The sequence below is a fragment of the Staurois parvus genome, unplaced genomic scaffold, assembly GCF_062004578.1.
Source record: "Staurois parvus isolate SC_StPar_1 unplaced genomic scaffold, SC_StPar_1.0 ptg002801l, whole genome shotgun sequence".
Taxonomy (NCBI): domain Eukaryota; kingdom Metazoa; phylum Chordata; class Amphibia; order Anura; family Ranidae; genus Staurois; species Staurois parvus.
Window position 1 is genome coordinate 25129 of NW_028320597.1, and position 144179 is coordinate 169307.

Below are 144179 nucleotides of genomic sequence, written 5' to 3' on the forward strand. Positions count from 1 at the left end.
CCTGCTGGAAGGAGCCATCAGAAGATGGGGACACTGGAGTCATAAAGGGATGGACATGGTCAGCAACAATACTCAGGTAGGCCGTGGGGTTTAAATGATGCTCAACTAGTACTAAGGGCCCAAAGTGTGCCAAGGAAATCTCCCCCACACCATGACACCACCAGCCTGAACCATTGATACAAGGCAGGATGGATCCACCACACCATGACACCACCACCAACCTGAACCATTGATACAAGACAGGATAGATCCACCACACCATGACACCACCACCACCAGCCTGAACCATTGATACAAGACAGGATAGATCCACCACACCATGACACCACCACCACCAGCCTGAACCATTGATACAAGACAGGATGGATCCACCACACCATGACACCACCACCACCAGCCTGAACCATTGATACAAGGCAGGATGGATCCACCACACCATGACACCACCACCACCAGCCTGAACCGTTGATACAAGGCAGGATGGATCCACCACACCATGACACCACCACCACCAGCCTGAACCATTGTTACAAGGCAGGATGGATCCACCACACCATGACACCACCACCACCAGCCTGAACCATTGATACAAGGCAGGATGGATCCACCACACCATGACACCACCTCCATTAGCCTGAACCACTGATACAAGGCAGGATGGATCCACCACACCATGACACCACCACCACCAGCCTGAACCGTTGATACAAGACAGGATGGATCCACCACACCATGACACCACCTCCATTAGCCTGAACCACTGATACAAGGCAGGAGGGATCCAGCACACCATGACACCACCTCCACCAGCCTGAACCACTGATACAAGGCAGGATGGATCCACCACACCATGACACCACCAGCCTGAACCATTGATACAAGGCAGGATGGATCCACCACACCATGACACCACCACCACCAGCCTGAACCGTTGATACAAGGCAGGATGGATCCACCACACCATGACACCACCACCACCAGCCTGAACCGTTGATACAAGGCAGGAGGGATCCACCACACCATGAAACCACCACCACCAGCCTGAACCATTGATACAAGGCAGGATGGATCTACCACCCCATGACACCACCACCAGCCTGAACCATTGATACAAGGCAGGATGGATCAATGCTTTCATGTTGTTTTTGACAAATTCTGACCCTACCATCTGACTGTCCCAGCTGAAATCCAGACTCATCAGACCAGGCAATGTTTTTCCAATCTTCTGTTGTCCAATTTTGGTGATTCTGTGCGTATTGTAGCCTCTGTTTCCTGTTCTTAGCTGACAGGAGTGGTGCCCGGTGTGGTCTTCTGCTGCTGTAGCCCATCTGCTTCAAGGTTGGACGTGTTGTGCGTTCAGAGATGGTATTCTGCATACCTTGGTTGTAACAAGTGGTTATTGTTTTTATAATATTCAGTACATTTGTCCTCTTCTCTATCCACCCGTTACCTTTGTGTTCCAAAATTCTAATTTAAAAAAAAGAATAAAACAGAATAGAAAATAAAAGAATAGCATAAAATAGAAAGAATACAGCCCTCTTCTGAAATTTGGATTTTGACAGGAATAGAATAAAACAGAATAGAAAAGCATAGAGAAAAACAGAATAGAATAGAAAAGAATAAAATAGAACAGATAATAAAGGAATACAATAGAAACTAATAGAACAAAACAAGAATAGAAAATAATAAAACAGAAAAGAATAGAAAAGAATGGTGTAAAACATAATAGAATAGAAATAAAAGAATAAAATAGAATAGAAAAGAATGAAGTAAAACAGACTAGAACAGAAAATAAAATAATAAAATATAATAGAAAATAAAGGAATAGAATAGAAAAGAATAGAACAAAAAAAATAGAATATAGAATAAAAGGATAGAATATAAGAGAATGGAGTAAAACAGAATAGAATAGAAAATAAAAGAATAAAATAGAATAGAGAAATGTTAGAATATAGCTATGTTCCAAACTTCTAATTAACCACTTACCACTTACCCTTCTTATAGAATAGAAAAGAATAGAACAAAAAAAGAAAAGCAAAGAATAGAATAGAAAATAAAGGGATTGAATATAAAATAATGGAGTAAAGCAGAATAGAATAGAACATAAAAGACTACAATAGAATAGAAAATAATAGAACACAAAAAGAATAGAAAAAATAGAATATAAAATAAAAGGATAGTCTAGAAAAGAACTGAGTAAAACAGAATAGAATAGAATATAAAAGAATAAAATAGAATAGAGAAATGCTAGAATATAGCTGTGTTCCAAAATTCAAATTAACCACCTACCCTCACCACTTACCCTTATTATAGAATAGAAAAGAATAGAATAAAAAAAAAGAAAAGAAAAGCATAGAATAGAATAGAAAATAAAGGGATTGAATATAAAAGAATGGAGAAAAACAGAATAGAATAGAAAATAAAAGAATAAAACAGAATAGAAAATAATAGAACAAAAAATTTAAAAAATAGAAAAGAATGGAGTAAAACAGAATAGAATAAAAAATATAAGATAAAAATATAATAGAAAATAATAGAACAAAAAAATAGGAAAAATAGAAGAGAAAAAGAAAGGGATAGAATAGAAAAGAATGGAGTAAACAGAATAGAATAGAAAATAAAAGAATAAAATAGAATAGAGAAATGCTAGAATATAGCTGTGTTCCAAAATTCAAATTACCCACCTACCCTCACCACTTACCACGTACCCTTATTATAGAATAGAAAAGAATAGAACAAAAAAAGAATAGAAAAAAAATAGAATAGAAAAAAAATAGAATAGAAAAAAAATAGAATAGAAAATGCATTGATAGAATATAAAAGAATGGAGTAAAACAGAATAGAATAGAAAATAAAAGAATAAAATAGAATAGAAAATAATAGAAAAAAAATAGAAAGAATAGAAAATAAAAAGATAGAAAAGAACGGAGTAAAACAGAATAGAATAGAAAATAAAGGAACAGAATAGAAAATAGAATAGAATAGAAAAGAATAAAAAAAAAAAATAGAAAATAAAAGGATAGAACAGAAAAGAATAGAGTAAAACAATAAAGTAGAAAATAGAATAGAAAATAATAGAACAGAAAAAATAGAATAGAAAATAAAAAGATAGAAAAGAATGGAGTAAAACAGAATAGAACAGAAAATAAAGGAATAGAATAGAAAAGAATAAAACAAAAAAAAACTGTAAAAATAGAATAGAAAATAAAAGGATAGAATAGAAAAGAATGGAGTAAAACAGAATAGAATAGAAAATAAAAGAATAAAATAGAATAGAAAATAATAGAACAAAAAAAAATACAGAAAAAATAGAATAGAAAATAAAAGATTGTAAGCTCCCAGGATCAGGGCCCTCCTATCCCTCTTGTATTGAACTGTATTGTTGCTGTATTGTCTCCCGTTATATTGTAAAGTGCTGAGCAAACTGTTGGCGCCATAAATCCTGTATAATAATAATATATAAATCCTGTATAATAATAATAATATAAATCCTGTATAATAATAATAATATAAATCCTGTATAATAATAATAATATAAATCCTGTATAATAATAATAATATAAATCCTGTATAATAATAATAATATAAATCCTGTATAATAATAATAATATAAATCCTGTATAATAATAATAATATAAATCCTGTATAATAATAATAATATAAATCCTGTATAATAATAATAATATATAAATCCTGTATAATAATAATAATATATAAATCCTGTATAATAATAATAATAAAAGGATAGAACAGAAAAGAATGGAGTAAAACAACATAGAACAGAATTCAGGACTTCAGAAAATTTGAATGTGAATAAACAAAACAAATTCAGAAAACAAATTAAACAAATGTATTTAAAATTTATTGAAACACATTGTTTCGTTCTGCGTGTCTCATGTGCAGCGTGTAAATCAGTGAGTAATATGTCGGCATTACATAGATTCCTGTCATACATAACATACATCAATACATACAACACGAGTCTCATCATTCATCACTTACTCATTAGATACATTGTATTGGTTTTTACAATATTCAGTCCCTTTGTGCTCTTCTCTGTCCACCCGACACCTTTGTGTTCTGGGTGCTCTGTTCTAGCTGCTGCGTTCTAGGTGCTGTGTTCGAGATGCTCTGTTCGAGGTGCTGTGTTCTAGGTGTGGTGTTCTAGGTGCTGCCCTGTTCTAGGTGCTGCGTTCTAGGTGCTGCGTGCTAGGTGCTGCGTGCTAGGTGCTGTGTTCTACGTGTGGTGTTCTAGGTGCTGCCGTTCTAGCTGCTGCGTTCTAGGTGCTGTGTTCGAGATGCTCTGTTCGAGGTGCTGTGTTCTAGGTGTGGTGTTCTAGGTGCTGCCCTGTTCTAGGTGCTGCGTTCTAGGTGCTGCGTGCTAGGTGCTGCGTGCTAGGTGCTGTGTTCTACGTGTGGTGTTCTAGGTGCTGCCGTTCTAGCTGCTGCGTTCTAGGTGCTGTGTTCGAGGTGCTCTGTTCTAGGTGCTGTGTTCGAGGTGCTCTGTTCTAGGTGTGGTGTTCTAGGTGCTGTGTGCTAGGTGCTCTGTTCTAGGTGCTGCGTTCTACGTGTGGTGTTCTAGGTGCTGCTGTTCTAGGTGCTGCCGTTTTAGCTGCTGTGTTCTAGGTGCTGTGTTCGAGATGCTCTGTTCAAGGTGCATGTTCTAGGTGCTGCGTTCTTTGTGCTCTGTTCTAGGTGTGGTGTTCTAGGTGCTGCAGGCTAGGTGCTGTGTTCGAGGTGCTGCGTTCTAGGTGCTGCCGTTCTAGGTGCTCTGTTTTAGGTGTTGTGTTCTAGGTGCTCTGATTGAGGTGCTGTGTTCTAGGTGTGGTGTTCTAGGTGCTGCATTCTAGGTGCTGTGTTCTAGGTGCTGCGTCCTAGGTGTGGTGTTCTAGGCGCTGCCGTTCTAGGTGCTGCCGTTCTAGGTGCTCTGTTCGAGGTGCTGTGTTCTAGGTAATGCGTTCTAGGTGCTGTGTTTGTGGTGCAGTGTTCTAGGTGCTGATATCAGATATCTAACATCGGTGTCGCTGCCATCTCTTCATCGTGTTTGTTTGGGATTATGGCCTATTTTTATTTTAAGAAATCCCATCATTAAAAGCCGGCGTTTTGGGGGCTGACACATATTTGTAGCCATTTTTAGACATGTGCGGAACAAAAAACATTTGTTTCGGATCGACTTGTTAAGTTGCTCGTTTAGTTTAGTTGCGTTTGTAAACTAAATTTGTTGCGTTTGGTTTCATTTTGTTTATTCATTTTCGACCGGATTCAAATTTTTGCAATGGATTCGAAGTATTCAATCCGAGTTCACTGTGAAGAATAGCTGGTTCTTTTCTGTATGAAATTTGAATTTTGGAAGATGGCTATCTTCTATCCATTCTATTTTATTTTATTCTATTCTATTCTTTTCTGTTATATTCTTTTGTTTTTTTTCTTCTAGTCTGTTTTATTCTATTATTTTTGAAGATGCTATATTCATTCTATTTTATTCTAATTTAGTCTATTTTTTCTATTCTATTCCTTTATTTTCTATTCTTTTATTTTCTTTACTATTATATTATTTTCAAAATTCAAAAGAAGGCTATATCCTTTATGTTTTATTCTATTATATTCCTTTATTTTCTATTCAATTCTTTTATTTCCTATTCTATTTTATCCCTTCTATATATCCTATAGGCATTCTATTTCGTTCTATTATTTTCTATTCTATTATTTTCTATTCCTTTATTTTTTATTCAATTCTTTTATTTCTTATTCTATTCAGTTCTATCCTATTCTTTTATATTCTATTTTATTCTATTCTCTTCTTTTAAAAATTAAAATTTCAGAAGACAGCTATATTATTTCATTTTTATTCTTTTCTATTCTATTCTATCCTATTCTTTTCTATTTTTAGAAGAGGCTATCTTCATTCTACTTTATTCTATTCTAATTTGTTCTATTCTATTCTTTTCTGTTCCTTTATTTTCTACTCTTTTCTATTCTTTTATTTTCTATATTGCTATATCCTTTCTGTTTTATTCTATTATATTCCTTTATTTTCTATTCAATTCTTTTATTTCCTATTCTATTCTGTGTTATCCTTTCTATATATCCTATATACTTTCTATTTTATTCTATTATTTTCTATTCTATTCTATTCCTTTCTTTTCTATTCAATTCTTTTATTTCCTATTCTATTGTTTTATTTTTTTCTATATATCCTATATTATTTCTATTTTATTCTATTATTTTCTATTCTATTCTATTCATTTATTTTTTATTCAATTCTTTTATTTCCTATTCTATTCTGTTTTATCCTTTCTATATATCCTATATTCTTTCTATTTTTTTCTATTTCTTTCTATTCTATTCCTTTATTTTTTATTCAATTCTTTTATTTCCTATTCTATTCTGTTTTATCCTTTCTATATATCCTATATTCTTTCTATTTTATATTCTATTATATTCCTTTATTTTTTATTCAGTTCTTTTATTTCCTATTCTATTCTGTTTTATCTTTTCTATATATCCTATATTCTTTCTATTTTATTCTATTATTTTCTATTCTATTCTATTTATTTATTTTTTTATTCAATTCTTTTATTTCCAATTCTATTCTGTTTTATCCTTTCTATATATCCTATATTCTTTCTATTTTATTGTATATCTTTCTATTCTATTCAATTATTTTTTATTCAATTCTTTTATTTCCTATTCTATTCTGTTTTCTCCTTTCTATATATCCTATATTCTTTCTATTTTGTTCTATTATTTTCTATTCTATTATTTTCTATCCCTTTATTTTGTATTCAATTCTTTTATGTCCTATTCTATTCTGTTTTTATCCTATTCTTTTATATTTTATTCTATTCTATTCTTATCGAAATTCAAATTTTGGAAGACGGCTATATTCTATCCTTTTTATTCACTTCTATTTTATTCTATTATTTTCTATTTTATTCTATTCTTTTCAAAATTCTAATTTCGGAAGACGGCTATATTCTTTCCTTTTTATTCTCTTTTATACTGAAAGAGAAAAAGATCCGCTCCAGGTGAGTGCCGAATCTGCATAACCCCTCCACAGACACGCAGGTGCTGGCCCGATCCGTGATCACAGAGGCAATGGAAAAACAGAATGGTTGGCTGCACAACCAGCGATGTGGTGGATGAAATCCTTTTATTGGAATCCTTTACATGCAATATGATGAGAACATGAGAGCTCCAAGACAGGATAGAGGAGCAGTAGACGTTTTTCACGCAAAAACGTGCTTAGTATATTTTCTATTCTATTTTGTTCTATTCTGTTTTATTCTTTTCTGTTCTATTCTATATAATAACATTGATACGCACAGGGGTTTATTTACTAAAGCTGGTTCACGCCGAATGTTGTGCACTACAATCAGCTTCTCCAGGTTTTATTGCTAAAGCTTCATTGAACAACCTGAGGTTAGAAGCTGATTGGCTGCCATGCAGAGCTGCATGAGGTTTTGCGTGAACCAGCTTTAGTAAATCCCCTTCAGTCTTCGACGGAAATCAGCAACAGTCATTCTAACATTTATTTGTTTTTTTTTTTCAAATTTGATTTTGTTTTCAAATTCATTTCGAATTCATTTGAATTCAGATCATTCGTCATTTCGGAAGAAATTTCGTTTCCTTGTTTCAAATTTGTTTAAATTCTTTACTAATCTTTTCTTTCTTTGTAATTCAGAGATTCTGATACATTAGATTCTCCAAATAATGAAAATTTTGTCCGAATTTCAATTCGGAACGAAATGAACCGCACGTGTCTAGTCATTTTCTATGTATGTCGCTCTCTAATCCCGGTGAATCCTATCTGTAGCCCAGAACGTGACCCCTGATGTTCTGCTTTTAATGCTCAAAGGCAAAATATCTTCCAATACGCGTTCTTAAATTTCCTCCTTTTAACTGACAGGTGTTCAGAGGTCTGCTGTCGAAGGATTGTTTCATATTGCTCATGTATCGTGGGCCACAGGGACATAGTATCACATAGCCCAACCCTGTTTTCCGTTTCACAGTCTTCATGGTATTCGATGTATATTGTTACCCGGCACTGATGATAACTCTTTTATATTCTCATAATACTCACATTGGCCATAATTCTTTCTTACCGTGAGAAGATCCCTTTACCTGCCGGGTTAAAATGGGAACAGAATCATGAATTGTTCTACCTCTTCATAGGGTAATTAGTCGATAAAGAAAATAAGAGCATAAAACTGTTCCCCCTTACATCAGTATCATTCACTATATCCACTCTCCCCGGACCCCGCATTCACTATATCCGCTCTCCCCAAACCCCGCATTCACTATATCCGCTCTCCCCGGACCCCGCATTCACTATATCCGCTCTCCCCGGACCCCGCATTCACTATATCCGCTCTCCCCGGACCCCGCATTCACTATATCCGCTCTCCCCGGACCCCGCATTCACTATATCCGCTCTCCCCAGACCCCGCATTCACTATATCCGCTCTCCCCGGACTCCGCATTCACTATATCCGCTCTCCTCCCCGGACTCCGCATTTACTATATCCGCTCTCCCCGGACCCCCTGAGCTGTGAATCTCTGCAGCTCCTCCAGAGTTCCCATGGGCCTCTTGGCTGCTTCTCTGATGAATGCTCTCCTTGCCCGGCCTGTCAGTTTAGGTGGACGGCCATATCTTGGTAGTTTTCCAGTTGTATTGTACTCTTTCCATTTCTGGATGATGGATTGAACAGTGCTCCGTGAGATGGTCAAAGCTTGGGAGATTTTTGTATAACCTAACCCTGCTTTAAACTTCTCCACAGCTTTATCCCTGACCTGTCTGGTGTGTTCCTTGGCCTTCATGATGCTGTTTGTTCACTAATGTCCTCTAACAAACCTCTGAGGGCTTCACGGAACATCTGTATATATACTGAGATCACATGACACACAGGGGGACTCTATTTACTAATTAGGTGACTTTTGAAGGCAATTGGTTGCACTAGATTTTAGTTAGTGGTATCAGAGTAAAGGGGGTTGAGTACAAATGCACACCACATTTTTCAGATATTTATTTGTAAAAAATGTTGGAAACCATTTCTCATTTTCCTTCCACTTCACAATTATGTGCCGCTTTGTGTCGGTCCATCACATCCAATCGCAATAAAATACATTGTAACATGACAACATGGGGGGGATACATTGTAACATGACAACATGGGGGGGAGGATACATTGTAACATGACAACATGGGGGACATTTCAAGGAGGAGGAAGACTTTTTCAAGGCACTGTACATCAGGTGTCCCCACCAGTGCACCCCCTTTGTACAAGGCAGAGGCCTGAAGGCTGCAGGGCAGGATGTAGGAAGTTCCACCCATATCCGGTGATGCTGGGGGCAGCGGTGTATTTAGGTTTCATGCTGCCCTAGGCAACACAAAATTCAGCCCCCCCCCACCACGGAGAGACACTGACAAACACCCCCCTCCACGATAAGAGCCTGACATTGACCAACAACACCCCACCGGAGAGACCCTTCCACTACTACTGCCCCCCCATGCACTGGTAACCCCCCCCCGGTGAGAAAGAAGACACTCGCCTTCACAGCTCCGGATATCCCCGGGAAGGAGAGTCGGGCTCTGCCTACACCATCGAGCAGCCCTCAGCCTCTCTCAGACCCCACCTGTTGCTCATGCTGTATGTGTCCTTTCTTCCATCCCTTCTTTCGGGGGGCTGAAAAATGCCGCTGCCCCCCTGAAAAAATGCCGCCATAGGCAAATGCCTTGTGGTAAATCTGCCCCTGGCTGTGGGGTGGAACTTCCTATGCGATTGGCTGACAGGATGCTGACAGCCCTAACAACCAATAACGGCAGAGGAGGAGGACCAGCTGGCTAGTTGGCGGTCCAGATACAGACCGCGGTCTGCCATTTAGCAATGTCTGGTAATAGTAGGGTCCACCTCACCAGTGGCATCCCTAGGCAGGTGGGGGGGGGGGGTGCAGGCCACAGCAGTTGACACCGGACCCGCTCCATGAAAAGGTAAGTTGTAAAGCAAGCCGACGATCCCCGCAGGATGGATTGGATCTGCGGAATGAGCATAATGGATCGGACTCTGATCCATTATGCTCCCCAATCTGCAGATCCCATCCATCCTGCGGGGATCGTCGGCTTGCTTTACAACTTACCTTTTCATGGAGCGGGTCCGGTGTCACCCCGTATAGGTTGCATGCCAACAATCCCCTCAGGATGGATCGGATCTGCGGATTGGGGAGGACAATGGATCGGACTCTGATCCATTATGCTCAATCCGCAGATCTGATTCATCCTGCGAGGATCGCAGGGGCGGACTGACAACTCATGGGACCCCCGGGCAATAGGGGATCATGGGGCCCCTGTGTCCTTGCCCACACTCAAAAAAGCCTATAAAAAGGTAACAGTGGCATTTCATGGGGCCCCCTACTGACCCCGGGCCCTGCTCGAATGGTCAGTCCACCCCTGGGGGATCATCGACTTTCTTTACAACTTACCTTTTGGTGGAGCGGGTCCTTTGTCACCCCGTATAGGTTTCATGCCGACGATCCCCGCAGGATGGATCAGATCGGTGGATTGGGGAGCATAATGGATCGGAGTCTGATCCATTATGCTTAATCTGCAGATCCGATCCATCTTGCGGGGAACGTCGGAGGGGGTGTCACCAAGTGTTATCGCACCGGGTGACACCAACCCTAGGGACGCCTCTGCACCTCACTGAGCTGGTCACATTGGAGTCTCTGTGAAGACAAGGTGAATAATGAGGCAGGTCTGAACATACAACACACAGACATTGACCAAGGATTTCTTTTTTGCTGAGTTCATTGCGGGGAAATAGATAAAAGGCGGCTGCGCTCCATTGTTGAAGGGGTGGAGGAGCGCGGGTGAACAGGAGCGGTAAGGTAACAAAAACACAAAGAAATGGAACCTTCCGAAACCACCACAACTATACCATGGAATGAACGGAATGTCTTCCATTGTCATGCTAATGAGCGCGAAGTCACGCGAAGAGAAAAGTTCTATTTGCTCTGTTCGGGGTGACCCATGTTGCTGCTTGAGAAAAGCTAAATGTGTGATAAAAACCTGGGAACTCACCACGCCAGCCAATCGTTTCCTTTTGTAGTATGTACTGGAATGTTTTTGCTTTTTTCATTTTTCTGCCCATTGTGTGGTTTTTTATTTTTTTATTTCCCAAGCAACTTATATATTATACAATTTTCTTTCCTTCCATCGCAGGTGGAGAGAAAGAAAATTGCTTGACTTCCCCATCAACACAGTCAGTCTCTCCCGCGGCGCTATTAGGCCTCCCCTGCCGGCAGAACACAACGATTGCTGCAGGAGTCTTTAGCCACCGGCAATGATCACATGAAAAAAAAAAAAATCGATCGATGAATCAACTTCAGTACGACTGGCCTGCCCATAGGTGGATCAAATCCCGGGCCGGTTCAGCAAAGTTTCGATCCATCTATTTATTTATTTATTTCAGGTACTTATATCGCGCCATCAATTTACGCCGCACTTTACATATATATTGTACATTCACATCATTATTAATATACAGGATTTATATAGCACCAATAGCAGGGGCGGACTGACCATTTGGAAACTCGGGCACTGGCCGAGGGCCCGGGGTCAGTAGGGGGCCCCATGAGATGCCCCTGGTACCTTTTTCATAGGCTTTTTTGAGTTTGGGCAAAGGACACAGGGGCCCCATGATCCCCTATTGCCCGGGGGCCACATGAGTTGTCAGTCCGCCATTAGCTAATAGTTTGCTCAGCGCTTTACAATATAAAGGGAGACAATACAGCAACAATACAAGAGGGATAGGAGGGCCTGATCCTGGGAGCTTACAGTCTAAGAGGGAGGGGCTGGTGGTACAAAAGGTAAAAGCTGTGGGGGATGGACTAGTAGGAACAGTAGAAGATTCCAGTATTAGCTGAGGGCAGTATAGGCTTCCCTGAAGAGATTGGTTTTCAGAGATCGCCTAAAAGTGAGCAGAGTAGGCGATAGTCTGATAAATTGGGGTAGAGAGTTCCAGAGGATGGGGGGAGGCTCTGGAGAAGTCCTGGAAACGAGCATGGGAGGAGGAGACAAGGGAGCTAGAGAGCAGGAGGTCGTGGGAGGAGCGGAGAGTACGGTTTGGGTGATGTTTGGAGACAAGATCGGTGATGTAATTTGGGGCGGAGTTATAAATGGCTTTATATGTCAGTCCCTAATGCTCAAGGGGCGTACAATCTAAGGTCCCTAACTTACATACACATACTAGGGACAATTTAGACAGGAGACAATTCACCTACCAGCATGTCTTTGGAGTGTGGGAGGAAACCAGAATATCCGGAGGAAACCCACACAGGCACAGGAAGAACATGCAAACTCCAAGCAAGTAGTGCCGTGGATGGGATTCAAACCAATGACCCGAGCACTGCCAGGCGGAAGTGCTAACCATTTAGCCACTGTGCTGGCTTTTTCTTTACTTAACCCCTTACCCTCCTGAGGATCCCCCCCCCTTCCTGACCAGACCATTTTTTGCATTACGGCACTGCGTTACTTTAACGGACAATTGCACAGTCATGCAACCCTGCACCCAAATGAAATTTACGGCCTTTTTACCCACAAATTGAGCTTTCTTTCGGTGGTATTTGATCACCTGTGCGGTTTTATTGTTTGTGCTATAAGCAAATAAAGACCGACAATTTTGAGGAAAAAAAAAAACAATATTTTGAACTTTTTGCTATTAAACATGTCCAGTAAAAAAAAAAAAAATGTAAAAATCAAATTTTGTCATAAATTTTGGCCAAAATGTATTCAGCTCCGTGTCTTTGCTAAAAAAAAAAATCCCAATACGTGTAAATTAATTGGTTTATGCGTTGTAAGCGTTTATAAATGGCGGTATAGATACTGGAATTTTTTTTTTCCTACTAGTAATGGCAGCGATCAGTGACTTTTAGGGGGACTGCGGTGGACATTCTGACACTGGGGGGGGGGGAACTGACTTGGTGTCACTGACACCCCAGTGACAATACAGTGATCAGTGTTAAAAAAAAAAAAAAAAAGCACTGACACTGTACTAAGGACACTGGGCAGGAAGGGCAATCAAAGGGTTAACTATGTGCTGGGAGTGTGCTTCACTGTAAGCACACTGATCTGTATGGCTGTACTGTGCAGTATGCTCGAGCTGACAGGGAAGAAGATTGTAAACAAAACAATCTTCCTGTCTATCGGAGATGCTCAGTAATCACTGAGCTGGTGGGTAATTACTGGCTGGGACCCGGTGATTGACATCCGCAGCCGTGAATGGCTCACGCGCGCCCCCTAGCTGGAAGTGTAGAGTCCCGTATATTTACGTGATCCTGTGCACAGGGGTATATCTGCTATAGGGCGGTCCTTAAGCGGTTAAAGCAGAATTTCACTTTGGGCCTCGTACACACAGGGCATTTGAATTTCTCATCTGAACGCATTTTACTCCTGGCAGGCAAAAATTTAAAAATGCGCTTAAAGCCACGTATTACACATGCATTTAGGCGCATCAAGCGTTTATGGATTCCATTGGCCAGAATAAACCACTTGAAGACCGCAATACGTATATATATGTTGCGATTTTCAAGCGGTTTACCACTTGTATATCAGCCAGTATCCTTTTTTTTTTTTTTCAGACAGCGGCTGGTTTTCCAGAGAAAGCAGTCTGAGAGGCCAATCAGCCACTGGAACGCTTTCAGTAGTGGTGGGAGGGGATGTCCCCACCACCCCCCGCCACTCACCAGTGTTTCTCGGGCTTACTGTTAAAACCGGCACACCTAAGAAACGATCGGATGGAGCAGCTGGTTGCTTCTAGAGACCATGAGAGACGGTCTCTGATCGCTTCTTTGGTGTTGGGAGGACCAAAGCAACGTCATGACGTCACATTCAGTCCAGGACGGATGTAAACAATTTATTTTTGATCTTTTGCTTTTAAAGGTAAAGGAGAGATTTGGGGTCTGTTTGACCCCAGATCACTCTTGAAAGAGGACCTGTGATGCTTATTTCTATTACAAGGGATGTTTACAAAAAAGAAAAAAAGGGACAGTGTAAAAAAAAAAAAAAAAATTAAACAAGAATTTTTTTTTTAAAACGCCTCCATCTTTCACGCTCGCGTGTGGAATTGAACGCATACGCAAGTCGCGCGTGCATATGTAAACGGTGTTCACAGCACACGTGTGAGGTATCGCCGCAAATGTTACAGCGAGAGCAATCATTCTAATGCTAGAACTCCTCTGTAGCTCTCAAGTGGTAACCTCTAAAAACTTTTAAAGCGTCGCCTATAGAGATTTCTAAGTACCGTAGTTTGTCACCATTCCAAAGCGTGGCATGTTAGGTATCTTTTCACTTGCTGTAACATCCTTCTTCAAATTTTACAAAAAAATTGGGATAGATATAACATTTTAAAAAAATGTATTAAAGTGTATTTTTTTTTTTTTTTAATTGCGCTTGAAAAACAACAGCACAAATACTACGCGACATAAAAAAATTGCAATAGATGCTATTTAATTCTCTAGGATTTTTTGAAAAATATAAAATAAAAAAATTAGAGAGATAGATTATATATATATATATATATATATATATATATAATATCTCTCTTTCTCTATATCTATATATCTCTCTCTCTATCAGTATTCCAACAGAACGACCCCAAACACACCTCCAAGACCACCACTGCCTTGCTAAAGAAGCTGAGGGTAAAGGTGGTGGACTAGCCAAGTATGTCTCCAGACCTGAACCCTATTGAGCATCTGTGGGGAAAATCCTCAGGAATAATGGAATAGGACAGTGGTGGCGAACCCGTGGCACGCGTGCCACAGCCGGCACGCCGAGCCTTATCTGTGGGCACGCCAGGAGAATCCAGCGGCGCGCTGTCTTCCCGGCTGTAGTGTGCGTGACAGCCGGGTCCCAAGTGCGCATGCACAAGAAGCAGTGCTCCTTGTGAATGGTAAGGCGGTACCTGGGACACATGACAGATCCCAGAAGCCGCCGGACCAATCACAAAGCGCAGCGCTTCTCGCGCATGCGCACTGGGCATCCGGCTGTCCGACGAGCGCCCACACTACAGAAGCCGGGAAGACAGCGCGCGGCTGGATCGAGGAACAGGTAAGATAAAAAAAAAAAACTCTGCGGAAGTAAGAGCGGGTACCTGTCAAATTCACCAAAGGTCAGCAGTCATCCCTGTGCTGTGTCCCCAGTCTCTGGTCATCCCTGTGCTGTGTCCCCAGTCTCTGGTCATCCCTGTGCTGTGTCCGCAGTCTCTGGTCATCCCTGTACTGTGTCCGCAGTCTCTGGTCATCCCTGTACTGTCCGCAGTTCTGGTCATCCCTGTACTGTGTCCGCAGTCTCTGGTCATCCCTGTACTGTGTCCGCAGTCTCTGGTCATCCCTGTACTGTGTCCGCAGTCTCTGGTCATCCCTGTACTGTGTCCGCAGTCTCTGGTCATCCCTGTACTGTGTCCGCAGTCTCTGGTCATCCCTGTACTGTGTCCGCAGTCTCTGGTCATCCCTGTACTGTGTCCGCAGTCTCTGGTCATCCCTGTGCTGTGTCCCCAGTCTCTGGTCATCCCTGTACTGTGTCCGCAGTCTCTGGTCATCCCTGTACTGTGTCCGCAGTCTCTGGTCATCCCTGTACTGTGTCCGCAGTCTCTGGTCATCCCTGTACTGTGTCCGCAGTCTCTGGTCATCCTTGTGCTGTGTCCGCAGTCTCTGGTCATCCCTGTGCTGTGTCCGCAGTCTCTGGTCATCCCTGTACTGTGTCCGCAGTCTCTGGTCATCCCTGTGCTGTGTCCCCAGTCTCTGGTCATCCCTGTGCTGTGTCCCCAGTCTCTGGTCATCCCTGTGCTGTGTCCCCAGTCTCTGGTCATCCCTGTGCTGTGTCCCCAGTCTCTGGTCATCCCTGTGCTGTGTCCCCAGTCTCTGGTCATCCCTGTGCTGTGTCCCCAGTCTCTGGTCATCCCTGTACTGTGTCCGCAGTCTCTGGTCATCCCTGTACTGTCCGCAGTTCTGGTCATCCCTGTACTGTGTCCGCAGTCTCTGGTCATCCCTGTACTGTGTCTGCAGTCTCTGGTCATCCCTGTACTGTGTCCGCAGTCTCTGGTCATCCCTGTACTGTGTCCGCAGTCTCTGGTCATCTCCTGTACTGTGTCCGCAGTCTCTGGTCATCTCCTGTACTGTGTCCGCAGTCTCTGGTCATCTCCTGTACTATGTCCGCAGTCTCTGGTCATCCCTGTACTGTGTCCGCAGTCTCTGGTCATCCCTGTACTGTGTCCGCAGTCTCTGGTCATCCCTGTACTGTGTCCGCAGTCTCTGGTCATCCCTGTACTGTGTCCGCAGTCTCTGGTCATCCCTGTACTGTTAATTAGTTTGCACTTCTGTACGAGTTGTTTTTTCTAAACCAAAAGATCGATATTCAGGTTTCATTGCAGTGTTGGCACTTTGAAAGAAATAAGTTGGTTTTGGGTTGCAGTTTGGGCACTCGGGCTCAAAAAGGTTCGCCATCACTGGAATAGGATTAGTAAGCGAGGAATAAAATAGGTATATGAAGGCAAAGATTTAAAGTTATACTAAAGGAAGTGTTAAAAACAAACAAACATGGTATACTTACCCGCTCTGTGTAATGGTTTTGCACAGAGAGGCCATGATCCTCCTCTTCTTGGGTCCCCCGTTGGCACTCCTGGCTCATGCCCCATAGCAAGCCCCTTGCATGGCTTCCTTCCCTCTGTAGAGGACATCAACATTATAGATAGGCATTTCTCTTGCTCACTGTAAAATCCCTTTCAGGGATTTACATGAAAATGCTGAGAGAGGACTGGATGGTCTGGCAGAAGCAAGAAAGCATTTGCCACCAGAAATACAAGAACCAGGATATTCCTGACCAGTCTACGGTTACTCCTAAAACAGGGCACAGGGCAACTAGTGCACTAACCATATCCATGAGGGTCTCAGGACCAGGCTGGGAACCTTGGAACTCTGTGGCATGGTACCATTAGATCATTTTCTGGGGAGCACTGGATACAGGTCTAACAAAACATGTCTTGGTGCAAAGATCATGCTCCAAGCTTTAGCTGTTGACTTCTTAAGAAGTTCACCATTAAACTGGCCACCCTTGGGATTGTGGAATCCCAACAGCATTTGACATGATGGTCACCCAGTGCAAGGTGAGAGTCATCTCTTCTCTGCTGCTTTACTGCTGGTAACCTCTGGTAATTTATGTAGGCCACTAAAGTGCCATTTGCAGACTCGACTCCACTCAGACGGCCTTGAAAATGGGCTGCCCAGTGTAGGACGATAGTCAAAGGACAGACTGAACATCTCCTGTGTCCACCAACCCTGAACCAGTAGGATGCGGAGGACTCCTCCCTAGTTGAAGAGGCTTCGGTATAAAGTGTAGATCTTCCAAAGCAAAAGGGAGAAGTGACCCCAAGAACCATGAGTATTAACATGTTCTGCTTAGTCTGAGGAGACAGTAGAATCCTCCTTTCCAGGGATAGAGGGAACCGGTTTGTGTCAGCCATAGTGTTTGGCTGGAGATCTCTATGGAGGAGGAACTGAGCAAAGGGTATCACATTAAAAGGTGGCTGCCAAAAGCCTCAGTACCTGCAAACAGAGGGAAGCACAACACTGAATTCAGATGGAGTATATTTTTTTTTTTTTTGCCCCAAAACCCATCTGTGAGCAACTTACTTTCCAGTATTCCAAGCATTGCAATGGAGTCTGCATCCAAAACTCCAAAGAACCTTCAGGGTCGCTTGTTTGCTGGACTCTCCAGGACAGGACCTGATGAGGAGGTTGTGAAAACGAAGACACAGCCAACATAGGCCTAGCTCTGAGTAGAGCCAGTATAAGGACCAGGCTCCTGGCAACAATTTTCACAGATGTAACTAAGCTGAATGGGAAGTCCACAAAATGGAAAATAGGATTTTTGAATTCAACGTAAAATTCTTTTTTTGGGGGTCTGTTGAGGGACACAAAGTCTTTTGGGTTATATCACACTCTACAGAATTGGACACTGGCAAAAAAAAAAAAAAAAAAAAACACTGTAGGCCAGCTTAAGATATCCCCTCCTACTACCAGCATGCCTCATGTGATGGAGGTGTAGGTGGGACAGAACACACACAGAGAGCAGTGGTGCACACAAGGCATTTATTGCGTGATTTGGAGGGCACACGATAGGTATAGCAAGGGTTAGGGCCAGGGTCACACAGCAGAAGGGCAGACTCTGGCCGGCAAGGGTTAGGGCCAGGGTCACACAGCAGAAGGGCAGACTCTGGCCAGCAATGGTTAAGTCCAGGGGCACAGAGCAGAAGGGCAGATTCTGTCCAGCAAGGGTCAAGTCCAGGGACAAGGGGGAGGGTCAAACTGGGATGCTGTGCAGGCAGCTGACATCCTCATCAACTGATGTCATTGGTTGTCAGGACACCGGTGGCTTGACGGTCGTAATGGTGCACAATGAAAACCTGTGGCTTTGTGCAACTAAAAGGCCGGCTTGTTCCACCCGCTGGCTTGTATAAAAGTTTTGGGCAATCTTTAGACATTTTGCCAAGGCACCCTTGAAGAATCCTCAAGGCACCCTGGTTGAGAAAGGCTGACCTAGACCAACCCTTGCTAGAAATGACTATATCTACAACTCATGATACATTGGTGTGATGGTCAGCAGGAAGAACGCTCCTCACACTTGAGGTCATTGTGAAGAACTACCCGCTTACAGATAGCTATAAAGATCGATGGTGTCACTGGGAAATTAACCGAGGTGCAGAAATTTCTCATTGCTCAAAGAAGCCTGGCTGAGGAACCCTGACTGAGCAGAACTTCGAAAACATGAACAATGGGCCATGTGACGGCCTGCAAACACCTTTGCTTGATGCTGAAAAGCCAAAGAAGCTCTCAGAGATCTCGTAAGAGCGCACCTAGAAAAGGGAAGTGTGCAACCCGATCCTGGAGGCCACAAGCTTTCACAAGGGTCTGTCTGATCCATCTAGAGATGGTGGAATGAGGAACTGGTCTAAAAACCAGTATCGTTTCCTTGCAGGATAATACCACAGGTTCAGACACTTACCTCACAGAGGTGATGGTTACAAGGGTACCTTATACGAGAAAAGCACAGATTCAGATCCCACAGGGGAACCCCTCCCCCCCGCCGCCATCTCGCCTCCCTAAATTGACAGCGCCTGCCAATAGGATCCCAGCCCCAAAGATGGTGACCCCTCGCCTTACCCCTTCAGTCTCCGCCCGTATCACCTGCCTACTGAACGACATATCAGATTGGATGTCGCTCCACTTCCTTAAACTGAACCTCTCCAAAACCGAGCTCCTAGTCTTCCCCCCCAGCCCGGACACCACCCCCCACTGACTTCTCCATCACGTCCAACCATGCCACTATCAGTCCCACCCCAAAAGCCAGAGTACTTGGTGTCATACTAGACTCCAATCTGTCCTTCCAGCCCGAAGTCCAATCGCTAACAAACTCATGTAGACTCCACCTCCGCAACATCGCCAAAATCCGCCCATTCCTAACCCCGGAAACCACTAAACAGCTCATCCACTCCCTCATCATATCACAACTGGACTACTGCAACTCCCTCCTCACTGGCCTGCCTCGCCACAGGCTATCCCCGCTTCAGTCCATCCTGAATACGGAGGCCAGACTCATCCACCTTACCAACCGCTCCGTATCCACCACCCCCCTCTGCCAATCCCTCCACTGGCTCCCGATTGCCCAACGGATCAAATTCAAACTGCTAACATTGAAAGCTGTCCACCATACTGCCCCAAATTACATCACCGACCTGATATCCAAGTACCACCCAACACGTACTCTCCGCTCCTCACAAGACCTCCTTCTCTCTAGTTCCCTGGTCTCCTCCTCCCATGCCCGCCGCCAGGATATCACCCATCCTCTGGAACTCCCTACCCCAATCCATCAGACTATCACCTACTCTCCTCTCCTTTAGGCGCACCCTGAAAACCCACCTCTTCAGGGAAGCCTACCCCACCCCCTGCTAACTTGCCGACCTCGTCCACTCTTCCTACCACCCCATCCCCCACAGCTATCTCCTCCTGTACCACTATCCCCTCCCTCCTAGATTGTAAGCTCCAAGGAGCAGGGCCCTCGAACCCCTCGTGTATTGTCTCATGTTCTTTCCCCCACTATAATGTACAGCGCTGAGCGAATTGTTGGCACTATATAAATACTGTATAATAATCATGGTGCTTGCCTGGCGTCCTGGATCCAAAACAGTGGCAGGATCCTCACGTGCAGTAATCCCTCAAAATGCGGCGGGTGCAAGCGTCACACCAGGCACCCTCCAGCAGGAAACATCAACTTACACCAAACTGAATTAACCCCGGCCATCCTGGAGCAAAAAAAACCCCAAACACACACGCGTCAAATTTGTAATGCACACCATGGCATTAACAGCACCTTTATTTTATAGAACATCTTTTGTACATTTAAAGCAAAACATAAAACAAGTTCATGCATTAAAAGACATTTCTGAACATCAAGGACCATGCTCAGCATAGTGCTGCTCGAATTTCTAACGGCAGAGAGAACGTCCAGCCCTGTGGAATGGCCAACGTAGCATCACTGCAGCCTGACAACCCAGGAGCAGCTGCCTGTCAATCAGGGACCCGTTGTCCCCGTCGCATCAAACACATTTCAGTATTGAACGCATTAAGTCGCAGGAACGCTCAGAACGGAGCGCTTTGTGCTCATCCGCTGCTTTTTAATCCAAAAACTTGGGTGGGTGTGGCTGTGAACACCCCTCCACCTTCATGCCCAACAAAAATCAGTACAGATATGCAGAACGAACATTTTAGGTCTCTTAAAACAGCTACACGACAAATTTAGTTTTTTTTTTTAAATGGTCACCAAATTCCGAGGTTTTGACACCCAAATGCAGAAATGCTACCGGACAAGCAGTTACTGTTATCAAACAAGAAAATAACAGGTAATGAGTCGAAAAGCACTTCTAGAAGGTGGGTGCATAACACTGCCGGCCACCCCCATCTGCCAGCATTTTCCCTCTCTATGCCCCCCACAGCCCTTCAGATCAGAACAGGGGAGTAAAAAAAAAAAAAAAAAAAGAAAAAAAAATATATATAGAATTGTTATGTCCTCCTGGCCGGGTTGGTGAATCAGTCTCTAGGTAGATGGATAAAACAAAAAAAAACCCCAAAAAAAAATTAAATATGTAGAATTGCTATTTCCTCCTGGCCAGTTTGGTGAATCGGTCTCTAGGTAGATGGATAAAAAAATAAAAATATGTATAGAATTGTTATGTCCTCCTGGCCGGGTTGGTGAATCAGTCTCTAAGTAGATTGATAAAAACAAAAAAAACACAAACAAAAAAAAAAAAATTAAATATGTAGAATTGTTATTTCCTCCTGGCTGGGTTGGTGAATTAGTCTCTAGGTAGAGTGATATATAAAAAAAAAAAAAAAAATGAAATTATGTATAGAATTGCCATTTCCTCCTGGCCAGTTTGGTGAATTGGTCTCTAGGTAGATGGATAAAAAAATAAAAATATGTATAGAATTGTTATGTCCTCCTGGCCGGGTTGGTGAATCAGTCTCTAAGTAAATGGATAAAAAAAAAAAAAAACACAGAAAGAAAAAAAAAAAAAAAAATTAAATTATGTAAAGAATTGTTATGTCCTCCTGGCCGGGTTGGTGAATCAGTCTCTAGGTAGACTGATAAAAAAAAAAACAAAAAAACCAAAAACACAGAAAGAAAAAAAAAAAAAAGATTAAATTATGTATAGAATTGTTATGTCCTCCTGGCTGGGTTGGTGAATCAGTCTCTAGGTAGATTGATATAAAAAAAACAAAAAACAAAAAAAAAAACAAAAAAAAACAAAAAACCCCAACATTACAAACCTACAGAGAACGATCTTTTAAAATAAAGTTGCACTGAAGATAAAAATGAAGACGACATGAGGGGCGTGACGGGCTTCAAGTGAGGTTAGGGTGTCGTTTTGGTCCCGGGGGCCCATACAAAATCCCACTAAATAGTGAACGAACATGAAGTTAGGAATACGTTAACAAAAATACAAGGCATCCGATAGGCAAATTTGTTTTTTTTTTTCTTTTTTGTTTTTTTTTTTAAAAGAAGTCCACGATGTTACCAGCAGCCTTGTTGTCCCAGAACACCTTAAGAACCGTTTTTTTCAGCGCCAAGATCTTCCAGATGGGAGTGGCCCAATGCCAGGGCATGAGAGTACATATCACGTGAACAATATACCGAGGCTGCAAACCACACAATCACCAGGAAAGCGGTACTAGAAAGCTGGGGAGACGCTCTGATTTCAGTTCAGAAATAGTCCTCAGCCACGCACCCAATGTGTCTAGAAGTCACCATAATACTGGACAAAGTTCAGATGTCTCCGGTCACCAATAAAACATGGCTACCTCGGGTCTGAAGGCGAAGCCGATGGTCTTGAGCCTCCCCCTCCCCCCACCTTAACAATCCACGAGATCATTCACAATGAAGAAACACGCATTCTTCTCATCCGCCAGTCACTTGTAAGGTCACGCTAGAATGATGGCGAGCAAGCCTTGGGACGCTCGCTGCTACACCTTCAGCAGAAACGATCGATGAGGAGACTATACGGCCTTCCTGTGGTATTCGGGGGGTGCAACCTCATAGTCGCTGGCACTGAACAACGTGGAGGAATTTTTGGCCAAATACCTGGAAAGTAGGAGCAAGAAATAAAACAAAATTAACAAATAAAAAAGTTAACAGTTTAACCACTTAAAGTGTTACTAAACCCCGGGACCCGGCACTCACTGTATCCGCTCTCCCTCCGGGACCCGGCACTCACTGTATCCGCTCTCCCTCCGGGACCCGGCGCTCACTGTATCTGCTCTCCCTCCGGGACCCGGCGCTCACTGTATCTGCTCTCCCTCCGGGACCCGGCGCTCACTATATCCGCTCTCCCTCCGAGACCCGGCGCTCACTATATCCGCTCTCCCTCCGGGACCCGGCGCTCACTATATCCGCTCTCCCTCCGGGACCCGGCGCTCACTATATCCGCTCTCCCTCCGGGACCCAGCGCTCACTATATCCGCTCTCCCTCCGGGACCCGGCGCTCACTATATCCGCTCTCCCCGGACCCCGCATTCACTATATCCGCTCTCCCCGGACCCCGCATTCACTATATCCGCTCTCCCCGGACCCCGCATTCACTATATCCGCTCTCCCCGGACCCCGCATTCACTATATCCGCTCTCCCCGGACCCCGCATTCACTATATCCGCTCTCCCCGGACCCCGCATTCACTATATCCGCTCTCCCCGGACCCCGCATTCACTATATCCGCTCTCCCCGGACCCCGCATTCACTATATCCGCTCTCCCCGGACCCCGCATTCACTATATCCGCTCTCCCCGGACCCCGCATTCACTATATCCGCTCTCCCCGGACCCCGCATTCACTATATCCGCTCTCCCCGGACCCCGCATTCACTATATCCGCTCTCCCCGGACCCCGCATTCACTATATCCGCTCTCCCCGGACCCCGCATTCACTATATCCGCTCTCCCCGGACCCCGCATTCACTATATCCGCTCTCCCCGGACCCCGCATTCACTATATCTGGTCTCCCCGGACCCCGCATTCACTATATCCGTTCTCCCTGGACCCCGCATTCACTATATCCGTTCTCCCCGGACCCTGCATTCACTATATCCCCTCTCCCCGGACCCCACATTCACTATAAGTGTTTTTCTTATAAAATTTTGCAAATAAATCTTTCTTCAGAAATCTTGGTCAAAATTTATTCAGTTATTTTATAAAAAAAAAACATTTTCTAAATTTTTTTACATTTTTATTTTTTTTTATATTGTTTTTTTTGTACATACTGACACCCTAGCAGTACAGTACTACTTGTGGGGGGGTGAAGATTTTTTTTTTTCTTGCACGGATTCTCCTTCTCTCTGGCTGCATTCTTGCAGCCATTGAGAAATACTGTGTGAGCTGTGATTGGTCAGAGCTTGTCACATGGTACAAGGCTGTTGTGAATAGCCCTGTACCATGTGATCTGTGATCATTCACAGATTTCACACGTAGTAAGCAATGATGTCAGAAGTGACATCTTGCTTACTACTCTTCATGTGATCACTGATTGGCCAATCAGTGATCACATGATCAGGAGCTCACACAGAGGTCCCGTACAGCGATTGGTGTTCCGCTGTGTCCAGGGGACACAGCGGGCACCGGATCGCGGTGCTGCGCGCTCCCACGGAGCGCACACAATCCAAAATGGCGGCCGCCATTTATAAACAGCAACCCGCCACTGCACTGCTTCCGTCCGTTTATATACATGGGCCGGACGGGAAGTGGTTAAAATCCAAATAAAAGTAGTTTTACTTATGTTCGCTCTGCAGACCCAACACAATACAGTCCGTCAGCTCATTGCGTGCCACAGACAGCAGACCTCAGGTGTATGGACTGTCAGGAGAACAGAATTATCTACAAAGCTACAAATCACAAGAAATCACTCACTTCAGGAAGTCATGCAGGTAGTTCAGCAGAAGGGCCAGACTCTTCTCATCCAATGGAGTGTATGATAACATTGCCCCAATACGAACTATATGGACCAGAGCAAAAAAAGGTGAATGTAGGACGAGTAGAACAATACTAAAGAGTAATACAGAATACCAGAATAGGCATTGCTTACCAAAAAGGCGTAGCAGGTGGGGAGCACCATAGACTTGGGACATGGGGGCATCGGGGTGATCCGCCAAGATATCCGCATACTGAGGGCGCTCAAACTTGTACAGCAGCTGCGTGCCCAGCATGACATTAAAATATTCCTTAATACCCGCTACAACTTCATTCACTGCATACTCCCTGCAAGAAGGAGGAGGCAAGTCAATATATAAACAGGTATGCAATGATTATGCGCAATAGAGACATGGAAGCTGTACACGACAGCCATCTTGTTTTTCATGAACAATAATCTTTCTCCCCTCCTGAAACTGGAATGTGTAGCTGTAACGGACTTCAATAGAGCCTCTTATGTTAATTAAAACACAAATAGATGCCAGCGTACAGGGCAGTAAACGGCTAGTCTTGGCAGGCAGTTTGTTTCCACGAACCATGGAAAACACTTTCCTTTGCCCTATCGTAAAACAATAACTCAGTCAAGCCGTCACACATAACCTGTAAGGCCAGTTAGGCTCTAGGAATGCAGAGTGTGCCATAAAACGTCCACATACAATTCATAGAATTCAACAGGAACAGGACACATTAATATTATGGGCAGCACAGTGGCTAAATGGTTAGCATTTCCGCCTGACAGTACTAGGGTCATTGGTTCGAATCCCAGCCACGGCACCACCTGCCTGGAGTTTGCATGTTCTCCCTGTGCCTGCGTGGGTTTCCTCCAGGCACTCCAGTTTCCTCCCAAACTCCAAAGACATGCTGGGAGGTTAATTGGATCCTGTCTAAATTGTCCCTAGTATGGGTATGTATGAATGTGAGTTAGGGACCTTAGATTGTACACCTCTTGAGGGTTAGGGACTGATGTGAATGTACAATATATAGGTGTTAAGCGCGGCATAAACTGATGGCGCTATATAAGTACCTGAAATAAATAAATACATATTAGGTATATATTTGAATAGGGAATATCATACCGAACACATCAAGGTCATACATGACTGTTCGCACATAGAAAAGGGGAGAAAGAAGTCTCCTCCTTCCTGGGTGATAAAGGTACTCTGTGTTTGGTATACCTGGGTACAAAATATAATTCTGAATAATATTCTACCAGTCGCTAGAATACCACCTGCACATACTGAAGTTATTAGTATGAAACTGTAGTTGGGACTTGGTCATAAACTTGGTGACGTAGCACCCATCCCCAAAACCAGGTGAGTGGTCAGTTGTTCTCAGGCGACAGCCCTTTGATATCATAGAAAAGGACTGACCGAATCTAGTAAGAGCTCTCGTTTAACATCAATCAGGAAACATCTAACGGACTTGAGAGCCAAGGCAACATTTTTATTCGGACAATTGGACTCGACTAAAACCGGGACTTTGCCAGTATTCTGCCTTCTTAACTCCTTTTTATTTCTCGGTTGCTTGATTGTTCTGTCTTTGTAACATCTTTTTCGGTAAATATTTTAATTGCACCATTTTGACCTTTTTATATAGGGATGCACCTAAATTTCAGTGGCCGAAATGTAAAAAAAAAAAAAAAAAAAAAAAAAGCACCAATACAGGTGCCAAAAGAAGCCTGCCGCCCTTTGCACCACCGCTCTGTAGTTCTCAGCCTTACCTGTGAAACTATCAAACAATTCCTGGCACTGGGCATAGAGATGAGTGAAAGACAGATGGCCTCCACTCATCTCTATGCCACTCTCTCTGACTGGAGCGATATCACTTCTGGTTCCGTCCTTTTTTTTTTTTTATAAAAGTACTAGATCAATGTTTTTTGATCCAATGCTTCACATTGCAGAGGAGAGATGAGGGGTCTTATTGACCTCATATCTCTCCATAAAGAGGACCTGTCACTAATTTCTAGCACAAGGGATGCATGCATTTCTTGTGACAATAAAAGTGATGATTTTTTATTTTTTTTTTTTTAAAAGGGACAGTGCAAAAAAAAAAAAATTTAAAGTGCCGCTGTTCTCGCGTGTAGTGGTGAACGCATACGTAGGCCACGCCCACACATGTAAGCGGTGTTCAGACCACACACGTGAGGTATCGCCACAAACATCAGAGCGAGAGCAATAATTCTCGCACTAGACCTCTAACTTTACACTGCTAACCTGTAAAAATGTTTAACCCCTTCACGCCGGTGCCTCCCGGCCCTTTAAGAGTTTCAGAAGCCGGGACGGGCGAGGTTTAGGGGTCATGTGACCGCCATGATGCGTCGTCATGGCGGTCACATAATTGGGAAAGGTCCCGATTGAAAGAGGAGACCGGGACCTTTCCAAGAGTACCGGACATGTGTGCTGGGAGCCCGGAGGGCGCGCACTCTCGGCACATGTCCTTTTTCAATAGAACGCAAATGTATGGCAGCTCGGCCTCTAGGCCCAGACGCGAGGAGGCCGCACATTTGCGTTCGGCCGGCTTGAAGTTAAAGCATCACCCATGGAAATTTTTAAGTACCGCAGTTTCACGCCATTCCACGAGCGTGCGTAATTTTAAAGCGTGACATGTTGGGCATCTATTTACTCAACGTAACATCCTCTATCATATTTTACTAAAAAATTGGGGTATATACGGTTTTATTTTGTTTTTTTAATCAAAGTGTATTTTTTTCCCAAAATACATATATTCATTTTTAAAAACTGCGCATGTCGGTGTTCGGCCAAGTGCATTTTGAATTTTCGGTTTCAGCACCAGAATTTTCATTTCGGTGCACCACTAGTAATAAACCATATTTTGAAAAGTGTTGAACGGTCTTCTAAAGCTTTTAATGCACACTTGAAGAGACAGGGATTCTTTAGAGTGCTACTGTATGTAACAATCCTCTGAATATCCCGGTCTGTGGTGACAGCCTATGACAGCCTGGGTTCACACAGGAGCAGTGGGGAAACTGCTTGAGATTTGGATGGAAATCGCATTCCTGTTCAAATCACATGCTATTCTTTGCAGTGCCATCTGCATCCATACATTTAGTATTGCTGCAAATCACCACAAAGTATTGGCACTCGTACCCGACGATCAACAAAGGGTATCTCTGCATCCCTATTCGCCATTTAACTGTAATAAAGGTTATATGTACATTTCTTTAAATCGTTTTATAAAAGAAAAAAAAAAACAAAAACACACACAATCTATTTTTATTCAGCGACGGTACGTACTTGTTGTCTGTGTTCCCCCTGGATTTCTTGTAAGTAGCATATTCTTCAAGAATAGTTTCCACATTCTTCTTGGCAGGCAGATTAAACAACTACAAAAGAATGAGAAAAAACTGTATAACGTATAAAACCGATACAATTGGGGCCATTTTAGGGATGTCATGAACTTACATTTTAACCATCTCCCGGTTCTCCAGTTCTGGGAGGATGTCACATGACGTCCTCCCACTCTAACCGCACAGCGATCGGTGGTACTCTGTCTCTCTCAGACACAGCGGATCACCGATCAAAAAACGGAAAGAGCCGAAGAGATCGGCTCAGTCATGTGATCAGCTGTGTCCAATCACAGCTGATCGCATGTATATAGGGTAATACCGGTTATCTCTCCTCACGAGCTGTCACGCTGGGAGAGGAGAGGAGAGCCGGTAATCGGCATTCCGGAGGGGACATCTACACTGATCATCAGGGCACTGATGATCAGTGTAGCCCCAGCAGCGCCACCTGTCAGTGTCCATCAATGCCACCTGCCAGTGCTCATCAGTGCCACCTGCCAGTGCCCATCAGTGTCACATCAATGCCACATATCAGTGCCGCCTATCAGTGCCTTTCAGTGCTGCCTATCAGTGCCACCTAACAGTGCCATATATGAGTGCTGCCTTTCAGTGCCCATCAGTGATGCCTGTCAATGCCTATCAGTGCCAACTACCAGTGCCTCCTCATCAGTGCCACCTATTAGTGCCCATTACTGAAGCCTTATTAACACACATCAGTGAAGGAGAAAAATCACTTATTTACAAAATTTTAAAACAAAAACTAAGAAAGTTTTTTTCTTCCAAAATTTTCAGTTTTTGGCTTGTTTAGCAAAAAATAAAAAACCCCGAGGGGATTAAATGCCACCAAAAGAAAGCTCTGTCTCAAAAAAAATGATACAAATTTCATATGGGTACATTGTTGCATGACCGCGCAATTGTCATTCAAAGTGTGACAGCGCTGAAAGCTGAAAATTGGCCTGGACTGGATGCGGGTAGAAGTGCCCTGTAGGCGAGGGGTTAAAACCCCCCCTGCTGTCAGGTCCGTACGGCCTACAGACCTGGCAGTGAAAAGGTTAATGCAGTCTCACTCCAGTACCTGTTTCTGACGTGTGATGAGATCCCAGTCATCCACAAGCCAGGGTTTCAGTTCCTCAGGTATCTTCACTTTAACTTCAACTCTATTCATAAAAGTCTCCTCCTACCAACAAAAACACAAAACTTCAGGTAAATACAGAAAATAACATTTTGTAAGAAGTTTGATAGCTGGAAATGCCAAACATGTCCTAAAGGGGACCTGTCAGGTCTGTTTTTCAATTTCAAGTGCTTGTATGACAACGCCTTCATCTGCTTTTCTCTATAGGAATGACATTTTTGTTTCGCTATCATCCAGGGTCAGTACCCAGTTTCCCCAAAAACAAGACCTAGTTGTGATCAGGGCTTTTTTTCAGCTGGAACATTGCGGAACGCCATTCCGCCACTGACCCTGCGCACACCCATATCTACTGTCTCTTATAAACACAGAAGCGAGACTGAAGTGACAGCACCATCCGCTCCCTCAGAACCCCCCCACCTCCGTACTCGCCATCCGCTCCCACAGAACCCCCCCACCTCCGTACTCACCATCCGCTCCCACAGAACCCCCCCACCTCCGTACTCACCATCCGCTCCCACAGAACCCCCCTACCTCCGTACTCACCATCCGCTCCCACAGAACCCCCCTACCTCCGTACTCACCATCCGCTCCCACAGAACCCCCCTACCTCCGTACTCACCATCCGCTCCCACAGAACCCCCCTACCTCCGTACTCACCGTCCGCTCCCACAGAACCCCCCCACCTCCGTACTCACCATCCGCTCCCACAGAACCCCCCTACCTCCGTACTCACCATCCGCTCCCACAGAACCCCCCCTACCTCTGTACTCACCGTCCGCTCCCACAGAACCCCCTACCTCTGTACTCACCGTCCGCTCCCACAAAACCCCCCTACCTCCGTACTCACCGTCCGCTCCCACAGAACCACTCCCACCTCCGTACTCACCGTCCGCTCCCACAGAACCCCCCCACCTCCGTACTCACCGTCCGCTCCCACAGAACCCCCCCACCTCCGTACTCACCGTCCGCTCCCACAGAACCCCCCCACCTCCGTACTCACCGTCCGCTCCCACAGAACCCCCCCACCTCCGTACTCACCGTCCGCTCCCACAGAACCCCCCCACCTCCGTACTCACCGTCCGCTCCCACAGAACCACTCCCACCTCCGTACTCACTGTGGGACAGGGAAGGAACAGATATCTGCGGGGTGCAGTGTGCAGTGTGTTTAGGGGCGGGGCATCTTCTCCAGCAGCCTAATGCATGGAAGCCGATGCCCCAGGGGTGATCACCGGCCAGTGGGGAAGAGGTGGAGCGGTAAATGCGCTTGGTGCACTGTGTGGGAAGATAGGACCCGAAACGGGAGTTACTATAGAGAGGGGCCGGCTGCTGACTGCTGTGCTTTGCAAAGTTAGCTAACCATATGAGGGCAGTGGAGGGGGGATGGGCAAAGGTGAGCTGCAGTGAGGTGTTGCAGAGGTAAATTGAGTCAGGTGAGTTGCAGACAGGGTGCATAGGTCAGCTGCGGCTGGGGGGTGCAGAGGTGAGCTGAGTTGCAACCCACCTTTGCCCCCCGCAGCCACACCTCTGCACCCCCGTCTGCGGCTCACCTCTGCACCCCCGTCTGCGGCTCACCTCTGCACCCCCGTCTGCGGCTCACCTGTCAAGTCACCCCTGCAACACCTGACTGCAGCTCACAACTGTCATCAGCCGGCCCTCTCTATAGTAACCCTCATCCACAACTGCCTGCAGCTCACCTCTGCACCCCCTGTCCACACATTTAAAAAATAAGACCTACCCCGAAAATAAGACCAAGTGTGTTTTTTTAAGCCAAAAAAAAAAAAATATATATAAGACAGTGTCTTATTTTCGGGAACACACGGTAACTACTTTCTGGATTTCAAAGCTGGCTCAGAGAAGATACAATCCCTTCAATCCTGGTGCCAATTTTCCTTCTGCCAGTAGCAGATTAATGACACCTCAGCCTAAGCAAAGTCACTGGACTGACGCTCAAAGATGGATTTTTAATAAAAAGGTGATGTTTTCTGGAAAAAAGATGCTGCTTTTGTTTGACACTTCAGGAAGAGATTCACAGAACCTGCAAAAACACAGTGCCTCTTGGAGTCGGGTTAGTGTGAACCGAGCCTACTACTGTCACTGGGTGCCTCCCTGGCACTGCGGGAGGGAAAACACTGGCTTGCTTCATGGAAATATACCGCAGGAGTTCCCTGTATGATAGGGATTTGTCTCCTTTCCCTCCTCCATCCTGAACATGGACCTAGAAATTCTCAGGACAAAACCACGGTTTACAGATAAAGAGGATTTGTGAACATTAAACCTCCATTCACTGATCTCTCTGCTTGACATGCTGACAACAAGCAAATCTTGAAGCAGTCAGACCAGTAATTTGGGTGCGATATTCAAAGCAGAATCTCATTACCATTTTAACCACTTCCAGTCCGGACACTTTCACCCCCTCCCTGCCCCCAGGCCAAATTTTCACCTTTCAGCGCTATCACACTTTGAATGACAATTGCGCGGTCATGCAACATTTGTACCCATATGCATTTTTTAGCTTTTTTTTTTTTTTTTTGAGACAGATACAACTTTATTTTGGTGGTAATTATTCACCGCTGGGATTTTTATTTTTTGCTATATAAATGAAAAAGTCCAAACATTTTGAAAAAAACGTGTTTTTCTTATATGTTTCAAATAAAGATTTCTTCATAAATCTTGGCCAAAAATGTATTCCTCTATCTTTTTAGTTAAAAAAAAAAAAAAAAAAAACCCGAATTGGTTTATAACCAAAAACCTTTTTTTACATTTTTATTCTTTTTTTATTTTATGGGTTTTTTTAACACATTCTGTCACCCTAGCAGTACAGTGTTTTTTTTTTGGTTTTTTTTTTTTACACTGGTTGCTTTTACACCCATAAAGGCTGTAAAAGCAATCATTTCTCCTTCTTGAGAAATACTGTGTGAGCTGTGATTGGTCAGAGCTTGTCACATGGTACAAGGCTGTTGTGAATAGCACTGTACTATGTGACCTCGGTGATCATTCACAGATTTCACACGTAGTAAGCAATGATGTCAGAAGTGACATTTTGCTTACTACTATTCATGTGATCATTGATTGGCCAATCAGTAATCACATGATGGGGACCTCACACAGAGGTCCCATGCACCGGATCGCGGTGCCGTGCGCTGGACTGCGGTGCCGTGCGCTCCCAGGAAGCATGCACAGGCAGGGAAGTGGGAGGACGTTTATAATTGGCCACCCGCTCCTCCACTGGTCCCTTCCAGACGTTTATGTACATGGGCCGGATGGGAAGTGGCTAAATAGCAACTGAGGTATTCTATAAGTCATTGTCATGGCGGTCTTAGCTAGCCACAGTACAGGGATATTGAATTAAAATTCAAGGAGTTCCAGTCATTAACATTTTCATCCAACAGGGGTCCAAATCAAAGGTTTGTGCTATGACTCGGTTTCTTCATATCACAGACCCTCCCCCCCCCCCCACATTACAGTTTCCCCTTTACATCACAGACCCCCGTTTACACTACAGTGGCTCCTTTTAAATCACAGCAAGCCCATTCACATTACAGTGCCTGCTTTAAATCACAGCCCCCCTTTGCATCCAAATCCCCTCCATTTTACATCATAGCACCTCCTTTACCTAGATGTGTGTGCCCCCTTCACATCATAGCCCCCACCTTTTTCATCACCGTCGTGAGCCCCACCTCACATCAATGTCCTCCTCCCCTTCACATCACAGCCCCCTTCCGTACATCCTAGTCCTTCACAGCCCCCCCTTAACTGGATCGCAGCTCCCATCACAGCACCCCCCCTTAACTGAATCCCAGCTCCCGTCACAGCCCCCCTTTAACTGAATCCCAGCTCCCGTCACAGCCCTCCTTCCTCGAATCCCAGCTCCCGTCACAGCCCTCCTTCCTCGAATCCCAGCTCCCGTCACAGCCCTCCTTCCTCGAATCCCAGCTCCCGTCACAGCCCTCCTTCCTCGAATCCCAGCTCCCGTCACAGCACTCCTTCCTCGAATCCCAGCTCCCGTCACAGCACTCCTTCCTCGAATCCCAGCTCCCGTCACAGCCCTCCTTCCTCGAATCCCAGCTCCCGTCACAGCCCTCCTTCCTCGAATCCCAGCTCCCGTCACAGCCCTCCTTCCTCGAATCCCAGCTCCCGTCACAGCCCTCCTTCCTCGAATCCCAGCTCCCGTCACAGCCCTCCTTCCTCGAATCCCAGCTCCCGTCACAGCCCTCCTTCCTCGAATCCCAGCTCCCGTCACAGCCCTCCTTCCTCGAATCCCAGCTCCGGTCACAGCCCTCCTTCCTCGAATCCCAGCTCCCGTCACAGCCCTCCTTCCTCGAATCCCAGCTCCCGTCACAGCCCTCCTTCCTCGAATCCAGTCACAGCCCTCCTTCCTCGAATCCCAGCTCCACTCACAGCACTCCTTCCTTGAATCCCAGCTCCAGTCACAGCACTCCCTCCTTGCACCCCCAGTTCCCCCCCTTACTTGCATCCCAGTACCCTTCTCATCCCTCCTTTTTGTGCACCCCAGTTCCCTTTACAGCTTCCCTTTACTTGCATCCCAGTCCTCTTCTCAACCCCCCCTTCCTTGCACCCCAGTCCACTTCATGCCCCCCATACTGCTTAACCCCATTCCTTGTGCCCCCCCCCCCCCCCCAGACCACTTCACAGCTGCCCTTCCTTGCACTCCAGTACTCTTTACAACTCCTTTTTTGTATACTGGTCCCCTTCATAGCCCCCATGTCCTCCCTTCCGTGCAGCCCAGTCCCCTTTATATGAATCCCCCCTCCCTTACACTACCCCATGCCGATCACACCCCTCCTATAACCTTTTCAATGCTGCCTTACACAGCAGGTAGAAGGCAAGGCATGTCTGGACAGAGGGCGGGACATGCTTTTCATGTTAACAGGCAAGTGATTGGTTGCTGGCAACCAATCAACAGCTTGTTAATGTGAAAAGCTGGGTAGCTCCTGCCCACTGGCTGGACATGATGTGCCTTCTGCCTGGGGGAGGGGGGATTTGGGAAAGGAGTGGCGGAGCCGCGGTCAGACTGTCATACGGTCAGTTTGTGGAACGCAGTCCGCCATTTAGTTGTGCCTGACCTAGTATACATCCTTCACAGTCAGGGTACAAGGACACGTGGCACCCACCACCCTACGCCTTGTGTCTTCACTACATTTGTTAGGTTATATACCTCATCTTTATCATGTGGATGTGGTTGGGTATACATTACACCAGCTCTATCATACGGCGTGATGCTGCTGACGTGGGTCGAGAGTAAGGTGAAGCAATGGACATAAGATACCTACACTCTCAACAGTGGGATCCACTCGGGCCCGCTTCTTCCGTGGTGGCTGAGGAGCATCGCTGGTACTGGTGCCCTCTCCACTCCCAGGGGCTAATTAGCAAAAAAAAAAAAAAATGCTGTAATGGGGGAAAGAGGAAGAAAGAAGGATAGGTGACCATTTAAAAAGGTCGGAAACCTACCTTTTTGCTTGTTTTTCTTGGTTTTCCTGAAGAAAAGAAAAAAATAAAATAAATAAAATTAACAAATCTTCTGTCAAGATACTGTAGCTAGTCATTCCAAAAGTCATTTTCCCAATCAGAAGTTATGTAACTGTTCACTAAGAGCTTCCTGCTCAGCCACCTGCAATAGATTATAGTTGGGGGGGGGAAGCTTATGTATCCTTCAGTAATTTTTTTTGTTTTATCCTGTTTTTGGCAATGTGGAAATTTTCTCTCTTAAAAAACTACTTGTCCAAGGGACTAAATTGGAGTCTTAAAGTGTTACTAGGCCCCAGACCCTGCCTACATCCCGGTCTCCCCGGACCCTGCCATTCAATATACCCCGCTCTCCCCGGACCCCGCATTCACTAGATCCGCTCTCCCCGGACCCCGCATTCACTAGATCCGCTCTCCCCGGACCCCGCATTCACTATATCCCCTCTCCCCGGACCCCGCATTCACTATATCCCCTCTCCCCGGACCCCGCATTCACTATATCCCCTCTCCCCGGACCCCGCATTCACTATATCCCCTCTCCCCGGACCCCGCAATTCACTATATCCGCTCTCCCCGGACCCCGCAATTCACTATATCCGCTCTCCCCGGACCCCACCATTCACTATATCCGCTCTCCCCGGACCCCGCATTCACTATATCCGCTCTCCCCGAGTCCTGCCATTCACTATATCCGCTCTCCCCGAGTCCTGCCATTCACTATATCCGCTCTCCCCGGACCCCGCCATTCACTACATCCGCTCTCCCCGGACCCCGCATTCACTAGATCCGCTCTCCCCGGACCCCGCATTCACTGTATCCGCTCTCCCCGGACCCCGCATTCACTGTATCCGCTCTCCCCGGACCCCGCATTCACTGTATCCGCTCTCCCCGGACCCCGCATTCACTAGATCCGCTCTCCCCGGACCCCGCATTCACTAGATCCCCTCTCCCCGGACCCCGCATTCACTATATCTGCTCTCCCCGGACCCCGCATTCACTATATCCGCTCTCCCCGAGTCCTGCCATTCACTATATCCGCTCTCCCCGAGTCCTGCCATTCACTATATCCGCTCTCCCCGAGTCCTGCCATTCACTATATCCGCTCTCCCCGGACCCCGCCATTCACTACATCCGCTCTCCCCGGACCCCGCATTCACTAGATCCGCTCTCCCCGGACCCCGCATTCACTGTATCCGCTCTCCCCGGACCCCGCATTCACTGTATCCGCTCTCCCCGGACCCCGCATTCACTGTATCCGCTCTCCCCGGACCCCGCATTCACTAGATCCGCTCTCCCCGGACCCCGCATTCACTATATCCCCTCTCCCCGGACCCCACCATTCACTATATCTGCTCTCCCCGGACCCCGCATTCACTATATCCGCTCTCCCCGAGTCCTGCCATTCACTATATCCGCTCTCCCCGAGTCCTGCCATTCACTATATCCGCTCTCCCCGAGTCCTGCCATTCACTATATCCGCTCTCCCCGGACCCCGCCATTCACTACATCCGTTCTCCCCGGACCCCGCATTCACTATATCCGCTCTCCAAGGACCCCGCATTCACTGTATCCGCTCTCCCCGGACCCCGCATTCACTGTATCCGCTCTCCCCGGACCCCGCATTCACTGTATCCGCTCTCCCCGGACCCCGCATTCACTGTATCCGCTCTCCCCGGACCCCGCATTCACTATATCCGCTCTCCCCGGACCCCGCATTCACTATATCCGCTCTCCCCGGACCCCGCATTCACTAAATCCGCTCTCCCCGGACCCTGCAGTCACTAAATCCGCTCTCCCCGGACAGGATCAAACTTGGAGTATAACAAGCATGCTTTCCTGCATCTACAGACTGATTGTACTGTTGTGGGTTCAGTAACACTTTAATCTAATTGTCCCTCATGACAATCTACTGCACCCCAGGGACTAGCACGGAGGGAAAAAGCCTTGCAGTGTCCTCAAGATCAGGGCTCTAAATGCTCAGCAGAAGCGCATCTGCTGAGCAAGTAAGAATCAAACCCCCCCCCCCCCCCGAAAGCCCCCACTACATTCCTTCAGGTTACCCTCGTACACAGAAGCATTTGGGTGCTCAGTACAAGCGCATGTTAAGCAGCCAAACCACACTCTGGTGTTACCTCCGTTAACCACTTTTTTACCCCCTTCATGACGAGGTTATGTTTTACAGCATGGCGCTACTTTAACTGGTAATTGTGCGGTCATGCAGCGCAGTACCCAAATAAAATTTATATAATTTTATCCAAAGAGCTTTCTTTTGGTGGTATTTTATAATCACTGTTTTTTATATTTTTTGTGATCTAAAATAAAAACCCAAAATTTTGAAAACAAAAAAAAAACAAAAAAAAAACACAACTACACGACAGCACGTTGCTGCTGTCTGAAGAGAGCTCTGTGTTTACCAACACAGAGACCTCTCCTGTCATTCCCTGATCTGAGCAGAAGAATCCAGCCATAAATCATTGGCCAGGCCCCGCAGCAAATGATAGCACAGTCTTCCGCATTTGCGAGAGGACCAGGCAGAAAGCCGTTGTGACGTACACGCATGTTAAAGTACCTGTAAGAACCAACCTGCCGCAGTAAATGTGCTGTGGTGGGTTAAAGCAGAACTCTACCCAATAGCAGAACTCTACCCAATAGCAGAACTCTACCCAATAGCAGAACTCTACCCAAAAGCAGAACTCTACCCAAAAGCAGAACTCTACCCAAAAGCAGAACTCTACCCAAAAGCAGAACTCTACCCAAAAGCAGAACTCTACCCAAAAGCAGAACTCTACCCAAAAGCAGAACTCTACCCAAAAGCAGAACTCTACCCAAAAGCAGAACTCTACCCAAAAGCAGAACTCTACCCAAAAGCAGAACTCTACCCAAAAGCAGAACTCTACCCAAAAGCAGAACTCTACCCAAAAGCAGAACTCTACCCAAAAGCAGAACTCTACCCAAAAGCAGAACTTCCGCTTTAAGCCCTTGTCCCCCTTTCCCCATTAAGGATTGGCACCTTTGGGCAGCGGGGGTGGGAGGGAGCGGGTACCTGACATTTGACAGGTACCTGCTCACACCTCTGCTGCGATAGCCTAGGTCAGCATTAGGCAATCTGCGGCTGTCTAGCTGTTGTTGAACTACATTTCCCATGAGGCATTGCAAAGATTACAAAAAACACAGTTACAGCTATGACTTGCAGAGGCATGATGGAACTTGTAGCCCTGCGGCTCTCAGGTTGCCTACCCCTGGCCTAGGTGATCGAAAGCGGAAGTTCCCCCCCCCTTCCCTTCCTCCCTGTAGTCTTCTGGGACACGTGACAAGTCCCAGAAGACTACGGGCCCTTCACAAAGCGCAGCGCTTCTTGCGCGTGCTCAGTGGGCACCCGGCTGTGAAGCCGCAAGCAGTCACAGCCGGGTGCCCACACTGAAGATGCCGGCGCCAGGGAGAGAAGACGGCCGGTGAAACCAGACGCGGTGAGGACACCGCTGGACCGAGGGACAGGTAAGTGGCTGTATTTTAAAAGGCAGCAGCTATAGTTTTTGCAGATGCTGACATTTATTTATTTATTTATTTTTTAGGTGGAACTTTAAAAAAGGGGCAAAAAAAAGAAAAAGGAAAACAAAGTTGACCCCGCTGCTTGCCCTGGCATCAGGCGATCGAATTTGCACATCCCTGAATGATGCATAGCACATAGAAGAAACAAAGCGCAATAATGTTCATTTTATCACACGGATTCACTTACACTTCCACATTCTTCTGCTGAAGTGCAGCTGACTTCTTTCCTGGAGCGGCTGCTCTCATCTTCCCCTCTGCATACTGATCCCTAAAAACAAAACTAAACATTAGAACATTCAACCTGGCCACCAACGGCCTGCACATAAAATTCGAGCTCACAGGTACAAGACGAATATCTTCCAACATATTTCTGGCCAATGAAGTAACCTTTCCATCATATATATGAGATTGCAGAGAAAGCCCAGGCTGTCCATTCTGTGGGTGGAGAAGCCTCCACATTGTGCAGCTGATACGGTCTACCCGCCTCATTCCCGGAGAAGAACTAAACTGTCTGCCAGCATGTTCCACCAGACCTCTGTATGCTCGGTTCAGCTCAAGGCGGCCACAGGTCGAATTCCGAAATAAATTGTTCTTTCCAAAATCTTTTCTAAGAATTTTCGTTCGAATTTCGCACCATTAGTGGGTCATAGAAATGGCCAATTTTTGTGTGAGGATCGAATTTGTTTTTCCTAAAATTTCCAACATGCCCAATCACTCAAATTCGATGGTCACACAAAAATTAGTGGGTCATAGAAATGGTCAATTTTTGTGTGGCCATCGAATTTGAGTGATTGGGCATGTTGGAAATTTTAGGAAAAACAAATTCGATCGTCACAAAAAATTGGCCATTTCTATGACCCACTAATGGTGCGAAATTCGAACGAAAATTCTTAGAAAAGATTTTCGAAAGAAAATTCTTTCAGAATTCGACCCGTGTATAGCCTGCATTAGATTTTCAATATTAAAGCCAGCCATACACAGGTCAAATTCAGCCCAAATTTTCTTTAGAAAATCGGAAATTTTGTGCGTTTTGTAATCTGATGGCGCCACCATTGATTTTGAAATTTGGCCAGCCAAGCCTTTAATTTCTCGTGTTGCTACAGAAGAGAATTTTCGAGGCCAAGAATTTTCTTTTCCTTCCAGGTCACAGCTTTATATTTCTCGCACGATTCTCCCATCGTCGATTCGAAATTCGTTTGTTTTTCCAAAAATTTCCAACATGCCCAAACACTCAAACGAATTTCGAATCGACGATGGGAGAATCGTGCGAGAAATATAAAGCTGTGACCTGGAAAGAAAAGAAAATTCTTGGCCTCGAAAATTCTTTTCTGTAGCAACATGGAGGAGGAATTAAAGGATTGGTTGGTTGAATTTCAAAATCAATGGTGGCGCCATCGCATTACAAAACGCATGAAATTTCCAATTTTCTAAAGAAAATTTGTTCTGAATTCGACCCGTGTATGGCCGGCTTTAATATTGAGAATCTAATGCAGGCCATACACGGGTCGAACTCCGAAATAATTTTCTTTAGAAAAATCAGAAAATTTTGTGCGTTTTTTTAATCCAATGGCGCCACCATTGATTTCGAAATTTGACCAACCAAGCCCTTAATTTAATCTGTTCTGTACAGAGATGGTATACACAGCACCCCCCAGAAATGTCATTGTGTGATTGACTCACTGATTTTCCCAGAAGTCTGCACTGTCAGATTTTGGGCATCCCCTGCAACAAAATGTCATTTTTAGTGAGATACTTCCAAAGGAAAATCATGTCTACAAAAAGGGAGGCAGACCCTGCCACTTTCCTCATTGGAACCCCACAGGTGCAGCAGCTGATTGACAATTATAAACTCGCCCTCATTCACATTCATTTTACACATGGAGACAAAAAACTATTTCTTCAGAACAACAAAAAGGTAGGAATCTGCTACTAAGTTCCTTAAAATCCCTGCAATAGACATCGATCACTCAGATGGGAATTTTTTTTTTCTTCAACAAAATGGAGTCACTCTAATTATGGAGAGTGTAACTAGAGGAGTGAGAATGTTAGATTATATGGTGAGCAGAGCCAGGAGCCATGGTGAGGAAATCTTGCAGCTGCAGTCCCGAAGACCCAAATCGAGCAAGAGTCACACCCAACAGCTTCCACCAAAGGCATCAAGGGCATGAAATAAGTTGAAATGAGAGATACTACAAAAGGAAATGCATGACTAAAGGGATGCAGACCCTGTCACTTTCCTCACTGGAGCCCTGCAGGTGCAGCAGCTGATAAAATCACTCCTATACAGATTCACTCTGCACATGGACACAAGAGAAACCAAGAGCTATTTCTTCACAAAAAAGTCGGAATCTGCAACAAAGTTTTTAAAAATATTTTTTTCAACAAAAGTACTTTAACCCCTTTGCGCCGGCCGCACGCAGATGTGCGGCCTCCCGGCGTCTGGGCCTAGACGTCGAGCGGCCGCACATTTGCGTCCATGGAACTAAATACATATGTGCTGAGAGCGCGCGCCCTGCGCGCTCCCCGCACACATGTGTAGTACTCACGGAAAGGTCCCGCTCCGCTCTTTCGAACGGGACCTTTCCCGATCATGTGACCGCCGTGACGCGTCATCACGGCGGTCACATGATTCCTAAACCACGCCCCAGCGCCCCACCTCCCGACGTCAGAATCTCTTAAAGGGCTGGGAGGCGTCGGCGGGAAGGGGTTAAAGAGTTAAGATGGTATCTGCCTATGTCTCCTCCGTACCCATAGATGCAAGTATATACACTATATTATCAAAAGTATTGGCCCCGCCCTCCCAATCATGTGATTCAGGTGTTCCAATCCCCTCCCAATCATGTGATTCAGGTGCTCCAATCCCCTCCATGGACACAGGTGTATACAATCCATCCCCTAGGCATGCAGACGGCTTCTACAAACATTGGTGAAAGAATGGGTCGCTCTCAGGAGCTCAGTGACTCCAAGCGTGGTCCCGTGATAGGTGGTCACCTGGGCAATAAGTCCATCCGTGACATTTCCTGGCTACTAAATATTCCACGCTCAACTGTTAGTGGGATTATAACAAAGTAGAAGCAACTGGGAACAACAGCCACTCAGCCACCAAGTGGTAGGCCACGTCACATGACAGGGCGGGGTCAGCGCATGCTGAAGTGCACAGAAGTCGCCAACTGTCTGCAGAGTCAATAGCTAAAGACCTCCAAACTTGGTGTGGCCTTCAGATGAGCCCAACAACAGTGCATAGAGAGCTTCATGGAATGGGTTTCCATGGCCGAGAATCTGCATCCAAGCCTTCCATCACCAAGTGCAATGCAAAGAGTCAGATGCCGTGGTGTAAAGCACACCGCCACTGGACTCTAGAGCAGTGTTCTCTGGAGGGACCAATCACGCTTCTCTGTCTGGCAATCCGATGGACAGGTCTGGGTTTGGTGGTTGCCGGGAGAACGGTACTTGCCTGACTGCATTGTGCCAAGTGTAAAGTTTGGTGGAGGGGGGATTATGGTGTGGGATTGTTTTTCTGGTGTTGGGCTTGGCCCCCTAGTTCCAGCGAAGGGAACTCTTAAGGCGACATTTTGGACAAAATTTCATGCTCACAACTTTGTGGGAAGAGTTTGGGGATGGCCCCTTCCTGTTCCTACATGACTGCCCACCAGTGCACAAAGCAAGGTCCATAAAGACATGGAGGAGCCAGTTTGGGGTGGAGGAACTTGACTGACCTGCACAGAGTCCTGACCTCAACCCCATAGAACACCTTTGGGATGAATTAGAGCGGAAACTGCGAGCCAGGCCTCCTCCCCCGACATCAGTGCCTGACCTGACAAATGTGCTTCTGGAAGAATGGTCCAACCTTCCCATCGACACCCTCCTAAACCTTGTGGACGGCCTTCCCAGAAGAGTTGAAGCTGTTATAGCTGCAAATGGCGGGGCCAACTCACTATTGAACCCTACGGACTAAGACTGGGAGGCCATTAAAGGTCCTGTGTGTGGAAAGGGCGGGGCCAACTCAATATTAAACCCTACAGACTAAGACTGGGGGGCCATTAAAGGTCATGTGTGTGGAAAGGCCAGTGGCCCAATACTTTAGGCAATATAGTGCATGTCCATGTGCACCCCTTGATACAGATCACTGCAAATCCAATCCCTTCTGCCCAAAACAAAGTTATTTATTTGCCTTCAAAACAGGATGATAAATATACTTACTGATTGGCCTTCTGAAGTTCTTTTTGTTTTTGCAGGTTAGTGTCCACGTATTTGAGTACTCTACTTTCTGGTACCCACTCATCCCAGCTGAAAAAGGAAAGAAAAAACTAAAATAAAAAATCAGCCAATGTAATAGACAAGCAGAACAGTTTACTGTACAGAGATTTACCAAAATAAAAACGAGAGAGGCAGAAAGGGAGAGGGCCCCCCACCCCCCTAAAATACATACCCCAGCCTGATCACAATCAAGCATTGTCCGAGAGCTCTCTCTCCTCACTGGACACAGTGGGAGCCACTGGCTTCTGCTGCGGTCAATCAAATTCAGTAACGAGGGAGCAGGGGCAGGGCTGAGCCGCACTGTCTGTTCCACTAGACACTCACTGCAAGGCTCAGGAGCGAGCCGGCACATGTTACTATAGGAAGCAGCTTCCTATGGAGGCACATGGAGAAAAGGTGGGGCTCCAGAAGAGGAGGTTCAGGGCTGCGCTGTGCAGGACCATTGTACTACAATCAATACAAAGGAAACTTCCACTTAATGGAGAAGTATCTACAGTACACATCCAAGAAAACTAACTTCTATTAACCCCGGGTTCACATATATGCAGCCGTGCGGGTCGCCTTTTGCGCGGGCACAAGAGCCCATTCATTTGAATGGACTCCCGTGTCCCGTAGGTAAGAAGTCCCGGCACTTCTGAAAATGCAGCCGAGGTTTCCAGTACGGTTGCAATTTCCAGGGCGGGCGGCGTGCCATTAGAACGAATGGCACCTGCCCACGGGTCCGCATTCCTCTGTGCGGGGGGGGGGGGGGGGGAGGGGAGGGTGCACGCATTTTCGTGCGGATCCGCAGCCGCACCCACCCGCATATATGTGAAGCTAGCCTCAATGGAAATGGTAAGAAAGGGTTTATGAAGGAAATCCATCTATAAATGGATAAAAAGTTCAATATTTCTATGAGGTTTAAAAAACTCCAGGCATCAGCATGTTATAAATCGTTACTGAACATTGCTGCAACTTTCCAAATGCATATTACCGTACCTGGCAATGCCCCTGGAAGCTGGAAATCACAGAAGTAGACGAGGCTGCTACAGTGATCCCCGCTAGTTTCCAGGTCCCACACCAAGCAGCTGCTTGCCTGCATTTTGAACGCAACAGATCAACTGCTTGGCACATGGGCGACAATTAGAGAATGTTCAGCATTTTTTGAATGAATGCAAAAAGTGTACTGATTGGATGTCAGGGCTGTGATGTCACGCTCTCCACCTTGTCCAGAGAATGCTTTGCATTCATTCAAAAGATGCAAGGCATTCTCTGAACGGTGCCTGTGCCGACCAGCTGACCTGTTATAAAGCATCAGGGTGGCTTTCTCAGCATGGGACCCAGAACCTAGTGGTCACTGTAGTGGAGGTCACTGTAGTGGAGGTCACTGTAGTGGAGGTCACTGTAGTGGAGGTGTCTACATCAGTGATTTCCAGCTTCCAGGGGCATAAGTATATCCATAGCTACCAATGGTCAAAGTTGGATTCATGTAACTTTGTCTAACAAGCCAATTCCTGCAAATATTCTTTTTTGCTACCACTTCTCAATGACATTTCCCTTTCTCCAAGTCTGATCTTCAATGACCCCCCCTAGAAGATACTGAGTTAATTTCAATAGACAAAATAAAGTGGACGTCTAGTCTATTCCTAACCATCTTAAAGCAAAACTCGGGTTAAAAATGTTATTTTCCCATGAAAAATCAAAAAACAACAATGTTATACTTACCCGCTGTGTTTTGCACAGAGAAGCTTGGATCCTCCTCTTCTCGGGTGCCCCGCTTGTGCTCCTGGCCCTTCCCTTCTGTCGGGTGCCTCCACAGCAAGCAGCTTGCTCTGGGGGCACCCCAAGCACACGCATTCCCAAGCCATTGCTCGTGTGTCCAGCACACATGAAGCTGCGGCTCGACCAAGCCCCTTTCTTTTAATTGGCTCACTGGCTGTGATTGACAGCAGTGGGAGCCAATGGCGCCTGTTGCTGTCTCAGCCAATGAGGAGAGGGAGTCCCAGGATAGCCGAGACTCCAGTGCACATCGCTGGATCGGGAGGAGGCTTAGGATATTAGGGGGGGGCTTAGGTTATTAGGGAGGGCTGGGGGGGAATGCTGAAAAGAATTTACCTTTGTGCATAGAATGAAGGTAAAAAACCTTGAGCCTTTACAACCACATTAAGTGCTCGTTAAGTCCAGGGGCTCATGTAAAAGCTGTACCTTGCACAGTCCTTTGGAAAACCGCGCTCCCCCACGTCCAGCGGTGGGCTGTTCCTGCCGTCCTCACGTCTGGAGCAGGTCTATGGGCTTGATGACGTCAGGAACAGCCCATTCACAAGACCGGAGTGGCGGGGACTGGCCTTGCACTCCGATTACGTAAATATATCTTTGCTTTGAGCGCCTAGACAAAAACAAACATTTAACCCATGCAGTGCGGGCACAGCACCACTGCATGGGAAATAATTTTGCCACGATTTTTTCTTCAAAATAAAAAAAGGTTCACGTTAAAATAAATCTATAAATAAAATAAATGCAAATTTTTTTTTGCAGGTGAAAAAATGTCCATTTAGCTTCTTTTTTTTTTTTTAGCCTGCAAAGCCTTGCACCACCAATCAGCAGATGCCATGCAGGACTTCTGCAAGCGGTCAGTGTATGTGCATGATCATACATCCCGTATGGGCAGATAGTCTGACAGGAAGAATCAAAAAACTACCACAGCGGTCAACGACACCATGGTAGTTCAATGAGAACTACAAGCTGACAGCCCCAAAGGCTGTGGGGCCCTATAGTTCACTCATTCACAAACTCTGAATGAATGAGACAGCTGTGTGGGTGGAGCCAGTTTTCAAAAAGTGACAGATATTACAGGGTGACAGCCCCAAAGGCAGTAGTGACCTGTAGTTCATTCATTCACAGAACTCTGTGAATGAATGATGCCACCGTGTGGGTGGAGCACGTTGTTTTAAAAAAATGACAGCTAGTACGGGGTGACAGCCCCAAAGGCTGCAGGAACTTGTAGTTCATTCATTCACAGAACTCTGAATGAATGACGCAGCCATGTGGATGGAGAACGTTTTCAAAAAGTGACAGCTAGTACAGGGCGACAGCCCCAAAGCCTGTAGGGACTTGTAGTTCATTCATTCACAGAACTCTGAATGAATGATGCAGCCATGTGGATAGAGAACGTTTTCAAAAAGTGACAGCTAGTACGGGGCGACAGCCCCAAAGCCTGTAGGGACTTGTAGTTCATTCACAGAACTCTGAATGAATGACGCATCCGTGTGGGTGGAGCCCTTTTTCAAAAAGTGACAGCTAGTACGGGGTGACGGCCCCAAACGTTGTAGGGACTTGTAGTTCATTCAGAGAACTCTGTGAATGAATGACGCAGTCGTGTGGGTGGAGCCCATTGTTTTCAAAACATGACAGCTAGTACGGGAAACTTCTTCTCCCTGTACTGCTGTCACGGGGAAGGGGGGGAGGGGGGGTTAGTAGCTGGAACCTGTTACATGTTCCCAAAGGTGAACTTATCCTTTGCTTCAGTACAAAGGAGAGATCGCCATTTTCGGTGCCGACGTATCCAATAGGCTTACTATGAGGTTTCCATTGTCAGCTGCCTCCCCTCTACTGAAGCTGCTGCCGACAGCTGATCATGTGACCGGATTGGAGCACCCTCAGAATAGGCAAGTATACTCATCTTCCTTCCACAGGGTACGTAGGATTTAGGTGAGGTGGCAGCAGGTTTAAGCACAGTTGGGAATAGGCTGGACGTTCACTTTATAGTTAATTTCCAGTTAAAGGAAACATTGTAATGGAACCGACCCCGACTGCACTAGGGTATGTCCGTTAGACTCCCGCTTCCCTGTCCGAACACAGATCCACGGACACCACCGCTGACCATACAGGACGAGACAGCACCAGACTCGTCTTAAAACAGGAAGTGGACTGCTTTATTTGAACATAGATACAAGATATATACACAGGGCGGGGCAATACAGCCAGTAACAGGAAACATTAGCAGGCCGTCCCATCACCAGATTAACGCTATAAATCAAGAAGACCTGCCTAGTGTAGTTCAGGACAAAATGAGAAGCACAGGTGTCAAACACAAGGCCCGCGGGCCAAATCCAGCCCTCCAGGCCATTTCAAGTGGCCCTTGCACCTCTCCTGCAGGTTACCCCCTTGTCTCCGCCCCTAACTCTTCACCTTGTCTCAGCAGTAAGCAGCACAGGCGAACAGAAGTCCTCTACCAGATCCTGCACCTCTCAGTGCAGCTGCAGCACCCCCTCATCTCTGCCTCCCCTGGTCTCAGAATTCAGCAGACTCTGTAAACTGACTCCACTCCTCCTCTGCTCCTCCTCCAGACCCTGCACTTTCTGCTTTCCAGCTCTGCCCCCAAAGGGGTTGCATGGTGATGTTAGGGAGGGTGTGGAATTCTTGACATCTGATGTAATGGGAGGGGGGGTAAGGTGCTCTGGATATCTAGTCTTACAGATACAACCGGCCCTTTGAGGGCAATCATAATGCTGATGCGGCCCATGATGAAATGGAGTTTGACACCCTTGCTCTAAAGTGATTGGTGGGGAACCAAGTGTTCAACTGAAAAGGTCAAGAACCAAACAAGTCCAAAAAAAATATAAAAAAAATAATAAAAAGCTGAAAGTAAAAGATGTCTCAAGGCTACAAGACAATTAGCATTTCAGTGCAACTTACTTTTTATTCCACCCGCTGTAGTGAATGAAGTACTTCACCTGCTTGTCTTTAACTGCAACTTTCACACACTGAAGAGAAAAACAAAATATTTAACCTAAAACTAAATATTAGAGGAAATTATATACTTGGTGACAACAGGGCTAAATTACCAAAAGGCAAACAGTCTGTTTACTATGCAAGGGGAAGTTAAACTTTGCAGGAGAACTTTCTCCTGAGCTTAGCTTTGCCAAGAATACCCAATCACATTCAAGGGGAGAAAAAAAAAATTAAAAAAAGCACAGACTAACTCTGGGGAAAGCTCCTTTGCAAAATGTAAGTTCCCTTGCGGAGTTAACAGGGCAGCACATTGGCTAAATGGTTAGCACTTCCGCCTGGCAGTACTCGGGTCAGCGGTTCAAATCCCAACCACGGCACCACCTGCCTGGAGTTTGCACGTTCTCCCTGTGCCTGCGTGGGTTTCCTCCGGGTACTCCGGTTTCCTCCCACACTCCAAAGACATGCTGGGAGGTTAATTGGCTCCTTTCTAGATTGGCCCTAGTATGTGTATGTATGGATGTGAATTAGGGCCCTTAGATTGTACACCCCTTGAGGGTTAGGGACTGATGTGAATGTATAATATATATATATGTAAAGTGCTGCGTAAACTGATGGCGCTATATAAGTACCTGAAATAAATAAATATTTGCCTTTAGTAAATCAACACAAATGGTAAAATGCATTCACTTTGCATTAGGTCAATAGTGGTCTCTTGTGCAGGGCTGCTGTTAGAAACCATGGAACCCCAAACAACCAAACAGGCAACCCCCCCCCCCCCAAAAAAAAACAAAACACAGTTTACTAGGCTTCAATTACGAATGAACACAGTGAGTGATCAATACCGATCACACATTGTGTTCATTCAGGAAAGGAAGGGCTGGTAAATGTGACATTTACTGGACCCTGCCCCTACTCTCCATCCTGAAGGATCCTATTGTGTGCTTGCAGCTGCTGAAGGGAAGGAGAGGAGGAAAACCGGCAGCACTGCGGGGGTGGGCACACAGGGGGAAACATATGCTGCACAGGGAGGGTTTTGGGTGCGGGGGGCTAGTAATGGAACCAGTGCCCCCTGTATGGCTCTCTCTGCAGCAGCTAAAAGTCAGCGGGAGGGAAAGAAGAAGCCAGCTTCCATCTGCTGCAGGGAGAACAATACAGGGGATCGGTTCCAGGAATTGTCCCAATGCCACACCCACCACCCTCCCTGCTCACATCTGATTCACCCAGCTGCCTGGGCCCCGTACAGGACGACTGGTGGTATCCCCTTCTCCATGGCCCTGCTCCTGTGCATTGCAACACCCCAGTCTTCTGTTATAAACCAGGACGGCGATATCAGAGTCTCCTGGGGCAGTGCAGGACTCTTCAGGACTCCAGTGACCTTTTCTCTGCATCCAAAACAGTTACTACTCTTAAAAGCTTTTAATCTGACAATTATATTAAAATAATTTGACAATTGAAAGTAAAGTAACTTCTTGAATTGCTAATGCTATCCAGGAAACAAAACTAAAATGAGAAATGAGTTGTTTGGGAAGAACACAGTGTTGAGTGTTCTTCCCAAACAACTCAATCTTGGTGTCATCTGTCCACAGTATATTTTGCCAGTAGTGCTGTGGAACATCCAGGTGCTCTTTTTTGCAAACTTCAAACGTGCTGCAATCTTCTTTTTGGACAGCAATGGCTTCCTCCGTGGTGTCCTCCCATGTACTCCATTCTTGTTTAATGTTTTCCTTATTGTAGATGTGTCAACAAAAATGTTAGCATGTGCCAGAGATTTCTGTAGGTCTTTAGCTGACACTCTGGGATTCTTCTTTACCTCATGCAGCATTCTGCGCTGTGCTCTTGCAGTCATTTTTACAGGACGACCACGCCTAGGGAGAGTAGCAACAGTGCTAAACTTTCTCCATTTGTAGACAGTCTGTCTTACCGTGGACACATGAACATCAAGGCTTTTGGAGATACTTTTGTAACCCTTTCCAGCTTCATGCAAGTCAACAATTCTTGATGGTAGGTCTTCTGAGAGCTCTTTTCTGCGAGGCATGGTTCACATCAGACAGTGCTTCTTGAAACCAGTAAACCCAAAACAGGTGTGTGTTTTTTAAGGGCAGGACAGCTGTCAGCAACACATCCAATATCATCACACTGATTGGAGTCAAGGTTGGCTCACTCCTGGCTCCAATTAGCTCTGGGAGAAGTCATTAAGCTAGGGCCTCATATGCTTTTTCCTCCCTGCACTGTGAATGTTTACATGTTATGTGCAATTAAACCATGGCAACATCTAATGTTTGTGTAGTATTATGTTCAGCAGACTGTGTTCTTCTATTGTTGTGACTTAGATGACGTTCAGAGCACATTTTATGCCCAATTCATGCAAAACTCCACGTAATCCCAAGGGGTTCACATACTTTTTCTTGCAACTGTACATGGAGATCATACCCCCCCCCCTTATGTATTATTATACAGTATTTATAAAGCGCCAATAGTTCGCTCAGCGCTGTACATTACAAAGGGGGACAGAACATGTGACAGAACAATACCAATACAATGCAAAACATGAGGGGTTCGAGGGCCCTGCTCCTTGGAGTTTACAATCTAGGAGGGAGGGGGTGGTGGCAAAGGAAGAGATAGCTGTGGGGGATGGAGTGGTAGGAAGAGTGGAGGAGGTTGGCAAGTTAGCAGGGGGTGGGGTAGGCTTCCCTGAAGAGGTGGGTTTTCAGGGTGCGCCTAAAGGAGAGGACAGTAGGTGATAATCTGATGGGTTGGGGCAGGGAGTTCCAGAGGATGGGTGACACGCTGGAGAAGTCCTGGAGGCGGGCATGGGAGGAGGAGACCAGGGAACTAGAGAGAAGGAGGTCTTGTGAGGAGCGGAGTGTGCGTGTTGGGTGGTACTTGGATATTAGGTCGGTGATGTAGTTCGGGGCAGTATGGTGGACAGCTTTGTACGTCAGTGTTAGGATTTTGAATTTGATCCGTTGCGCAATCGGAAGCCAGTGGAGGGATTGGCAGAGGGGGGTGGCGGAGATGGAGCGGTTGGAAAGGTGAATGAGTCTGGCAGCCGTATTCAGGATCGACTGAAGCGGGGATAGCCTGTGGCGAGGCAGGCCAGTGAGGAGGGTGTTGCAGTAGTCGAGTCGTGATATGATGAGGGAGTGGATGAGCTGTTTAGTGGTTTCTGGGGTTAGGAACGTGCGTATTTTGGCGATGTTGCGGAGGTGGAGTCTGCACGAGTTTGATAAAGATTGGACTTGGGGCTGAAAGGATAGATTGGAGTCCAGAATGAAACCAAGTACTCTGACCTGCGGGGCGGGTTTGATGGTGGCGTTATTGGATGTGATGGAGAAGTCAATGGGGGGTGGGGTCTGGGCTGGGGGGAAGACAAGAAACTCGGTTTTGGAGAGGTTCAGTTTAAGGAAGTGGAGCGACATCCAGTCTGATATGTCGCTCAGTAGGTGTGTGATTCGGGCGGAGACCGAGGGGGTGAGGTGGGGGGGTTGAGAGATAGATTTGTGTGTCGTCGGCATAGAGGCGATAGTTGAAGCTGTGAGAGTGTATGAGTTGGCCAAGGGAGGAGGTGTAGATGGAGAAGAGAAGGGGCCCGAGGACGGAGCCTTGAGGGACCCCAACAGAGAGGGGGAGTGAGGGGTAGGTGGTAGCATTATAGGTAACGCTGAAAGAGCGTTGTGACAAGTAGGATGAGAGCCAGGAGAGAGCAGAATCTGAGGACGAGGGAGTGTAGTTTTTTGAGGAGGAGGGGGTGGTCGACTGTGTCAAAGGCCGCAGAGAGGTCAAGGAGTAGGAGCACTGAATAGTGGCCATTAGCTTTGGCGGTTAGCAGGTCGTTGGAGAGTTTAAGTAAGGCAGTTTCGGTGGAGTGTAGGGGACGGAAGCCGGACTGTAGGGGGTCGAGGAGGTGGTTGTCATTGAGGTGAGAGCATAGGCGGGTGTAGACTAGGCGCTCGAGGAGTTTAGATGTAAATGGGAGCAGGGAGATGGGTCTGAGGTTGTTCGGGTCATTGGGGTCCAGGGAGGGCTTTTTAAGTATGGGGGTGATGTGTGCATGTTTCAGAGGGGAGGGGAAAGTGCCTGAGGAGAGGGAGAGATTGAAGATGTGGGTGAGGGAGCGTAGGATGGAGGGGGAGGGAGGTCGTAGGAGTTGTGAGGGGAAAGGGTCGAGGGGGCAGGTGGTGAGGCAGGCATCAGAGAGGATCTTGGAGACTTCCTCGATGGTAGTAAGGTCAAAGGTGCGGAGTGTTGGGGGGGCTTCAGTATAAGGAATGTAGGGTGGGGTGGAAGTGGAGGTCAGAGCAGTGGTGGGGCTGTGGGAGAGGGAACGGGGTTGGAGGGAGTTTGAGCAGCGACGAAGTCCCTGCGGGTTATGTCGAGGGAGAGGGGGGATGAGGGGTAGCTGTGTGAGAGGGGACGGGTTGAGAGGGAGTGTGAGTTGTGGCAATGTCCTTGCGAATTGTGTCAAAATTGTTTTTGAAGTGATTGGCAATCTCAAGGGCGGCGAGTGAGGTGCTGGGTGGAGGTGGGGGTGGCGAGAGTAGAGAGTTGAAGGTGGAGAAGAGTCGGCGAGGATTGGAGGAGAGGGCCTTGATGAGGGTCAGGAAGTAGGCTTGTTTGGCTGCATGGAAGGAGGAGGTGTAGGTGTGGAAGGCAGATTTGTAGCGGGTGAAGGCTTGTTGGGATTTGGTTTTGCGCCATAGTCGCTCCAGGGCACGACTGTGTCGTTTGAGGGTTTTGGTGTGATCAGTCTGCCAGGGCTGGAGCGGTCGAGGTCTGATGTTGCATGTGGTTAAAGGCGCTAGTGAGTCAAGAGCTGTTGACAGCGAGTTGTTGTAGGCAGTCATAGCCAGGTCGGGGCAGGACAGGGGGAGGATGCGGTCGTGGAGTTGATCAGCTGTAGAGTGGAGGGGGGCGGGGTTAAGGTTGCGGAGGTTACGGCTGGTAGTGGTGTGACAGATGGAGGGGTAGGCGTTGGAGGATGAGGATATTCTACATGGAGACCATATCCCTCCCCCCTTATGTATTATACATGGAGATCATATCCCCCCCTTATGTATTATACATGGAGATCAAATCCCCCCCTTATGTATTATACATGGAGATCATATCCCCCCCTTATGTATTATACATGGAGATCATATCCCCCCCTTATGTATTATACATGGAGATCATATCCCCCTTATGTATTATACATGGAGATCATATCCCCCCTTATGTATTATACATGGAGATCATATCCCCCCTTATGTATTATACATGGAGATCATATCCCGCCTTATGTATTATACATGGAGATCATATCCTCCCTTATGTATTATACATGGAGATCATATCCCCCCCCCCCCTTATGTATTATACATGAAGATCATATCCCCCCCTTATGTATTATACATGGAGATCATATCCCCCTTATGTATTATACATGGAGATCATATCCCCCCTTATGTATTATACATGGAGATCATATCCCCCCTTATGTATTATACATGGAGATCATATCCCCCCTTATGTATTATACATGGAGATCATATCCCCCCTTATGTATTATACATGGAGATCATATCCCCCCTTATGTATTATACATGGAGATCATATCCCCCCTTATGTATTATACATGGAGATCATATCCCCCCTTATGTATTATACATGGAGATCATATCCCCCCTTATGTATTATACATGGAGATCACATCCCCCCTTATGTATTATACATGGAGATCATATTGCGATGTTACATATCCCCGTGCACGCTGGTGTGAGTGTAATAACCCTAGTACAAGAAAACCTCCATAGCACTAAACAACCTATAGGGGGCTTTTGAAGCATCACTGATAGAAAGTATCAGGTACTGAAGTTTGCAGCCATTTCACAGACGCACAGAAATTTAGGTTTGGCATGTTGGGTATGTATATACTCGGCACAACACCCTCTAATATTTTATCACAAATGTGGGTAATTTATTTTGTTTGCCCTAAAATTCATTCTAGTGTGGTTTTTTTTTACTGAAATTTTGCATTTCCTAGACCTTTGCAGTAATATTGCGTGACATTGGAACTACCACTATGTTATTCTCCAGGGTGTCTGCTTTCAGAAAATATGTAATATTTGGGGATTGGGAGGGTTGTGTATTCTTCAGGCCTTAAATAATTTTTTTAAACGTGTGCAAAAACGGCTCTGGGGGCGAATGGGTAAAAGGGATTCTAAACCTTCTATTAATACTTTTGTTGTACTCACTTGCTCTGTGCAATGGTTTTGCAAAGAGCAGCCCCGAACGACAAACCCCATAATGATCTGTGTAGTTGAAGGCACTGTGGAGCAACTAATCCTCAAAGTTCACAGCAGAAGTTCTGAAGATATACAAGAACCAAAATTGCCTATACTTACCTTGCCTCTGACATCGACCTCCCTAGTCGTCATCTTTGACCAGTCTTGTGTTCGGCATCCTGGATGGCTGGCCCAGGATGACAACTTTCACTGCAGGGGGGGGTTCATTTATCCCGCCATCCAAGCATACCGATAACATTTGTGAGCGGGCGGGTAAGGTTTTATTGCAGAAAAGACATAAATAAAGCCGGCTATACACGCGTCGAATTACGAAAACTCTCAAGAATCTTTTCTAAGAATTTTTCCTTGAATTTCGCACCATTAGTGGGCCACAGAAACGGCTGACTTTCGTGTGACCATGGAATTTGAGTGATCGGGCACGTTGGAAATTTTTTTTAAAAACGAACAAATTTCGAATCAACGATGGGAGAATTGTGAAAGAAATATAAAGCTGTGACCTGGAAAGAAAGAAAATTCTTGGCCACGAAAATTCTTTTCTGTAGCAACATGAGGAGAAATTGAAGGCTTGGTTGGTTGAATTTTGAAATCCAATGGTGGCGCCATCGGATTACCAAACGTACAAAATTTCCGATTTTCTAAAGAAAATTTGTTCGGAATTCGACCCGTGTATGGCTTTATAACTCTGCTTGCAAATTTGTTTTCTGTTGGAAAAGTTCTTAACCACTTCCCGTACGGCAGATGTTTATAAACGGCAGGACAGTGGCACTCCAGGGGCGGGTTGCCGTTCCTAAACGGCACCTGCATTTTCAAGCTGTGCGGGCTCCCTGGGAGCGCGCAGCACCACGATCCGGTGCCCGCTGTGTCACCCACAGCGGAACACCGATCGCTGTACGGGACCTCTGTGTGAGGTCCCGATCATGTGATCACCGATTGGCTAATCAGTGATCGCATAAACAGTAGTAAGCAAGATGTCACTTCTGACATCATTGCTTACTATGTGTGAAATCTGTGAATGATCACAGAGATCACATGGTACAGGGCTATTCACAACAGCCAATCACAGCTCACACAGTATTTCTCAATGGCTGCAAGAATGAAGCCAGAGAGAAGGAGAAAATATTGATTTTATAGCCTTTGAGTGTAAAAGCAATCAGTGTAAAAAACAAAAAAAAAAATCATCACCCCCCACAACACAAGTAGTACAGTGTCACTATGGTTACCGCTAGGGTGACAGTATGTTAAGAAAAAAAAAATTATAGTACAAAAAAAAAAGTAAAAACACTTTTTTGAAAGATTATAATTTTTGGTTATTTTTTTTTACTAAAAAGATAACGGAATAAATTTTGGCCAAGATTTATGAAGAAATATTATATGCAAACTTTTATAAGAAAAACTTTCAAAATGGAGATCATATCCCCCCCTTATGTATTATACATGGAGATCATATCCCCCCTTATGTATTATACATGGAGATCATATCCCCCCCTTATGTATTATACATGGAGATCATATCCCCCCTTATGTATTATACATGGAGATCATATCCCCCCTTATGTATTATACATGGAGATCATATCCCCCCTTATGTATTATACATGGAGATCATATCCCCCCTTATGTATTATACATGGAGATCATATCCCCCCTTATGTACTATACATGGAGATCATATCCCCCCTTATGTATTATACATGGAGATCATATCCCCCTTATGTATTATACATGGAGATCATACCCCCCCTTATGTATTATACATGGAGATCATATCCCCCCCTTATGTATTATACATGGAGATCATATCCCCTCTTATGTATTATACATGGAGATCATATCCCCCTTGTGTATTATACATGGAGATCATATCCCCCCCTTATGTATTATACATGGAGATCATATCCCCCCTTATGTATTATACATGGTGATCATATCCCCCCTTATGTATTATACATGGTGATCATATCCCCCCTTATGTATTATACATGGAGATCATATCTCCCCTTAATCTCCTCTTCTCAAGAGAATAAATTCTGTTCCCCTGATCTTTCCTCATAGCTGATCTCCTCCATGCCTCTTATCAGTTTGGTTGCCCTTCTCTGTACTTTCTCCAGTTCCCCAATGTTTTTTGTGAATTGGAGCCCAAAACTGAACTGCATATTCCAGATGAGGTCTTGCTAATGATTTTTACCGGGGGGGGGGGGGGGGGGGGGGGGTGATATCTCTCTCTCTCTCTCTGGAGGCTATACCTCTTAATACAAGAGAGGATTTTGCTCGCTTTAGAACCCGCAGCTTGGCATTGCTGCCATTATTAAGCTTGTGATCTACCAGAACCCCCAGATCCTTCACCATTGATTCCCCCCAATTGTACCCCCCTAGTATGTATGATGCATATTCTTAGCCCCCAACTGCATAATCTTACAATTATCAACATTAAACCTCACTGGTCAGCTTGTAAGTTGGAGATATCCTGTAAGGACGTTATTCCACTGCACAGCTTGGTGTCATCTGCAAAGACTGAAATGGGATTTTTAATCTCACACCCCAAATTGTTTATATTATACTAAAAAGTAAGGGTCCCAACACTGAACCTTGGGGTACCCCACTGACACCCCTAGACCATTCAGAGTATGAATCATTAACCACTACTCTCTGAATACCATCTTTTAGCCAGTTTTCTGTCCATTTACATTCGGATTTTTCCAGCCTGTAGACTTTACCTTACACATTAGCCGTGTGTGGGGAACTGTGTCAAAACTTTTTGCAAAATCCAAGTATACCACGTCCACCGCCACCCCTCTGTCCAAGTATACCACGTCCACCGCCACCCCTCTGTCCAAGTATACCACGTCCACCGCCACCCCTCTGTCCAAGTATACCACGTCCACCGCCACCCCTCTGTCCAAGTATACCACGTCCACCGCCACCCCTCTGTCCAAGTATACCACGTCCACCCCCACCCCTCTGTCCAAGTATACCACGTCCACCGCCACCCCTCTGTCCAAGTATACCACGTCCACCGCCACCCCTCTGTCCAAGTATACCACGTCCACCGCCACCCCTCTGTCCAAGTATACCACGTCCACCGTCACCTCTCTGTCCAAGTTTACCACGTCCAACGCCACCCCTCTCCTAGGTTTTGCTAACCTCATAAAAAGAAATTAGGTTTGACAACTGTCTTTCATGAATCCATGCTGTCTGTTGCTTAAAATAATTTTTTCCAGCAAGAACTCATCTATGTGTCTTTTATTAAACTCTCCAGTATCTTCCCAACTATAGAAGTTACACTAACAGGTCTGTAATCACTTGGTAAAGATTTTGACCCCTTTTTAAATATTGGTCCCACCTTGGTCTTACACCAATCCAGTGGTACTATGCCAGTCCCTAAAAATGAGAAAAAATGGCTGTGAAATTACAGAGCTCAATTCTTTAAGGCCCCGTGGGTGTATGCCATCCGGTCCAGGGGCTTTATTCACTTTTATTCTGTCTAAATATTTTTGGATCATATCAATTGTGAGCCGATGTGGATCATCTGGAGCTGTGTCAGTACCATGCCGATTATGGACAAGAGCCCCCCCATGTTCCTTTGTATACACAGAGCTGAAGAAGGGATTAAATAAATTTGCCTTCTCTTTGTCCCCAGTCACCCCCTCTAGATGATTCTGTAAAGGGCCTACATGCTCGGATCGAACATTTTTACTATTAATAGATTCGAAGAATATTTTTGGGGTTGGTCCTGCTATCTTTTGCAATCTGGCTTTAGTTTTCAATTTTTGCGCATTTCCTTTTTGCATATTCTGTTATATTCTTTGTAATGTGTAAACAATGATCGCGTTCCTTCATTTTTATATTTAATAAAAGCTCTTTTCTTATTACCTATAGCCTTTTTAACTTTGGCCGTAAGCCACATAGGTTTGATTTTTAGCCTTTTATATTTGTTGCCCATGGGAATATATTTTGCAGTGTGGTCACATACAGTCTTTTTGAAGAACTCCCATTTCTGTGTTGTGTTCATCAATGCCAATATTCCCTCCCAGTCTAAGTCTTGGAGCGCAGCTCTCAGCCTTGGAAAATTAGCTCTCTTGAAATAGAGCGTTTTTATTTTTTTATGTGCGTGATGTTTACAGCTAACAATAAATTAAATCATGTTATGGTCACTGCTACCCAGATGTTCTTTTATATGGACATTTGCTCTGCATGGTTTGAGATTACAAAGTCCAGCAGAGCATTGTTCCTAGTAGGGGCCTCTACTAAGCCATAAAATTGTCCTGTAGTAGGTTTAAAAATGTTTGCCCTTTAACTGTTCCTGTAGTACCATTACGCCAGTTAATTTCCGGGTAATTAAAATCCCCCATTATTATCATCACTGTCCCAGCCCTTGCAGCCCTTTCGATCTGTGCAAGCATCGGAGTTTCCACCTCCTCATTAACACTGGGAGGCCTATAACAAACTCCAATGATTACCTTTGTAGTACCGCCCCCCATGTGCAGTTCCACACAATACTTCAGCCTCATCACACTCTCCATCAACTAGGTCCTGTTTCACACTCGCTCTGAGATCACTTCTCACATAGAGACAGACACCACCACCTTTCCTATTTCCCCCGTCTCTCCGAAAGGGAACCTAGCCAGGAATATGAATGGCCCAGTCATGTGAAGAATGAAGCCAAGATTCAGCAATACCAATTAAATCCTAGCTCTCTTCATGCACCAAACCTTCCAACTCACCTATTTTGCTTGGCAGACTTCTGGCATTGGTGAAGAAACAGTTTAATTGATTGACACCTTGTTCACACGGATTTTGCATATTTCTTATTTTCATACAAATGGTACCAATTCCACTGGTTGTCTGCAACATGGGAACCTTCTTGTCACCTGCCATAGCCTTCCCCCCCATCTTTCCCCATTCCACCCACCTATATGTACTGCACCCTGTCTGATCTGAACATTATACCCATATGAAATTTTTATCATTTTTTTCACACAAATAGAGCTTTTGGTGGTATGTACTCCCCGCTGGGTGTTTTATTTTTTGCGCTATAAACAAAAAAAAAGCAAAAAATTTGAAAAAAAAGTTTCTTTGTTTCGATTATAAAATTTTGCAAACAGGTAATTTTTCTCCTTCACTGATGTGCGTTGAGGCTGCACTGATAGGCAGCACTCATGGGCACAGATAGGTGGCACTGATGGGCATTGATGAGGCGGCACTAATGGGTGGTTCCAATCATCAGTGCCCTGATGATCGTTGCCGATCCCTCCTCTGACAACTGCCGGTTCTCGGCAGTACTTTCCTCATGCTGTCACAGCATGAGGAAAGTGCAGCTTATGACCGGCAATTGCATTTCCCGGTGATCAGCATGTCATTGGACACGGCTGATCATGTGGTAGAAGGCCGCTGTGATTGGCCTTTTACCACATCACGTGATCAGCTGTGTCCGTAGGACACAGCTGATCACGAAGATCGCCTGGGGCGTGCCGAAGAGCGCGTTCTGGGAGGACGTCATATGACACCCTCCCAGAACTGGTCGGCTGCAGTGAAGCCGTCATTCGGCTATCTGCGGTCGGCAAGTGGTTAAGGGTGTGCACACTTATGCAACCAGATTATTAGTTTGTGATTATTACTTCTCTCCACCTAAAAGATTTCAGTTTGTTGTTCAACTAAGTTGTACAGTTCATAGGTCACATTAAAAAAGGTGGAAAACGTTCTGAAATGACTGACTTATCTAGGTCTCATTTTTTTTTAAATCACAGAAACTTGACATTTTAACAAAGGGGTGGGGGGTGCAGACTTTTTATATCCACTGTATCTGAAAATCGATCAATCCGTAATGAAATGACGGCCGATCTCATTTATTGAGGCCCAAAAAAGCCAGGACAGGACAAATAACCCCCCAAATGTAAGGTCAGTACAAATACCTCCCAAATGACCCATGTTCAGAAAATAGACAGTCCAAGGTATTTAGAAAGAGGCATGGCGAGTTTTTTGAAGTTGTAATTTGTCACAATTTTTTGGAAAGTGAAGAAAAAAAAATTGCACTTAAAAACATTTAAACATATTGTCACCAGTCCAGTACAAAGTAAAAATTTCTTTTCTTGCATTTTTTTTTTTTTGATTTTTTTTTTTCTTTCAAACACACTGACCAGAGCAATACGGTGCCATAGTAACACTGTACTACTCTGGGGAAGGGATCAGAATTTTTTTTTCACACATTATGATTGCTTAACCACTTGCCTACCGGGCACTTATAGCCCCTTGTTGCCCAGGCCAATTTTCAGCTTTCAGCGATATTGCACTTTGAATGACAATTGCGCGGTCATGCAACACTGTACCCATATGAAATTTTAGCATTTTTGTATCGCAAATAGAGCTTTCTTTTGGTGGTTTTTAATCGTTGCTGGGCGTTTTACTTTTTGAGCTATAAACAAAATTGCAAACAGGTAATTTTTCTCCTTCACTGATGTGCGTTGATGAGGCAGCACTGATAGGCAGCACTAATGAGGTGGCACTAATGATGGGTACTGATAGGCGGCACTGACTGGCGCAATTGGTGGGCACTGATGGGTGGCACAGGTGGGCAGCACCGATCCCTGTTCTGACAGCTGCCGGTTCTCGGCAGTACTTTCCTCGCGCTCCGACAGCGTGAGGAAAGTGCAGCCGAGAACCGGCAATTGCATTTCCTCGTGATCAGCGTGTCATTGGACATGGCTGATCACGTGGTAAAAGACCGCTGTGATTGGCCTTTTACCACATCACATGATCAGCTGTGTCTGTAGAACACAGCTATCACGCAGATCGGGTGCGCAACCCTGGGGGCGCGCAGGAGAGAGTGTTCTGGGAGGACGTCATATGAACACTTTTTTTTAAATAACAGAAACCTGACATTTTAACAGGGGGGGGGTGTAGACTTTTTATATCCACTGTATCTGAAAATCGATCAATCCTGATGTAATGATGGCCGATCTCACTTATTGGAGGCCCAAAAAAGCCAGAACAGTACAAATAACCCACCCCCAAAATGTAAGGACAGTACAAATACCCCCAAAATTACCCATGTTCGGAAAAAAAAAGACAGTCCAAGGTATTTAGAAAGAGGAATGGTTTTTTTGAAGTTGTAATTTCTTGTCACAATTTTCTGGAAAGTGAAGAAAAAAAAAATTGCACTTTTTCAAACCTATTGTCACCAGTCAAGTACAGTGTTATCATATACCTGGTGTGGTGGTTGATCAGGGACACTGATGACAGCATGCACGTATTTAAAAAAACAAAAAAAAAAGTTAAACTTTTTTTGCGATTTCTTTTGCTTACAACACACGGACCAGAGCAATACAGTGCCATAGTGACGCTGTACTACTCTGGGGAAGTGAGCAGGATTTTTTTTTTTTTTTATCCATTTCAATATCGGGCAATTTTACATCTTCCTGCCCAGGCCATTTTTCAGGTTTCAGCGCTCTCACACTTTGAATGACAATTGCGCGGTCATACAACATTGTACCCAAACTAAAATTTTATCATTTTCTTCACACAACTAGAGCTTTCTTTTGGTGGTATGTAATCACCGCTGGGGTTTTTATTTTTTGCTAATTTAACAAAAAAAGACAGAAAATTTTGAAAAAAAAACCACATTTTTCTTTGTTTCTGTTATAAAAGTTTACAAATAAATAATTGTTCTTCATAAATTTAGGCCGAGATGTATTCTGCTACATGTCTTTGGGGAAAATAACCCAAATTAGGATGTATTTTTTAGTTTGTAGGAAAGTTATAGAGTTCACAAACTATGGTATAGATCTGATTATTGATCAATCCTGAAGTACTGACAGCCAATCTAATTTCTTGAGGTCCAAGAATGTCAGAATAGTACAGATATCCCCAAATGACCCCTTTTTGCAGAGTAGACAGTCCGACGTACTTCATAAGAGGCATGGCGAGTTTTTTGAAGTTGTATTTTTTTGTCATAATTTTTCGGAAAATGAAAAAATTTAAAAAATTATTTTCACTATTTTTTTTTTTACATACTGTCACCAGTGCAGTACAGCATCATCATATAACTGGCATGGCGGTGAACAGGGACACTGACTGGTGACAGTATGAAAAAAAAATATATATATATTTTTTTTAATTTTTTTTATTATATTTAATTTTTTATTACATTTTATTTTTTTTAAGATTTTTTTTTCATATTTTACTATGACCAAAGTAGTACAATGTTACCATAGTAACATTGTACTACTTTGGGGAAGTGATCAGTATTTTTTATTTTTTTTTTTACACAATTTGCTTATAGCAAAGAATTACTTTGCTATAAGCAAGCATTTACCTGAATGAAATCGATTCATTCAGCTTTTTTTTTTGTGCTTAGCTGTGATTTGGTCACAGCTAATCACATGACATGTGCATGTGATTAGCTGTGACCATTCACAGCTAGGCACTAGTATACAATGGATGGCATCATGAATGAAGCCATCCATTGTATACAACTGTCATGTGATCTGCTGTGATTGGTCACAGCAGGTCACATTATACCAGCAACGGGAGCCGGTACTCGGATCTGTCATCGGCCGTGTCCAAGGTGCACGGCCGGTGACAGATCGCACTGCTGCGCCGCTCTGCATTAGCGCAAACGGCGCATGTGCGGGAGCACGCCAAATGGCGTGCACCCGGAATGCAGGGACACATTTGAAGCCGCCAAACGGCCATTGGCCGGGCGGCTAATGGTTAAGGACTGCTTAATACCATTTTTACTGAATGAAACGGATTCAGTGTCTTTTCCAAAGATAATCACATGATACAGATGGGCTGTGACTGGCCCTGTCTGTACCATGTGATCGCTGTGACCAATAATTATTATTATACAGGATTTATATCGCACCGACAGTTTGCTCAGCGCTTTACAATATAAGACAGTACAATTACAACACATTTCAGTACGGAAAGAATAGGAGGGCCGTGATCGTGGAGCTTACAATTTAGCCAACACCACAATTGTATACAATGAATGGCATGAAAGGAAGCCATCCATTGTTAACGGTCATGTGATCTGCTGCGATTGGTGACTGATCACATGACACCAGCAGTAGGCCAGTGCAGTGATCAGTGACCGGCGGACACAGCTGGTGACAGATCGTGCCGCCTCCTGAGAGGACTGCAAATGACGGGGGAACATCCCGCCTGGCCATCAATCTGCTATAGGCAGGGCGGAATGGGGTTGGTAAAAGTAGACTATAATACAATTACATTTTAAAAAAATTAAATATATTTTTTTTAAAACCTGTCCATTTGGTTAGCGGCCAAGCACATCCTGAATTTTTGGTTTTGGTCCCTAACTTTCATTTCGGTGCACCGCTAAATTTTAGGTATTGAACCCTCATCTCCAAGCAGGCCGTTTCTTGCCTTACTCTTCACAATTCGATTGCAGCAACACAACCAGGAAACAGCCTGAAAACAGGAAGGACAACATATGCAACTTACCTTTGCTTCATAGAGGAGTGGCCCATGAAAACACAACACTCGTTCACCTGCAAGATGAATATTTGCATCAGGAATGGGTCTAGGTGTGGACAGTCACAGCACATCATGCAGAAAGAAGACCAATGTACACAAAAATTCACACAACCTGATCGATTCCCCATAACTGCTAACAATACCCGAATATGAATCGTAGCCAGTCACCAGCTAGTCTGGGCATTTACAAGTACGCTTTTAGTTTCAAAAATTAGGACACCCAAAAACTACAAGGTCAAGTCGAAAAGGCATTTTTAACAAAAGCAACCCCCATTGTTAAGCCCAGCTATGGGAAATTTGAAAACGATTCCTTCCACTGGTGCTGTGCCCACGCTGCAAGGGTTAACGGCTTGTTTAGACAAGGGGACAGAAGAAGTTGCCTGATCCTCTGGTAAATGGTGCTCCCCCATATGGCATTGGGCCGTCCCTCAGCATGCTCACATACAAAACAGTGCTATGGACCCTGCATTGGCCTTGATGACATCAGGACCTTGGACCACTGGAGCATAGGGGAGAAGATGCTGCAAAGACCAGTCTAGAAGTTTGGAGGAGCATAGGATTCGGTAAGTAGATTATCTTTAATCACTTCTGCGCCACCCTATAGCAGAAATACTGCTACAGGGCGGCACGGGTGCGCAAAATCACGTATAGATTTCACGTAATCCAATTAATTTACACATTGGGAATTTTTTTTTTTTTTTTTTAGCAAAGACATGTAGCAGAATACATTTTGGCCTAACTGTGGGCAGCACAGTGGCTAAATGGTTAGCACTTCTGCCTGGCAGTACTCGGGTCATTGGTTTGAATCCCAACCACGGCATCACCTGCCTGGAGTTTGCATGTTCTCCCTGTGCCTGTGTGGGTTTCCTCCGGGTACTCCGGTTTCCTCCCACACTCCAAAGACATGCTGGTAGGTGAATTAGCTCCTGTCTAAATTGTCCCTAGTATGTGTATGTATGAATGTGAGTTAGGGACCTTAGATTGTACGCTCCTCGGGGGCGGGGACTGATGTGAATGTACAATATATATGTAAAGAGCTGCGTAAATTGATGGCGCTATACAAGTACCTGAAATAAATAAATGATGAAATTTGATTTACATTATTTTACTGGAAAACATCTAACCACTTGCCCTCCGGAGGATTTCCCCCTCTTCCTGACCAGGCCATTCTTTGCGTTATGGCGCTACGTTACTTCAACTGACAACTGCTCATGCAACACTGCACCCAAATGAACTTTATGTCTTTTTCCCCACAAATTGAGCTTTTGGTGGTATTTGATCGCCTGTGTGTTATTTTTTGCGCTATCAAAAAAAAAACAAAAACAAAAAAAACCCCAAAAACACGAACAATTCTGAGAAAAAAAATATTTTTGACTTTTTGCTTACAATTACAATTTCGGCATAAATTTAAACTGCAACATATTCTGTTCCGTGTCTTCGCTAAAAAAGAAAAATCCCAATACGTGTAAATTAATTGGTTTATGTGAAAGTTATAGAGACTACAAATGGAGGTATATATACTGGGACTTTTAATTTTTTTAAATATTTTCACTAGTAATGGCGGCGATCAACAACTTACAGAGGGACTGTGGCGAGCATTTAAGACACTGGGGGGGGGGGGGGGGGGGGGGACTGACTTGGTGTCACTGACATCCCCAGTGACACCAATACAGTGCTCCGTGGGTTAAAAAAAAAAAAAAAAAAGCGCAAGCACTGACACTGTACTAATGACACTGGGCAGGAACGGGTTAATATAAGGGGAAATAAAAGGGTTGACTGTGTGCTGTATCACTATGTCCTGTGTGCTTCACTGTAATCGCACTGCTTCGCATGGCTGTGCACAGCCATCCAAAGCAGTGTGCACGTGCCAACAGGGAGGAGATGCAAAAATCACACATATACACATATATACATACACACATATACATACATACATATACACATACATATATACATACACACATACACACATATATACATACACACATACACATATACACATACACATATACACATACACATACACACATACACATATATATACACACACACACACACACACACACACACACACACACACACACACACACACACACACAGGCGGACTGACCATTTGGAAACTCGAATTTCAGAAGATGAATTTCAGAAGATGTTTATATTCTGTTTTATTCTATTCTGGGTTTTTTTTGCCTTCCTGTGGATCAACTGTGGGTGTAGGATTATAACTTTTTATTTTATTTTTATTGGTTGAACTGGATGGACTTTTGTCTTTTTTTCAGCCAGACTAACTATGTAACTAAATCGTGTTATACTATGTTTCCATGCACACTGTTTTACACCCCGGTCCAGGGGCGGACTGACCATTTGGAAACTCGGGCACTGCCCGAGGGCCCGGGGTCAGTAGGGGGCCCCATGAGATGCCCCTGGTACCTTTTTCATAGGCCTTTTTGAGTTTGGGCAAGGACACAGGAGCCCCATGATCCCCTATTGCCCGGGGGCCCCATGAGTTGTCAGTCCGCCCCTGCACATACATACACGTGATTTTGTGCACACGTGACTCCCTGTAGCAGTATTTCTGCTATAGGGCGGTCAGGAAGCAGTTAATACCAAAGTGTGAAAAATATATACTTTTTTTCCAAAATGGTAGGTCTTTTGTTGTTTATACAGCAAAAAATAAAAACGCACAGGCGATCAAATACCACCGAAAGAAAGCTCTATTAGTGGGAAAATTACATTCGGGTGCAGCGCTGCATGACCGCGCAATTGTCAGTTAAAGTAACGCAGCGCCGTATCGCAAAAAATGGCCTGGTCAGGAAGGGGGAAATCCTCTGGAGGGCGAGGGGTTAACAAGTCCCCTAGCCCTACATAAGCAATTAACCCATGAAGGTAGGCACAGCCCCACTGCAAGAGATCACTTTTTAAGTAGATCTAAAAGGCAAAACCTTTTTTTTTGGTTTTGGATGGAGTGGAGATGGATTAGACCCCCTGCCAGTTTTTGTTGCTGTCTGTGCCCACATTAGGGAGATTCTCCCTCTCGATTTGTCCTGTTTATAATGATCAATTTAAAGTAAAAGAAAAATCACAACATTTTGGATTGTCCCCAAAAAGTAGTAGAGGGGAAACCTTCCAATGGGGACACCGGTTCTGGGTGTCCCCAAGAAATTATTTTCATTTGCAAAGATTTCCTATCGCTTCCTGTTTGTCTATGGGGCAGGAAGTGAAGGGAAATCTCAGCAATGGGACACAGATGGCAAAAAAAAAAAAAAAAAAAAAACCTGACAGGGGTTATTATAATCCTCCCTTTCTCCAAAGTGGGGAAGAAAAACAAAAGAAAGACAAAAAAAAAAAAAAAAAAAAAAAAGCTTTTGCTATAGTTCTACTTTAAAATTTCCTGGAGTTGGGCTTTAAGCGCACCAAAGCAACTGAGGACCACCTTGTTGTAAAAAAGGAAAAAATACTTACCTTTCCAACAGGCAATGCCCTAAAAGTCTGCAGTACTGCCGTTCTCCAGTTGTTGCACTGAATACCTGGGTCCTACTGTGTGCAGTGGCTCCTCCCACAGGCCCAATGGTCACTGCCGTGTCCTATAGGATCACAGAGTCAGCAGCAGGAACAAGGTATTCAAGAAATGTGGAAGCACCCACCACCTGTGCATGCCGGGGAGAGCTGCAATACAGCAAACTTTTAGAACTCCGCCTGCCCGGAAATAGGGGGGTGGGGGGGTGTCTTATTAGCAGAATTGGGCAGAATGAACACCATACCAGGTTACAGAAAATGTAAAACCAACATTTCCTGTACCTGATCTGTACCATGTACTTGTATGAAGAAGTCCCCTGTTCTCTTTGTATGGCTTCCTTTGTGTGAAATCCCTGATGTCCCTGCCAATCACTCTGCTTTCCAATAAAAAAACAAAAACAAAAAAACACAAACTGACCACACTAGGCATGAGAGCACAGCGTGGTCAGTTTTCTAGCTGTGCCGGGAACTCAGCCTCTCCTCCAATGATCAGACTTGTTCTGACACCCACGTCCCCTGCACAGCCATTCACTGGGAAGATCAGTGTGCTATTGTTTCTCATCCCACAGCTCTTACGCAGCTGAGAACAGAGGTCATGTGATCACTTGTAAATAAAAAAAAAATAAAAAAAGGGGGGGGGGGGGGGGGAAATTGTATTTATAATTTTTTCTTATATCTATACACAAATGCATTTCTATTTTAAACGGATTGTGTCGTTTTACAAGGCGAGGATTTACAAGAAGCATGCAAGTAAAATCAGTTCATTGAAAATATTGGTTAATGGAGAAGTACAGCCAAAGCTCTTTTCCTGCGGATCACATAAGTCCAGTTTGTTCCGCCCTCCTGTGACCAGTTTTCAGCCAACAGCGGGTCACCGTCGGCTGAAGTCACTCGGCCGGTCCAGGCTGAGGAAAGAGCCTGACATCAAAGTTGGGATCCACCCCAATGTGTGCAGAGGCACCTGGCTCAGCCTCTCAGCGAGCTGCTGAGAGCCTGAGCCAGCAGCTCCCCTCCCCCTCCACAGCCAAGTGCTCCAGTGAGCGCTGGGAGGGCAGAGCAGAGAGCGGTGACTGACAGTCACCGCTCCCTGCTCAGAGCGGCTGTGAGAACTCAGAGATCAGCAGTCATGTAAATCGCTGAGTTCACACACCTAGAGCCAGTGTGGGACAGAGGCTGCATCCACCTAGATACGTGACCATTGGGGAAGAAAGAAAAAAACAAAAAAAAGTCCAGACTCCTAACTATGGCTGTTCTTTAACACCCACAAATCTTCTTGTCACGGTCAGACTACTACCATCATAATAAACACTCCTCATTCCAATATATAAATGTCCATAACAGACAAATACTATAAAATAGACTATAAAAAGTATGCCAAAAAAAAAAAAACCTCTTGGTGCCCCCACAGCAGATCTGCTGAGATTCCTTGTTTTATTTTCAAACCAGAAACTGCAGAAATGACAGTTGGAAGCAGGTTTGCTGCAATGGCCAATGGGAAATGGTTTTTAGCACAGTTTTTATTTTTAAACCTTTAAAAATGGTAATTATATGAATGGAAAAGCAACTAAAGAATATGAAGACTAATCTACATTTATACCACAGACATGCATGCCCGGGGGGGGAGGGGGGGTGGCGGGGGGGGGGGGGGGGATAGAATAAGCAGAACACAACATTACAATTTTAAGTCAATCTTACAATTCTAAGACAATTATTCCAGATTAACTACATAAATCACACAAATCCCATTAAAGTGTTACTAAACCTTTCCTTGTTTTTCTCTGTTAAAAACTTTAACGCAGCATCTATACTGTGATATTGTGTAGCTTTTTACTGTCCTATTTCTGTTTTTTTGTTGTTGTAACTATATTTGTAAAACCAAATAACATTTTTTTTCTTTTTTCCCCATAATAAAAAAGTTACTAAACCCCAGACCCGGCATTCCCCCGCATCCGCTCACCCCTGACCCGGCATTCCCCCGCATCCGCTCTCCCCGGACCCGGCATTCCCCCCGCATCCGCTCTCCCCGGACCCGGCATTCCCCCCGCATCCGCTCTCCCCGGACCCGGCATTCCCCCCGCATCCGCTCTCCCCGGACCCGGCATTCCCCCCGCATCCGCTCTCCCCGGACCCGGCATTCCCCCGCATCCGCTCTCCCCGGACCCGGCATTCCCCCGCATCCGCTCTCCCCGGACCCGGCATTCCCCCGCATCCGCTCTCCCCGGACCCGGCATTCCCCCGCATCCGCTCTCCCCGGACCCGGCATTCCCCCGCATCCGCTCTCCCCGGACCCGGCATTCCCCCGCATCCGCTCTCCCCGGACCCGGCATTCACCGCATCCGCTCTCCCCGGACCCGGCATTCACCGCATCCGCTCTCCCCGGACCCCGCATTCACTATATCCGCTCTCCCCGGACCCCGCATTCACTATATCCGCTCTCCCCGGACCCCGCATTCACTATATCCGCTCTCCCCGGACCCCGCATTCACTATATCCGCTCTCCCCGGACCCCGCATTCACTATATCCGCTCTCCCCGGACCCCGCATTCACTATATCCGCTCTCCCCGGACCCCGCATTCACTATATCCGCTCTCCCCGGACCCTGCATTGGACTGGAATTTTGTGTATTTTGAGGATACAAGGTCTGCATTCTTTTCCATTTTTCAGGACCCAAGCATGAAGGATCAGAGGCAGTCAAATGTAAACAGGCGCTCGTCCATTTACATCAGTTTGCCTATAGACCTAACCTTGGAATGTTAAGACCAGGACGGAAAACGAACATTTCAGCCCCGATTCAGCAGGAAGACGAACATTTCAGCCCTGATTCAGCCGGAAAACGAACATTTCAGCCCCGATTCAGCAGGGAAATCATTCACAGATCCCCCTGCGGATTGTAATGAACATGGCCTGTAGGAAAGGGCCCCAAGGTTGAAGTATTTGGCCCACAACCTCTTATCCATTCCGGGTGCTTTTCTTTTGAACTAACAAACAGTGGATTGGTCTAGCAGTTTAGGAGCCAGTAGTTGATACGTGACTACAATAGAAAATGAAAAAACAAAAAAGGTACCAGCTAAAATTTGCTTTAGGCAACATCAACTAGCTAGCCATAAGTATCAGCGCTGTGTTACTGGCTGTTAGAAATCAGAGGAATTCATTTTTTTGGTTATCCAAGTGATTTTGAAGCAGCAATATACAACACGGCTGATTTTTTTGAGTCAAGCTCACTGAACGGGTGAAAGATTTTTATTCTCATAGTGCTAACCAGAGTCTATGAAGAATACCCCATACCACAGGTTCAAGGACAGTCAGGGCTTGTTCTCACCAGAACACATGCGGCAATATATTCATGCGCACTGATCTACCAGACCACCCAACATAGATGACCTAAATGTCAAAATGAAGCATGAAATACATTTTTTTTTGTAATGTACCCTGATGGTGGGAAACAGGTCCTACTGAAAACCATGAATTCTGTCAATGCATTTTGGCTGGATTGGTAAACACAGTAAAATGCACAACATAACTGGTGAGAACGAGTCCTACGAGCCGTCTCCCAAACCTAGCATGCACAGAGACTTGGATATACCACAGTACCACGACTACTAACAAACCCAGCAACAGAAGTCTTCACCCAGAATAAAGGGCTATTGTACTTGCTATGCCAAGAGTCATAATAGCATAGACAAGAACACAGAACAAGATTGCTTCAGGTGCATTAATAACATGGGAAAAAAAAACAAAACACCAACCCCCCCTCAAAAAACAAAAACAAAAACCACAAACAAAAAACACTAAAACAAAAACAAAAACCAAAACCAAAACAAAAACCAAAACCAAAACAAAAACCAAAACAAAAACAAAAACCAAAACAAAAACAAAAACAAACAAAAACCAAAACAAACAAAAACCAAAACAAACAAAAACCAAAACAAACAAAAACCAAAACAAACAAAAACCAAAACAAACAAAAACCAAAACAAACAAAAACCAAAAACAAACAAAAACCAAAACAAACAAAAACCAAAAACAACTGCAATTCAAGTATAAACTAAAGGCAAAACTTACATTTGTAGCAGTGAGGGGTTGAGACCCCATTCACATTTGTGAATGGAGCCATGTACAATTGCATACAGGTAACACCAATGGGGGTTCCCGGTGATTGGCTGCAAAAAGGAAGCCCCATTGAAAGCAATGGAAGACCGGCAGCTCCTGTAGCCAACAATGGATGTTTGCATGGAAATCGCTAATGGAGCTACTACCTGCAAATCATCAACCCTGGTTGCAGACTGTCTAGGGCAGGGGTAGGCAACCTGCGGCTCTCTAGCTGTTGTGGAACTACATTTCCCATGAGGCATTGCAAAGATTACAAAACTGACAGTTACAGCTGTGACTTGTAGAGGCATGATGGAACTTGTAGTCCTGCGGCTCTCAGGTTGCCTACCCCTGATCTAGGGCAAAGGTGTCAAACTGGCGGCCCTCCAGCTGTTGCGAAACTACAAGTCCCATCATGCCTCTGCCTGTGGGAGTCATGCTTGTAACGGTCAATCTTGCAATGCCTCATGGGACTTCTAGTTTGGCAACAGCTGGAGTGCCGCCAGTTTGACATCCCTGTGGTCTAGGGAGAATTTACTAAAACTCGAGTGTTCAAAATCTGGTGCAGCTCTGCACTGAACCAATCAACTTCCAGTTTACAATGTCAAAGCCTAATTGAGCGAGCTGAAGTTAGAAGCGGTTTGGCTACTATGCAGAGCTGCACCAGATTGAATGCTCCAGTTTTAGCAAACCCCCCTCACATTGGACAGTTAGTTATCCCCTTGACTTCTAACGAGTCCACAGGACAGGAAGTGAAGTTCAATCTCCCTAATGAGACTGATGTGTTTTAACCAGGGGCGGACTGACCATTTGGAAACTCGGGCACTGCCCGAGGGCCCAGGGTCAGTAGGGGGCCCCATGAGATGCCCTTGGTACCTTTTTCATAGGCTTTTTTGAGTTTGGGCAAGGACACAGGGGCCCCATGATTACCTATTGCCCGGGGGCCCCATGAGTTGTCAGTCTGCCCCTGGTTTTAACCTTCCCATACCCATCCCAAAAAAAAAAAAAAAAAAAAAGAAAAAAAAAGGGACAGCTACATAACTATATAATCGTGATTCTTGTGAGCTACTATGGTGTCCGAGGATCAGGGCCCTCTAATTCCTTTTGTATTGAACTGTATTGTTACTGTACTGTCTCCCTCCATAATGTAAAGCGCTGAGCAAACTGTCGGTGCTATATAAGTCCTGTATAATAATAAGCATAAAAAAATATTATATTAAATATTACAATCTTTATAACCAAAATCACCTTTTATAATTTAGTGCTATATACCAAATTATATAAAATATATATGTGAAAAAATTGAATGAGTGGATCGCCTACACACCATACACACTCATATTAATGTGCTACTATAGTCAAAAACGAATAAATGTGCCACGCTCCACTAAAAATAAAAAATTAAAAAAAAAAAAATATATATATATATATATATATATATATATATATATATATATATATATATATTGAAGAAACTCAAAAAAAAATCACTAAAAAAAAAAAAATTAAAAAAAAAAATGTATATATGTCTTAGCTACATGATAACTAGTACAGGCCGAAGTGCAATACCTGCACGATGCGATTATTTTATAATGCAAAGTTGTGTTCTGTAAACCATTCCGAATTGTCAGATTGCCTAATTGGACAGGACAGATCGTGACATCACAGCCGCACCATTCCACCTCATCCAATCAGGGAACACTTTGCATTCATTGAGAAAATAGAAAGCGTTCTCTGAATGGTGGCAGAGAACTTGTGTTCACAAAGCGGCAGGGCAGCCACTCGGCACTGGACCCAGGGCTAGACGGCTGTAGTAGAAGTGGCTACTTCGGGGACCGGCCAGGGATGACACATGCAAGCTGGACCAATGTAACCATGCATACCCAATAGTCAGCTGTAAGTAGGATTTTCCATGCAATACATATATCTATACATTATAAAATGTTTATAGAAAACTAAATTTAGAGCTTTCAAAAGGCAGAGCGGTTCAACACGGAACTCCTAGTTTAGAATACCTGGGACACCACACAACCACAATTCACGGTACGGTTCTCGGTCTACAGCCTTGCCAACATTCGCTGCTCTCTGGTCTGTTGAACCAGGCAACACCACCAAGGGAAAACCGGCAGCATTTGGTGCTGAAAAGCACAAAAGATAGAACCTGTACACACGCCAATGGGAGCGTATTTTAGAACGGTTTTGACAAGAACCATGATTGCATAAATACAGCCAATGGCTGGACTCTAGGAGAAGGCCTCATTCACACAGACCGATTTGGTCCAGCAGCGGATTCTTGCATCTGGAGTCACAGGAGGTTCTGGACAGTTGTGGCCTGGAAACCTGTACAAAGCAATGACAGGCACCGAAACTGTCCGTCACTGTTCACGCGCAATCGCACAAACGGCAGTTCACTGCAGATAGGCACAGAGGATCAGCTCTGGAAGCAGTCTGTGTCCGAAGACAATCATCTGTCCCCAACCACCTTGCTGGCTGTGCGATTACAGACACTGCATTCCTGAACGACGCAGAACCCCTTCACTTTTTTCAATGTTATGTTGCAGCCTGATACTACAGTTTTTTAAATTCATTTTTTTTCTCATTACTCTACACTCCTTACAATGACAGTGAAAACAGAATTTTAGAAATATCTGGATTGAAAAAGAAAATAAATAAATAAACAACAAACTGAAATATCACATGTACTTAAAAAATTTTTTTTTTCTCCTTAAACCATAGGCGGGTGCAGCATCAATCCGATGCTGCATTTGTCCCCCGACGGCTCTAAGGGTGAGAACTGAGCGTTCAGATGCTGCTGATCGCACAGTTCTCCACACTGCTCTGAGCAAAGCACGTTGACGGTCGGTCGCTGCCATCTGCTCTGCCCCCACCACTAACTGGAGCGCCAGGCTGTGGAAGGGTTGGGAGCGGCTGGCCTTGAGGCTGGGTCAGGTGCTGGTCCAGACATCTGGGTAGATCCAGACTTTAGGTTTGGGATCTTTCCCCAGCCTGGACCAGCTGGGTGACATCAGCCGACAGTGGACGTTAGTCACAGGAGCAGTCCACAGAAGAATAGCCAAACAAGCTTTGCCTGTACTTCTCCTTTAACCTCTTGGTGCCGGGCGAACGCAAATGTGCGGCCTCCTGGTGTCTGGGCCTAGATGCCAAGCGGCCGCACATTTGCGATCTATTAAAAAAAAAAACCATATGTGCCGAGAGCGTGCGCCCTGTGCACTCCGAGCGCACGTCCGGTACTCACGGAAAGGTCCCAATCTCCTCTTTCGATCGGTACCTTTCCCGATCATGTGTCCGCCGTAACAGCGTGTCACAGTGGTCACATGACCCTAAACCCCGCCCCCCGAAACCCTCAAAGGGCCAGGAGGCGCCGGCGCCAAGGGGTTAATTATTCAGAGCCTTTACTCAAGACTTTGTTGAAGCACCTTTAGCAGCAATTACGGCCTCAAGCCTTTTTGGGTATGAGGCTACAAAGCTTTGCACACCTGGATTGAGGGATTTTCTGCCATTCTTCTTTGCAAATCCTCTCAAGCTCAGTCAGGTTGGATGGGGGTTGTCGGTGGACAGTAATTTTCAGGTCTCTCCAGAGATGTTCAGTTGGGTTCAAGTCAGGGCTCTGGCTGTGCCACTCAAGAACATTCACAGAGTTGTCCCATAGCCACTCCTGTGTTGTCCCGGTAGTGCACTTAGGATCGTTGTCAAGTTGGAAGAACCAACTTCGGCCCAGTTTGAGGTCCCACACGTTGTGGAACAAGTTTTTTTTTTTTATGAGGAGATCTCTGTACTTCATTCCATTCAGCTTTCCCTCAAACCTGACCAGTTTCCCAGTCTGTTCTGCTGAAAAACAACAACATGCTTCACTGTTGGGACAGGATTAGGCAGGTGATGAGTGCTGCCTGGAAAAAAAACTTTAGAATTGAGGCCAAAACAGTTCAATCTTGGTTTCATCAGACCAAAGAACCTTGTTCCTCAGTCTGAGAGTCCTTCAAGTTTTGCAAACTCCAAGCAGGCTTTCATGTGTTTTGCACTGAGGAGAGGCTTCCGTCTAGCCACTCTGCCATAAAGCCCCGATCGGTGGAGGGCTACAGTGATGGTTGTCCTTCTAGAACTTTGTCCCATCTCCACACAGGATCTCTGTAGCTCAGTCAGAGTGACCATCGGGTTCTTGGTCACCTCTCTTACTAAGGCCCTTCTCCCCTAATTTCCAAAAGCTGGTTGCCCAGCCACACTGAGCAAAGTCCTGGTTGTGCCAAACTTCTTCCATATGAGAATTATGGAGGCCACTGTGCTCTTGGGAACCTTCAGTGCTGCAGAAATTCTTTTGTAACCTTCCCCAGATCTGTGCCTTGCAATATTCCCATCTCTGAGCTATGCAGGCAGTTCCTTTGACCGCACGGCTTTTGCTCTGCAGGCAGTTCCTTTGACCGCACGGCTTTTGCTCTGCAGGCAGTTCCTTTGACCGCACGGCTTTTGCTCTGCAGGCAGTTCCTTTGACCGCACGGCTTTTGCTCTGCAGGCAGTTCCTTTGACCGCACGGCTTTTGCTCTGCAGGCAGTTCCTTTGACCGCACGGCTTTTGCTCTGCAGGCAGTTCCTTTGACCGCACGGCTTTTGCTCTGCAGGCAGTTCCTTTTGCTCTGATGCAGTATGCCTGGTCAGCTGTGAGACCTTTTACAGAGAGGTATTTACCTTTCCAAATTATGTCCAATCAATGTAATTTACCCCAGGTGACCTGCAATCTCGGTGCAGAAACATCTCAGCAATGATCAAGAGAAATGAGAGGCACCTTTGCTAAATGTCAAGTGTTGCAAAGGGTCTGAATACTTATGCCAATGTGAGGTTCCAGCTTTTCCCTTTTCATACAACTGCAAACATTTCTAAAATTGTGTTTTCACTTTGTCATTATGGGGTACGGAGTGTAGATTAATGAGAAGAAAAAATGAATTTAAACAACTGTAGTATCAGGCTGCAACATAACATTGAAAAAAGTGAAGGGGGTCTGAATACTTTAGGAATGGGTTGTCTGATCAGTGATAAACAACTGCAGTTCCCTGCAGCCTGTCATTGCTTAATACAGGGTTTCCTGGCCCCAGCTGTATGGAACCACCTATGATTCCAGCCACAAAAATCATCAGATTCGTGGTGCAGGAATCTCCTCCTGGACCAAAATGAGTCCATGTCAATGAGTCCTTTGGTGGAATCTGTTGGGTGCGACTCTTGCTGGACTTGCGTCTTAAGGACTCCAGCTGCAGGATTTCCTCACCATGGTTCCTGGCTCTGCTCACCACGTAATCTAAAAATTTTCCCATTCCTCCAGTTACACTCTCCATAGGTTAAAAAACAAAACTCCCTTTCAACTGCCATAGAAGGTGTACAGACCTGAAACTCAACTGCAGAGATCTCACCACCAGAGTCCCTGGAAGACATAAGAAAAATCTAGATGATTTACCTCTCCAACCTTAACCAATAACTAAAATATCACTTCAGGGTGGACAGATGTACATATTCATCTGTCACAAAGAAGGCAACAAGACCCAACAGCTGAAAGCTTGTGCATTAGGCTACATTCACACCTGCCAATGGGCTTCTAGCATATTAGTTGAGCTTCACCTCTCCTGAAAATGCCATCTGATGTATGTGAAGCTGGCCTGCTGTATTCATTAGAAATGCCCAAAGTAGACAAAGGAGGCCCCATTCACACCTGCGAAAGCCTGACAATGGATCGCCCCAGCAGGGTTTCCCGACAATGAGCTGTGGGATACAGCTCCATTGATGGCAAAGGGAGGAGGCCATCTTGTATGTAATTGCTCAGGCAGTGATTATCTGCAGGAGCGATTGCATGGCTGCCATTATCTATGGGAACTGAAAGCCTCCCAATACCGTCAATAGGGCTAAATCGCCAAGAAAAACCGCCGGCGTTCTCGCATGTGATCAGGCCCGTTCACAGGTGTGAATGCGCCCTTATTTTCCCCACTTTGGGCATTCATAATGAATACAGCAGACAAGCTTCATATACCAAACTGAGCTTTCAGCAGACGTGAAGCTCGACGTATGTTTAACTAGAAGCCAATGACCAAGGGTGATGGCCAAACTTGCGATCCTGTTGCTGGCAACAACTCATTATACAGGACGGGGCTGAGAAATACTCACCCGACTGCACAGGCCACTCCCTTGCTGGCTGGATGAGCAAGGCTGGTGAGCGACATTCTTCAAAATCAGGCTGGCCATAGATGATGCGGGAGAACACAATGATTACTGGTAGCAGCTATACCACTGACAAATCGCATGTCAAAATCCGACATGCTAGGTTGCACCCAAGTCAATCGATGGATAGAGTTGCACCCAAGTCAATCGATGGATAGAGTTGCACCCAAGTCAATCGATGGATAGAGTTGCACCCAAGTCAATCGATGGATAGAGTTGCACCCAAGTCAATCGATGGATAGAGTTGCACCCAAGTCAATCGATGGATAGAGTTGCACCCAAGTCAATCGATGGATAGAGTTGCACCCAAGTCAATCGATGGATAGAGTTGCACCCAAGTCAATCGATGGATAGAGTTGCACCCAAGTCAATCGATGGATAGAGTTGAACCCAAGTCAATCGATGGATAGAGTTGAACCCAAGTCAATCGATGGATAGAGTTGAACCCAAGTCAATCGATGGATAGAGTTGAACCCAAGTCAATCGATGGATCGAGTTGAACCCAAGTCAATCGATGGATCGAGTTGAACCCAAGTCAAATCGATGGATCGAGTTGAACCCAAGTCAAATCGATGGATCGAGTTGAACCCAAGTCAATCGATGGATCGAGTTCTACCCAAGTCAATCGATGGATCGAGTTCTACCCAAGTCAATCGATGGATCGAGTTCTACCCAAGTCAATCGATGGATCGAGTTCTACCCAAGTCAATCGATGGATCGAGTTCTACCCAAGTCAATCGATGGATCGAGTTCTACCCAAGTCAATCGATGGATCGAGTTCTACCCAAGTCAATCGATGGATCGAGTTCTACCCAAGTCAATCGATGGATCGAGTTCTACCCAAGTCAATCGATGGATCGAGTTCTACCCAAGTCAATCGATGGATCGAGTTCTACCCAAGTCAATCGATGGATCGAGTTCTACCCAAGTCAATCGATGGATCGAGTTCTACCCAAGTCAATCGATGGATCGAGTTCTACCCAAGTCAATCGATGGATCGAGTTCTACCCAAGTCAATCGATGGATCGAGTTCTACCCAAGTCAATCGATGGATCGAGTTCTACCCAAGTCAATCGATGGATCGAGTTCTACCCAAGTCAATCGATGGATCGAGTTCTACCCAAGTCAATCGATGGAATGAGTTCTACCCAAGTCAATCGATGGAATGAGTTCTACCCAAGTCAATCGATGGAATGAGTTCTACCCAAGTCAATCGATGGAATGAGTTCTACCCAAGTCAATCGATGGAATGAGTTCTACCCAAGTCAATCGATGGAATGAGTTCTACCCAAGTCAATCGATGGATCGACTTGCCCCCATAGTTGGTTTGAATCAGTTCCTGCTAACCTGGCTGAGATTCAAACCATCTATGGCCGGCTTTAGTATCAGGAAAGGAGTGACACCATGGGTGGGAAATTTCTCAGCTCCTCGCAGAGATCCTCCTGGTGGTGAGTTGCTGCCAGCGAGAGGTTCACAAGGGTCCTCGTCCTATAGCAAGGGCAGAAAAGCAATACAGAGCCTCCAGCTGATGGGCATTGTTAGTACCTCCTAGAGTTAAGTGTATGGAGTACAAATATTAATAAAAACAGATTCCACCCAACACTGAGTTTTCAGTAGAAGTTAAAATGGAACTTTAGTCAGACAATTAAGTCCTGCTAGATTACTTTAGGCTGGCCCCTTTGGCAGGTGCAGCTATAAAACAAACAAACAAAAAAAAAACCCATTAAAAATCAGTGCCTATACTGTGTAAAACCCAGTAATACACTGCCTCATCCCACTCTGTGCATGCTCAGTTGCTCTCTATATTTGGAACTGTGCTGCTGACAGCCTGAAGATTTACTGCTGCTCAGGTGCTCTGGGCTTCACCTAAATGTCCACCTCCAGCAAGAAGAAACAGTGTGTGCTGTAAAATGCCTCCAGCATTGCTCTAAAGACCTCCTTGTTCTTCACACCTCACAGCCTTGCCTTCAATAATTTTCAGGTTTCCACAGCAGGCCATATGACACAGGCACAGTCCAACTGCAGAAACTCAATAGAAAGCAAAGGTTCCCTAGGCCAGCCAAATGGGTCCAAGCTACTCCTAGGACTGATAGCCTTGGAGTTGCAAAGCTGCTTTGTTAAAGCAGAACTCCGATAAAAAAAAAAAGAAAAAAAGAAAAAAGGGCAACAGAAGGGAGTGCAACTAAACCTGTCACATATAAGTATTTGAAAGAAGTCACAATAATTGGACTTAACTCATAGTATGCACTTCTTGGAAAGTTTCTGAATTCCGTGAAAAAAATAATATTTTCCTATGCAGTGGGGCTGTGCCCGCACTGGATGGGTTAAGTGCTCGTTTTGTCCAGGGGCTCAGGGAAAGCTGTACTTACCCATTCCTCTTAAAACCTGCACTCCCCATGTCCAGTGGTGGACTGTTCCTGCTGTCCTCATGTCCTGAGCTGGTCTGTGGGCAGAATGACATCAGGAACAGACCATTCACAAGACCACTAGCATGCAGGGGGCAGCAGTAGCGGTGAACGATCCTGCGCTCGGAGGATCGGCAGATTAGGTAAGTATAGCTCAGCTTTATAAACCCCTAGACAAAACCGAGCAATTAACCCATGCAGAGCGGGCACAGCCCCACTGCACGGGAAAATAATATTTTTTCCCGGAATTCAGCAACTTTGCAAAAAGTGCACACTGAGTAAGTCCAATAATTAGGACTTCTTTCAAATACTTATATGTGACAGGTTAGTTGCACTCCCTTCTGCCTATTCACAGAAGCCTTTGTATTTTGTGAAGGAGTTCACATAATACAAAGGCTTCTGTGAATGGGCAAAAGGAGAGGGGTGGGCGTAGCAGTTTGGCAGTGAGAAGCACACAGAGCAGCTATGCTTGCCCCTCCCTTCTGCTGCCTATTCACAGAAGTCTTTGTATATTAGGTCACATAATACAAAAGGCTTCTGTGAGTGGGCAGAAGGAGAGAAGGGGCGGGCATAGCAGTTTGGCAGTGAGAGAAGCGTGAAGCACACAGAGCAGCTATGCGCGCCCCTCCCTTCTGCTGCCCATTCACAGAAGCCTTTGTATTTTGTGAAAGAGGTCACATAATACAAAGGCTTCTGCGAATGGGCATAAGGAGAGGAGGGGTGGGCATAGCAGTTTCAGCGTAAGAGATCAGCACAGGAGCTCCAGAAGTTATCTTCCTGGAACACAAACCTGTCGGATGCGAAGAGATAAGTCTACAGGTGACAGGCACCTGGTTAGTCTTAACTCATGCCTGCAGTTTTTACAAAGTAGCTGAAGCAGCTTTAAAGCAGCTGATCAGCAAGGTGACACCCCTGCAGATTAGCACAATTCCCACTTTGTCTCTAAAACATAACACCTCTAAACAAAGTAGACCCTCATGGACCTTGTTCTGAACGTAGCTGTCCCACAGAGTGGAGCTTCACTTTCAACATACAAATCTTAAACGTTTTAGGCGTTTGTGCTACTTTAAATACCTTCATGCTGGGGCTGTTTCCATCATACCTATTCTCCCTTCTCTCTTCCAAGCTGTACAAAACAGAATCCACAAGTTGCTTCAGGCTGGTTTTAAAGCTGTAGATGTAGCTGTCCCAACAGTCCTCTCGGCTACTGACATGCCAGGTTTTCAGGTCAAAACATACCTAAACATATTACTAAATTACACACACAGCAACATTATAAATTAGTTAAAAGCAGATCAATGGCAAAAAAAAAGTAAATAAGGAAAAAAAAAAAAAAAGGAAGGGGGTGGAAAAAAAAAATAATAATAATAAAAAATAAGGGTGGTGGGAGAGAAATACACTGGCAAGTCATTCGCTCTGAGAAACTGATGTGGACTGCCCATATGGACTTTGTATCAACGTCATACAGAACCCATTAATAAATGTAACAATCAAGCTTATTGATTGGTCGTACTCTTCATACCAATACCTTCTGCACTTCTAGTTTATCTCTGTAGTCTGCTTTAGAGTGGCTGTAAACCTAACAAATGAAAAATGAACAAAACATATCCTTCTATATTGTGTACTTGCCTCAATCCAGAGCACAGAGTGTGATTTCTGCCGGCTCTCTTCCTTCTGCATGAGTCTATGCCACTAGAAAATCCCAGGAGAAATCAGCCCCCCCCCCAGTATGCAAACAGTGACTGAGACTCAGCTTTGCATGTCTCCTGATAAGACTGAGGGGGGTGTGTCCATTGCCTCCACTCAAGTCTCAGATTACATTCAGCTGCCAGCTCTATGCTGTGTGACATCAGCTTCCCGCCCCCTGCCTTTTGACAGCTCAGAAACGCTGTGTAAATTCTGGACTTTGAATGGCTGTAAAGGAGAGATGGCTGAAAAGAGGTACAACTTACGTAGGAGGATTTGGTTCATCTCTGTGTATCACCCGAGGTCAATCATTTCACGGGGTATATGGAAGGGTTTAAAATTTACCACGTACAGAGATGAGACCAACTTTATCATTTTCAACATTGGAGCTTCAAAAATGTTAAAAACCAAAATACTGAAAAATCTGTGCCTGTGCTGCCCCTTCTTCTAGAAAAAGGAATGGTCCTTTACTGCAATTTACCATATCCTATCCAGAAAAACAAGATCCCCTGTAATCCCCACCCCCACCACACCGAACTAATCTAACCATGGTACAACACAAAATAGGTTTTTCTAATGCAGTGGTCTCCAAACTGTGGCCCTTTGATGGGGCACTCCTCCTCCCACTGACCCCAAGGATGGGGGGGCACTCCTCCTCCCACTGACCCCAAGGACGGGGGGGGGGGGGGACGGACACTCCTCCTCCCACTGACCCCAAGGATGGGGGGGGACGGACACTCCTCCTCCCACTGACCCCAAGGATGGGGGGGGGGGGGGACAGACACTCCTCCTCCCACTGACCCCAAGGACGGGGGGGGGGGGGGGGACGACACTCCTCCTCCCACTGACCCCAAGGACGGGGGGGGGGGGACGACACTCCTCCTCCCACTGACCCCAAGGACGGGGGGGGGGGGACGACACTCCTCCTCCCACTGACCCCAAGGACGGGGGGGGGGGGACAACACTCCTCCTCCCACTGACCCCAAGGACGGGGGGGGGGGGGGGGGGAACGACACTCCTCCTCCCACTGACCCCAAGGACGGGGGGGGGGGGGGGCGGACGACACTCCTCCTCCCACTGACCCCAAGGACGGGGGGGGGGGGGTTGACACTCCTCCTCCCACTGACCCCAAGGACGGGGGGGACGGGACAGGGGGGACGACACTCCTCCTCCCACTGACCCCAAGGACGGGGGGGGGGGGGGGGACGACGACACTCCTCCTCCCACTGACCCCAAGGACGGGGGGGGGGTGGGGGGACGACGACGACACTCCTCCTCCCACTGACCCCAAGGACGTGGGGGACGGCACTCCTCCTCCCACTGACCCCAAGGAAGGGGGGGGGGGGGGGACACGACACTCCTCCTCCCACTGACCCCAAGGACGGGGGGGGGGGGGGGGCGACGACGACGACACTCCTCCTCCCACTGACCCCAAGGACGGGGGGGGGGGGGGGGGACGACACTCCTCCCACTGACCCCAAGGACGGGGGGGGGTTGGACGACGACACTCCTCCCACTGACCCCAAGGACGGGGGGGGGGGGGGGCGGCGACGACGACACTCCTCCTCCCACTGACCCCAAGGACGGGGGGGGGGGGGGGGTAGACACTCCTCCTCCCACTGACCCCAAGGACGGGGGGGGGGGGGGGAACAACGACACTCCTCCTCCCACTGACCCCAAGGACGGGACGGGAAGGGGGGGGGGGGGGGGGACAACGACACTCCTCCTCCCACTGACCCCAAGGACGGGGGGGGGGGGGGGGGTGATGGACGACGACACTCCTCCTCCCACTGACCCCAAGGACGGGGGGGGGGGGGGTGACGGACGACGACACTCCTCCTCCCACTGACCCCAAGGACGGGGGGGGGGGGTGACGGACGACGACACTCCTCCTCCCACTGACCCCAAGGACGGGGGGGGGGGAGGGGGGGGGGGGGGGACGGACGACGACACTCCTCCTCCCACTGACCCCAAGGACGGGGGGGGGACGGGGACGGGGGGGGGGACGGGACGGGGGGGGGCGACGACGAGGACACTCCTCCTCCCACTGACCCCAAGGAGGGGGGGGGGGGGCACTCTTCCTCCCACTGACCCCAAGGACGGGGGGGGGGGGGGGGATGCGACTCCTCCTCCCACTGACCCCAAGGACGGGGGGGGGGGGGGGGGTGACGGACGACGACACTCTTCCTCCCACTGACCCCAAGGACGGGGGGGGGGGGCATTCTTCCTCCCACTGACCCCAAGGACGGGGGGGGGGGGCACTCTTCCTCCCACTGACCCCAAGGACGGGGGGGGGGGGCACTCTTCCTCCCACTGACCCCAAGGACGGGGGGGGGGGGCACTCTTCCTCCCACTGACCCCAAGGACGGGGGGGGGGGGGCACTCTTCCTCCCACTGACCCCAAGGACGGGGGGGGGGGGGCACTCTTCCTCCCACTGACCCCAAGGACGGGGGGGGGGGGGCACTCTTCCTCCCACTGACCCCAAGGACGGGGGGGGGGGGGCACTCTTCCTCCCACTGACCCCAAGGACGGGGGGGGGGGGGGCACTCTTCCTCCCACTGACCCCAAGGACGGGGGGGGGGGGGGCACTCTTCCTCCCACTGACCCCAAGGACGGGGGGGGGGGGGCACTCTTCCTCCCACTGACCCCAAGGACGGGGGGGGGCACTCTTCCTCCCACTGACCCCAAGGACGGGGGGGGGCACTCTTCCTCCCACTGACCCCAAGGACGGGGGGGGGCACTCTTCCTCCCACTGACCCCAAGGACGGGGGCACTCTTCCTCCCACTGACCCCAAGGACGGGGGCACTCTTCCTCCCACTGACCCCAAGGACGGGGGCACTCTTCCTCCCACTGACCCCAAGGACGGGGGGGGGCACTCTTCCTCCCACTGACCCCAAGGACGGGGGGGGGCACTCTTCCTCCCACTGACCCCAAGGACGGGGGGGGCACTCTTCCTCCCACTGACCCCAAGGACGGGGGGGGCACTCTTCCTCCCACTGACCCCAAGGACGGGGGGGGCACTCTTCCTCCCACTGACCCCAAGGACGGGGGGGGCACTCTTCCTCCCACTGACCCCAAGGACGGGGGGGGCACTCTTCCTCCCACTGACCCCAAGGACGGGGGGGGCACTCTTCCTCCCACTGACCCCAAGGACGGGGGGGGCACTCTTCCTCCCACTGACCCCAAGGACGGGGGGGGCACTCTTCCTCCCACTGACCCCAAGGACGGGGGGGGCACTCTTCCTCCCACTGACCCCAAGGACGGGGGGGGCACTCTTCCTCCCACTGACCCCAAGGACGGGGGGGGCACTCTTCCTCCCACTGACCCCAAGGACGGGGGGGGCACTCTTCCTCCCACTGACCCCAAGGACGGGGGGGGCACTCTTCCTCCCACTGACCCCAAGGACGGGGGGGGCACTCTTCCTCCCACTGACCCCAAGGACGGGGGGGGCACTCTTCCTCCCACTGACCCCAAGGACGGGGGGGGCACTCTTCCTCCCACTGACCCCAAGGACGGGGGGGGCACTCTTCCTCCCACTGACCCCAAGGACGGGGGGGGCACTCTTCCTCCCACTGACCCCAAGGACGGGGGGGGCACTCTTCCTCCCACTGACCCCAAGGACGGGGGGGGCACTCTTCCTCCCACTGACCCCAAGGACGGGGGGGGCACTCTTCCTCCCACTGACCCCAAGGACGGGGGGGGCACTCTTCCTCCCACTGACCCCAAGGACGGGGGGGGCACTCTTCCTCCCACTGACCCCAAGGACGGGGGGGGCACTCTTCCTCCCACTGACCCCAAGGACGGGGGGGGCACTCTTCCTCCCACTGACCCCAAGGACGGGGGGGCACTCTTCCTCCCACTGACCCCAAGGACGGGGGGGCACTCTTCCTCCCACTGACCCCAAGGACGGGGGGGGCACTCTTCCTCCCACTGACCCCAAGGACGGGGGGGGCACTCTTCCTCCCACTGACCCCAAGGACGGGGGGGGCACTCTTCCTCCCACTGACCCCAAGGACGGGGGGGGCACTCTTCCTCCCACTGACCCCAAGGACGGGGGGGGCACTCTTCCTCCCACTGACCCCAAGGACGGGGGGGGCACTCTTCCTCCCACTGACCCCAAGGACGGGGGGGGCACTCTTCCTCCCACTGACCCCAAGGACGGGGGGGGCACTCTTCCTCCCACTGACCCCAAGGACGGGGGGGGCACTCTTCCTCCCACTGACCCCAAGGACGGGGGGGGCACTCTTCCTCCCACTGACCCCAAGGACGGGGGGGGCACTCTTCCTCCCACTGACCCCAAGGACGGGGGGGGCACTCTTCCTCCCACTGACCCCAAGGACGGGGGGGGCACTCTTCCTCCCACTGACCCCAAGGACGGGGGGGGCACTCTTCCTCCCACTGACCCCAAGGACGGGGGGGGCACTCTTCCTCCCACTGACCCCAAGGACGGGGGGGGCACTCTTCCTCCCACTGACCCCAAGGACGGGGGGGGCACTCTTCCTCCCACTGACCCCAAGGACGGGGGGGGCACTCTTCCTCCCACTGACCCCAAGGACGGGGGGGGCACTCTTCCTCCCACTGACCCCAAGGACGGGGGGGGCACTCTTCCTCCCACTGACCCCAAGGACGGGGGGGGCACTCTTCCTCCCACTGACCCCAAGGACGGGGGGGGCACTCTTCCTCCCACTGACCCCAAGGACGGGGGGGGCACTCTTCCTCCCACTGACCCCAAGGACGGGGGGGCACTCTTCCTCCCACTGACCCCAAGGACGGGGGGGGCACTCTTCCTCCCACTGACCCCAAGGACGGGGGGGGCACTCTTCCTCCCACTGACCCCAAGGACGGGGGGGGCACTCTTCCTCCCACTGACCCCAAGGACGGGGGGGGCACTCTTCCTCCCACTGACCCCAAGGACGGGGGGGGCACTCTTCCTCCCACTGACCCCAAGGACGGGGGGGGCACTCTTCCTCCCACTGACCCCAAGGACGGGGGGGGCACTCTTCCTCCCACTGACCCCAAGGACGGGGGGGGCACTCTTCCTCCCACTGACCCCAAGGACGGGGGGGGCACTCTTCCTCCCACTGACCCCAAGGACGGGGGGGGCACTCTTCCTCCCACTGACCCCAAGGACGGGGGGGGCACTCTTCCTCCCACTGACCCCAAGGACGGGGGGGGCACTCTTCCTCCCACTGACCCCAAGGACGGGGGGGGGCACTCTTCCTCCCACTGACCCCAAGGACGGGGGGGGCACTCTTCCTCCCACTGACCCCAAGGACGGGGGGGGCACTCTTCCTCCCACTGACCCCAAGGACGGGGGGGGCACTCTTCCTCCCACTGACCCCAAGGACGGGGGGGGCACTCTTCCTCCCACTGACCCCAAGGACGGGGGGGGCACTCTTCCTCCCACTGACCCCAAGGACGGGGGGGGCACTCTTCCTCCCACTGACCCCCAAGGACGGGGGGGGCACTCTTCCTCCCACTGACCCCCAAGGACGGGGGGGGCACTCTTCCTCCCACTGACCTCAAGGACGGGGGGGGCACTCTTCACTGCCACTGGCTTCAGTCTTTCACACAGATGCACCTGATCGGACCAACCATTGGGGAGGCGGATGTAAATGGACGTGTGTTCGTTTACACCCGCCAGCATCCAATCCACTAAAAACAGATGAATGGGAGATTCGTTCTCTATCCATCTAGCGGATTGGATGACAGCTGGATGTAAATGAACAGACGGTCCATTTACCTCCAACCACCCATAGAAAACAGCGGGCCGTGTCCGCTCTGCACACGGACCGGTCATCGGCGACCAGTGGACGGGTTCCACCCCACCCCCCGGTGAGCAGATGGATCCACGTGGAGTCCGCTCCATATGAAAGGGGCCTGAACCCTGAAGGACAGTAAACTGGCCGTTTGTTTAGTAAGTTTGGAGACCCCGATCTAGTGGGAAAATATAATATTTCCAAAACTGGAAAACCATTTCTTTCATTTGCAAGAATAATTCACAATGCAGTGTACAGGGACGTTTTGTATCGCTCGAAGCCCGGGACATGTAGTTCTGGGCGTCAGACAGGTAGTTTCTTTTAAAGCGGAGTTCCACCCATTTTTTCATGTTCCTTGCAGCACAATGCTCACCCGCAGAACAGTCTGTAATGGCGATTATTCTATTTTTTTTTCTAAACACCTTATTTTTCTATATGTAGTTCACACGTCTGGTCCCAGCCGCCTAGGCAAGTTCGTCATTAGGCGATCGATTCCCTAGGGCTCCTGGGATATCGCCGTCATCTATCTCATGAACCTTCAGACTACACTTGCCTTCCTTCCGGGTGTTGACAGGTTGCCATAACAACGGGGCGGAACTTCCGCCGACACTGCCATTAAGGCAATCTGTAAGCAACACAGTGCGCCGCGCTATGTCCTTACTGCGCCGGCGCAAAAATCGGGAGGTGCATGCTGGGCAGCTAGGAATCCCAGAAGCAAGTAGGAGAGGCTTCAGATGCCCACACTAGTAATGGCCGCTGCCTGGCTGCTGGGATCCTGTGATGAATGTCATATTTACACGTAAGAAGAATATATATGTATTTATATATACATACATACTTATAACAGTATCCTATTTATATTGTGCAACTAAACAATCACAGGGGTGCCTTTGGAGAAAACTGCCAAGGAGACTGGAGCTCCGCTTTAACCTTTAGCCCTGCTGCGGGCAAGCAATAGGGCTCACCTGTCAAGTGGAAGCATTCAGGTGATTGCTTCCACAGCCCAACCCGCCTCCCCCCCCCACAAACCACCATCCTGCCCGCTGTCTCCTCGGCTTCGCTTGCCCATCCGTGGGCCCGGGACCTGCTCACTTCCAGGTTTCCATTGAAAGATTTCCCGGCCACAAAGGCCGGGAAAGGATGTAATGTGGTGCAATGTGCCCTGTATTACATCCAGTGGAGTACAGGGGAGACATCCAGGGTCTCCAGGGTCTTTTAGACCGTGGAGGTCTCAATAAAGAGAACCGGTTACCAAAAATCATCACATAGCGGACCTTTTGTGTCTTATCTGATGGGAAGGAAGGGAAAAAAAAAAAAAGGGAGTTAAAATGTATTTATTTTTAAATTTAAAAGCACATGCTGCAGCACCGACGCATGAAAAGCTCGTGTGCAATACACGTTACATAACGCCGCAAATGAGAGCAATAATTCCAGCACCAGACATCCTCTAACACTAAACTGATGACCTGTAGGGGGCTTCAAAAGCGTCACCTATAGAAAATATAGGGTTACTAAAGTTTGTCAACATTTCACTAGGGCATGCAAATTCAAGGTTTGACATGTTGGATATTTGGCACAACCTCCTCTTTTATAGTTTCCAAAAAAAAAAAAAAAAAAGGGGGTAATTTATTTTTATTTTTTGTGCCTTCAACTTAAGTGCATTTTTTACTGAAATTTTGGGTTTCCTAGACCTTTCTGGTAATACCGTGTGACACAATAAATTGGAACTACCACTATTTTATTCTCTAGGGTCTCTGCTTTCAAAAAAATATATCATGTTTTGGGGGTTTTATGTAATCTTCAAGCCTAAAATGATTTTTTAAACGTGCAGAAAAATGCAAAAACAGCAAAAGGGATAAAGGATAAGCCGGACACTCCCCTTTTCCTGACAAGCACCCAATCGGTGCTCATTACACTGCAAGGTCCCCCCTCCCTGCTAGTCCCCGGGTGCGGTACGGGAGACAGGCGGGGAGGAGGAGATAAACAGCGCAATGTTAAAATTATTACACGTTCAAGTCATCATAAAACCCCTTTTGCTTTTAAAATCCCCCAACATTCCGGCATCTCAGATTTAAATGCGGTTTTGGTTAAAATTTATATTTTTTATCTGGACTGTCATGAAGGACAAGTAGATTGGGACCCCGGACAAGTAGTTTTTTCAAAAAATTCCACACCTCTGAGTGGACTACAGCCTATAAAAGTGGTTGTAAAGACTCAAGGTTTTTTTTTTACCTTCATGCATTCTACACATGAAGGTAAACTCTGTGCAGCATCCCCAGCCCCCCTTAATACTCACCTAAGCCCCCTCTCGATCCGGTGATGTGCAGTGGAGTCTCGCCTAGCTCGGGACCCCCTCTCCTCACTGGCGGAGACAAAAGCGGGAGCCATTGGCTCCCACTGCTATCAATCACAGCTAGTGAGCCAATGAGAAGAGAGCTGGATGGGGTTGACATGCGGCTCCGTGTGTGCATAGATGCACAGAGCACTGGATGCCCCCATTGCAAGCTGCTTGCTGTGGGGGCACCCGACAGGAGGGAGGAGCCGGGGAACCAGCAGGGACCCAAGAAGAGGAGGATCTAAGTTGCTCTGTGCAAAACATCTGCGCACACAGCAGGTAAGTATAGACATTTTTTTTTCTAAAAAAAAATAAAAAAATATAAAGAACCATTAGAATCATTTTAAGTTGCCCCAATTTGCATCTCAAGCTGATTAGAACTGAATCTGCCAATTAAAGCAGAGCTCCACCCAAATTTTAAAGGTACCCGCTCCCACTTCCGCTGTGATCGCCTAGGCCAGGGGTAGGCAACCTGCGGCTCTCTAGCTGTTGTGGAACTACATTTCCCATGAGGCATTGCAACAATTCAAGACTGACAGTTACAGCTATGACTTGCAGAGGCATGATGGAGCTTGTAGTCCTGCAGCTCTCAGGTTGCCTACCCCTGGCCTAGGCAATTGGAAGCAGAAGTTGTCCTCCCCCCGTAGTCTTCTGGGACAAATGACAGGTCCCAGAAGACAACAGGACCATTCACAAAGCGCAGCGCTTCTCACGCATGTGCAGTGGGCACCCGGCTGTGATGAAGATGTATGTTTCACATACATTGTGTCCCGAGTGCTTTGTCCGGCGCCCTGCCTGCATTTTTACTGTTCTTTCTGCCTGGAAACTGAGAAACGTCCATGGCGTCCAAAAAGCGTCCCTTTAGGTCAGACGCGGTTTTAGACCGGCTAGAGAACAGCGATAGTAAATCAGAACCACTTGCAGGATTGAGTGATAATGATTGGTGGGGGAAATTCCTCATCAGACACTGAAAACGATTCTGCGACTGAGCTCAGCGATGTGCCAACTTGGCGCTATATTTCACATTTCAGTGTTTTTGTTTTGATTATATTATTGAATTAAATTTATTATATTATTTTTATGATTATTTATTAAATTATAATTTATGATTTCGTGTTTCAAATTTTATCATACTCGGGATGTTTACTAGACTCTTGTTCAGACAGATTTCAGTGAGTTATTCCTAAAAATTACAGCCTACAATAAAAAAAAAAAAAATATTTCCATGCAAAAAAATGTACCGCTTTGAGCACAGAAATATGGACATAATCAGACCGCTAGGGAGGTTAACCTCCCTGGCGGTATGATTATTTCAGATTTTTGGTGCTGAAAGCAGTACCATTTTTTTGCATGGAAATATGTATTTTTTTTATTGTAGGCTGTAATTTTTAGGAAAAACTCACTGAAATCTGTCCGAACAAGAGTCTAGTAAACATCCCGGGGAGGATAAAATTTGAAACACAAAATCATAAATTATAATTTAATAAATAATCATAAAATAATATAAAAATAATAAAAAATTTAATTCAATAATATAATCAAACCAAAAACACTGAAATGTGAAATAGAGCGCCAAGTTCGCACATCGCTGAGCTCAGTTGCAAAATCGTTTTCAGTGTCTGATGACGAATTTCCCCCACGAATCATTATCACTCAATTCTGCAAGTGGTTCTGATTTACTATCACTGTTCTCTAGCTGATCTAAACCGCTTTTGAACTAAAGGGACACTTTTTGGACGCCATGGACGTTTCTCAGTTTCCAGGCAGAAAGAACAGACAAAATGCAGGCAGGGCGCCGGACAAAGCACTCGGGACAAAATGTATGTGAAATTGGTTGAGACAGCAATGTTTTACTATGTAAAATGTAAAAAAAAAAAAAAGACATTTTTTAAAATTTTTAAATTTCCCGCCGCCGGCGGCGCCCGTACGTCCCGACGTCACAGGGACAGGACACAGAAGCCGGATGCCGGCATCGGCCGGAGGAGATGGCCGGGGACGCTGCAGGGGACACATCGTGGGAGCGCAGGGTAAGGTAAGTGAAGAACACATGCCGGAGCAGCGCCGCATGGTATTCCCGAGTGTAGCTCGGGGTTACCGCTTTTGGTACTGAAATGTTACCCCGAGCTACACTCGGGAATACCGCCAGGGAGGTTAACAGACATGCAGGAAACCACATTACACATTTTTGTGCGCTTCCATTGCATGGGGTCTAGTCTTTCGCTTTTTGAAAAATGTACACAAAAATGTAACACAATGACAACACAAAGGAAAAAAAACAAAAAACACTAAAGACATGCACAGATGGGATGAGGCCTCAAAGTGAATATATTACAGACATTGAAAGGATAAGCGCACTTTAGGAGAAGGTGCACTTACCTTCTCGCCCCATGCCCTGACCTAAACAAACCCCTCCCTCCCCTTTTCCAAATGCATACTTACCTAGAGCACCGCTGGTTTTGACCGGTGTGAGCAGCTGGTTGCAGCCGCCGAGCCCGCACACTTCAATGACGCCTATCTGCACAGCCGGCGATGAAAGGTGGTGATTGCACGCAGCGCAATCGCTAGCCAGGAATAGCTGGAGCTGCCGACAACCTGTCATTGATGTGTATGGGCTCGGCGGTTGCAGCTGTCCGCTCGCAGCAAAAACAGCAGCAGGAATCAGACTTGACAAAACGCCCGTGTGAATGTAGCCTTCAAATCGCATGACAATTCGTACCCCATTGTCAGCAATGGAACCGTTCGAATCGGTGCGACTCTGTCCTGTGCTATTTTTGGTGATTTCATGTGCGACACATGAAGTGGCACAGATGTCAGGAAAGCTATACAGGTGAAACTAGAAAAATGAGAATACGGTGCAAAAGTTCATTTATTTCAGTGCAGCAACTTAAAAGGTGAAACTAATATATGAGACTCATTACATGCAAAGCAAGATAGTTCCAGCCGTGATTTGTCATCATTGTGATGATTATGGCTTACAGCTCATGAAAACCCCAAATCCACAATCTCAGAAAATGAGAATATTGTGAAAAGGTGGAATAATCTCGGCTCAAAGTGTCCCACTCTAATCAGCTCATTCAGCCATAACACCTGCAAAGGGTTCCTGAGCCTTTAAATGGTCTCTCAGTCTGGTTCAGTAGGAATCACAATCATGGGAAAGACTGCTGACCTGACACCATCACTGACACCCTCCATAAGGAGGGAAAGCCTCAAAAGGGAATTGCAGAAGAAGTTGGATGTTCCCAAAGTGCTGTATCAAAGCACATTAATAGAAAGTTATGTGGAAGGAAAAGTGTGGAAGAAAAAGGTGCACAAGCAGCAGGGATGACCGCAGCCTGGAGAGGATTGTCAGGAAAAGGCCATTCAAAAGTGTTGGGGACTTTCACAAGGAGTGGATTGAGGATGGAGTCAGCGCATCAAGAGCCACCACACACAGACGGATCCTGGACATGGGCTTCAAATGTCGTATTCCTCTTGTCAAGCCGCTCCTGAACAACAAACAACGTCAGAAGCGTCTTACCTGGGCTAAAGAAAAACAGACCTGGTCTGCTGCTCAGTGGTCCAAAGTCCTCTTTTCTGATGAGAGCAACTTTTGCATGTCATTTGGAAACCAAGGACCCCGAGTATGGAGGAAGAATGGAGAGGCCCAAGGACCCCGAGTATGGAGGAAGAATGGAGAGGCCCAAGGACCCCAAGTATGGAGGAAGAATGGAGAGGCCCAAGGACCCCGAGTATGGAGGAAGAATGGAGAGGCCCAAGGACCCCGAGTATGGAGGAAGAATGGAGAGGCCCAAGGACCCCAAGTATGGAGGAAGAATGGAGAGGCCCAAGGACCCCAAGTATGGAGGAAGAATGGAGAGGCCCAAGGACCCAGAGTATGGAAGAAGAATGGAGAGGCACAAGGACCCCGAGTATGGAGGAAGAATGGAGAGGCACAAGGACCCCGAGTATGGAGGAAGAATGGAGAGGCACAAGGACCCCGAGTATGGAGGAAGAATGGAGAGGCCCAAGGACCCCAAGTATGGAGGAGGAATGGAGAGGCACACACTGCAAGATGCTTGAAGTCCAGTGTGAAGTTTCCACAGTCTGTGTTGATTTGGGGAGCCATGTCATCTGCTGGTGTTGGTCCACTGTGCTTCATTAAGTCCAGGGTCACCGCAGCCGTCTACCAGGAGATTTTGGAGCACTTCATGCTTCCTTCTGCAGACGACCTTTATGGGGATGCTGACTTCATTTTCCAGCAGGACTTGGCTCCGCCCACACTGCCAAAAGCACCAAAACCTGGTTCAATGACCGTGGGATTACTGTGCTTGATTGGCCAGCAAACTCGCCTGACCTGAACCCCATAGAGAATCTATGGGGCATTGCCAAGAGAAAAATGAGAGACATGAGACCGAACAATGCAGAAGAGCTGAAGGCCGCTATTGAAGCATCCTGGTCTTCCATAACACCTCATCAGTACCACAGGCTGATAGCTTCCATGCCACGCCGCATTGAGGCAGTAATTGCTGCAAAAGGGGCCCCAACCAAGTACTGAGTACATATGCAGCTTCTACTTTTCAGAGGTGCGATATTGTTCTATGTACAATCCGTGTTTTATTGATTGCATGGAATATTCTCATTTTCTGAGATTGTGGATTTGGGGTTTTCATGAGCTGTAAGCCATAATCATCACAATGATGACAAATCACGGCTGGAACTATCTTGCTTTGCATGGAATGAGTCTCATATATTAGTTTCAGCTTTTAAGTTGCTGCACTGAAATCAATGAATGAATGCACCAGATTCTCATTTTTCGAGTTTCACCTGTATATGAAATCGCACCGGGTCCACGGATATGAAATTGCACTACTTCAAGTGACGTAGCACAATTTCAATGTTGCATTTGGGGCTAAGGCCTCGCTTTCCAGCACAAAGCCTAGTTCCCCACGACGGCAGTTCACACCACGGCAAGATTTCAATAAAGCTCTTACAAAAGAAGAAAACGGTGCAGTCGGCTGATGTGAATGAGCCCTCAATGCTCAGTTGCTACTTTGTGACAATATTAGGGTTGCACCAATATTTTTTTTTTTTTTTATAAATCATCGATTACCAATACTTGTACTCAAGTACTCGCAGATACCTCTGCAGTGCGATTGGAGCAGATACAAAATGAATGGGCTCAAATTGCACTGAAAAGCATCTTATGCGATTTGAACAGGAATGGGGTACGATTTCCGTCCGAATTGCATGCGCTTTCTCGCACCTTTCCTTTGTGAGCCCCGGCTTGTCATAGTGACGTCACACAGGAGCGGTGCGGGAAACTTCCCTGCATGACAGTTTCCTCCAGCTCCCAATCCCACTGCGGATACTGGCAGCCGCGGTTTGGGTTCCATATGCCCCTTGCTGAAAAGGCCAGTTATAGGTTGGGGCAGTTGTGATTTGTAAAACCCCGACAGGCAGCGTGGCCCCCTCACATTGCTAGCATGTTGCTATGGAGCTCCAGCCCTTTCCCTTTGTTGGTACTGTTTGAAAACCCCCCTTAGCCAGCATTCCCGTCCTGTTTCTAGCATGTTGCTATGGAGCTCCAGCCGTTTCCCTTTGTTTGTACTGTTTGAACCCCCCCCATAGCCAGCATTCCCCTGACTTGTTGCTAGCATGTTGCTATGGAGCTCCAGCCGTTTCCCTTTGTTTGTACTGTTTGAAAACCCCCCATAGCCAGCATTCCCCTGTCCTGTTGCTAGCATGTTGCTATGGAGCTCCAGCCATTTCCCTTTGTACTGTTTGAAAATCCCCCATAGCCAGCATTCCTGTCCTGTTGCTAGCATGTTGCTATGGAGCTCCAGCTGTTGATGCCCGCCTCCGCCATGACAACAGCCACACATGGGCAGTGCACCATCTGCTCCATTGCTGAACTCGGCACCACTGCAACAGGGGAAGGAGTGCACGTGTAGTGTTTGAATCTGAAGGAATGCGCTCCAGAGGCGAGCATCAACAGCCGAAGCACCATAGCAACGTCCTAGCAACAAGTCAGGGGAACGTTCACTATGGGAGGTTTTTCCTACAGGCGCCTGGAGCTCCAGCCATTGACAGTCACCTCCACCATCACAAAAGTGCATCCCATTCAAGCACTGCAAATGCACGCTCTCTCCCGTTTCCACAAAACAGGGTAGTTAGTGTACCGGGCATGTGCGATTTCTGTCTGAATCGCATGCGGTTTCCCTGAGATTTGAGCCATTAATTTTGTATGGACTCAATTTGCCCTGCAAAGGTATCGTTTTAAGTATCGGAGCGTTTACACGATTACAAGCAGTCATGCGAATGCTCAGCACCCAAAAAGGGAAGTTCCGCTTTAATACTTTGTCCCACGCTCCCCATTAGGGATTAGCACCTTTGGGGAGCGGGTACCAGAATTTGACAGTTACCCGCTCCCACTTCGATTTCCTAGGTCAGGGGTAGGCAACCTGCGGCTCTCCAGCTGTTGCAGGACTACAAGTCCCATCATGCCTGTGCAAGTCATAGCTGTAACTGTCAGTTTTGTAATGTTGCAATGCCTCATGGGAAATGTAGTTCCACAACAGCTATAGAGCCGCAGGTTGCCTACCGCTGGCCTAGGAAGTTGTCCTCCCCCCTCCCTCTTCGTAGTCTTCTGGGACACGTAACAGGTCCCAGAAGACTATGGGGCCATTCACAACCAGGAGGACACCACTGGACCGAGGGACAGGTACAGCTTTGTAGCTGCTGACTTTTTTTTTTTTCAGCTGGAACTCATTTTGCAGTGACAGTTGAGCCGAATCTGCTGCTGAAATCCCCAAGCATGGTAGCACGTTTCTGCCTCACAAATTGTGAAGTTGCCCCCCCCTCCATCCCTGTAGTCTTCTGGGACACGTGGCAGGTCCCAGAAGACTATGGGGCCATTCACAAAGCACAGCGCTTCTCACGCATGCGCAGTGGGTACCCGGCTGTGAAGCCGCAAGCTCTCACAGCCGGGTGCCCACACTAAAGATGTCGGCGTCGGGGAGAGAAGACGGCCGGTGAAACCATCCGTGGTGAGGACACTGCTGGACCGAGGGACAGGTAAGTGGCTGCATTTTAAAAGTCAGCAGCTACGGTTTTTGTAGCTGCTGACTTTTTTCTTCAGCTGAAACTCAGCTTTAAGACATTCACATTCATTAGATCCAATTTCAATTCCCAAATCGCAGCGGTGCGAGCCAGGGGCTTAACGTGCGATTTGCTGCGGCGCGATTTCTAAAGTAGTTCTTGCGTGACTTTTTCTGCAGTTTTGTTGCAATTTCACATCCATACAATAGAATGGAAATCGCTCTGCAAATTGCAACAAGCTGTTGAAAATCTTTACAAGTAGCAATAAAGTCTTCAGAAATCGCACACAAATCGCGCAATTTTAAAGCACGGCGATGGGACTGGTGACTAAAGCCGGAGAGCGCACAATCTGGTGCGGCTCTGCATAGAAACCAATCAGCTTCCTGGTTTTATTGCCAAAGCTTAATTGAACAAGCTGAGTTTAGAAGCCGATTGGCCGCCATGCACGGCTGCACCAGGTTTAGTAAATCTCCCCCATAGTGACACTTCAGTCACGTCACATCACCGCAGTGTGGTGCAGCACGCTGCCTAAAAACATTCAGACATGCGGCATTTTACCACAGCTCGCCGCACATCACTCACCCAATCTCCTGCTCCCCCTGGCACTCCCCTATGCTCCAGCAGTGGACTGGCCCTCGGGGGCCCTCACATCCAATCCAGGGCTCTGCATTGTTCTTGATGTCAGAGGGCATCCGACCACCAGAGCATAGAAGTGGCTGGAAGGACAGGTCCACCAGTGCAGAGGGAGCCTGCGGGAGCAGAGGTTCAGGTAAGCAAGACTGATTTTCACGGTCCCTTAGACCTAAATCAGCATTTAACCCTTGCAGTATGGGGGGGGGGGGGGCACCAATGTCAGGTAGAATTCTTTCCCCATAGTTCAAATCTGCATAATACCCTTGTTATAGGTGTAGGCTATTCACACCCCTCCTGAAGCCGGACTGAAAATCTCCCAGGGTTTGTGTTCCCCACCCACATCTGGCCTGGTTGTTAGGGCATCGCTAGGATGCTCCCAGCCATTACTGGTCGCCCCCATCATCACAGGAGCATGCTCTCCAAATCAAACCCCCTCTGCTGCGCCTGCACGCTCGTGGAAAATGAAGAATGCACCGGCAGCAATCTGAGCTGGAGAGAGAACTTGCTCTACTGATGTTGTCCAGTAATGGCTGGGAGAGTCATAGCAACAAGGCGGGACAGGGGGCCTGCCATCTTTGCAAATTTTTCACCAAGGCTTTGGGAGGTTAAAAAAAAAAAATGGCATAAATAAAAAAAAAAAAATAAAAAAAAAGTTCAAATTTGCACAATGCCCTTGTTATAGGTGTAGGCTATTCACACCCCTCCTGAAGCCGGACTGAAAATCTCCCAGGGTTGGTGTTCCCCACCCACATCTGGCCTGGTTGTTAGGGAATCGCTAGGATGCTCCCAGCCATTACTGCTCACCCCCATCATCACAGGAGCATGCTCTCCAAATCAAACCCCCCTCTGCCGCTCCTGCACGCTCGTGGCTGCAGTGATGGAGGAGAAAATGAAGAATGCACCTGCAGCAATCTGAGCTGGAGAGAGAGCTTGCTCTGCCGATGGTGGGCAGTAATGGCTGGGAGAGTCATAGCAACAAGGCGGGACAGGGGGCCTGCCATCTTTGCAAATGTTTCACCAAGGCTTTGGCAGGTTAAAAAAAAATGGCGTACACCTCTTTAGTCAGAGCTGCCCTTTTTTTTTTTTTAATCTAAAAGCTTCTCTTAACTGCATAGGCAGCTTTTTTTTTGTTTTTTGGAAAGGTGAACTAACCCTCTAGCACAGGGGTGGGCAACTGTGGCCCTCCAGCTGTTGTAGAACTACAAGTCCCATGAGGCATTGCAAAACTGAGTTACAAGCATGACTCCCAAAGGCAGAGGCATGATGGGACTTGTAGTTCACCAACAGCTGGAGGGCCACCCCTGCTCTAGCACCATGGCAAAATGGGAGTGTATGTGCAGTGTCTGAATCTGATGGCGTGCGCGCTCTTGTGATGGCACAGATAGGCATCAATGGCCGTAGCGTAATAGCAACGTCCTAGCAACAAGAAGGGACAATGCCAGCTGTCGGAGTTTTTCGGTCGGGCTCCAGCCACCGCCACAAGAGCGCGCTCCCTCTGATTCAAACACCAGGAATGCACTGATATCTTTTTTACCGGCGGGTACGAGTGCCGGAACTTTCGGTCAAGTACTCACCGTCCCCTAGTACCGATACCTTTGCCGGAGCGATCTGAGCAGCTTGGGATTGAATAGCAGCATGCGATTTGAATAGGAATGCGATTCCTGTCTGAATTAAAAGCTCCTGTGTGGACATCGGCTGGTCATAGTGACACTGAGCCTGAGTTCACACAGGAAACCTACCTGCATGACGGGTTCCTCCAGCGGGCACCGGCAGCCGCGGCTTGGGCTTCATGAGCTCCTTGCTGCAAAGGCCAGATATCGGTTGGGGCAGTTGCCCTTTGTACAGTTTGAACCCCCCCATAGCCAGCATTCCCCCTGACCTGTTGCTAGCATGTTGCTATGGAGCTCCAGCCGTTTCCCTTTGTTGGTACTGTTTGAAAGCCCCCCCATAGCCAGCATTCCCGTCCTGTTGCTAGCATGTTGCTATGGAGCTCCAGCCGTTGATGCCCGCCTCCGCCATCACAACAGCCACACATGGGCAGTGCACCATCTACTCCATTGCTGAACTCAGCACCACTGCAACAGGGGAAGGAGTGCACGTGTAGTGTATGAATCTGAAGGAATGCGCTCCTGTGATGGCAGAGGCGAGCATCAACAGCTGAAGCACCATAGCAACGTCCTAGTAACAAGTCGGAGGACCGTTAGCTATGGGAGTTTTTCCAACAGGCACCTGGAGCTCCAGCCATTGACAAGTCACCTCCACCATCACAAAAGCGCATCCAGTTCAAGCACTGCAAATGCACGCTCTCTCCCGTTTCCACAAAACAGGGTAGTTAGTGCACCGGGCATGTGCGATTTCCGTCCGAATCGCATGTGGTGAAGGTGGAGGCGAGCATGAACTGCTTTATCACCACAGCCACAGGAACGGGGAATGTTCGCTATGGGGGTTTTGTCCAACAGGCACCTGGAGCTCCAGCCGTTGATTCTCACCTCAACCATCAGAAAAGTGCATCTTCCCCAATTCAAGCACTGCGAAAGCACGCCCTCCCGTTGCCAGGAAACAGGGCACGTGCGGTATTTGAATCCAAGAGACCGCATGCTGTCTGATGGTGGCAGTATGGAGCCATCAATGGCTGGAGCTCCAGAAGCCTGCCTGAAGAACTCCCATAGTAGATGCTCCCCCCCCAATTTGTTGCTAGGACATTGCCATGGCGGCGCTCCAGCCATTGATACTTGCCTCCGCCATCACAAGAACGCACTCTCTCAGATTCAAATACCGCGAACGCACGCTCTCCTGTTTCTTTGGCACTGCGCTCTTGTCAAAAAGGTACAAAGTCCACCGTGCACGTGCGGTGTAGTGTGTGCTCATGCGATAATGGCGGTATGGAGCCATCAATGGCTGGAGTGCCAGAAGCCTGCCTGAAGAACTCCCATAGTAGATGCTCCCCCCCCCCCATATTTGTTGCTAGGACATTGCTATGGCGCTCCAGCCGTTGATGCTTGCCTCCACCATCACAAGAACGCACGCTCTCAGATTCAAATACCGCGAACGTACGCTGTGCTGTTCCTTTGACACTGCGCTCTTGACAACAAGGTAGATAGCGTACCGTGCACGTGCGGTGTAGTGTGTGTGCTCCTGCGATGGTGGCAGTGAGCATCAAGAGCTGGAGCTCCAGAAGCCTGCCTGAAAAACTCACAGCCAACGTTCCCGTCCTGTTGCTAGGACACACCAGTCGTTCATGCCCGCCTCCAACAAAAGAGGACACCCTCTCTGATTCAAACGGTGCAAATGTGCAGTGCACCATCCCCTTTGCCATGGTGCTGAGCTCACCACCATGGCAACATGGAAGTTTTTTGTGCTGTGTCTAATTTGAAGGAGTGCATTTTGTGACTGCGGAGGGGAGCATCAATGGCTGGCGTGCCATAGAGACAGTCCTAGCAACAGGATGGGAATGGCGGCCATGGGGTTTTTTTTTGGGGGGGTAGACTTCTGGAGCTCCAGTCACTGATGACCACCATCGCTCTCTGATTCACATCTACCCTGTTGTCATGGTGAGGAACACAGCACCCTAGAAATGGGAGCGAGTGCATTCGCGGTGTTTGAATCAGAGAGCGCTCTTCTGATGGTGGTGACGAGCATCAGCGGCTGGAGGTCCTGAAGCCCGACCACAGAAATCCCATAGCTGGCATTCCCCCATCCTGTTACTAGGACGTTGCTATGAAACTCAGTGCTCTGCTCAACACCATGGCAACCTGGGAGAGAGAGTGTGTAGTGTTTGAATCTGAGGGAGTGTACCCTTGCAGTTGTGGAGGTGAGCATCAATGGCTGGCACACCATAGCAACGACCTAGCAACAGGACAGGGGAATGCCAGCTACGGGGTTCTGGAGCTCGGATTGTGAAGACTTACCTCCACCCTCCCAAGAGTGCACTCTCTCCCCCGTTGCCAAGGCACTGAGCTCAATACCGTGACAACAGCATAGATGGCACCCTGCACATGTGTGCCATTTGAGTCTGAAGAACAGCGTGCTCTTCTCATGGTGGAGGCAAGCACCTACAACTTGAGGCCCATAGCAACATCCTAGCAACAGGATGGGGGAACACTGGGTGTGGGATTTTTTTCAGGCAAGCTTCTGTAGGTGCATTCTTATGATGGCTGAATGTCCAGAAGCCTACCCGAAAACGCCCCACTGCCGACATTTCCCTGTTGCTAGGGTTCTCATCACCATGGCTACAGGGGAAGAGAATGCATGTGCAGTGTTTGAATCGGAGGGAATGGGCCTCATACGTTGGAGGAGGAGAGAAACAATGGCTGGGGCAGCATAGTAACGTCCTAGCAACGGGGCAGCCTAGGAAACCTCAGCTGTGGGAGTTTTTCAGGCAGGCTTCTGGAAGCTGCGCTCTTGATCGCAGAGGTGAGCATCGATGGCTGGAGTTCCAGAAGCCTGCCTGAAAAATCACGGTGCTCCCCCGTCCTGTTGCCAAGACGTGTCTATGGTGCTCAAGCAACTGATGCCCGCCTCCACCATCAGAAGAGCACTCTATCCTTATGCCTCAAATGTGTGCGACCTACGCTGTTGTCATGGCATTAATCGTTGCCCTGTCTTGTTGCTAGGACGTTGATATGGTGCTCAAGCCGTTGATGCCCGTCCCTGCCATCAGAACACACTTTCCTTCAGACTCAAATGCCGCACATGTGCAGTGTGCTATCTACACTATTGTCACGGCATGGAGCGTTCCCCCATCTGGTTGCTAGGACATTGCTATGGTGCTCCAGAAGTGGATGCCCTTCCCTGCCATCAGAAGAGCACACTTTCCTTCAGACTCAAATGCCGCACATGTGCAGTGTGCTACCTACAATGTTCTCATGGCATTGAGCGCTCCCCGTCCTGTTGCTAGGACGTTGCTATGCTGCTCAAGCCGTTGATGCCCACCCCGGCCATCACAAGAGCACGCTTTCCTTCAGAATCAAATGCCACACATGTGCACTGTGCTACCTACGTTGTTCTCATGGCACTGAGCACTACCCCCCCCCCCCATCCTGTTGCTAAGACGTTGCTATGGTGCTCAGGCCGTGGACACCCACCCCGGCCATCAGAAGAGCACGCATTCCTTCAGACTAAAATGGCGCACACGTGACGTATGCTATCTACACTGTTGTCATGGCATTAAACGTTCCCCCGTCCCGTTGCTAGGACATTGCTATGGTGCTCAAGCGGTTGATGCCCACCCTGGCCATCAGAAGAGCACGCTTTACTTCAGAACCAAATGCCACACCTGAAGTATGCCATCTACACTGTTGTCACGGCATTGAGCGTTCACCCGTCCTGTTACTAAGACGTTGCTATGCTGCTCAAGCCCTTGACGCCCACCGTGACCATCAGAAGACCACTTTCTTTCAGATTCAAATGCCACACATGTGCACTGTGCTACCTACATTGTTCTCATGGCATTGAGCATCCCCCATCCTGTTGCTAGGACGTTGCTATGGTGCTCAAGCCGTTGATGCCTGCCCCCGCCATCAGAAGAGCACGCTTTTCTTCAGACTAAAATGCCGCACATGTGAAGTATGCTATCTACACTGTTGTCACGGCATTGAGTGTTCTCCCGTCCTGTTGCTAGGACGTTGCTATGGTGCTCAAGCCATTGATGCCTGCCCCCGCCATCAGAAGAACACGCTTTCCTTCAGACTAAAATGCCGCACATGTGAAGTAGCCATCTACACTGTTGTCACGGCATTGAGTGTTCTCCCGTCCTGTTACTAGGGCGTTGCTATGGCGCTCCAGCAGCAGATGCTCGCCTCCAACATTCCAATACTGCACTCAGATTCTGCCGCACACATACACTGTGCGCCATTCACCCTGAGCTCATCACCATGGCTACAGGGCAGAGAACCCATGTGCTGTGTTTGAATAGGAGGGAGCGGGCCTCATGTGATAAGGAGGCAAGAAAGAATGGCTGGTGTGCCATAGTAACACCCTAGCAACAGCGTAATCCAGGGAATCTCATCCCTGGGAGTTTTTCGGGCAGCCTTCTGGAGGGGGAGGGTATTGATTATCGATCAGGAGTACAAGGGCAGGTCCGGGGTAAAGGCGGAATAACCCTTTAAGGAAGGCAACTACCCCACCCCCACCTGCCCTGGGGCTCACGTGAGGAGACCTGGACTTACAAAACACCCGCTGCCAGCGGACCCTGCGTACACCCGAGCCCCGCCGCCCCCACTGAGGAGAGACAAGGCCGAGCCCGCGTCCTCCCCGCGGCCGTTCTCTTACCCTCCTGGAACTTAGGCCTTGGGTCCTGCTTCGGCGCCATTTATAACATACGCGGCTACCGGGAACGGCTCCGCCGCATCTACACACCGCGCGGGCCCGCACGTCACGGCGCCCTCCGCGCACGCGCAGAGCGCACCTCTATTCTCCTTCCCCTCACCTCTCTGAGCATGCGCAGAACCTCCGAGTGGATTCTGGGAAAGGGGGTGTGTCAGATAGAGGAAGGGATACCACCCCCCCTCACCTCTACGAGCATGCGCTAAACCTCCGCGCGCTTCTAGGGAAGGGGGGGCGTGTGTGTGATAGAGAAGGTGTTACCGCCCCCTCACCTCTCTAAGCATGCGTCAAACCTCCGCACGATTCTATGGACGCCCCGTAACCGCCCCTTCATCTCTCTGAACACGCTCTAAAGTTCCTCACAAACTAGTGAAAGGGGGGCGTGTCTGATATAGAAATGGGTTACCACCCCTTCTCTCTCGTTTCTTTGGAAGGGGAAGTCTTCACCTCTCTGAGCATGCGCCGAAACTCCGCGCGCTTCTAGGGAAGGGGGCGTTTGTGATAGAGAAGGGTTTACCGTATTCCCCCCTACCTCTCTGAGCATGCGCTAAACCTCTACCCGATTCTAGGAGAAGGGGGCGTGTCTGATAGGAGTTACCGCCCCTTCACTTCCTGAGCTTGCGTAGAGGTTCCGCGCGCTTTTGGGGAAAGGGGGCGTATCTGATAGAGGATCACCTCTGAGCATACGAGCAGCAAATGGGAAAGGGGGAGTGTCTGATGATTGTTACCACCCCTCTTTAGTTTCTGGCGAAAAGGGGAGTGTCTGATGAGTGTTACCACCCCTCTTCTCTAGTTTCTGGGGAAAGGGGGAGTGTCTGATGAGTGTTACCACCCCTCTTCTCTAGTTTCTGGGGAAAGGGGGAGTGTCTGATAAGTGTTACCACCCCTCTTCTCTAGTTTCTGGGGAAAGGGGGAGTGTCTGGTATGTGGAGCGTGGACACTCCCCCTTTCCCCAGAAACTAAAGAGAGGCGGTAACAATCAACAGACACTCCCCCTTTCCCAATGTCTGATAAGGGAGCGTTACCGCCCACTCAGCCATCTGCAGAATCTCAGCGGCTTCTGGGGAAGGGGGTGTGCCTGAGGAGGTGTTACCTGCCCTCAGGGTCCGCCCCCTTCTCGCCTACTGCGGATACAATGTATTTTTGTTGGATTCCTTGTATCAAAATGAATGAATGAATCTTCATATACAATGTAACAAAGGTTGTATGTGTGCGGGAATAGTGTGTGATGGGGGATGGATGGAGATCTGACAGTGAAGTGAGTGTAGTACTGCTGTCACGTTACATACAGATCGATAATACGATTCTACCGTCATAAATAGTATATATAGATCGATCGGTTGTGTTAGGACGTGTCTGCGAACGATCTTTATAGTAATCAAAATTAAAAAATTAAAAATCACATTCGCCCAACGTGGGGCTCGAACCCACGACCCTGAGATTAAGAGTCTCATGCTCTACCGACTGAGCTAGCCGGGCGCTTGTGCAATCAGCTCCTCAATCACCTCATTTTGCCTGTTCTGTGTCCGGAAACCGCCTCCTTTTCTGTTTGCAACTTAATTTTTTTGCTCCAAATTTACTAACAGCCAAAACATTTTTTTTTTATTTTTTTTTTTTCTTTTCTTTTTTTTAAACCACTTACATTTTTTATTTAAAATTTAATTTGATTTTTTTTTACACACGTTATTATAAACGTTTTTTTTGCTTTTGATTTTTTACATCCTTTGCCAATGCAAGAAAAAAGACCATATGTCCATTTACATCCATTTTTCATCAGTTTTTCATCCCTTTACATCCATTTTTCATCCCTTTACATCCATTTTTCATCCGTTTACATACGGTTTTCCGGTTTTCATCCCTTTACATCAATTTTTCATCCGTTTACATACGATTTTCATCCCTCTACATCCGTTTACATCAGATTTGTGTCCATTTGCATTCATTTTTCATCTGTTTACATCCGTTTATCGTCCATTTACATCAGTTTACATCCGCTTTTCATCAGTTTACAATATTTGCCAATTCAAAAACAGACCGTATATTCGTTCACATCAGTTTTTCATCTGCTTTTCACACAGCACATCCCCGAGTACAACACACACAGCACATCCCCGAGTACGACGCACACAGCACATCCCCGAGTACGACGCGCACAGCACATCCCCGAGTACGACGCACACAGCACATCCCCGAGTACGACGCGCACAGCACATCCCCGAGTACGACGCGCACAGCACATCCCCGAGTACGACGCACACAGCACATCCCCGAGTACGACGCGCACAGCACATCCCCGAGTACGACGCGCACAGCACATCCCCGAGTACGACGCGCACAGCACCTCCCCGAGTACGACGCGCACAGCACATCCCCGAGTACGACGCGCACAGCACATCCCCGAGTACGACGCGCGCAGCACATCCCCGAGTACGACGCGCGCAGCACATCCCCGAGTACGACGCGCGCAGCACATCCCCGAGTACGACGCGCGCAGCACCTCCCCGAGTACGACGCGCACAGCACATCCCCGAGTACGACGCGCACAGCACCTCCCCGAGTACGACGCTCACAGCACATCCCCGAGTACGACGCGCACAGCACCTCCCCGAGTACGACGCGCACAGCACCTCCCCGAGTACGACGCTCACAGCACATCCCCGAGTACGACGCGCACAGCACCTCCCCGAGTACGACGCGCACAGCAACTCCCCGAGTGAGACGCGCACAGCACCTCCCCGAGTGCGACGCGCACAGCACATCCCCGAGTACGACGCGCACAGCACATCCCCGAGTACGACGCGCACAGCACATCCCCGAGTACGACGCGCACAGCACATCCTCGAGTACGACGCGCGCAGCACATCCCCGAGTACGACGCGCGCAGCACATCCCCGAGTACGACGCGCGCAGCACATCCCCGAGTACGACGCGCGCAGCACCTCCCCGAGTACGACGCGCGCAGCACATCCCCGAGTACGACGCGCGCAGCACCTCCCCGAGTACGACGCTCACAGCACATCCCCGAGTACGACGCGCACAGCACCTCCCCGAGTACGACGCGCACAGCACCTCCCCGAGTACGACGCTCACAGCACATCCCCGAGTACGACGCGCACAGCACCTCCCCGAGTACGACGCGCACAGCAACTCCCCGAGTGAGACGCGCACAGCACCTCCCCGAGTGCGACGCGCGCAGCACATCCCCGAGTACGACGCGCGCAGCACCTCCCCGAGTACGACGCGCACAGCAACTCCCCGAGTGAGACGCGCACAGCACCTCCCCGAGTGCGACGCGCGCAGCACATCCCCGAGTACGACGCGCACAGCACACCGACAAATCACTCCCTAACACACAGTTAACCCTTTGATCTCCCCAGATGTTAACCCCTTCCTGCCCAGTGCTAGTAGTACAGTGTCAGTGCTTTTAATTAGCACTGATCACTGTATTGGTGTCACTAGGGATGTCAGTGACAGTCAGTTCCCCCCCAGTGTCAGTTAGTGTCAGATTGCCCGACGTACTATCAGAGTCCCGCAGTCTCGCTGATCGCCGCCATTCCTGGTATAAATATATAAATTCCAGTTTCTATTCCTCCATTTGCAGACGCTGTAACTTTCACGTAAAGCAATTAATTTACACATATTGGGATTTTTGTTTTGTTTTGTTACCGAAGACATGTAGCGGGATACATTTTGGCCTGAATTTATTTTATCATTTATTTATTTTATTGGATGTGTTTTATAGTAAAAAGTAAAAAACATAGTGTTATTTTTTTTGTTTTTGTTTTTAAAGGAACGGCCTTTTATCATTTGCAGCACAAAAAAATGACCTACCCCCCAGAGGTGATTATATACAAGCAAAAGAAAGCTCTATTTCTGTGAACAAAATGGTAAAAATTTCATTTGGGTACGGCGTCGCATGACCGTGCAACTGTCAAAGTAGCGCAGCGCCGTACAGCAAAAAAAAATTAAAAACCGGCCAGGTCAAGGAGCGGGGTAAATGTTCCTGGAGGGTGAGGGGTTATGTATTTGTGTGACTTTTGATACTATTTTCATTCAATATTTGACATTTAGGAAGATATTTTGTACTGACTTCATGTAACTTCCTTGTGTTTCATACATGTGTCACGTGTGTCCTGTGACTGCCGCTTCCCTTTGCCTAGTATTCCAGTCACCTTTTTTTTTTGTATCCAAGCGGAGCTCCACACAAAAGGGGAAGTTCCGCTTTACGTCTTTACCCCCCGTTCCCCATTAAGGATTGGCACTTTTGGGGAGCGGGTACCCGTATTTGACAAGTTCCCCCTCCCACGTCCGGTAGGCGATCGGAAGCGGAAGTTGTCTTCCCCCCTCCCTCCCCGTAGTCTTCTGGGGCACGTGACAGGTCACAGAAGACTACGGGGCCATTCACAAAGCGCAGCGCTTCTTGCGCATGCGCAGTGGGCACCCGGCTGTGAAGCCGCAAGCTGTCACATCCGGGTGCCCACATTGAAGATGCTGGCACCGGGGAGAGAAGATTTCCCAACGAATTCTTGCGTTTTGCAGTGCGATTTCTATTGTAATCTATGTATGTGAAATCGCAACAAACTGCAGAAAAAGTAACGCAAGAACTACTTCTGAAATCGCACTGCAGCAAATCACACATGTTAAAGCGGAGTTCCACCCAAAAGGGGAAGTTCGGCTTCACTGCTTTGTCCCCCGCTCCCCATTAACCACTTCCTGTCCGGCCCATGTATTTAAACGGCCGGACGAGAGCAGTGAAGGGGCGGATGGCCATTTATAAACGTCCTCCCCGCTCCCTGCTTGTGCGCACTACCTGAGAGTGAATAGCACTGTGATCCGGTGCTACTATCGTTGTACGGGACCTCTGTGTGATGTCCCGATCATGTGATCACTGTTTGGCCAATCATTGATCACATGAAGAGTAGTAAGCAAGATGTCACTTCCCGACACCATTGCTTACTACGTGTGAAATCTGTGAATGATCACAGCGATCACATGGTACAGGGCCATTCACAACAGCCTGAATGGACTTTTGTCTTTTTTCAGTCAGACTAACTATGTAACTATTCTATTGAATTCTATTCTATTGTTTTTTTCTGTTCTATTCTTTTAAACTATATTCTTATTTATTTTATTCAACTTCCAAATTTGGTAGAAAGTTATATTCTTTTCTATTCTATTCAAATTTTTTCTATTTGAAATTCGAATCTCAGAAGATGTTTATATTCTTTCTGTTTTATTCTATTCTGGGGTTTTTTTTGCCTTCCTCTGGATCAACTGTGGGTGTAGGATTATAACTTTTTTATTTTTTTTTTATTGGTTGAACTGGATGGACGTTTGTCTTTTTTTCAGCCAGACTAACTATGTAACTAAATCGTGTTATACTATGTTTCCATGCACACTGTTTTACACCCCGGTCCAGGGGCGGACTGACCATTTGGAAACTCGGGCACTGCCCCGAGGGCCCGGGGTCAGTTGGGGGCCCCATGAGATGCCCCTGGTACATTTTTCATAGGCTTTTTTGAGATTGGGTGAGGACACAGGGGCCCCATGATCCCCTATTGCCCAGGGGCCCCATGAGTTGTCAGTCCGCCCCTGCACCGGTCACACGGCTGCAATTTAAAATCGTGCGATTGCGACTTTATTGCGACTTGTGAAGATTTTTTTCAACAATTTCTTGCAAATTGCAGTGTGATTTCCATTATATTCTATTTATGTGAAATTGCAACAAAAGTGCAGAAAAAGTCACACAAGAACTACTGCTGCAAATCCCACGTGTTAAAACTGACATTCACATTTATTAGATGCGATTTCAATTCCAAAATTGCACCTGAAATCGCACTTAGCCCCCGGTCACATCGAATGTGATTTGGCATGCGATTTGGATGCCAGGCGACTTGCAAATCATATGCCAAGTCGCACCCTATTGTGCTATTACACCCCGTTTACATCAAAGCCGATTTTTAAATCATGCGACTTACAGTGAAGTCGGACAATTTCAAAATCAGGTGACCTGCGATTTCTTTGTGATTTGAAAGACATCTGACACAGATATCTATGCAAATCGCAACAAAAGTAGCGCATGTACTACTTTAGAAATCTGTGCAGCTCTGATAGCGGACAATAGGGTGCGACTTGGCATATGATTTGCAAATCGCATGTCAAATCACACCTAATGTGACCGGGGGCTTAGAGGAGTCATATCAGTGCGGTTTTGACTTGGTCGGTGCAGCACCGATTTCTGAAGTAGTGCATGCAACCTGGACTAAGACCCCGGTCACACTGGGTACAACTTCGCATGCGATTTGCATGCCATGTGAATTGCAAATCGCATGCCAAGTCGGACTCTATTCTCTCGCAATTACAGCGGTCATATTGGTGCGGTTCCGCCTTGGTCAGAACCGCTCTGATTTCTAAGGTTGCGCATGCACTACTTTTGTTGCGATTTGCATAGACCTCTGTGTCAGATGTCTTGCAAGTCGCAAGGAAATCGCAGGTCAACTGATTTTGAAATCGTCCAACTTCACTGTAAGTCGCACGATTTAAAAATCGACTTTGATGTGACCGGGGTGTAATAGCACAATAGGGTGCGACTTGGCATACGATTTGCAATTCGCCTGGCATGCAAATCGCATGCCAAATCACATTCGATGTGGCTGGGGGCTAAGTGCGATTTCAGGTGCAATCAGGCCACCTGATTTTGAAATCGTGCGACTTCACTGTAAGTGAACCGGGGGGTTAGACAGCACCCATTAAACTAAAATGCTTTCACTTGTCAGGCAACTTTATGTGTTGCAAGTCGCATCATAACTCGCATCAGTGTAAACCGGGGCTCAAGATCCCCACACATCTACTTCCTGGAATTCTGTGACACGGAATCACTACGCTCTGTAAGTAACTGCTGTGTCGCACATTTCACAGAGCCCGCCTTCTGAGGGGAGGAGTTTCAGGAGGCGGACTCGGTCCAGGACTCACCGCTTGCAGGCAGTGAGGTACCATGGGATATGTAGTCCTTAGAAATGAAGCTGCAAAGCATGCTGGGAATGCAGGAAGTTGAGGAAAGAGGCGGACAGCAGATAGGCAGCCCTCACAGCAAGGTGTGTCCCTTTAATTGTACCCCACAGAGGGCAGATCCCTCCCCCCTCATCCCACTGATATCGCTGACAAAGCCGCCCTCCTCAGACTGATACCACCAATGCACAGGCATTTATTCCGTCCAGTGACACCACTAACGCTGTCACCTTTCTCCTTCTTGTCACACCACCGACACACGGGCATTTTCTCCTTCCAATGACACCACCGATGAAGGGACATTTTTTCCTTTTAGTGACATCACAGCCACACGGACATTTTTATCTTTTAGTGACATCACAGATACTGGCACATTTTTTTCCCTTTGAGTGACACCACTGGTGCTGGTACATTTTTCTCCTTTCAGTGACACCACTGATGCAGGGACATTTTTTTCTTTCCAGTGACACCACCAATGCGGGGATATTTTTCTTTCTGGTGACACCACCCATACAAGTCTATTTTTTTCTTCGCCACTGATATATTTGTGCATGAAAGTTTTGTCCTTCCAGTGACACCACCAATGCTGGGACATTTTTTAATTTCAGTTACACTGCCAATGCAGGAGCATTGTTTTCCTTCCAGTGACACCCGGCATATAGGAGAATGACAGCCAAGCGTGACTTTCATCCTATGATGTCCTCCTGGATCCCTGCATGCGCACGTGTGCTGTGGCAAGATCTCTCACCATAGGACACAGCCAATGACCGATCTGTGTACCGACCTGTTGCCAGTACCATGTGACCGCTGTGACCAATCACAGCAGGTCACATGACAATTGTAAACATTGGATGGCTTCCTTTCATGCCATCCATTGTATACAATTGTGTTGTTAGCTGTGATCGATCAAAATGATCACATGGTACAGATTAGGCCAATCACAGCTAATCACAAAAAAAAAACCACTGAATTAATTGATTTCATTCAGTTAAATGCTTGCCTATAGCAGTGAAATTCATTAATGTGTTAAAAAAATACTGATCACAGAGTAGTACAATGTTACTATGGTATGTTGTGTTTAATAAAAAAAAATCATGAAAAAAAAAATAAATGTAATAAAGTATATAATTAAAATAAAATACAAATAAATTATATATATATATATATATATATATACAGGTGTGGGCGGTACAGTGGCTTAGTGGTTAGCATATCTGCTTTGTAGTAATTGGGTCATGGTTTTGATTCCCAAACATAGCGCCTCCTGCATGGAGTATGCATGTTCTCCCTGTGCTTGTGTGGGTTTACTCTGGGTACTCCAGTTTCCTCCCACACTCCAAAGACATTGGCTCCTGTCTACATTGTCCTAGTTTCATCCCTGGTCATGTGGGATCTCCTGCATGGTGGGGGTTTGGGAAAGACCTGGCAACCTACCCTGTAAAATAATTGCTAAGAGAATTCATGGAAAAAGTCGCTTACAAGTGACGGTCCGTGCAATCGCCAAGGGTGGGATACCACTGAATGGATAGATATACAGGTGTATGTATATATAAGTTTTGCACGGTCACCGTCACGCCAGGTATATGATGACGCTGTACTGCATTAGTGACAGTATGTGAAAAAAATGTGAATTTTATTTTCTTAAATTTCTTCATTTTCAAAAAAAAATGACAAAAAAATTACAACTTCAAAAAATTTGCCACGCCTCTTACTAAATACTACAGGCTGGCTTCTTTCCAAAAAGGGGTCATTTGGGGGGATTTGTCCTGTCCTGACATTTGGGGGGGGGGTTTGTACTGTCTTGACCAGGGGCGGACTGACCATTTGGAAACTCAGGCACTTCCCGAGGGCCCGGGGTCAGTAGGGGGCCCCATGAGATGCCCCTGGTACCTTTTTCATAGGCTTTTTTGAGTTTGAGCAAAGACATAGGGGCCCCATGATCCCCTATTGCTCGGGGGCCCCATGAGTTGTCAGTCGGCCCCTGTCCCTGACATTTGGGGGGGGGGATTTGTACTGTCCTGACATTTGTGGGGATTTGTTCTGTCCTGACATTTGGGGGGGGGGGTTGTACTGTCCTGACATTTGGGGGGATTTGTACTGTCCTGACATTTGGGGGGGTCGTACTGTCCTGACATTTGGGGGGATTTGTACTATCCTGACATTTGGGGGAATTTGTACTGTTCTGACATTTGGGGGGGGGGGGGGGGGTTGTACTGTCCTGACATTTGGGGGGATTTGTACTGTCCTGACATTTGGGGGGGGTCGTACTGTCCTGACATTTGGGGGGATTTGTACTATCCTGACATTTGGGGGAATTTGTACTGTTCTGACATTTGGGGGGGGGGGGGGGTTGTACTGTCCTGACATTTGGGGGGAGGGGGGGATTTGTATTGACCTAATATTTGGGGGGATTTGGACTTTCCAGGCATTATTTGGGGGAGGGGGGATTTAGACTGTCCTGACATTTGGGGGGATTTGGACTGTCCTGACATTTCTATTCTATTCCTTTCTATTCTATTCTGTTTTGTTCTATGCAATTTTTTATTTAAATTCTAATTTTGGAAGATGGCTATATTCTTTCTATTGTATTCTGCTCTATTCTATTCTAATTTACTCTATTCTTTTCTTTTCTATTCTATTCCTTTATTTTCTATTCAAATGTATTCTATACTTTAATTTTCTAATCTATCCTGTTATGTTTTACTCTATTCTTTTCAATTCTATTCATGTCTATTGTTTTCTATTCTATTCCTTTATTTTCTATTCTATTTTATTGTATTCTTTTATTTTCTATTCTATCCTGTTCTGTTTTACTCTATTCTTTTCTATTCTAGTCTTTTATTTTCTATTCTAATCTTTCTATTCTATTCTTTTATTTTCTCTTCTATTTTATTCTTTTCTATTCTATTTTGTTCAAAATTCTAATTTTGGAAGACGGTTATATTCTTTCTATTTTTGTCTGTTCTATTCCTTTTTTTAGTCTATTATTTTATATTCTAGTCTGTTTTATTCTATTCTATTCAAAATTCAGAAGACAGCTGTATTCTAACACTAATACACACTGTCTTTGAAGGAAATCAGCAATTGTCAGCAATATGTTTACATTGCAAATTTGTTTTCGAATTCGATTCTAACTTGATTCAAATGTCGGACGAAATTTGGTTTCACTATTTTGGATGTGTGTAAATTCCTTACTATTGTCATTCGGAAATTTGGATACATTCGAATCTCTGAAGAATGAAAAATTGTGTCCAAATTTTGATTTGGAACGAATCGCATTCGTCTACCTTCTACACTGACAAACGAATCCATTGTAAAATAAGCTGCAAATTGCCTCAGCCCTCTAGTAGACGTACTGCTGCAGGGCTACGCAAAATCATGTATATATATATATATATATATATACTGTATATACTTGTTGTGCATTTCCGGGTAGGGGGTGCGCATGACCTATCCGCACTGCCATTGGCTGATCAGGATGTCAATCACCGGGACCCGCCTGGTGGATTCCCGGCTGGGGATTCCCGGCCGGGACTCAGTGATTGTCAGCACAGTTGAGAGGGGAGAGATCTGTGTGTAAACAACACAGATCTCTCGCCTGCCAGCAAGGACATGCTGCTTTGTATCTCTCCACACAGCATGTCTCCCTAGTAAATCACACACACCACACAGTTAACCTTTTGATTACCCCTCATGTTAACCCCTTCCTGCCCAGTGCCATTAGTACAGTGTCAGTGCTTTTTATTAGCATTGATCACTGTATTGGTGTCACTGGGGATGTCAGTGACAGTCAGTTCCCCCCCCGGTGTCAGAATGCCCGCCGTAGTCTCGCTATAAGTCACTGATTGCCGCCATTACTAGTATAAAAAAAATTTGTAAACGCTATAACTTTCGCGCAAACCAATTAAACCAATTAATTTACACGAATTTGGATTTTGTTTCTAGCAAAGATACGAAGCAGAATACATTTTGACCTAAATTTATGACAAAATTTGATTTTTAACATTTTTTCAGGACATGTTTTATAGCAAAAATTCAAAAATATTGGTTTTTTTTTTCAAAATTGGTGTTTTTTTTTTTGTTTGTAGTGCAAAAAATAAAAAACGCACAGGCAATCAAATACCACCGAAAGAAAGATTTATCTGTGAGGAAAAAAATACGGAAATTTAATTTGGGTGCAGCGTCGCATGACCGAGCAATTGTGTCATAACGCAAAAATAAAATGGCCTGGTCAGGAAGGGGGGGAAATCCTCTGGAGGGGTTAAAAAACTATTTATACAAAATCTAAAAAAAGCCTCCAATATCCCAACGTATACAAAATATAATAAAAACATGAAAAAGATGTTACATTGTTTCCCATTGGTGGTTTTTAACTATCTGATGTACCACCGAAAGAAAGCCTTATCTGTGGGGAAAAAAAATACGGAAATTTAATTTGGGTGCAACGTCACATGACCGTGCAATTGTCAGTTAAAGTAACGCAGCGCCGTAATGCAAAAAAATGGCCTGGTCAGGAAGGGAGGGGGGGGGGGGGGGAGGGGAATCCTCCGGAGGGCGAGTGGTTTAGGCCGGCCACACATTATACAATTTTCTTGAAAATTTTTCTTTATATTTACCAAAAACCATATAATATGCGGTCAAACCTAAACAACACTCTCAATTGTATCCAATTAGCCAGGACATGGCACTACATAACTGAAGGTAAATCTAAAAGAAATTGGTCAGAAATTGGACAAAAAATTGTATAGTGTATGGCCAGCCTAATGCAGGCCAAAGACGGGTCGAAAACCGTCCGTTTTTTAAAAAAAAACCTGAAAAATCCGTTACCACCATGATGTTACCACCAACGGTTAAAAAAAATCAGCCAATTTTCGTCCCGTCTACGGCTGGCATTTAATGACTTCTGTCCCTGCAGAGAGCTCCGCTATTATATTTGACATGAAAAAGTCTTGCGGTTGCAACAATGTATCCATTTGTATCCATTTCGGATACAGATGTTTTTATTCAGATACAAATGGATACATTGTTGCAACCGCAAGACTTTTTCATGTCAAATATAATAGCGGACTGGAATTCTTCTTTTTCTTCTTCTTTTTCTTCTTCTTCTTTTTCTTCTACTTCTTTGTCTTCTTCTTCTTCTTTTTCTTCTTTTTCTTTTTTTTCTTCTTCTTCTTTTTCTTCTTCTTCTTCCTCTTCTTTTCTTCTTTTTCTTCTTCTTCTTCCTCTTCTTTTCTTCTTTTTCTTCTTCTTCTATTTCTTCTTCTTCCTCTTCTTTTTCTTTTTCTTCTTCTATTTCTTCTTTTTCTTTTTTCTTCTTTTTCTTTTCTTCTTATTCTTCTTCTTTTTCTTCTTCTTCTTCTTCTTTTTCTTCTTATTTTTCTTCTTTTTCTTCTTTTTCTTATTCTCTTCTTTTTCTTCTCTTCTTTTTCTTCTTCTTGCAGGTCACGGCTCATGCGCAGATTTTTTATCGGTAAAACGATCGGCCGCTTTGCCCATCATTTCCGGGAAAATCGGCCGATTGTCAAAATTGGCTGCGATTTTTCCAACTTTACTGATAAAAAAAATGTGCCAAAACCCCGAAAACGGCAACCAATTAACCCACTAACAGTGCGAAAATCGGGCGATTTTTTTTTTTCGGTCGAAAAATCGACTGATTTTCGACCCGTCTATGGCCTGCATAATTCTCATATGAATATGAAGCTGCTGACACTCTGAGGACGGATTAGATATCCAATCTGGAATGTTTACAATCGGTAAATACAGTTGCCGTCCATCTCACAGTCACCCGGGATAAGGATGTTCAGTCCAGGAATCCCTCTGAGCAGTCAGCCATGGGAAATCCTTCTAATAAAGAAGGCGTCACTGACCCCCAGAGAGACGGCAAACCAGACGAGACAAAGCAGAATGACCCCCACACCCGAAAAGTCTGAGGGTCACGTCGGGGGCCTCCGCTTGGTATTTTGCTATCACTTTGGGATCCCGATACGAGAACAAAGAGATAAAAACCACCAATAGAGAACAATGTAACATTTTCTTTTTCATGTTTGTATTATACTTTGTATACGTTGGGATATTGGAGGCTTTTTTTAGATTTTGTATGAATCATTTTTTAACCCCTCGCCCTCCAGAGGATTCCTCCCCCCCTTCCTGATCAGGCCATTTTTTTTGCGTTACGGCGCTGCGTTACTTCAACTGACAATTGTGCGGTCATGCAACACTGCGCCCAAGTGACATTGATATCCTTTTTTTTCCCACGAATTGAGCTTTTTGGCGGTATTTGATGGCTTGTGTGTTTTTAATTTTTTGCGCTATAAAAAAAGAAGACCAACAATTTTGACGGGAAAAAAAATGTTTTTGACTTTTTGCTATAAAACATGTCCAGTAACAAAATTGAAAAAGTCAAATTTCGTCATAAATGTGAGGCAAAATATATTCTGCTTCGTGTCTTCCCTAAAAAAAAAATCCCAATACATGGAAATTAATTGGTTTACGTGAAAGGTATAGTGTCTACAAATGGCGGTATAGATACTGGAATTTTTTTTTTATCTAGTAATGGCGATGATCAGCGACTTATACTGTTTTCAGATGGTGGTATAGATACTGGGATTTTTGTTTTATTTTTTTTTATACTAGTAATGGCGGCAATCAGCAGCTTATAGTGTTTCAAATGGCGGTATAGATACTGGGATTGTTTTTTTTCTGTTTTTTTTTACAAGTAATGGCGGCGATCAGCGACTTATAGCGTATACAAATGGAGGTATAGATATTGGGATTGTTTTTTTTTTTTATACTAGTAATGGCGATGATCAGCGACTTATAGCATTTACAAATGGTGGTATAGATACTGGAATTGTTTTTTTTTATACTGGTAATGGTGGTGATCAGCGACTTAAAGCATTTACAAATGGCGGTATAGATACTGGGATTGTTTGTTTATTATACTAGTAATGGTGGTGATCAGCGACTTAAAGCATTTACAAATGGCGGTATAGATACTGGGATTGTTTGTTTATTATACTAGTAATGGTGGTGATCAGCGACTTATAGCATTTACAAATGGTGGTATAGATACTGGGATTTTTTTTTTTATACTAGTAATGGTGATGATCAGCGACTTATAGCGTTTACAAATGGCGGTATAGATACTGGGATTTTTTTTTTCGTTTTTTTTACTAGTAATGGTGGAGATCAGCGACTTATAGCATTTAAAAATGGAGGTATAGATATTGGGATTGTTTTTTTTTTATACTAGTAATGGCGATGATCAGCGACTTATAGCATTTACAGATGGTGGTATAGATACTGGAATTGTTTTTTTTTATACTGGTAATGGTGGTGATCAGCGACTTAAAGCATTTACAAATGGCGGTATAGATACTGGGATTGTTTGTTTATTATACTAGTAATGGTGGTGATCAGCGACTTATAGCATTTACAAATGGCGGTATAGATATTGGGATTTTTTTTTTTATACTAGTAATGGCAGCGATCAGTGACTTATAATGTGTTCAAATGGCGTTATAGATACTGGAATTTTTTTTTTTATACTAGTAATTGCGGCGATCAGCAACTTATAGCGTATACAAATGGCAATATAGATACTGGGATTTTTTTGGGGTTTTTTTTACTAGTAATGGGAAGATCAGCGACTTATAGCATTTACAAATGGCGGTATAGATACTGGGATTGTTTTTTTTCTACTAGTAATGGCGGCGATCAGCGACTCATAGAGGGACTGCAGCAGGCATTCTGACACCGGGGGGGGGGGAACTGACTTGGTGTCACTGACATCCCCAGTGACACCAATACAGTGATGAATGCTAATAAAAAGCGCCAACACTGTACTAATGGCACTGGGCAGGAAGGGCCCGGTGCGTTTTTTGGAAAGGGTCGGGGACTTTTTTGAACACGAAAAGTTGCATTTTTGGTTCAATAGACTTCAATGGAAATGCTGCAGGAAAGCATGTGTTGTATTTTTGCTGCATTTTTGCTGCATTTTTTATGTGTTTTGCAACAAGAAAATAAAAAGCAAAACACATCAAAAACGTGGCAAAAACACATCAAAAATGCATGTGCAAAAATGCAAAACGCACTGCAAAAATGGATCAAACACAAACGGCACAGGTGTGAACCTAGCCTGAGGACCGTTTCACACCATAGAAACGCAGTCCAGATGCGTTCCGGGATTGCATTTCCGCATGCGTGTTTTTGGGGCTTTCCAGTGCCTTGTTGATGCGTTTTTGACGTGTTTTGGTGCGTTCCAGTTCATTTTTTCCCCTCTCTTATTCTTCAACTTAAATAGGGACATGTGCGTTCCAGTGGGGTTTTTTTTGTGCGTTCCGTGTGTTCGCATTTTTGATGTGTTCCAGTACAGTTCTGTGCAGGAAAAACGCAGCCTGATCTACTTTTTTTTTCCCTGCAACCGGAACACGCTGGAACTGCGAGCGCTGATGTGAACTATGACACTGACACCCAGATCACCGACTTTCTGTGCGTTTTGGATGCAGAAAAAAAGCAACTGAAACGCATGGAGTGTGAACAGGCCCTAAAAGATATCAAATAAAAAATTTTTGAAAAATCAAATTTCTTCATTAATTTAGACCAAAATGTATTCTGCTACATCCCAATAAGTGGTTTGTGCGATAGTTATAGCCAGTGGCTATAATTCCCGAGGCAGGTGCGGGGGGTGTGCGCCGCATCGTGTGACACCTACCACACGGGGTGACACCGGACCCGCTCCACGAAAAGGTAAGTTTTAAAGCAAGCCGACGATCCCCGCAGGATGGATCAGATCTGCGGATTGAGCATAATGGATTGGAGTCTGATCCATTATCCTCCCCAATCCGTAAATCCGATCCATCCTGCGGGGATCGTCGGCTTGCTTTAAAACTTACCTTTTCGTGGAGCGGGTCCGGTGTCACCCGGTATAGGTTGCAAGCCGACGATCCCCGCAGGATGGATCGGATTTACGGATTGGGGAGGATAATGGATCAGACTCCAATCCATTATGCTCAATCCGCAGATCCGATCCATCCTGCGAGGATCGTCAGAGGGGGTGTCACCAAGTGTTATCGCAACCGGGTGACACCAACCCTAGGGACGCCCCTGGTTATAGCATCTACAAACTATGGTATATATATATATATACTGGAATTTTTATTTATTCATTTATATTATACTAGTAATGGCGGTGATCAGCGACCTATAGTGGGACTGCGACTCCCTGACAGTAACTGACACTTTCTGGAAACTGACACTGACATCACCAGTGACACCACGGCTTCGTTCACAACGAATTCAACTTTGAAATCATGCGACTTCACTTGAATTCGCACGATTTCAAAGTCGGATGTCAATGTGACTTCAGGTGTGACTTGGAAGGAGTCTGTGCGACTTGTCTATGCAAGTCGCACATGAACTTGCAAAAAGTAGTGCGTGAACTCAAAATCGGTGCGACTGCTTCCATTGGGTGCGACTTGTCATGCGGTTTGAAACGATTAAATAGAAACACACCACAGCCTAGGATGGCAAGGCACTCCCCCGCTTCTCCCTCCCCCTCCCCAATCCCCCTCCCCAATCCCTGCAGCAAGTCACCGGAGACTGCTCTGTCCGCTGTTAACTCTTTCCTGTGGAAATCAGAAGTTCAGGGAAGCAGCACTGAGAAAGCAGGAGCTTGAAAGTGGAATTATAGGAAAAAAATCTTTTTTTTTTCCATTTTGGATAGAGTAAGGCTGGGTTCACACTCCCCGAATCCAAAGTGTGTCAGTGCAATTTTGGAGACTGACTTTGATGTGACTTTGATGTGACTTTGATACGACTTTTCACTCTCTGGCACTGGAGCCGTATCAAAGTAGAAGTGCAGGAACCTTTTCTGAAATCGCAGCGACTTCCGTAGCGTCAGCTGGAACGGCTCTCATAGAGATACACGCAGGGGAGGACTGGCAACTCATGGGGCCCCCGGGCAATAGGGGATCATGGGGCCCTTGTGACCTCGCCCACACTCAAACCACACCCAAAACAGCCTATGAAAGGTACCAGGGGCATCTCATGGGGACCCCTACTGACCCCGGGCCCTCGGGCAATGCCCGAATGCTGGAATGGTCAGTCCGCCCCTGGTAACACAGCATTTCAGGTGTCTTGCGACTCTGGGATCCTTAGTCGCAGGAGTGTGAACCATGCCTAAGGGAGGGATATGACCCCGATCAGTTTAGTGTCCCCATTGGGGAGCTTTCCCTTCACTTCCTGTCCAATAGCCACAATGGGAAGTGAGAGGAAATCCCTGCAAATTATGGGAATCCCTTGGGGACCCCCCAGTGTCCCCATTGGAAGATTTCCCCTCTATTACTTTTCTGGGGACAACCCAACATTTGGGATTTTCCTTTTTCTTTTGGTGATAATGGTAAAGAGGACAATTAGAGAGGGGGGGATCTCCCTAGTGGGGGCCACAGACAGCAACACTCACCTGACAGGGGGGGTCGAGTCCCTCTCCACTCCAGACACAGCTAAAAAGACAAATAAAGATAAAACTGATCTATAGACAGTGGTCTCAAAACTGTGGCCCAGGGGCCAGATGTGGCCCTTTGTGTGCCTTTACCCAGCCCTTGGGGCACTATTCCTTCCACTGATACCAATGATGGAGCACTATTCCTCCCACTGACACCAATGATTGGGCACTATTCCTCCCACTGACACCAATGATGGGGCACTATTCCTCCCCCTGACACCAATGATGGGGCACTATTCCTCCCACTGACACCAATGATGGGGCACTATTCCTCCCACTGACACCAATGATGGGGCACTATTCCTCCCACTGACACCAATGATGGGGCACTATTCCTCCCACTGACACCAATGATGGGGCACTATTCCTCCCACTGACACCAATGATGGGGCACTATTCCTCCCCCTGACTCCAATGATGGGGCGCTATTCCTCCCACTGACACCAATGATGGGACACTATTCCTCCCACTGACACCAATGATGGGGCGCTATTCCTCCCACTGACACCAATGATGGGACACTATTCCTCCCACTGACACCAATGACGGGACACTATTCCTCCCACTGATACCAATGACGGGACACTATTCCTCCCACTGACACCAATGATGGGGCACTATTCCTCCCACTGAAACCAACGATGGGGCACTATTCCTCCCACTGACACCAACGATGGGGCACTATTCCTCCCACTGATACCAATGATGGGGCACTATTCCTCCCACTGATACCAACGATGGGGCACTATTCCTCCCACTGACACCAATGATGGGGCACTATTCCTCCCACTGACACCAATGATGGGGGACTATTCCTCACACTGACACCAATGATGGGGCACTATTCCTCCCACTGATACCAACGATGGGGCACTATTCCTCCCACTGACACCAAGGATGGGGCACTATTCCTCCCACTGACACCAACGATGGGGCACTATTCCTCCCACTGATACCAACGATGGGGCACTATTCCTCCCACTGACACCAATGATGGGGCACTATTCCTCCACTGACACCAATGATGGGGCACTATTCCTCCCACTGACACCAATGATGGGGCACTATTCCTCACACTGACACCAATGATGGGGCACTATTCCTCCCACTGATACCAACGATGGGGCACTATTCCTCCCACTGACATCAACGATGGGGCACTATTCCTCACACTGACACCATCGATGGGGCACTATTCCTCCCACTGATACCAACGATGGGGCACTATTCCTCCCACTGACACCAAGGATGGGGCACTATTCCTCCTACTGACACCAAAGATGGGGCACTATTCCTCCCACTGACACCAATGATGGGGCACTATTCCTCCCACTGACACCAATGATGGGGCACTATTCCTCCCACTGACACCAATGATGGGGCACTATTCCTCCCACTGATACCAATGATGGGGCACTATTCCTCCCACTGACACCAAGGATGGGGCACTATTCCTCCCACTGACACCAATGATGGGGCACTATTCCTCCCCCTGACACCAATGATGGGGCACTATTCCTCCCACTGACACCAATGATGGGGCAATATTCCTCCCACTGACACCAACAATGGAGCACTATTCTTTCCACAGACACCAACAATAGGGCACTTTTCCTTTCACTGACACCAACAATGGGGTACTATTTTTTCCACTGACACCAACAATGAGGCACTATTCCTCCCACTGACACCAACAATAGGAGACTATTCCTCCCACTGACACCAATGATGGGGCACTATTCCTCCCACTGACACCAATGATGGGGCACTATACCTTCCACTGACACCAATGATGGGGCACTATTCCTCCCACTGACACCAATGATGGGGCACTATACCTTCCACTGACACCAATGATGGGGCACTATTCCTCCCACTGACACCAACAATGAGGTACTATTTTTCCACTGACACCAACATTAATATTTTCCACCAAATGAAGGCTGAATTTACGAATTTATCATGAAAGAAATGGTATTCTAGTATAATTCATCCACGGTGCCTTCAGCGTTCTTATAGTGTTGGGACTGCAAAACAAAAGGTTGAAAAATGCTTTTAGAGCAATGTTCCTCCATGTTCCATGTAGCTTCTCCCGGGGGGCTGACCCAGCTTGCCCTGAATCAGTGTATGCTCTCATGTATAGAGGGGAGTGCAGAAGCAGACTGACAACTCATGGGGCCCCCAGGCAATAGGGGATCATGGGGCCCCTGTGTCCTTGCCCAAACTCAAAAAAGCCTATGAAAAAGGTACCAGGGGCATCTCATGGGGCCCCCTACTGACCCCGGGCCCTCGGGCAGTCCCCGAGTTTCCAAATGGTCAGTCCACCCCTGGGGGAGTGTGATGTGATGGGGGGTCATGCTCTCATGTATAGAGAAGAGTGTGATGTGATGGGGGGGGGGGGTCATGCTCTCATGTATAAGGGGGGAGTGTGATGTGATGGGGGGGGTGGGGTCATGATCTCATGTATAGGGGGACTGTGATGTGGGGGTCATGCTCTCATGTATAGGGGGGACTGTGATGGGGGGTCATGCTCTCATGTATAAGGGGGAGTGTGATGTGATGGGGGGTCAGGCTCTCATGTATAGAGGGGAGTGTGATGTGAAGGGGGGTCATGCTCTCATGTGTAGGGGGGAGTGTGATGGGGGGGTCATGCTCTCATGTATAAGTTGGAGTGCGATATGATGGGGGGGGGTCATGCTCTCATGTATAGGGGGGAGTGTGATGTCATGGGGGGTCATGCTCTCATGTATATTGGGGAGTGTGATGTGATGGGGGGTCAGGCTCTCATGTATAGGGGAGTATGATGTGATAGGGGGGTCATGCTCTCATGTATATTGCGGAGTGTGATGTGATGGGGGGGTCAGGCTCTCATGTATAGGGGGAGTGTGATGTGATGGGGGGGGGGTCATGCTCTCGTGTACAGGGGGGAGTGTGATGTGATGGGGGGATATGCTCTCATGTATATTGGGGAGTGTGATGGGGGGGGGGGGGTCATGCTCTGATGTATAAGGGGGAGTGTGATGTGATGGGGGGATATGCTCTCATGTATATTGGGGAGTGTGATGGGGGGGGGGGTCATGCTCTGATGTATAAGGGGGAGTGTGATGTGATGGGGGGATATGCTCTCATGCATATTGGGGAGTGTGATGTGATGTGATGGGGGGGTCATGCTCTGATGTATAGGGGGGAGTGTGATGTGATGGGGGAGCTCTGTGGTGTTGAAGGGCATCTGATGTACATCAGGAACTTTGATGTAATGGTAGAGTCTGACATGAAGGAGGGACCTTTGGCATAATGTGGACCTCTGATATGAAATGGGAACACTGATGTGAAGGGGACCTCTGATGTGAAGAAGGAGCCTCTGATGTGATGGGGGAACCTCTGATATGAAGGGGGGATCTCTGATGTGATAGGAGGACCTCTGATGTGATGGGAGGACCTCTAATGTGATGGGGGGACCTCTGATGTGATAGGGGAACCTCTGATGTGACGGTGGCCCTCTGATGTGATGGGGGGACCTCTGATGTGATAGGGGGACCTCTGATGTGATAGGGGGACCTCTGATGTGATAGGGGAACCTCTGATGTGATGGGGGGACCTCTGATGTGAAGAGGACCTCTGATGTGATAGGTGGACCTCTGATGTGATAGGGGGACCTCTGATGTGATGGTGGACCTCTGATGTGATAGAAGGACCTCTGATGTGATGGGGGGACCTCTGATGTGATGGGGGGACCTCTGATATGAAGAGGACCTCTGATGTGATAGGGGGACCTCTGATGTGATAGGGGAACCTCTGATGTGATGGGGGGACCTCTGATGTGAAGAGGACCTCTGATGTGATAGGGGAACCTCTGATGTGATGTGATGGGGACCTCTGATGTGATAGGGGAACCTCTGATGGGAAGGGGGCTTCTGATGTAATGGGAAGCCTCTGATGTGATGGAAGGATCTCTGATGTAATGGAAGGACCTCTGATGTGATGGAAGGACCCCTGATGTGATGGGGGACCTTTGATGTGAAGGGGGCTTCCGATGTGATGGGAGGTCCTCTGATGTGAAGGGGGCTTCTGATGTGATGGGAGGACCTCTGATGTGATGGGAGGTCCACTAATGTGAAGGGGGCTTCTAACATGATGGGAGGATGTGAAGGGGGGGGGGCTCTGATATGTTGGGGGAACCACTGATGTGAAGGGGGGGCTCTGATATGATGGGGGAAACTCTGATGTGAAGGGGGCTTCTGATGTAATGGGGGGCCTCCGATGTGATGGGAGGACCACTGATGTGATGGAGGCCTCTGATGTGATGGGAGGACCTTTGATGTTATGGGGGGGGACTTCTGATGTGATGGGGGACCTCTGATGTGATGGGAGCACCTCTGATGTGATGGAAGAACCTCTGATGAGATGGGGGGACCTCTGATGTGATGGGAGGTCCTCTAATGTGAAGGAGGCTTCTGATGTGATGGAAGGAGCTGTGATGTGAGGTCCTCTGATGTGAAGGGGGGGGGGCTATGATATGTAGGGGAACCTCTGATGTGAAGAGGGGGGCTTTGATATGATAGGGGAACCTCTGATGTGAACGGAGGGGGGGGGCTCTGATATGATGGGGGAACCTCTGATGTGAAGAGGGCTTCTGATGTGATGGGGGAAACATGGATGTGATGGAAGGACCCCTGATGTGATGGGAGGACCTTTGGTGTTATGGGGGGGCCTCTGAGGTGGTGGGAGGACCTCTGATGTGATGAAGGACTTCTGATGAGATGGGGGGACCTCTCATGCTTTTGACATAAAGGGATGCTTTTTGGACGCCATGGACATTTCTCAGTTTCCAGGCAGAAAGAACAGTAAAAATGCAGGCAGGGCGCCGGACAAAGCACTCAGGACAAAATGTATGTGAAATGGTTTGATACAGGAATGTTATACTATGTTATTTTAGTGGATTTAGTGAATGTCACATTTTTTTATTTTTTAATTTCCCGCCAGTTCCATCCCCCGTACGTCCCGACGTCGCAGGGAACGGAAGACAGGAGGACATGGTCAGGGACGCTGCAGGGGGGACATCGCAGGAGCGAAGGACAAGGTAAGTTCTGGAGGGAATCCCGAGTGTAGCTGGGGGGGGGGGAGGGTTACCGCTTCTGGTACTGAAAGTTAACCCCAGGACACTCGGGAATACTGCCAGGGGGGTTAATCAGCGACCACGTTATTGTTACAGAAGCAACATTTCGGAGCCTTGCAGGACCCCTTCATCAGGCATGTGACGCTCAGAAACGTTGCTTCTGTTCCAATGACGTATTGGCCGATTGAAGCTTTGGACCCGTCCTGGAGATCCATGGTGTGCTGGGGACATTCTCTCACTTTATCTGCGGTCCATCCCGTGATTGCTGCACCGCCCATGTACACTACAGCCACTCTGAAGGAACGCGCGCCGTTTGAATGGTGTATTGGAATCCTCTGACGTGAAGGAGGGACATCAGACTTGATTGGGGTCTCTTACAAGACATGGGGGAGGAGACCTCCCTGATATGAAGGAGGTCTTTTTTTTTTTCAGGTACTTATATAGCGCCGTCAATGTACGCCACGCTTTACATATATATTGTACATTCACATCAGTCCCTAACCCTCAAGGGGCGTACAATCTAAGGTTCCTAACCCTCAAGGGGTGTACAATCTAAGGTTCCTAACCCTCAAGGGGCGTACAATCTAAGGTTCCTAACCCTCAAGGGACGTACATTCTAAGGTCCCTAACCCTCAAGGGGCGTACAATCTAAGGTCCCTAACCCTCAAGGGGCGTACAATCTAAGGTCCCTAACCCTCAAGGGGCGTACAATCTAAGGTCCCTAACCCTCAAGGGGCGTACAATCTAAGGTTCCTAACCCTCAAGGGACGTACATTCTAAGGTTCCTAACCCTCAAGGGGCGTACAATCTAATGTTCCTAACCCTCAAGGGGGGTACAATCTAAGGTCCCTAACCCTCAAGGGACGTACATTCTAAGGTTCCTAACCCTCAAGGGGCGTACAATCTAAGGTCCCTAACCCTCAAGGGGCGTACAATCTAAGGTCCCTAACCCTCAAGGGACGTACATTCTAAGGTCCCTAACCCTCAAGGGGCGTACAATCTAAGGTTCCTAACCCTCAAGGGGCGTACAATCTAATGTTCCTAACCCTCAAGGCGGGTACAATCTAAGGTCTTCTGATTTGAAGTTAATTTCCTCAAGGTGGTACTCTACATTGTCCCAGGCTCAGGTTTTCCATGTAACATTTACATTTTATTCTGGGATGAGTGGAGATTTTTGCATATTTGTAAAGGGTGAGTTTGGGAAATGCTGGTGTGGAGACTTCCAAAAATAAAGTGATGTCATTTTCACACAATGGTCACTAGATGGCAGCAGCAGGTCAGCCCAGATCCCCAGCCCTACAATGGGACAGGTCCTCCCGCAGAAGTGTGAATAGAGGGACTTCATATCTGCTCCATGTCCTCAGCTGCATGCAGATGGGAGGGGGGGGGGGGGCTTTTTTGTGCCTTGTAAATACATTTAATTGAGAATCAGCATTATAGATTGAAACAATTTAGAAGGAGTGAATATTATCCCTCAATAAAGGAAGAATGGGGTGAGTGATGGGAGGGGGGCAGTAGAGAGGGATACAGATGAAAGAGAAGCAGGGAGAGTGTGGGAAGGACAGGAGGCAGTGCTGGAAGAGGAGGAGAGCCTGGGGGTGCAGGAGGAGGGTCTCCCAACTTCACAGTCCCAGACAAGAAACAGATGACAAGAGACAAAAGAGAAGATCAGGGAGGTTGGAGGCAAGCTGTCAGCAGAGCCCAGAGCAGAGGAGTCAGCTGTGACAAAGAGACATGCAGAGGAAGAGTCAGGGATAGAGGAAGAGATCATAAGACTGACCACTGACCATTGCATACCACAGCCCCAGCCTGACTGACCACTGACCATTGCATACCACAGCCCCAGCCTGACTGACCACTGACCATTGCATACCACAGCCCCAGCCTGACTGACCATTGCATACCACAGCCCCAACCTCACTGACCACTGCACATCACAGCCGCAACCTGACTGACCCCTGCACATCACAGCCCCAACCTCACTGACCACTGCACATCACAGCCCCAACCTCACTGACCACTGCACATCACAGCCCCAACCTCACTGACCCTTGCACATCACAGCCCCAACCTCACTGACCCTTGCACATCACAGCCCCAACCTCACTGACCCCTGCACATCACAGCCCCAACCTTCCTGATCCCAGCACCAACCTGGCTGATTGCAGCCCCCCCACCTCACTGACCATCACAGCCCCAACTCACCAATCACAGATCCAACCTTACTGACCATTGCACATCACAGCCCCAACCTGACTGATCACAGCACATCACAGCCCCAACCTGACTGATCACTGCACATCACAGCCCCAACCTGACTGATCACAGCACATCACAGACCCAACCTGACTGATCACTGCACATCACAGCCTCAGCCTGACTGATCACTGCACATCACAGACCCAACCTGACTGATCACAGCACATCACAGCCTCAGCCTGACTGACCATTGCACATCACAGCCCCAACCTGACTGATCACTGCACATCACAGCCCCAACCTGACTGATCACTGCACATCACAGACCCAACCTGACTGATCACAGCACATCACAGCCTCAGCCTGACTGACCATTGCACATCACAGCCCCAACCTGACTGATCACTGCACATCACAGCCCCAACCTGACTGATCACAGCACATCACAGCCCCAACCTGACTGATCACAGCACATCACAGCCCCAACCTGACTGATCACAGCACATCACAGCCCCAACCTGACTGATCACTGCACATCACAGCCCCAACCTGACTGATCACAGCACATCACAGCCCCAACCTGACTGATCACTGCACATCACAGCCCCAACCTGACTGATCACAGCACATCACAGACCCAACCAGACTGATCACTGCACATCACAGCCCCAACCTGACTGATCACTGCACATCACAGCCCCAACCTGACTGATCACTGCACATCACAGACCCAACCAGACTGATCACTGCACATCACAGACCCAACCTGACTGATCACTGCACATCACAGCCCCAACCTGACTGATCACTGCACATCACAGCCCCAACCTGACTGATCACTGCACATCACAGCCCCAACCTGACTGATCACTGCACATCACAGCCCCAACCTGACTGATCACTGCACATCACAGCCCCAACCTGACTGATCACTGCACATCACAGACCCAACAAAGCAGACAATGTATAAATAACAACTTCCTAAAGGATACCAACTATTGCACCCACCTGGAAGTCCTCATTCTTGTATATAGTCCATAGATGACACAGTGCACACTCAGGACAGATCGTGGACCGCTTCTGGAGCACAATCCCCCTCCAGGGACTGCCATCAGATTTCAGGATGAGCCTCCTGCTGCTTCTCCTCTGCACTCATCTACAAGATGTCACCTCTCTTCTATCAGGTAGGTGACCCTCCATGATCCATGATGGGGACATAGGAATGATTTCCAGGTATTGATCTTACGGACTTTGTGATTGGCCTGGACTGCCGGCGTGCAGGGCTGGGTGGTGGGCTTGTTTCCTATGTCTGTGGATACTTACCAGCCTTCACTGTGATGTTGGGATCAGGATTCCCGTGTGTATGTCATGGCTCTGCCTGTGTCGGCACTCACTTAACGTGGATGTAAACTCTAATAATACCTTTTAATTATCTATTACAGGTACTTATATAGTGCCATCAATTTACATATATATTGTACATTCACATCAGTCCCTAACCCTCAAGGGGCGTACAATCTAAGGTCCCTAACTCACATTCATATACACATACTAGGGACAATTTAGACAGGAGCCAATTAGCCTATCAGCATGTCTTTGGAGTGTGGGAGGAAACCGGAGTACCCGGAGGAAGCCCACGCAGGCACAGGGAAAACATTCAAACTCTAGGTAGATGGTGCTGTGGTTGGGATTTAAACCAATGACCCCGGTGCTGCCAGGTGGGAGTGCTAACCATTTAGCCACTGTGCTGTCCTCCCTTTTGGTCTGTTAGATATCACATTGAAAGTGTTCTGTCAGGGGCGTCCCTAGGGTTGGTGTCACCTGGTGCAGTAACACTTGGTGACACCCCCTCTGATGATGCCCGCAGGATGAATGGGATCTGCGGATTGAGCATAATGGATCGGAATCCGATCCATTATGCTCCCCAATCCACAGATCCAATCTATCCTGCAGGGATCATGAACTTTCTTTACAACTCACCTTTTCGTGGAACGGATCTGGTGTCACCCCGTATAGGTTGCATGCCGACGATCCCCGCAGGATGGATCAGATCTGTGGATTGAGCATAATGGCTCAGAATTTGATCCATTATGCTCCCAATCCGCAGATCCGATCCATTCTGCAGGGATCGTCTGCTTGCTTTACAACTTACCTTTTCGCGGAGTGGGTCCGGTGTCACCCCGTGCGGTAGGTGTCACCCGGTGCGGCGCGAATGCCACTGATATGTGTACTACATTTTTATAATTTTTTGAGACAGATAGAGCTTTCTTTTGGTGGTGACAAGTGCAAACAAAAAGTAGCCAGAAATCTTGTGAGCTGACATCTCCCTGAGCCCTCTGCCTCTGGACTGTTATCAGCTAGCATTGTTCCCTGCTACCTTCATGGGTTACAAAACACCTCCCCCTGTTATGGAGAAGAGAGAGAGGTGTTGTGTAGTCCTAACACACTCGCTGTTCTACGTTGCTCAGTAATCCAGGGCCGTCCTAATAGCATCCTGGGCTCCTGGGAAAAGTAGTGCACTGGGGCACCTACCAGCCTTCCCTAATTTATGTACCTACTCTCAAGGAGTAAAGTATAAATAGTTGGTACAATGAGACGTATTTATTAGTACTTGCATTAACAAAACATACAATACTAATCAACACAAAGGGCACAGTACAGGGGGAGTCAGGAGGGCACAGTACAGGGGGAGTCAGGAGGGTACAATACTGGGATCAGGAGGGCACAGTACAGGGGGAGTCAGGAGGGCATAGTACAGGGGGAGTCAGGAGGGCACAGTACAGGGGGAGTCAGGAGGGCACAGTACAGGGGGGAGTCAGGAGGGCACAGTACAGGGGGGTCAGGAGGGCATAGTACAGGGGGAGTCAGGAGGGCACAGTACAGGGGCAGTCAGGAGGGCACAGTACAGGGGGAGTCAGGAGGGCACAGTACAGGAGGAGTCAGGAGGGCACAGTACAGGGGGGAGTCAGGAGGGCACAGTACAGGGGGGAGTCAGGAGGGCACAGTACAGGGGGAGTCAGGAGGGCACAGTACAGGGGGAGTCAGGTGGGCACAGTACAAGGGGGAGTCGGGAGGGCACAGTACAGGGGGAGTAAGGAGGGCACAATACTGGGATCAGGAGGGCACAGTACACTGGGAGTCAGGTGGGCACAGTACAAGGGGGAGTCAGGAGGGCACAGTACAGGGGGAGTCAGGAGGGTACAGTACAGGGGGAGTAAGGAGGGCACAATACTGGGATCAGGAGGGCACAGTACAGGGGGAGTCAGGAGGGTACAGTACAGGGGGAGTAAGGAGGGCACAGTACAGGGGGAGTCAGGAGGGCACAGTACAGGGGGAGTCAGGAGGGCACAGTACAGGGGGGAGGGAGGAGGGCACAGTACAGGGGAAGTCAGGTGGGCACAGTACATGGGGAGGCAGGAGGGCACAGTACAGGGGGGAGTCAGGAGTGCACAGTACAGGGGGAGTCAGGAGGGCACAGTACAGGGGGGAGTCAGGAGGGCACAGTACAGGGGGAGTCAGGAGGGCACAGTACAGGGGGAGTCAGATGGGCACAGTACGGGGGGAGTCAGGGGGGCACAGTACAGGGGGGAGTCAGATGGGCACAGTACGGGGGGAGTCAGGGGGGCACAGTACAGTGGGAGGCAGGAGGGCACAATACTGAGATCAGGAGGGCACAGTATAGATTCTGTGATGCTGCCTGGGCCATCCCGAGACAGCTTAGTAAAAAGCGTGACTGTCCCGACAAATCCGGGGCAGCTGGTAAGTATGATGTGGTGCAAGATTAACATGGGGCCCCTATGCACTTGGGTCCCCTGGGAAGTGCCAGGGGTGCCCATGCATTAAGACAGCCCTGCAGTAAGGTTGTTACCCTAAAACAAGAAGAAAGTTAAAGGCAGGATTACCTGAATAAAATAAAGGGGGAAAAAAGAAAACAAATTCAGCCACCAAATCTATTGGAGGTCATGCACGTTTTCTTAAAGGATCGTTTTCTTTTCCGGTCAATCTTTTCCATTAGGGAGAATTCGATCTATAGTCGACAACCCATTCCATCCGTATGCCACACACAGGAAAGTGGATTCAGATCTACAGTTAAGACATGATCGTGAATTACATTCGTAAGTTATTGATCGCATCTCTGTTTCCATCCTGTCATCCTGTCATCTCAAAATCTAATTGATCAAAAGGCGATCGCATTTAAAAAGAAAGCATCACAGGGATGCCAAATCGAGGCAAAACAAGCACCTTGGCCGACAGTCTCACATCGAATCCATTTAAAATTCAGTCTAAATCGATCAAAAGGAGAGATATGACTACTCGATTGTTTGGTTTAATCGATTTAATTGGTTTGATCCATCTATCGAATCCCTTGGATAGAAAAAAAAATCAAAGCCTGTATGGCCACTATGAGAACTTGTGAGCCACAAAATGATCCCATTTTGTTATAAGGGCTGATTTGCTTATCTCTACTGAAACATTGAATCCACCATTGCTGTCTTCGCATTCTGCAAATGCCACTTGCCTGGCTGTCACGTCTGTCTTCCTGCCTCAGGACTCTGAGTCTCAACCCAAAAAAAAAAAAAGGATGCAGATATCGACTTTCCTCTGACTTTCCTGAGACTTGCAATATGCGATGTACGCAAATACCCTGCAGCAGCTGCATTTGTTTTTTTCGCCTGGTGATCCTGCCAGTAACACACTTCCTGTCTTAGGGCCAATTTACACCACATGCAATCCAGTGCAGGGGTGGACTGACAACTCATGGGCCCCCCGGGCAATAGGGGATCATGGGGCCCCTGTGTCCTTGCCCAAACTCAAAAAAGCCTATGAAAAAGGTACCAGGGGCATCTCATGGGGCCCCCTACTGACCTCGGGCAGTGCCCGAGTTTCCAAATGGTCAGTCCGCCCTTGATCCAGTGTGTTTTTTTTCTGCTCAAAATCTCATTGATAGTAGGTGACGTGGTATTGAATGGCATAGTTCCAGAAAAAAAGTAGAACAGGCTGCATTTTTTCTGCACTGAACTGTGCTGTAACGCAGTAAAACGTATCAAAAATGCACCGGAATGCACCTAAATGCACCAAACATGCACCGGAACGCACGTGTCCTTATTAACCACTTGCCGTCCGCCTGCTGTTTATAAACGGCAGGACGGTGGCACTCCAGGGGCGGGTTGCTATTCATAAACAGCACCCGCCCTTTCTAGCTGTGCGCGCTCCCTGGGAGAGCGCAGCGCCGCGATCCGGTGCCCGCTGTGTCCTCCAGACACAGTGAAACACCGATCGTCGGACGGGACCTCTGTACGAGGTCCAGATCATGTGATCCCTGATTGGCCAATCAGTGATCACATGCAAAGTAGTAAGCAAGATGTCACTTGTGACATCATTGCTTACTACGTGTGAAATCTGTGAATGATCACAGAGATCCCATGGTACAAGGCTATTCACAACAGCCTTGTACCATGTGACAAGCTGTGACCAATCACAGCTCACTCAGTAGTTCTCAATGGCTGCAAGAATGCAGCCAGAGAGAAGGAGAAATGATTGCTTTTACAGCCTTTATGGGTGTAAAAGCAATCAATGTAAAAAAAAAAAAAAAATCATCACCCCCACAAGTAGTACAGTGTCACCATGGTGACACTGTACTGCTAGGGTGACAGTATGTAAAAAAAAAACCAACAAAAACATAAATAATAATATAAAAAAATAAAATAAAAATGTAAAAAAAAGTTTAAAAATTATAATTATGGTTATAAACTAATTTGCCTTTTTTTACTAAAAAGATAACAGAATACATTTTGGCCAAGATTTATGATGAAAGATTATTTATATGCAAAATATTTTTGCATATAAAAAAAAAACACTTTTTTTCAAAATTTTTGGACATTTTCATTTACATAGCAAAAAAAATTAAAATCCCAGCGGTGAATAAATACCACCAAAATAAAGCTTTATTTGTCTCAAAAAAATGGTAAAAAATTCATATGGGTACAGTGTTGCATGACCGCGCAATTGTTATTCAAAGTGTGATAGCGCTGAAAGCTGAAAATTTCCCTAGACTGGAAGGGGGGGAAAGTGTCCGGACAGGAAGGGGGTGAAAGTGTCCGGACTGGAAGGGGGGGAAAGTGTCCGGACTGGAAGGGGGTGAAAGTGTCCGGACTGGAAAGGGGGAAAGTGTCTGGACTGGAAGGGGGGGAAAGTGTCCGGACTGGAAAGGGGGAAAGTGTCTGGACTGGAAGGGGGGGAAAGTGTCCGGACTGGAAGGGGGGGAAAGTGTCTGGACTGGAAGGGGGGGAAAGTGTCCGGACAGGAAGTGGTTAGGTGGAAGAAAAAGAAAGGAGGAAAAAATGAACTGGAACGCATCAAAAACACACCAGAATGCATTAAAAACGTGTCAAAAATGCACATAAAGAAGCGCATGGTGTGAGCTGACTCTTAGGGTGTCTCTATTCTGGATGGAAGAACAACGGAGACACCTTTGGGCAGTAGCATTGTCAGGCTGGGGGGAGGGGAGCGTTAGATGGACTAGCAGATATAGATGGACTTGACTAACAAATAATAAATGCTTGTTGCCTGGCTCCTGAACTGTTGCAGGCAGGGCCGTGGATAAGGGGCTACCACCAGTCCTCCTGTATGGGGCCCAGGCCAGCAGGGGGGCCCAGGCAGCTGGGTGAATTGAATGTGGCCAGGGAGGGTGATCTGCATGAGGGGGGGGGGGTCAATTACTGGAACCGATCCCCTGGATAAATCTCTCTGCAGCAGCTGAAAGCCGGCTTCTTCTCCTCTCCCTCCTACTGGCTTTCAGCTGCTGCAGAGAGATTTATCCAGGGGATCGGTTCCAGTAATTGACCCCCCCCCCCTCGTGTTTGAGTGATCGGGCATGTTGGAAATTTTTGGAAAAACGAACAAATTTCGAATCCATGATGGGAGAATCGTGTGAGAAATATAAAGCTGTGACCTGAAAAGAAAAGAAAATTCTTGGCCACGAAAATTCTTTTCTGTAGCAACACGAGGAGGAATTGAAGGCTTGGTTGGCTCAATTTTGAAATCAATGGAGGCGCCATCGGATTACAAAATGCAATAAATGTCCGATTTTCTAATAAAAATTAGTTTGGAATTCGACCCGTGTATTCATTTGAATTTCACAGCATTAGTGGGGCCATAGCAACAGCCGATTTTCGAGCGGCCGTTGAATTTGAGTGATCGGGCATGTTGGAAATTTTTTGAAACAATGAACGAATTTCTAATCAATGATGGGAGAATCGTGCGACAAATATATTCGAAAATGAAATGAGCCGCGACCTGGAAACAAAAGAAAATTATTGGCCACGAAAACTCTTTTCTGTAGCAACCTGAGGCGAAATGAAAGGCTCGGTTGGTCCAATTTCAAAATCAATGGTGGCGCCATCAGATTACAAAACGCATGAAAATTCAGATTTTCGAAAGAAACTTTGTTTGGATTTCGGCCCATGTATGCCCTGCATTAAGCCATACGCGGGTCGAATTACAAAAGAATTTTCTTTTGAAAATCTTTTCCAAGAATTTTTGTTTGAATTTTGCACCATTAGCGGGGCCACAGCAAAGGCTGATTTTTGAGCGACCATCAAATTTGAGTGATTGGGCCATGTTGGAAATTGTTTGAAAAACGAACGAATTTCTAATCAATGATGGGAGAGTCGTGCGAGAAATATAATCGAAAAAGTAATGAGCGTGAGCCGTGACCGGGAAAGAAAAGAAAATTCTTGGCCATGAAAATTCTTTTCTGTAGGAACATCTGAAATTGAAGGCTCGGTTGGTCGAATTTCGAAATCAATGGTGGCGCCATCAGATTACAAAATGCACGAAAATTCATTCAGAACTTGACCCATGGCCTGTACTAGTCTAGGTTCACACCTAAGTGTTTTCCGCTGCGTTTTGCAGAAACGCACTACAGTCCATATAACATGATTTCCTATGGGACACGTTCACATCTCCGCCTTTTCACCCGGTGCGTTTATTGGAAAGGGACTTTTTTAAACGAAAAAAAGTTGCGTTTTTGGTTCAATAGACTTCAATGGAGATGCTGCAGAAAAGCGTGTATTGCATTTTTGTTGCGTTTTTGATGCGTTTTGCATTTTAAATCTGCCAAGACACAAGAAAAAAAAAAAAAAAACACCCCTGCAAAACGCATCACAAAACGCAATGCAGATATGCCTGAAACCTTCATACGTGTGAACCTATGCAGGTTGCATTTGAGCCATTTCTGCATTGCGTTTTGCGTTTCGTTTTTGATGCGTTTTGCTTTTTTTTTTTTTTTTTCATTTTTAAAAATTTTTTCTTGTGTCTAGGCAGATTTAAATTGCAAAACGCATCAAAAACGCGGCAAAAACGCACTACATGCCTTTCTGCAGCGTCTCCATTGAAGTCTATTGAACCAAAAACGCAACGTTTTGTGTTTAAAAATAAGTCCCTGCCCCTTTCCCTTTTTTGATGTATTTTGCGTTTTTGAAAAAAACCAAAAAACATTTCTTGTTGCTAGGCAGATTTTAAACGCAACGCAGACGCAAAGCGACTTCAATGGAGATGCTGCAGAAAAGCATGTAGTGTGTTTTAGATGCATTTTTGATGGATTTTTATTAGAAAAAACCCAGAAAAAAATGCAAAATGCATCAAAAACAAGTAAAAAACACAAAACGCACAGCAAAGATCACTGCAGAAACGATCGAACGCAAACTGCATAGGTGTGAACGGAGCCTTAGAAAGTGCAGAAGCTGAGGGTCAGCATATTAGCCAGGCAACTAGCCTTTTAAGCAGGAGGTCCGCAGTGGCAGCCCGGCTATTGCTCTTAGGAATTGTTTACTCTCAGGACAGTCAGGACACGAGGACATTGGGAGTAAAGTTCAGGGGCGTCATGTATAACTAAGGCGGTCGACCTAAGCGCTGGAAACAACATTGATTATACAGTTTTATGCAACCCAGAGCTGTGTGTGTGGGGACCCCATGGACGTGATCCATGGAAGGAAAATAATTGACAGCCGGGTCCATTCTCACCAATGCATTGATGTGCAGAGCATTAAAAAAAAAAATTTGTAAAGGCTGCATTTTGGGGAGGTTTTTCCGGACCCCACATTCACTATATCCGCTCTCCCCGGACCCCGCATTCACTATATCCGCTCTCCCCGGACCCCACATTCACTATATCCGCTCTCCCCGGACCCCGCATTCACTATATCCGCTCTCCCCGGAACCCGCATTCACTATATCCGCTCTCCCTGGACCCCGCATTCACTATATCCGCTCTCCCCGGACCCCACATTCACTATATCCGCTCTCCCCGGACCCCCCATTCACTATATCCGCTCTCCCAGGACCCCGCATTCACTATATCTGCTCTCCCCGGACCCCGCATTCACTATATCCGCTCTCCCCGGACCCCCCATTCACTATATCCGCTCTCCCAGGACCCCGCATTCACTATATCTGCTCTCCCCGGACCCCGCATTCACTATATCCGCTCTCCCCGGACCCCCCATTCACTATATCCGCTCTCCCAGGACCCCGCATTCACTATATCCGCTCTCCCTGGACCCTGCATTCACTATATTCGCTCTCCCTGGACCCTGCATTCACTATATCCGCTCTCCCCAGACCCTGCATTCACTATATCTGCTCTCCCCGGACCCCGTATTCACTATATCCGCTCTCCCCGGACCCCGCATTCACTATATCCGCTCTCCCCGGACCCTGCATTCACTATATCCGCTCTCCCCGGACCCCGCATTCACTATATCCGCTCTCCCCGGACCCCGCATTCACTATTTCCGCTCTCTCCGGACCCCGCATTCACTATACCCGCTCTCTCCGGACCCCGCATTCACTATATCCCCTCTCCCTGGACCCCGCATTCACTATATCCGATCTCCCCGGACCCCGCATTCACTATATCCGCTCTCCCCGGACCCCGCATTTACTATATCCGCTCTCCCCGAACCCCGCATTTACTCTATCCGCTCTCCCCGGACCCCGCATTCACTATATCCGCTCTCCCCGGACCCCGCATTCACTATATCCGCTCTCCCCGGACCCCGCATTCACTATATCCGCTCTCCCCGGACCCCGCATTCACTATATCCGCTCTCCCCGGACCCCGCATTCACTATATCCGCTCTCTCCGGACCCCGCATTCACTATATCTGCTCTCTCCGGACCCCGCATTCACTATATCCGCTCTCCCCGGACCCCGCATTCACGATATCCGATCTCCCCGGACCCCGCATTCATTCATAGAGTCCAGTTCGGTAACCCATTCACCTAAGGAGGGTACAAAAGTGGACTTCCAGTGGCGGGGGATACCTGCTCCACCATGGCTACACCAGAGAGGGGTCAGCACCACTGGCAACCCAGGATTGGAATTCCGTAGAGTACCAGAACAAGGTCCAAGGGGTCCAGATAGAAGAGAAGTAGATCCATTTTCTCCGATTCCTACGCCAACAGGTGTTCAAGGTCATAAATAGAGTCCAGTTCGGTAACTTATTCACCTAAGGGGGGTACAGAAGTGGACTTCCAGTGGTGGGGGATACCTGCTCCACCATGGCTACACCAGAGAGGGGTCAGCACCACTGGCAACCCAGGATTGGAATTCCGTAAAGTAGCGGATCATGGTCCAAGGGGTCCAGGTAGAAGAGAACAGATCAATTTTCTCCAATTCCTACGCCAACAGGCGTTCAAGGTCATAAATAGAGTCCATTTCGGTAACCCATTCACCTAAAGAGGGTACAGAAGTGGACTTCCAGTGGCGGGGGATACCTGCTCCACCATGGCTACACCAGAGAGGGGTCAGCACCACTGGCAACCCAGGATTGGAATTCCATAGAGTACCAGAACAAGGTCCAAGGGGTCCAGATAGAAGAGAAGTAGATCCATTTTCTCCGATTCCTACGCCAACAGGCGTGCAAGGTCATAAATAGAGTCCATTTCGGTAACCCATTCACCTAAAGAGGGTACAGAAGTGGACTTCCAATGTCGGGGGATACCTGCTCCACCATGGCTACACCAGAGAGGGGTCAGCACCACTGGCAACCCAGGATTGGAATTCCGTAGAGTACCAGAACAAGGTCCAAGGGGTCCAGATAGAAGAGAAGTAGATCCATTTTCTCCGATTCCTACGCCAACAGGCGTGCAAGGTCATAAATAGTCCAGTTCGGTAACCCATTCACCTAAGGAGGGTACAGAAGTGGACTTCCAGTGGCGGGGGATAACTGCCCGGACAGCGGCCACCAGGTGTCTCAAGATATCCCGTTTCACTGATTTAATAGATCCAGGTAGTAGGAAAGAAGAGCTCCAGGGATCAGTTTACAATACAGGTCAAAAATAGACAGAAAGTGGTTTTTAATGCAGCAACACTCTTCCATTTTTCGATGCATGGAAATGCATGTCAAGTAGAAATCCAATTATTCCCTATGGGGCTGATTCACATCTATGAGCGTTTCAGTGTGACAGACACAGGTGAACCTCTATGGGCTCATTCACACCTCCACGCGTACGTTACCCTGCACCCTGCATGCACACAGAACAGAGTCGAATTGTTAGTACATTAAGAATGTCGATAAGAGAGGAGTCACTGATGAAGGAGAGGGACACTGATGAGCAGATAGGTGGTGGCACAACCTCTCAATAATGGACATTCCTGGAGTGGATGGAGCTGAATTCCAAGACACTGGAAGCACACAATAGCTGCTTGTTCAGAAATGTGGGAGGGGGGGGGGGCAGAACTACAGAATGAGGGGAACTTGGAGACGGAGAAAATATAAAGAGGAGAACAAAAAACGAGATGCTCTTCTAAACAGAAATAGAAGAGCACTGAAGAGATAGTTATTAATAGTCAGGGACCTCCAGTGTGAGGGACCTCCAGTGTGAGGGACCTCCCGGCCTCAGAACGTCTCTGTATCCTCAGTTCCCCTGAATCCAGGGTGGGCTCTGTGTCTTCTGAGTGGGACTGACATAGAGAGCCGGTCATATGGCCCCAACATTGCTGACTCAACACATCTTCCAAGTCAACAGAAGATCTTCTGTCTGTCTCCACATTGCTGCAAGTCTTCAGGGTCACCAGCGGTTACTGTGATAGATGATTCCAGGGGTCTCCGAATTTTCACTACGAGGACCACTTTGTGTATTTTACACATATTTGCGGGCAGTAAAAAAATGGTTTATAAATAATAAATTAAGTTTTATTTGGATCTTTTTGGAAGCAGTATGATCTGATTTAGAACAGAAGAGAGAGAACTTTAGTAAAACAAAGAACCCCCTCCCCATATCTTATATCAAAGTTGTCTACATGATTGTCCCCATCAGGGTCCCCCTTACATCAGAAATTATCTTAGGAGCCCCCCCTTGCACCAGTGTCCCCATCAGAGCCCCCTTTATATCAGTGTCCCCATCAGAGCCCCCTTTATATCATTGTCCCCATCAGAGCCCCCCTTATATCAGGGTGACCATCAGAGCCCCCCTTATATCAGTGTCCCCATCAGAGCCCCCCTTATATCAGTATCCCCATCAGAGCCCCCCTTATATCAGTGTCCCCATCAGAGCCCCCCTTATATCAGTATCCCCATCAGAGCCCCCCTTTTATCAGTGTCCCCATCAGAGCCCCCCTTATATCAGTGTCCCCATCAGAGACCCCCTTATATTAGGGTCACCATCAGAGCCTCCCTTATATCAGGCTCACCATCAGAGCTCCCCTTATATCAGTGTCCCCATCAGAGCCCCCCTTATATCAGGGTCATCATCAGAGCCCCCCTTTTATCAGGGTCACCATCAGAGCGCCCCTTATATCAGTGTCCCCATCAGAGGTCCCTTCTATCAGGGTCACCATCAGAGCCCCCCTTCTATCAGATTCACCATCAGAGACCCCCTTTATATCAGTGTCCCCATCAGAGGCCCCTTATATCAGTGTCCCCATCAGAGGCCCCTTCTATCAGGGTCACCATCAGAGCCCCCCTTCTATCAGGGTCACCATCAGAGCCCCTCCTTATATCAGGGTCACCATCAGAGCCCCCCCCCCCCCTTACATCACTGTCCCCATTAGAGGCCCCCTTTTATCAGGTTCACCATCTGAGCCCCCTTATATCAGGGTCCTCATCAGAGCCCCCATTATAACGTGATCCCAATCCGAGCCCCCGTTATAACAGGGTCCTGATTAGAACTCCCCTTCTTTTGAGTACCCATCACAGCCCCCCTTTTATCAGGGTACCGTTCAGAGCCCCCTTATATCAGTGATCAGTAGATCACCTATCGGTTACATTGTTTGATGTCACATTTTTGGTGGTGATTTATTTATTCACTGTACATTTGTTATTTTTGATCACATTCATTCTTGGTTGATCACTTTTATATATTCACTTTTTTATAAATTTATTTATATACTGCATATCTGAGTTGCTGCTTCTTGTGGTATAATAGTGTTCTTTATGTCACTTTATCACTATTATAGCGGGGTTTATGCCATCACATTTGAATAATAATTTTTCATCAGTTGCATTTCACTTCATATCCTTTATGCACCTTTTTACATTTATTGTAGCAGGATTATTTTATTGTGATTTTCACGTTCCTGTCAGTATTTGCACTCTCATTTATGGGTGTATGTGGATTGTTCGCTTCCTAAATTTGCATTTTGGTTCACGGATTTATTGATGTATATTGTCATATCGCTGTGAAGTGGCGCAGTTCCACTTTTGTCATTTATTGCGGTTTACACAGCTAATGTTACCAGCGCTATCAAAACGCCTCGTGTGCGTGGAGACTTAGTGTTCATGTACACTGCGGCTGATAAACTCACGTTTAGGAGATTTTCTGCGTTTTCTTTCAGTAGCCCCTGAACTCTCCCTAATGTTCTCCTATGTGTCCGTGTACATATCTTCATTTACAGGCAGTTGAGTTTACAGTCGTTTTTTTGAACGCAACAAACTGGCTTTCAGATGTCGATTTTATCAGCGTTTCAAACGCAAAACGCGGCTAAACGCGGCAAATCGCGTTTATAAGCGTTAGCGGCTGAATTTTCTTTTAACTCTTCCAGTTCCCGATGCTGTCCAGAGCCTTTTTTATCATGAAAAATGCATGCATAGCATTTTCAAGGTAAAAACACTACCAGGCTTGTCATACATTGCAATGACCAATTCACACCTCAGACCTCTCCCACCCTTGGAAACAAAAGATATGTTAATGACCAATTCACACCTCAGACCTCTCCCACCCTTGGAAACAAAAGATATGTTAATGACCAATTCACACCTCAGACCTCTCCCACCCTTGGAAACAAAAGATATGTTAATGACCAATTCACACCTCAGACCTCTCCCACCCTTGGAAACAAAAGATATGTTAATGACCAATTCACACCTCAGACCTCTCCCACCCTTGGAAACAAAAGATATGTTAATGACCAATTCAGACCTCTCCCACCCTTGGAAACAAAAGATATGTTAATGACCATTCACACCTCAGACCTCTCCCATCCTTGGAAACAAACGATATGTTAATGACCAATTCACACCTCAGACCTCTCCCACCCTTGGAAACAAAAGATATGTTAATGCCCATTCACACCTCAGACCTCTCCCACCCTTGGAAACAAAAGATATGTTAATGCACATTCACACCTCAGACCTCTCCCACCCTTGGATACAAAAGATATGTTAATGACCATTCACACCTCATACCTCTCCCACCCTTGGAAACAAAAGATATGTTAATGCCCATTCACACCTCAGACCTCTCCCACCCTTGGACACAAAAGATATGTTAATGCCCATTCACACCTCAGACCTCTCCCACCCTTGGATACAAAAGATATGTTAATGACCATTCACACCTCATACCTCTCCCACCCTTGGAAACAAAACATATGTTAATGACCATTCACACCTCAAATTCCTCATGCAGACCCCCTGCCAGGTGGCCTTAATGACTCCCTCCACCAGACACCTTTCCCACCCTTGGAAACAAAAGAAATGGTAATGAGCAACTCACGCCTCAGCTAATCTAAACATATACTTCTGTCTCTGCTTCTACTCTCTGTATTTCTCTGAAACAGTCTGAAATACTTAGTAATTTACCACTTGTCAGTGCATTCTGGGCATTTGGGAGGTTCTCCTGTGCTTGTCTTTCTAAAAAGCTTCTAAACGCAAATGCACATAAACGCGGTATGCAAACGCGGCTAAACAGACGTTTTTTAAATTACGTTTTCCAGCAGTCAGTTTCCATCGTTCAGAAGTGTCCCGTGTACATGGGTCCTAAATGTTTGAAATCGTTATTTTTTGACTATTTTTCAGTGCATTCTGGACATTTTGGAAGGTCTCCGGAGGTTATCTTTAAAAAACGCTTCTAAATGCAAACACTCATAAACGCGGTATGCAAACGCGGCTAAACAGACGTTTTTTTAATCTACATTTTCCAGCAGTCAGTTTCCATCGTTCAGTAGTGTCCCGTGTACATGAGGCCTTAAATCTTGGCTGTCATTTTTCACTTGTAATTACTGGCTTTCCTTTTAGATAAGATTTTCCGGTCTGTCACCTTCTCCTGTTATGACACCTGATAACATTCTTATCATACATGAAGACGCGTTGTCAGCAGCTTGGAAGTGTGGCACACATATTGCCCTTCCAATGTCTCTCCTTATTACCAATGGGTCCATTTACACGCATCCATATATGCATTCGGCTCGGTTGTTCACAAACACTCCGCCCTGCTTCCAAAAACACACCTAAAAACCTTAACCGTACGAACGCAACAAACACTCACGCAGCCCCAACGGAACGTGCTGCATTTTGTGCAAGATGATTATTTCCTGTGATCGTAAGCGCCAGCTAGTGGCCATAAGACAGCATTTAAAAAAAAAATACCCAAATCAGGAAAAGTGACACATTTTGGCCACCAGATGTGCTTTACACTTTTAGGCCGGCCATACATGGGTCGAAAATCGACCGATTTTTCGTCCGAAAATCGGACCTAAGAATAATCGGCTGATTTTCGCTCTGTTAGTGGGGTCAATGGCAACGGCCGATTTTCGTGGCTCCTCCCCTTTTCGGTGATCGGGCATGTTGGAAAATTCATGAAAAACGACCGATTTTCGACTCGATGGTCAAATCGTACGATCGTTTTTCCGAAAAGAATATGCGCATGAGCCGTGACCTGGAAGGAACAGAAGTTTCGCCTGTTATTTGGGGTGAACTTTATGACTCGGTCGGCTGATTTTCTAAATCAATGATGGCGCCATCGGATTACTGAGCGAACAACGTTCCCGATTTTCGGACGAAAAATCGCTCTGAATTTGAACCATGTATGTCCTGCATTAGCAAATAATTATTTACACAAAATATGGCGAGCAGTGCTGGGCTGTGTGAATGTTTGTCGCAATATCAAGTTTTTTATACATAAACACCATACAGCCACATGAACATTCTCATATACATTTGAATGTAGCTAGTTCTGTGTGGGTGATAACCATCTAGACCATTGGTCTCCAAACTGCGGCCCGGGGGCCAGATACAGCCCTTTGCTTGC

General features: G+C 47.1%; 1 protein-coding gene and 1 non-coding gene across 5 annotated transcripts; both read right to left on the reverse strand.

The window, feature by feature from the left end:
• Positions 1-20386: 20386 nt before the first annotated feature.
• Positions 20387-102906, reverse strand: MORF4L1 (mortality factor 4 like 1). 4 transcript variants are annotated; one of them, XM_089666722.1, is made up of 12 exons: positions 102766-102906; positions 62745-62791; positions 46966-47033; positions 42235-42321; positions 38222-38302; positions 34471-34496; positions 34293-34381; positions 28945-29046; positions 27820-27908; positions 24681-24853; positions 24506-24590; positions 20387-22690 (listed from the first exon to the last, which is right to left on the reverse strand). In XM_089666722.1, the coding sequence occupies exons 1-12, from the start codon at positions 102803-102805 to the stop codon at positions 22606-22608; spliced, it is 972 nt and encodes a 323-aa protein (XP_089522848.1). In that variant the 5' UTR covers positions 102806-102906; the 3' UTR covers positions 20387-22605. The 4 variants fall into 4 exon arrangements, with proteins under 4 accessions (XP_089522848.1, XP_089522850.1, XP_089522849.1 ...); XM_089666724.1 differs by lacking the exon at positions 102766-102906 and adding an exon at positions 75774-75789; XM_089666723.1 differs by lacking the exon at positions 28945-29046.
• A 1319-nt stretch (positions 102907-104225) lies between these two features.
• Positions 104226-104298, reverse strand: TRNAK-CUU (transfer RNA lysine (anticodon CUU)). The gene has a single exon. It is a non-coding gene; the product is annotated as a tRNA-Lys (tRNA).
• Positions 104299-144179: the final 39881 nt, after the last annotated feature.

Bases quoted from the DNA above. Each gene is read 5' to 3' on its own strand.
- MORF4L1 (XM_089666722.1), bottom strand. From the start codon at position 102,805: ATGGCGCCGAAGCAGGACCCAAGGCCTAAGTTCCAGGAGG. The intron at 29,047-34,292 runs GTAGGTATCTTA...TTTTGTTGGTAG, and splicing joins TGGATCCCACTGTTGAGAGT to GAGGAGACTTTTATGAATAG. The intron at 27,909-28,944 runs GTACTGGAGTGA...ATTCTTTTGTAG, and splicing joins TCATCACACGTCAGAAACAG to TTGTTTAATCTGCCTGCCAA.